This window comes from Lacerta agilis, chromosome 8, assembly GCF_009819535.1.
Source record: "Lacerta agilis isolate rLacAgi1 chromosome 8, rLacAgi1.pri, whole genome shotgun sequence".
NCBI classification, from domain to species: Eukaryota; Metazoa; Chordata; class Lepidosauria; order Squamata; family Lacertidae; genus Lacerta; species Lacerta agilis.
Genome location: NC_046319.1, coordinates 31,376,693 through 31,520,871, shown reverse-complemented (window position 1 = coordinate 31,520,871; position 144,179 = coordinate 31,376,693). Strand labels below are relative to the sequence as shown.

Sequence of the window (144,179 nt, the reverse complement as noted above, 5' to 3'; positions counted from 1 at the left end):
ATACCATTTCCTGGAAACCACAGAAGGGGAGAGAGCTCTTATGCTCAAATCCTGCTTGCAGGTTTCCAACAAGTATTTGGTCAGCCACTGTGAGAACAGGATGCTGGGATGGATGGGCCATTGGCCTGATCCAGGAGGCTCTTCTTGCACTCCACTTCTCTCTGCCTTTTTGCCAGATATCCCACCCTCCTTTAATTATGATTTCTCTTTATGCTATGACCTTGCTATGGACCATGTCGGCTGCCATATTTGGGGCTGGGCAGGAATTTCCCCACTTGGCAAATTGTCACCGGCCATCTGGTTTTCACCTACTCATCATCATACTTAATTGTCACAACCTTCTAAAAGTAGTTAAGCATTGGGTAAGCCCTAGGTCTTGGCCGGAGGGGTGGTTGTAGCCTCTGTCTGCTTCTCCTTGGTAAAGATTATCCTGTTAAAGGGATCTGGGAGGAGTGGCTTCTGTTGGACACTGAGATGGGGGCTAGGGTCATACCACTCCTCCAACGGGGATGTGGTTTGCCCTTAGAGACACTTCCAGAAGACGGGCTAGAGTGGAATAGTGCTGGCTTCACCCAGTGCCTATGTCAAACCTTCACATCAGTAACCAATAAAATTGTGGCCTTTTTTGAACCCATAAACCATTATGCTGTTGTCTTGTCTGGTTATTCACTCCCAGGGGAATTGGGTGGTATCAGGGTCTTGGCACAAATGCAAGCAGGCCTAATTGTGGTCTTCAGTTCCCCCTGCATCTGAAGAACAGGGCAGTAACCGACTGTTTTCCGAGTTGTGCACCTGACTGCATCTACTGCAGAGAGAGCCAGTGTGGGCCAGGGCTCAGAGTGCTGGGCCAAGACATAGGAGACCTGAGCCAGTCACTTCCTCTCAGCCTAGCCTGCCTCACTGGGTTGTGATGAGGATAAAATGGGGAGGAAGAGAACCATGCATGCCAACTTGATCTCCTTATGCAAAGTGCTGAGGAATAATATGGCGTGCCGACTGCAGCCCTGAAATCGATGGCCTCCAGTAAATATTAAGTAGTAAGTGCAGTCCTTAAAGGAGAGATGCCAAAGAATTCTGACAAAAAATGAAAAGGAAGCAGAAATTGCTGCAGTTCACATTTTCATCTGTGAGCAAGATCAGAAATCGGGTTCTACCCTGAGTAAGAGCACGTGTTGCGATCGGGACCTGGCAAGGCATATCCCTTCCCTTCCAGTGGGGGTGGGGCCGGCAGCCGGCCGTAGCAGCTATAGGTCAGTGAGGCGTTGCTGGGCAAAGTAAAATGTAGCAATTTGTGATGGACAGCTTAGCATCCTATATATTCCACTGTACGGAGGGTGATCTCTCTCTTGGCTTCGGCTTCTGATCACCCATCCCGCGCCCCCTATTTTTATGAGGCCTCTGTGTTTGACCTTGCAACTGCCTGTCATGGGGTCGTCTGCTTTGGGGCAGGGGCCCAGTAGGAATTTGTCCATCTGGCTGATTGGCTGTTGCCATTTGGTTTTGCCTACTGCAGTAGCAACTTGTCACAACTTGTAAGGTTGGCGGTTAGGCATTGGTTCCTGTGTGGATTGCTGGTTTGGGCGGTACCCAACCAGAATCATGATGATACTGGGAATTCCATTAAAGGAATCCGGTGACTCTTATGCTTTGTCCGAGCCCCGGTAGGGGTTAGGGCCGTAGCCGAGTGCCCGGGACCTAATTGGTATTCATTCACAATTCATTCTTCAATTCTGAAGAAGTGTGCATGCACATGAAAGCTCATACCAAGAACAAACTTAGTTGGTCTCTAAGGTGCTACTGGAAAGAATTTTTTATTTTATTTTGTATTCACATTGTTGTTCTTTTTATTTTAAAAAGTCCACAACCAATATGTAGTTAATGCCTCATATTTTTACTTTGTTTTGATTGAAATGAATTTAAGTTGGGTAAATCCTTCAGTTAGTTGCATAAGTTCTGTTAAATAGAGGACAGTGAGATGAATAATGGAGAATTTGATGGAAATCAAACTGCGGTGGAATGGAAACAGCACTGGATTGCAGTGACTCCAGGTGGGAACCAAAATCACTGCCTCCGTACATCCCTACCTGGAAGTGACTGTGCTTTCTTAGTAGTATTAGTACAGTAACTACAACTAACCTCAAAAGATTGTCTCCCAAAACTGTTGCCACTGATGATAAAATGAACACTACAAGAAGGAAAACATGTGCATTAGTTTGACTGCACCTGGGGAAAAGTAACAGGAGAAGGTAACACCTTGTGGCAGAAATTTGCCAAAATGACTCCCTTCCAACCTTTTAGGTTTAACCATAAAATGTCTTGAAACCTACATGAGGAAAGCTATCAAAGCATGCAGGAATTAGACCAGCCAGTGCCAACTTAATGGAGTTTTACTTTGTCTGTGCTGGAAAGTCTGATGGAGCAGAAACAAAAAAGGGGGGGGGAACCATGTGTGATGTACTTGAGGATACACTAAAACACAAGGAAAGGGGGGATCATTTCTGGACAGAGAGGCACAGAAAGCACTTCTCCTAGAGAGCTGTGGTGCCCCCAAAGGGCTGTGCCTAAAGACCAAGTGAGCAGTAGCTCACTTCTGGGCAACCTGCCAAGGGCTATGTGCCAATGATGGGCAGGGCCATAGATCAAAGTGGGCTAAACAACGAGAGATGTACTAAGGAAGCCATTTTGTGGGAGAAGGGTATGGTTTTTATTATTTAAAAATAGTTTATTTGCCACAGCGCGAGATGAGCGCCACAACCCCAGAGTCGGACATGACTGGACCTAATGGTCAGGGGTTCCTTCACCTTTTTTATATTTCAAACACGTAAGCTGTGAGTTATTTTCTCTGCAATAGCCAGAGACCACATAATATTGTACCAGTCAATGATACCAGTAAATTTTATTGTTTATAGCCAACGGCCATCACAATACAGTATGAGCACAAATCACACAACTACAAAACAAAAGACATCACGTGCACCAGACCAGGAGAAATCTACAATATCCAAAATTTAGGAACGTTCCTTCTGTAGCATCTTCCATTTCTGGGCCCCAAAAGATCACATTGCAACCAGCATCCATGAAAGAAATTCCTTAAACTGGAAAATATCTATAAGACATTTTTAAAAATTAAATAAAAACCCTGGATCAGAATAATGGTAACATTTGTCATTGCAGATGTGGGTTAGGGCCTATTTTACAGTGCCTCTCTTGTTAGAAGATATGCCCAGCTGGCAGATGTTATGGCTGATTTTTAACAGAGGAAGGCATTTAGGACATGGGGAGAGAGACGAGTCTTAAAAGTATTCAGGTAGGGGAAATCCTGCTTAACTTTCTCAAAGCACGCGCCAAACCTTATTCTTTGGGCATTGTGTATATAATCTTCATAACAAACCAATTTAATCAAGTCAGCTACAGTACCTTAGCTATCATTTAATTGACTGTGGTTTATATCTTGCATATTTAATAGTCAGATGATTGAAAAATTAATGATTTTAGTCACTAAGTTAAGAAAGACAAATATTAACAACTCTTGCTCTGCCAACTCAAATTTAAACAGCATGAGTTAAATTTCTTGGATATATATTTTTTAAAGCTCCTAAGCTCTCAATTTAAAATAATTCTGCCTTTAATGTGCAGTCTAAGAAATCTAAGCTTTCCTACAGGTAAACCAATTATGCCCACCCCTCAGTTGCCAGCTTTCCCCCCTTACATCCTGACCAATGGTAAGTCAGTATTTATTCAAAAAGTTGCAATTTCTTGTCATTTCATAATTCCATTTAAACACCCGCTCTGACTTTTAGTTTTTGTTTCATTTGGTAGCTTTAAATCATTTTATCTTTCCCACAGGGCAGAGGTCGCGTTCTCACAAGGACCTTTGACCCCCCCACCCTCCTGCAAGGATTTGACACAAAGACTGAATGACCATTAAGCCCTAAAGTTAGCTGGCAGTTAGTGAGGATATGAAGCTAGTCAAATTAATTTGTACATATAAGGAAGGAAAATGAGAGTCAATGAAACAAAAGCAGAGCAGAAAAGGAATAGAAGTGCCTTGCAAAGACTGGGGAGTATAGCAATGTTTTTTATTTTATTTTTTATTATTTCTACTACTACTACTACAATGACTACTACTCCTCCTCTCCTTCATTGGCCTCCTTCAGAGGGTGGGGGGCAACTTGTCATGGATGCTATAGTTGAGATTCCTGCATTACAGGGAGTTGGACTAGATGACCCTTGGAGATGACCCAACTCTACAATTCTATGAGTCTGTGTACTATCCCTAGTGAATATATTCTTCCTCCGTGGTCAGAGGCAGTAATGCTTCTGAATACCAATTGCTGTAAACCATGGGAGGGGGGAGGTCTCTTGTGCTCAGGTTCTGCTTGTGGACTTCCTGTAGGCATCTGGTTAGCGGCTGTGTGAACAGGATGCTGGACTAGATGGGTCACAGCCCTGATCCAGCAGGCTCTTCTTATGTTGCTGCTGCTGCTGCTGCTGCTGCTATTCAATGCCATATTACTTCCAGGTTGAATTACAGCTTCCTGGTGCCCATTGGAGCCATTATATCCAGGCACTGGAGACCATGTCTGAAGGTTCTGACATCATACAGGCTTGATGAGGTTGAGGGGCAATCTGGATTAGCTCCCAGGGGGACGTCAGCTTTCCAGTGCATAGGGAGGTCTAGGAGCAACATATCCATACTGGATTGTATCTGGAGTTCTGCTGGACCATGCAATCATAGAATGCCAAGAGCTCCCCATCCATAGTACATGTTTGTAATGCTGCGTTCAGACAGCACTTTGTCCCATTTCCCCTACATTTTCTTACCTGTTGATTTCAATGTTTTGTGTTTTAATGGTTGATGTTTTAGTGTGTTTTTAATATTTTCTTGGGAGCCACCCACAGGGACTGGGGAAACCCAGTCAGATGGGTGGCATATAAATAATAAAAGGGTTGTTGTTGTTGTTGTTGTTGTTGTTGTTGTTGTTGTTAGCATCAGCATCCCCTCACAAGCCACATTTAGAAATCTTGCAGATTCTAGTAGAAGTTTAGTGCTCATTTTCATGTTATTGCTTCCAGAAATAATTCTTTTGCACACCTGTTAAACTGGAAAATCACTAGAGTTTTGCACAGTTTACATAGATTAAATTTGGGGTGGTATCCTGGCATGCAGTTCTTTTCCACCATTTTCACAGGTAAATTATGAGGGGGACAGATGCACACATGTGACTAAAGGGGAGGGGAGTGTCCAATGGCATCCATTGTTGTGTCACACCCTGCCCACTGGTTTGAATGAAATTTAGCCCAACATGGCAGTACATTGATCAAACAGCCAAAGTTCCATAATGCAACAGGTAATGCAATGTAAAAGGAATGTTGGAAACCAGGACAGAAGCACTAACATTGTAAGCAGGAAAACTGGCACAATAATCCCCATGTCTGAATGCCACCTAAGATAGTTTGGTATCAATGGCAAAGCAGCAGCAACGCCAACACAATGCTTCTTTTAAGGATGAGTACAGTTCAAGTAATGATGTAGTTTAAGAAGCTACAAGACATTAGAGAGACAGAGTTCATTACATGCAGAATTAGACACTCTTGGGAAGTATTTTTAGAATGATGGGATCTAATTAGTCTATTGTTTAATGAAGTAAATTGAAAGAGATGGATTATATAACTGGCCTTATTCACTGCATTGGCTAATGATTCATAGTAAAGAGGCCTCGGTAACTTGGCAGATTTGGTTTTCAGTGCAGGGATCATAGTTCCACTGATGCAGACAATTATCCCAAACCCACCTTCTATACAATCCTACCTGATGTACTTTTTCACTGAGAAAAATAAATTATTGAAGCTGGATGCAAAATATATTATGAAACCTGACCAAGGCAGGAGGGCCAGGATGGAGTTCTATCTTTGACTAACTGACCGATTGATTAGAGCAGGCATCCCCAAACTTCGGCCCTCCAGAAGTTTTGGACTACAATTCCCATCATCCCTGACCACTGGTCCTGTTAGCTAGGGGTCATGGGAATTGTAGGCCAAAACATCTGGAGGGCCGCAGTTTGGGGATGCCTGGATTAGAGCATTTATATTCCACCATTGTAGTGTAAAAATGCTACTCAGAGTAATTTACAATGTTTGAAAACTACAGTTCCAAAGAAGCAAAACACTTGCAAATGAGACAGAGACAACCGTTTTTGCATTCCCTTGTATCCCAGCACTATGGACACCAATGGTGTAAAGATAAGGTTATTACTGATTACCTTTTGACACTAGCTAAAAAAAATGCACTAGCAGATGCAGAAAGAATGTCACTTTAGGTTCATCACAATGTCCATGCTGAATTGGTACTAAGATTGTTGCTATGTTTTAAGGTGTTTTTACATTTATTTGTGTTGTTTGGTTTTAACTTTTATGTTTTTATCCCATTCTGGGATCTTGTGGGTTGAAAGGCAATTCTGAAATATAATGTAAAATAATAATAATAATAAATGATGACTGTATGAACACTTTTGCACTCCTAAAAATCACTCACTCCCTTTCTTTCTTTCTGCCTTTTAGGAGATGCACAAAAGGTTGAGCAAAAAGAGAAACCATGATATCACTGCTTCCGGTTCCAGTCTGCCTTAACAGAGAGCGGGAGAGCATAGGTGATGGAAAAACAAGGATGATAGAGGGTAAATCATTCTTGCAAATTTCCCCCCAGGAACAGGGGGGATGGGCTTCACTCGCAGTCTGTCTCAGTACCTGACTCTCACTGCAGCACAGAATGCGGGGGCCAGGGGGCAAAAGCACTTCATCTGGCAAAAAAAAAACCTACACCGCCATTAAGAAGCAGAGGTTATCCTGTTAATTAGATCTTAATTGGACTAAAGTACAGGTGTGTGCTGGAAGAGATGAGATCACAAACTGTGGAACAAACCAACTGCAAGGACTCTGAGGTTTGAATTTGAGATAAGACTTCATTCGGTGCAAAAGATGGTGGGGGGGAGCCTATGGTTTGTTTGTTTAAAGTTTTCCTCTCTACATTTATGATTCGGCAACCCTCCCCCGAATGCTAATTCAAATTATACTTGTACAAGTGAGGATGGAAGAAATTGGATTAAAAACATGGATTAGAACATCAAACGAAACTGTGTGTGTAAAAAAGGGGAAACGGGAGAGAAGCTCTATTTTGTGAAAGGTTTACGATGGAAACTTAGAGCTGACTCTTCCCCATCCTTTATTATCTACAAAGTGAACTGAATAATGCTAAGAAGACTTGGAATTTAATTTAATTGGAGTGATAATTGGCCATATATTTTCAGCTGGAAGGATGAAAGGAATCTGTGAGCTGCCAAGGAACTGATAAGGGTTTTTACTGAGTCATCTGTAGTTCAACAGACCGCTCTTCTTCCCAGGCTTGGGAGGGGGGCAATGGTGACAACAGTTTATTTACTGGGACAGAGCAACTTTGGCATCTGTTGTTAAAGCTCTCAGTGCAAAACAACAAAGCACGGGATGGAGCAATGCAGAAACTTTTGGAACAACAGCAGGGTATCTGCTCCACCCAAGACATGACGGATAACAGCAACAATCAGGGGAAAGAAAGACTTAACACCTTACAATGACAGGAAGAAACATCACAGACAGAATAATTGCTACACACAGGAAAGAATGATATAGTTTGAGTCCCTCACTTGAAGTTTTATAAATCATTTAATGTGTCAACACAAAAAGAAGTTACTAATATTGCAGTTGTTGTATAAGGAATTATTATTATGACTGGAATGTAATTGAAACTAATAAGATTTTGGAATGCAGAAATAAAGAAAATCAGAAAGCTGTCAAATCAAGCATGTGGGGGGCCACTTTAATTAAATTATATAATTTGGTATTTGAATGCTTGGCATTAATAATTGTATTATAAATTGGCATTGTTATAATGAGGCTATTATTGGAATGTAATTGAAAATTAATTAAAAAAAAAACATTTAAGAAACCATGATATCACTGCAGTTCCTAGTAGTCAGGTGCCTTCACAGTTCCTGAGTGCACATGTAATCTTTATATTCTTCTCATTCTGACTAGTGAAGGGAGATGAGGGCAAAAGCAGGATGTAGCCTCACTGCTTGCTGAGCTCTCTGACTTCCTGTGCTGTGGAAGTGGGCCATGAAATTGTCAGGTTAGTGTGGAAAAAATGTGTCAACCCAGTTGCCTTGGCAACAGGAGCAGTGTTCCTTTTTCCATTCACCATTCAGGATAAGGGCAATGAGATGGCTATGTTGGCACTTAATGACCAGCAATGATTGGGAACATTATAGAATGATGTCATCGTGCTGGCTGCCTAGTCCCTGATTGGCTGGGATCATGTTACCAGCCTGGAAAAGGAAACAATTTTTCTTGGTAGACTAACACTGAAGTGAGGGCAGTGTAAGACTGCAAACAGGCACCAACAAGATATATTCAGATGAATATTTTTGGTCCCCTAAATGTCTCTTTTTCATACTGAAAGATGTTGAGCCCCCAAAATGCAGCATATCATTTCTTTATTTCTCTGGCAAAAAAAAATGGATAACATGTATTTCAGGAAAACATTTTGTCATTTATTATGTCATAAGCAAAAAAGAGTAAAATAAACTGTTTATTATCACGCATAAAATGCTTTTGATCAGCCAACTGAAAAACTAATTTCATTTTCTCATTACACTGCCTCAGGCATCCTTTAACGTCAATTTTTATTACAGACAAAGCTGGGGAAATTAAAATGATCAGTTACAGTGGAGGGAAAAACATTCATTTCAGAATTTCCAAAAAGTAAGAATAACAAGTAGCAAACCCATCAGTCTTTGTAATTACAATTAATTTTGCAGCAATGGAGGAGTAGATCTTATGGGCTATGAAATGCTATACTTCATTTTTTTTTTTTTAAAGCAGGGATTGTCTGGCATGCTGGTAAATGGAAGCGCACCTGGGCAGCATAAAACCAGCAAATGTTATTGCCAAAATCCTTACACATACACACAGTTCCACATGCATAATAAGCAACAGAATCTCTATTTTCCCCATAAGAAAGAAACAGCAAAAAATCTCTAGGGAGCACATAGTCAAGATAGGGCTAGCATCAAAAGTCAGAATGCTTGGGTACCTGCTGAGGACCCATTCTCCCATAGGAAGCCCACTGACAAGATCTCCCACTGGTTCTACTCGCCCCTTCACTAGTGCCCCCCCACCTCTTGCTTTGACCTAGACAATGGTGGTGGTGAGCAGGGGGAGCAGTTAGTGTCTTTGCCTGCTTCCTCCCTGCCTCCCAAGCAAATCTGTGGTAGCAATGAGGAGGAGGAGGAGGAACATCAGTACCAATGTACCAATGATGGGTCAGCTGTGGCCAGAGTTTCCTGTTAGAAGGGATTGCTTGTTAAACCACTCTGGGTTATAGCCACAGGTTTCCTCATGAACTGGGAGTTTCTTGTAGGGGTGTGGCTTCTGTGGCTCTTTCTGCCACTGGAACTTGCACCCAACATCCCCCATAAAACAAGGACTGTCCCTGGTGAATTGCAGTACTGTAGGTGGAATGCGGGTGGCGCTGTGGTCTAAACCACTGAGCCTCCTGGGCTTGCCAATCCGAAGGTTGGCGGTTCGAATCCCCACAATGGAGTGAGCTCCCGTTACTCTGTCCCAGCTCCTGCCAACCTAGCAGTTCAAAAGCACGCCAGTGCAAGTAGATAAATACCCGTAAGTACTGTTGTGGCGGGAAGGTAAATGGTGTTTCCATGTGCTGTGGTTTCCATCATGGTGTCCTGTTGTGCCAGAAACAGTTTAGTCATGCTGGCCACATGACCCAGAAAGCTGTCTGTGGACAAGCGCTGGCTCCCTCGACCTGAAAGCAAGATGAGCACCACACCCCATGGTCGCTTTTGATTGGACTTAACCATCCAGGCCTCCTTTACCTATTCTTTTTACCTAGTTTGAATGTAGACTGTGATCCATTTTCTGACATTAAGTTGTAATTTCTACAGGGGAGGTGGGTCCATTTGTGTGAATGGGACACTGTTGCCTAGAGCACCAGTTTAAGGGTTGTGCAACAAGCACTGCCTTTCAGCTTCCTCCTCCTGATTCTCAGTTTTGCCCTTGTAGAGCTCAGCAAGGAAAGGGGTAGGAAGAAAACTAGTTAGCTCTGCCTGCCATTGGTCCTTGTTATGCCTATTATTGGATGTGGCTCCCTCTGCTGTTGGCTCCCTGCCATTCACCCTTCCAATGAACCAGGGGTGCCAACTCTCCCACAGGATTGTGAGTGCCCACAGGCTAGTGTGTGTGACCTCGCACGTCCGTGTTGTGGCGGTTGGCAGTGGTAGCTCCTTTTCCTCCTCTTCTCCACAGTAAGCAAGGCACCCTTTTCCACAGGGAGGTGCATAGACTTGGAGACAGAGAGACTCTGCCTCCACATCCAGGCCCCCTCCCAAGAAAAGGGTGCCTAGCTGCGCTTGGAGGTCGAAGCCGAACTGCTTCTCTCTCAGAGGCAGCACTGCTGCCACCTGCCAGCTTTTATCATTGACTTTGTGGGTGCCCGGCCCCCACAATTATATTATTGTGGGTGCCCAAGCACCCACGGGCCCCTGGAGTTGGCTCCTATGCAATGAACACCAACCACCACTGCATTTCTAGCAATGTGTCAGTTTTTAAGAGCAAAACCATTCATATACTTTTCTTGGCAATTTGTCTTCAGTCAACTTGTTCTCCCTCTCCCCCTTCCCCCTCCCCCTCCCCACAAGTGATACACTACAAGGGGAAACCCAATCATTGTTATCTATGCATGTGTACATTTTAAACCAAAGCTACCATTGGCCTGTGTGAGGTCTTAAGCATGAAAAATGATAGCAAGGTATTAACTATTGCTGCCTTCTGTGTAAAAGGCTCTGGGGAGATGTATGGACAAATGAATGCTGTTTTAATTGGCCAACAGATTGAACTGGTATCTTCACATGGATATTTTTTTATATATAAAAACAAAAAATACCTAGGGGATAAGGAACTGCTCTTTTGAAACTGTAGATTCTGAACTGCCTACTTATAATTTCACCCCATCAACTCCATAATTCCAAGAAATCAGAACGCTTATTAAGATTCATTTTCACATTATGCAGCATTTTCTTAGTTGGTGGTCAAAGTTAGCATCAAAGGCTTGACTCCGAATGCCCTGAGTTGGCTTTGCACATTTTGAAGAGTTACTGGTATCTAACATGTGCAGAAAATGCAACTCTGGCAAAGACAGAAACACGGGCTTCTATGGTGCACAGGATAAGCCAGGTTCTCCCTATTCCTTTCTGCCCTGAACAGGGCTTTGAAGCTGCACCAGTAACTCAGTGTTGCACTTCCAGGTGTGCTCCTCTTCAGGGCTCCTTCCAGCCAGGCTGCTCATGCCCTTTTCCAGAATATTCTATTCCTCAACATCACTTTTCCTCCTCCACCCAATGGACGCACCATACATATATTTTTTTCATAATCGGCGTGAAGAAGTGTGCATGCACACGAAAGCTCATACCAAGAACAAACTTAGTTGGTCTCTAAGGTTCTACTGGAAGGAATTTTTATTATTATTATTTTGTTTTGACTACGGCAGACCAACACAGCTACCTACCTGTAACTGGAACTATTTTATCCTTGAAACAACCCTGTAATGTAGGCTACAATGAGAATTACCGGTAGCGATTGATCGTTTTGTGGCCTTGCAGGGATTTGAACCCAGTTTTCCGTGGTCCTGATCCAACACTCCAAACCAGGGTTGCCTAACATCTTTTGGGCCACGTGTTCTGATCCAAAAGGATCTTCTGTTGTTCTTAAGTAAAAAGAACATATCTATCCCCGGGCAATTTAAACAAACAAACAAAAAGAGGATTAACACCTTCACTTCTGTACTTCAATTTTAAATTCCCATTCACCAAACAACACTCACTGGGGTGTTCTCATGCACGGCTATGGCTGGATTTCATCCTGTTCTATTACCTTACATGATGTTTGCCCCAATTAAAGTTCCAGTCCACCACATCTCATTCTCCCTTCCCCTCATTCCAACCTTGTGAAAAGCAGTGGGTTGCTGAACATTTGCACCCCACCCATCCCTCCAAGCAGCTCTAGGCAACAAGCATGGTTCCTCCTCTCCAATTGATCCTCACAACAACCCTGTAAATTAGATTAGGCTGAAAAGAGAGTAACCGGGACAAGGCCGCCCAGTCGGATTCATGGCTGAGTATGGATCGGAGTCTCCCTGGTCCTAATCAGAAACACTAACCGCTACATTGTCTGTTCAACAGGAACAGAATATATATATTTTTTCCACCAGAGTGACATATCGATTCAGCATTCTGCCTGGCACATCTGTTAAAGCATGACTAATTCTTAATTATCATTCTATTTAAGACAATGCATTGCCACCAGTACCTATGCAAATCTTTCACACAAAGATTGTGGCACATACCTTTCAGAATCCTATTTCTTCTTCTATTTTCTTTCTTAAATTTGATATCATTTAATATGTGTCTACACCTACGACTGCATGCATGCTATACACTTAAAGCCCATTGCTTCTCTCCTGCAAAGAATCTGCAGAAACATAGTTTGTTAAGGGTTCTGGGAACTGTAGCTCTATTAGGGGGTTAAATACGCTTTAGATGTGTGGTGTGTACACAGCCTGCACCTCTATCTATCATCCATCTATCTATCTATCATATTCCTTATCACAGTGTGATTCATCTTACATAAAGGGTTAGATATCAACAGAAATGACACCAGGTAATGGCAATAATGATGATGATCTCAACAAACTTACACAGATCCATGTTACTTTTAAATTCTGTATGGCCTTTCAAATAGAGCAGAGTGGACCTGGAGCATATGGCAAACATTCCCTTAACCAAAAGCAATATTCTTGAATACATACCACCTCATTTCCATGCATATTCTCCAGGGATGGCCAAGCCTTATATCACAGAGATAATTAATGCAAGCTTCCAACCATTCTATCCCCTTGTAAAGATGGGAGCAGTAGGTTACAGGGCAATAGAGTGAAATTAGTTTTTAGCCGAACATATGTCTTGACCTTTTCCTTACAGCCAATCTATTTACTTCATAACGCAGTTCATCTTGTACAAACCAATGTAACCGGAGACAGTGTAAAGGTTAAGACATCTGTGAATCCGATACCGGCCCGTTTCTATTGCTAACGTTGTTTCTTTTCTTACACAGAGATTTTGAACATTAGTGATGTGGGGAATAACATCTCAGAGATGGAGTCAGCCCTAGCTAGCAGAAGGCCAGGAGCAGACTGGCGCCGTGAATGCTTTGGAGAGCTCATTTGAAAATGATCACTGGGATTATTCATGTGTCCAGTGGAAATGATGGGGCAGGTGCTGGAAAATGCTGCAGACATGACCTAGTGATAGAGTGCTAAAGTACCGTAGGTTTCTTATGCATGCAGCCAAGAATACATCTGCACCATGCTTTTAAAGCACTATAACAGACCGTCCAAGTGTCCCTATTTTCCATGGACATCTCTGATTCAGTGAAGCTGTCCTGGTTTCTGATCTGATCCTGGAATGTCCAGCTTTTTCTTAGGATGTCCCTATTTTCAATGGAGAAATGTTGGAGGTTATGGAGTTATCTGACCCCCAAGGAGTCTGAAGAAAATCCTGTATAGGGAAGGGGTTTTATATGTTGGAAGCTGCCCTGACAACCCAGTCAGATGTATCAGGTATAAATAGTAAAATTATCATTATGGAATGGGACATTCCTATTTTCATCGGAGGGTATGCTATAATACCACCTTAACAGTCATGGTGTCACCTAAATAATTCTAGGAACTGTAAGGGTGCTGAGAGTTGATAGGAGACCCCAAATTCCCCTCCCAGAGCTGAAGAAGAAGTAAAGATTGAAGTGAGTCTGTACATTCAAAATCAACTCTCTCCCCTCTCTTGGAAAATCCTGATTATATTTGCACCATACATGTAAAGCATTGTGATGTCATTTTAAACATGTCATTGCTTCCCCCAAGGAATTATGGGGGTTTGTTAAGGCTGCTGGGAGTTGTTAGTAGACCCCCAACCCCCCCTAGAGCTGCAATTCCCAGAGTTCCCTGGGAAGAAGGATTGGTTGTTAACCACTCTGTGAAATGTAGCTCTGTGAGAGGAACAGGGACCACCAAACAATTGTCAGCACCCTTAATGAACAGCAGCTCACAGAATTCTTTAGAGAAAGGCCATGATTGTGAAAGTAGTATCATGGTGCCTTAAATGTATAGTGTGGCTGTGACCCAAGTGAGCCTTCTTTGCTGTCTGTCCACAGTCCCAATGTCAGAAATTCCAGGGGTTCAATAATAATTTATAATAATAATTTATTATTTATACCCCACCCATCTGGCTGGGTTTCCCCAGCCACTCTGGGCGGCTCCCAACCAAATATTAAAAACACAATACAGCATTAAACATTAAAAACTTTCCTACACAGGGCCTAAACAAGGAGGTCTAGCAAGGAACCCTGAGCAAGGGCTGGCAGCATCAGGCATCCACTCAGCCCAGACAATGACAAAGGCCCCACCAATGACAGCAGTGCAGCACATCTTTGAAATACTGAAACTTCCCATTTCAGTTCAGAGTGCCTACCCTTTAAGAATATCTCACATAGCCTGGCTACAAAAGACCCTGGAATGGAGAGCCTTTGCTAGTCAGAGCAGACGATACCAGACTAGATGGACCAACTGTCTGACATAGAATAATGCAGCCTCGTGTGATCCTTTTATCTTTTTCCATTTCCAAATTCATGTTCATTCTCTTTTGTGTTCCATTATGAGCTGGAATAGAGCAGGACTGATGAACCGTAAAAATAGCAATTGATGTCAAAATGGTAGGATTTTCTTTTAATGTGCACTCAGTTCAATGAAATTAGCATCTTACGTGGATTATTCTTTCCATAATAGAGAAAGCAGTCTTGGGCAAGTAAAGAAAAATAGAAAAAGCAAGCCTCAGTCTGGATAAACCACCCCCTGCAAAAACATTTGTCGCACATGTTATAGATGCATGTAAACTCCCATGCTTTGGAGGGGCTGTAGCTCAGTGGCAGAGCGCTTGCTTTGCATGTTACCCCAGGTTCAGATCCTGGACGTAAGAACGTGAGAAGAGCCTGCTCAATCAGGCCAGTCCAGCATCCTGTTCTCACAATGACCAACCAGGTGTTTCTGGGAAATCTGCAAGCAGGACCTGAGCACAAGAGCCTTCTCCCCTCCTGAGCTTTCTAGCAACTGGTTTTCAGAAACATTGCTGCCTCCAGCTATGGAGGCAGTGCATAGCCATCCTGCCTAGTAGCCATTGATAGTCATGTTCTCCCCTGACCTCACCCACCAGTGTCCAATCTGATGTTGTTGGGCTCCGACTTACACCAGCCCCTGAAAGCATGGCCCATGGCAGGAATGAATGAGGTGGACATCCATCAACATCTGTAGGGTCATATCCCTGCTGCAGTGGAGGCTGGAGCTCACAGAGTGTAGGAATACACTTCGTGGATGCGCTTGCACCTACGGTGGTTTATATCTGTTTATTATCATTTATGTGCTATTTGATGTATACCTCCGCGTTAAAGTGAAAGTGAAAGGAGGATCCAGTAGGCGACTTGCTGCTGAGATCCCTCCGCTGGGACTTTTTGGCTCCAAGTTTAAATTGTTTAGTGGTCAGTTAATCTGCTTCCTGCCCTTTTCAAGGGCAGCAACAGTGTTCTGATTGGTAAAAGTATTGATCATGACGTTGTTTGTTCTTGTCAATAAAAGGCTGCGGCTCCCCGTGCTGGGTGTGCAAAAAGAAGAGAACTCAAGAGAACTAGCTAGCGTGGAAGACGGTGGAACGGACAAGCCCAGAGAGAAGGTTGCGTGGCAAGGTACAGAGAGAAGAAACAACCCACGCGGGTCAGCCAAAGCCGTCTTAAAAGAGACCATGGTCGTTTGTCTTTATTTCATTTTAGTTTAAATTTTACCGTTTACCAGTTTATTATTTGGCCGTCATTTTGGCCACCTTTATTTTGGTGCTTTACTTTTGGGAACAACTTAGGAGGTCGCAAGTGCCTGCAGATCCATCTATGAGGCATTCATTCATCCGATCAACTCACTCATCCTTCAGATTCAGCCTGGCGGACAACCTTCTTCACGGCACGGTGTGAGCTGGGCTCCAGAATTACCAGCCGTCCCGTTCGCAGGCTTGGCCGGTGCTCCGTGCAAGGGCGCACGTGAGGTGCTGGCCACAGATCCCCCGGCAACTGGTATCCCGCATGCAGTTGACCTTGTCCTGTGCGTGGGAGGCTCCAGCCAAAGAATCCCCACAACAGAGACTCATAGGGCAGAATTCAGGTACCCAAAACCAAGGGTGGCATGACCCATTTCGCCCCATGAGGTGAAATGGAAAGTGCCACCTTGCCCTGCTGCCGCCACTGCTCTTGCCACTGCCCACCTGCTCCTGCAGTCACCATTCACTCTACCACCGCTTGCCCCACTACATAAACGTCTGGCAGAGAAGTGATGCCAACGCCATTGCTGACTTCAGGCAAGATTGGGCTGATTTGGGGTGAGATCTCTCCCCAACGTTGTGTGAGGTCTTGCACACTCTTGCATGATTTCAGGTGAGATCTTGCCCCCAATGGACATGATCTTGCTTGAAACCAATGGTGGTGGTGCTTCACCACTGGCAGAGGTGGCAGGGCAGGTGGGGCACCCATGGGCGTGCTGCTTGGGGGGCTTCTACCACCTGACGCAATGGCCTCAGCCTATGTCAGTGGGTGGCAGCTGGGTCAATGAAAGGCAATGGCAACACATTTTAGTTTGCTCCTCATCCTCTACCATGCAGAGTTTGGCAAGTGTAGCACTGAGACTGAGGAGGACGCTGAGAGGTGGTGCCACCCCCCTGCTGGAATGGCTGTAAGTAGGAAAGGCAGAGAGATGGAGGCTGGAAGAGGGCAGATATAAATTGGTAGCACATTTGCCCTTAACAGGCTAGATTTTACTGCCCTACTGTACACAATTCTGTGCTTAGGGAGACCAATGCCCTGACTCTGTATACGGCAATTTCCTATGTCCACTAACCATTTCCAGTGGGAAAATAAATGCCAATACCCGGGTTCAGTTCCGGAAAAGAAAAGGGGAAATCAGAATAAGACAGAATGTTCCTTACAGAATAACCTTTTTGTAAAGCTTGGGTAGGGAGATGATTCTGTAACACACTCAAGTCACATGTCATTAATCAGAAATGACAGTCTTTATTCATGTATATTTGACTGAAGCTGCATAATTTTAGACTCTGCTGGGCCTGGATAAATGACCCTAAGTATGGTACTTTTTCAAAATTGACAATGATTGATGATGGAGCAGGAAATTATGAACACAGAAACAGCCGATCGGCGTAAACATGAAAAATAGACAAGCCTTTTAGTGTCGAGAAAGATTGCTCATTCTCACTTTTCAAAACTCTTTGCATCTCATTTTTTATCTCTGTCATTCTGCTCGTCATGTTTTAATTTCATTTTTTTAAAAAAATGCAGCTGTATTGGTTACATTCTGCCTCGAGTGTCCTCATCATAAACTTCAAGATTGCTGAAAGACCCATTCACATAAATGGAATTGATTTCATATTTGCCTGTTAACAAAAACAAAAAAAAGGATGGGGGAGTTGTATCTTGAGTTTGAGAGAGTGGTGGGGAGGGGGGACTCCTCAAGCAAAAAATGGGAGTTGAAAGATTATGGTGCATATATAAGCAGTAATTTCAAAGTGCATAGAGCAACGCATTCATTTGCAATGAGAGCGCAAATGGTGTGTTGAAATCCACCACCCCACTTTGCAGCCAAATTCACAGGTGGAGAAGAAATTCAATTCACTTAGCACTGAAAGGCAAAACTCCCTAATTTGCAATCTCCGAAACAATATGAATCACAGTTAGTATGTGAAATTCGCACTTCTCCAAACTCTGCCATGCATTTCTACAGCCAATTAATATGCACAGAAATGCATACACTAGGGTAAAGTTGCATTAAAATGCATATATTTGCCGAGCTAACATGCAAACTTGCATTATATTAGGCAGCATTGTGTATATTAGGGGAATTTGGGTGCAGATGTGCGTATTAGCATACATTTGCACTAAAGCACTGGTGGGTTTTCATGAGGACTTCTTATTTTATTTCCCTCACCCCACCCCGGGGGGGGGGAGGAGAAACTGAAACTGAAATTGACGGATTCTTCCATCCCTATGAACAGATCACAAAAGGGAGGTATCTGGATCAATGTCTTGAATGGGAAGCAAATTCAGCAGTACTTCACCCTGATAGTAGTCATCATTTGCCCCCCAGAACATCCTGGAACAATCAAGACATAGCATTATTTGAGGGCAGTGGGGAGAGAGAAAGGCAACAAAAGCCCCTGAGAAGAGCACTGCTGCCTCCACCACAAAACAGAAATGTGGGGTGTGTGAGAGAAAAGTGAAAGCCACCTCCCCACTAAGTTGAGAAGAAGGTTGTCGAGAACTTCCTGGTCCATGTCAGCAAGAAATAAAGCAAATGAAGAACTCAGTATCCCTGCTCACTCAAAGTACCCGCAGACAGAAGAGTCTGTCTGTCTGTTGAATCTCTGTATGATTTGTTGTCCTGGCCTTCAATCTTTCCAAGGAGCCTCCACTGGAGTTCTGGTGAATCTGTGTTATCTTTGCACAAGGTGGCTCATTCATGCACTCCCAATGTAATGAGGCAACAGAATTATCACTTCCTCCAGGAGCCAACCCAAAGGGGAGCTTCTCTTTTGGTTTCATCCCCTTCGCAGCGATCCACTGCCACAATGAGCTCTATATAAACAGGCTTCCCTCTCTGGAAGACAGCTACAGCTGGGGCAGAGTTTTCTCCTTCCCAGGTAAGGCTTTAAGGCAAAACCTTGTGCCTCCCCCCCAGAGGCTGCTGTTTTCAGGTGCTGGAAAGGGTAAGCGGTTGAGCAGCTAGAAAGGTTTGCTAACACATGTGTATAATCTGTGCATCTGTGTTAAAAGTTTCAGCGACACCAACAGCCGACATATCCTCAAAGTCTCTTTTGCTCCAGGAGGACATGGGATTGCTCCCATACACTAAGTTAAGGCTGTTTGTATGAGTAATCACTCCCTGCGCCACATAGGAGACAGTAAAACCAAGCCCTTAAGTGTTCCTACATTTGAACCACCTAGTTGACTAGTGGATAAATAAGGCTTTCAAAGACTAAGAATTACTATTGATCTTTTGACAAACCATTGTGTATTTACTGTAATGGATGAGCTAGGCTGGGAAAATGGAGCCATTACTGGGGGAGAGTGGGAGGAAATGTGCCTTAAGTGGCCCTTTCCTCCTTTGTACCCCATGCCACAAGAAAATGTCACCCAAATCTTAGCCAGCAGGTCTCTTCTTTAGAGGTCATCAAAGCAGAATAACAAACTGTGAATTTAATGGGGAAAATGCAGGTTGCATCTTTGGAACGGGGGCATTTTTATCTCCACTTTCTCTCTACCAGCTTTCTGCTATTCACAGGTCCCCCAAGGTTTTGTGGCCTCAAAAAAACAAAGATTTGGGGCAAAATGAGCCAAATATCGTGCCTGGGTTCCCTTTCCCCTCTCCTCCATGAATTTGTCAAATCCTCTTTTAAAGCCATCCAAGTTTATGGCTCTCACTGCCTTTTGTGGTAGCAAATCCCATCATTTAACTATGCACTGTGTAAAGAAGAACTTTATTTTGTCTGTCCTGAATCATTCATGGGATGATCCTAAGTTCTAGTCTCACAAGAGAGGAAGGTACAACCCTAACCCTAAGACAGGAAGATTCGACACTTCCTTATGACCCTGGGACATCTTCCAAGATCCCATAGGGTTGTAAGGTATATGTGTGCCACTATCCATCTTGACGTTTTGTAAAATGATTTCTATAAAGAAATAATGTAATAAACTTTGCCTTTTCCCCTGAGCCTCCTACTGACTCTAGAGAACGTGGAAAGGAAAATAAAATAGTGGCAGAAGTCTGATGCCCCACGCAATGCAATTCTTCAGTCATAAGAAGGAAGAGAAAGTAATGTGCAGATATTGCATGTCAAATTAGTATCTTGAACACCACATTTTGGCTGTTTGAGACTACAGGAGCTTCCATTCCCTTTATGCTGAAAAGAGCTTGTGTTTTACTCCCAATTTTTGATTGATTGCCCTTGTTAATGAATGAAGCCTTTGAATGTAATTCAATTACCCCCAAAATGCTTGATTTGTAATAAGCAGCATCTGGTTTTCAGCAAATACTCACTTTTGAACCCAGGGTCATCCCCAGGGCACAGAAAACATGAGGCGTATCAATGTCCTCCTGTTGATGAGAAACATTGGGACACCATCCACCTGCTTGCTTGTGGAGAGAAAGATAACTGTGTTGTTTCTCTAACCTTAAGCCCTCTAGTTATATGGGACATGGTTAAGAGGTGAGTTCACCCTCAGTAGCCACTGCTATCATCAAAAGTAGGAATTGTTCACTCCTCAAAATCCCCAGAGTGATCCAGTGCAGAGGTGGAGAAACATCAGTCCTGGGGGCTGACTGTGCCTCTGTCAGGCTCTTGGGGGGGGGCTCCACAGGCCACACAACCCTCATCAGGCCTGCTCTGGGCCATTGCCAGGCGCTCTTACCTGGAATGGGTCAGTAGCCAGTAAGTTGCCCCAACAGTTGACAGTTTTTTCTGAAACACATACAAAATTTCATCTTACTCCCTTCTCACATTTTTAGACATTCGCCCCCCAAAATATGCATTCCTAGATGTTATTCAAAGCATTTCCTCTAAAATGCACACCACTGTATGCCTTCCCCCTTATAAAATATGCAGTTTCATGTGCTTTCTTTTTTTTTTTGCAGTAAAACTGCTTCAGAAAATTTGGAGAGATGGGTCATCTGATTGACAACTACCCATACATTCCAATCGGTATACAAATCCAGAATAGGCAGATCAGGTGGGTCCACTTTGATGCTGATAGTTCTTTGATCTTGGCCATTGGTTTCTTCGATGAACCCGTTTCCCCTTCAACCCTGATTACTCTCCAGTCCTGACTCCTGGTTCCTGATTTGCTCCAGACTGCTGTTCATTGCTCACCCTTGACACCTGCCTCTGATACCACTCCTTTGAAGGCTGTTGGTGTTTGTGTGTGACAGGACCTCATATCTCGTTGGTTCAATTTAGAACGTGTCGGTTCAGATTACTTCGCATGGGAACCAAACCTGGTCTGACACAATGTAATTCCAGGTAACTTGATACAGAATGGCATTACACAATGCTGCATGTCACAACATTCAAACATTTTCTTCTCTGAATGAATCAAGTGCTATCAGTTTGGGGGGGGGGAGATACTTTCTACCTTCTCCTGGCCTGCCCCACCCCCTTTCCAATCATATTATTGCATGGCCTCAAATCCCCAGATGATGAGAGATTTCAGAGGGACAGCACACTTTCCCCTTTTCGTTACCTTGGAATCATAGAATTGCACAGTTGGAAGGGACCACAGCGGTCATCTAGTCCAACCCCCTGCAATGCAGGGAATGGTGGCTGCTGGAGAATGCGATTAGGGAAAGGGTGATCTAAGCCAGTGGGGTAATAAAAAGGGGGGGAAGTTGAACCATTATGTTCAACCCACTCTAGTTAAGCATACTTTAAAACAGTACAGTGGTACCTCCGTTTTTGAACGTAATCCGGTCTGGAAGACTGTTCAAGTTCTGAAATGTTGAAAACCGAAAACTCAATAGCCGACAGCTAGGCCTCAGGATTTTAGACTCAGTGGAAGCCACGTGGCATGTTTGACTTCTGAAGCATGTTCAAAAACTGAAGCATTTACTTCCTGGTTTAGGGCATTCAAAAAACGAAATGTTCGTCAACGGAGATGTTTGAAAAACGAGGTACCACTGTACTTTAGAATAACGAGGTTAATTTTAAATAATGCAACATTCAAGAGAATGCTTTTACATAAGCACTTAGCTTGCAAAGGAATATCAAGTGAATTGATGATTCATTTTGTTATAATAAACACCAAATGAATAGTAATCAAGGTGTTATTTCCACCATTACCCCATAAATTTTATACATCTGGCCTGTCCAACCTACAACCTACCAAGCAGAATGGAGCTGACCAGCGATGTGGGGTGGTTGCTGTAATTCTGAGATGTCTCAGTCAAATTTGGACAGTGGAGGGGGATGCATTAGAGTGGCTGGGACATGGAAGTGGGCTTTCTCTGTACAGTGTTGGGATTATAGAGCTCCCTGGGTCAAGGGGTCCATTTTGGCCCTTCTCTCGTAGCTTTCCACAACCTACCCAAGACAATTCTTTTCTGATAATTATTTGGCTTGGCAGGCTAACAATATTTCACTGAACTGATTGCTTATTCTTAGGCTTAAAAGAAACTCCTTACAATTCCCTGTGGGTTTGGAACTGTCATGCAGGTACTTCTTGATCTAAAGGACACTACAAAGGAAATTAGGGAAGATGCTGCGAAGTCACATCTTGCCATATGGCATATAATGAGGGGTGTGGCCTGGGAAGAGCCCCCAGGGCCAGATAGACTTGGAGGGCCAGAATGTAGCTCCAGGTCTGAAGTTCTTCACCACTGCTAGATTCTCTCAAAGCTTTATAATGTGTAGCCCACACTGAATAATCTCCCACAGCTCTCAGTGGATTAATGGAGAAATATCCAAGGTCTATACTCCCGGAGGCCATTCTGTTTAATTTTAATTAAGGGACATTTTAATAAAAGGAACAGGCTACCTTAAAAAAAAAATCCAGAGCTTTGTATCACAGCCAAATCCAAAAGTAAACATAATAAAATGGAGCATGTGGTTGTTTACAACATCCCCCGTTCATTGTTAATATGCAAGCTTCAAGTGTAACTGCACCTCTAATTCCATAAAATGTTTAATATAACAGCTGAAGTCCTTCAATTATGCAATGGGAATTGCAAGTAATTATAAAAAGGTCTATTTAACGACACTATGCAAGTCTCTGTTCATGTATGCCATATAAACAACACCATCTGTAGAAAACAAAAGACATTCAGCTACTGTATGATGACAAACACTCTAAACTGGGCCTGGAACACACACACACACACACACACACACACACACACACACACATATTTAGCCCTATTTAAATCCTGCAAGCTAATAATTATGATGATGTGAATCATTTACCCAGGTCAATGTAGAGTCCTGCTTCATCACTTGACCGAATGCAAATTTCGCTTGGTGCCATGTTTAAAGCTCTAGGTCAGCATCTTGGAAACAGCTCCATGACACTTGCCACAGCCATTGTTTCTCCCCACATTAAACCTTCTAATTTTCACCTGTGTGTTCTGTTCCACACCATCCACTTTTGTGTTAATGATGGTTTTAGCCCAGGAGAAGTTGACAAGGAGAGAGGCGGCCCTTGCATTTATTTACTCCCCGAAAATATCGCAGAGGCATTCTCAGAATCCGCTGCCACTCTTGAATTCTGTCAAAGTGGTGTTCATTCCATGGAGGGCCCCCTAAAGTCTAAAATGGTGAAAAAGAAAAGTGAAAAAAACGGAAGGGCAGGAGAAGAAAGAGAGGAGAGACTTGGAGCCCTGATGCTTTTTAGAGTCAGGCACTAAAATTTCACTTGACAGCTTGTGCTTGTTCTCCTCAAGAGAGTTGGAACTCGAGGGAGGAACAGAACAGTATGTGTATTTTGCTTTACTGTTAGACAAGCACATTGTTCCAGCACATACACAAAACATAAACACAAAACACAACTTCAGATAATGGGCACAAAAATATCCACTGAACTTTCCATGGAAACTTTGCAAACACCCCCCCATGTGCATGGATGCATCCACCCCAACCCCTCAACCCCGATTTTGCATGAATTTGACTTCATATCTAAGCCTGAGGCAAAAGGTTAATCAAATAGGAACACTGGTGTCACTCCTCAGTTATTGATTAGCAAATGCCAGATCACATCATCATCTGACTTAATGTGTTTCAGTCATGAATATTTCCCCAGGTGCCACTCCGTCCCCTCGATTCCATTTCTTTATTTAGGCACTACTTTTGTTCAGTAACAATACTTTTAATATGAAACCTACAGGTATGTTATAAAGTGAAAGTTTCTCCTTAAAAAAAAAAAAGTTATAGAAAGAAAGCTTTTCTTAGCAACTGGAAGGAAAACCAAATAAGAATTTTATCTATGTTTCCGGAACATTCCTGGACTTTCATGCCTCGTGCTGATTTGCCGCGTTAATGGATTGCATGAGGAAACCAACTGAATCATAGAATTGTAGAGTTGGTAGGGATACAGAGGGTCCTCTAGCCCAAGCCCCTGCAATACAGGAATCACAACCAAGACATCCATGACAGTCAGCCATCTAACCTCTGCTTAAAAACCTCCAAGGAAGGAGAGTTCACCACCTTCCATGTGGTTCCATTCCACTGTCCAACAGCTCTTACAGTCAGAAAGTTCTTCCTCATACTTTCTTATACCTTGAAACCCTTAGTTCATGTCCACACTGGGAGTTGTAGCTCTGAGAGGGGAACAAAGGGGTCTTCTAACAACTCCCAGAATTCTTTGGGGGAACCCTAGTGTTTTGAAACCCTAGTGTTTTTAAAGTGGTATAGTGGTATGATGCAAACATAGCCTTTGTTCCTGTTCGATCTGTGACACACTTTTTCTCTCTCTCTCTGTGTGTGTGTGTGTTTAATTTAAAAGTATGGTTACATGTTGTTATTATTATTTTTAAAAAATGCTTTTTTGTACACTGCATTGAGGGTTGGGGGTGCAGTTCATAGATATAAATTAATGATATAAATACGTGTATAAAAATGTGTCACGAGGCCAGCTAAAATGACATTTGCTTAAGCCGACATTCTCTCGTGTTGCTCCTGTCTCCTCTGTTAATTAATGCACATTGTTACAGATTCACATGTTCCTGTGACAGGGGGGGAAATCCCCATAGCGTACCAGACGACTACAGTGATAGATTACATGCGCACGCTGTGTCATATCCAATTAATTCAAATTGACTGTGCACCGCATTATGTTGTTAGTGCATGGAAGATCAATAAATATGGAGAAAATCCAGCAAGGCTCTCTTCATTCCCCCTCTGATGCGGGTTGGTCTGAGACAGATCATACTTCTGTGATCTGCGCTGCTGCTGTTGAAGGAGGCAGGTGGTGCATAGACACCATTCAGACTTGGCCTATTCAATCCAGGCTCCTCTGACTTGCCATTCATGCATCGCAAAACACCATCTGGTCCTCTTTTGCCTCCAGCAATCACAGCTGACCAAAAAACGATAATAACAGCTGTTGCGAAACAAAAGACAAACAAAGCAGGGAGGGAAAGGGTTAGAATGAAGTCCAGGGCTGCAGAAATACTCCATGAAGTGAGAAATGGGAAAGGGTGCTATTCATAAGTCTTAAAAAAGGGGGGGGGAAGCAACCATTGTGTGGCATCTCCCTGGTTAAACTTGAAATATTTAATCCATCTGTCTCCAAAAGGGGGTGGGGGAGTTAAGGAGACCCCCTCCAGCTTCAATGGTCAGGTGATAGATAATATATCATGGAAACTTTGCCCGATAAAGGTATTTAAAGCTTTTGTTTGTGGTTGGAAACTAATGACCCCGTTTCAGCTAAAAATGAAAACTCCTTATGTTCTTTCATCACATATCAGCCTAGGTTAATGTGGAAGCAGAATGTAGTTAACTGGGGTGATAAAGTGGAGAAACCCTGGGAAAAGGAGGGGGAAGTACTTATAAATGATAGGACAGGAAACGTGATTTCACAGGTGTCGGGCAGAGAGAGAAAAAGAGAGAAATCACTTACGCACTGCACTGTTCCACCACAACATTGCGTATCAATACAGTTTAAGGCTATGTTATGATCTCTCCATAGAACTGCAGCACTGAACTATGGTGAAATCCACAGTGGCAGAGGGAGAATGGTGTGCGGGATTGCACCCCCAGTTCGTTTGGGATATTTCTGATCTCTAGCAGGTGAAAAGATAAAGGGTACCATACTGCAGCCAAGCAAAGGCCCATCACCAGAAGAACACCTACAGCACCAAAGGCACCCTGGTCCATTCTTGGGAAGTTCCAGTAGCATGGATGTCTTGCCAGCAGTGTTCAATCAGCTGTGGAGACCAAAGCAGGTCACTCTTGGAGATGGGGGAGCTGGTGTGTCTGTGGATTCACAGGATCAGAAGGCCCCTCACCTCCCTTCCAAAAGGGACATAATACTTTACAGGCCTGGGAATCTCCCCTATACACACAGGGCTGTGCCCAATGTTAACTGTGCTCTAAGTCAACCCATTGAAATCAGTGCAAATAATGAACTCAGGTCTATCCAACATACAAACCATATTTGGATACATAGTTGGAAGAAAAAGAAGAAGAGTTTGGATTTGATATCCCGCTTTTCACTACCCGAAGGAGTCTCAAAGTGGCTAACATTCTCCTTTCCCTTCCTCCCTCACAACAAACACTCTGTGAGGTGAGTGGGGCTGAGAGACTTCAAAGAAGTGTTGACTAGCCCAAGGTCACCCAGCAGCTGCATGTGGAGGAGTGGAGACACGAACCCAGTTCCCCAGATTACGAGTCTACCGCTCTTAACCACTACACCACACCAAAGCATATTTGGATTGCTGAGTTGATGAAACTTAAAAGATGCAACATGGGTGTCTATGATGGAAGTGAGCATGTGTGTATGCAATAATGGCACATATTAACCAGTTTAAGGTATATGTAAACTTAAGAAACTGGCTCCATTCACACCATAAAATTAAAGCACTCTGAAAGCACAGTAATGGCTCCCCCCCCCAAGAATTATGGGAACTGTAGTTTGTTAAAGGTGCTGAGTTGTTTGGAGACCCCTATTTCCCTCCCAGAGCTACTATTCCCCAAGTTCCCTGAGATTGATTCTCTGAGACTTGGGAAATGCAGCTCCATGAGGGGAACAGGGGTTTCCTAACAACTCTCAGCACCCAGAACAAACCACAGCTCCCAGAATTCCTCATGGGAAGCCATGGCTGTTTAAAGTGTTATCACTGTGCTTTAAATGTTTGCCGTGAAAGAGGACAGGTTGTTCCAAGAGAAGGGAAAGACTTGATTTTAAACGTACACATCCACTTCAATGTTTACTACTTTAAAAGGGCAATCCTATGTATGTTTACTCAGATGTGACTCCCACCATGTTCAATGTGCTTAACTGTGTTTAGGATCACAGCCTATGTTCAGCTTCTTTGGTGATTACTATTTCCCCTGTCTCAGAACTGATCAACAGATCTTCAGCCCTTCATCACGTGTGATAAAACCCAGGATTTATTAAATCCTTTAATGAGTAGACTTGCACCTGCTTCTTCCTCCAAACTGTAGAAAACAGACTTCTGTTGGCATTAACCCTTATCACTTGTGACATTTTCCCAAGGATGCATCCTGGCTCTTCAAGAACACAATTACAGGCCATATACACAATTCCTGTCACTTGCGGTTTAGCTTTTCTTTGTTGAAGAGGTTGGTTAAGAGATTTCAGAAGCTCCAAGAAGGGCACTGATTGCTACATTAAGTTAGTTGAAACTGACACATGGGTTAAAAACTAAATTGGACACAATCCCATGGGGAGTTCTCCCATGCAGGCTCCATTAAAATAAATGGGAGCTTCAGAATGCCAGTGCTTCTGCACCACCCTCATTCATTTCAATGGCTCTTGGCGTGCTTGATAGTTTTTCTTGTTGCAATTAAGTATTATCCTCCTCCAAATTTATTAGACAGGATGGTAAAATGAGCACTGTTCAGGTGTTGGGTTTAGCTACATGCCGTGTGCACTGAGGAACGGCTCAGGGCATCACCTGCCTACCACATCCCACTATCTCCATCCTATCATTCCTCTTCTGACATTCACCTGACTGTGCTTAGAATCTTCCTTGCAGTTACCGTATTTTTCCGTGTATAAGACGCCCCCGTGTCTAAGACGCCCCCTATATGGGGGGCTCAAAATTAAGACAATGCACTATGCACTATCCGTGCATAAGACGACCCGTTATTTTAAACTTCAAAAATTTAGGAAAAATATAGTCTTATACATGGGAAAATACGGTATATATTGCTCCAGGTTCTAGATTGTGGGGAGGATTCTAAGAGCGTCCTACCTTAAAGCGAGATGAGTGCCGCAACCCCATAGTTGCCTTTGACTGGACTTAACCATCCAGGGGTCCTTTACCTTTTACCCTTTACTGAATGCTCATAAAAAAAAATCTCACTTCAAAGCTTTGTGCTTTGGGAGTAGAGAGGACAGGGAGACTTTGGTGCGTGGCCCTACTCCTTTTTTCCCATGTCCTCTGATTGTGAGTAGACCCAACACCTGAATAGGGCTGCTATTACAAACATTGGCTTTTGTGAAATACTGTCTATTTGATCTTGGAATCCTTATATAACTTAGGATCAGTATACCTCAATGACCACTTCTATATGGGGCCTTCCTGAATACTGAGTCAGAAAAGTTACTTTGGTTCAAACCCCCATCAGAGGTCGTGGGCGATGACTGAAATTAGGACCTATTCAGTGGTGATGCCCTATCTTTACAAATTCAACTCAGTCTGCATTGAAACACAAACTTACCTAATTCGTACTTTCCCAAAACAATATGTAAATTGAAACACAGCCATTCTTTGAAATTTACAGTTCTCTGAATTTTGTAACACAGTTCTCCAGCTAAGTACTGTGTAAAAAGAAATAAATAAACTTAAGTGAAATGTGTGTATATATTAGTGAAACTAGTATACAAAAATGCATTATATTTGGAGAAGTTGTTCTGCAAACGTGTATATTGTGCCAAATTTCATACAAAAATATATTAGGAAAAATTCACACTAAAATGCTGATAAATTTGTGTGGGAACTTTTTTTAAAAAAAAAAATCACAAATGGGTGTGGAAATGTGTGGAATTAAATTAAAAATTGGTGGAAAATGAGAAACCGAGAGGAGCCCAAATGGACTCATCCACCTGTCCTTACCATCTACCAAGCACTCCTTCAAGTTCCATGGGAGCAAAAAGGGGAACAGAAATGGACTTTTCTCTCTCTGCATGGATTGCAGCTTTGAATGGAAAACTGGGTGGATTTGTATTTCTTCCCCCCCACACAACCCCCTGGTTTGTGTGTCTCGTGAACAGTAGCCATGGACACCACCTCTGCTCAGCCTCATTCTTTTTCAGATTAGGATTCGACTCAGGCTCCTCGCTTGCTGTTTTTAATTTTCATTTTATCATAAGCAGTTTTAAGATTGTTGCCAGTGGTAATTTGCAATTTTTATCAAGACCTCTTCATTATAGCTTCTGACAGGACAGATGCTGTAATTAATCATGCAAGACAACTGGGGATAGTGGTCAAACTGCTCTCCTAGTGCAGGGGGAGGGAGTGGGGGGGAGGGAGGGAGAAATGTGAATACAACAGAATCCTCGAGATCCTTTGGAACATGAATGCATAATGCATGCTGGCGCGTTGGCAGCAAAGGCACAGACCCTGAAGCAGTAGAGTGGGAAATATTTGTTCTCCCTCCATGATTTGTTAAAATAAGTACAACAAGTGAAAATAAGTGAGCATGCGGGTGTTAACAACCAACACCAACACCATCAGTGGATACGAGGTGGTATGGCTACGTTCTACCACCATTGTTGGAGGCAGTAAGCCTCAGAAGAACAGTTGTTGGAAATCGCAAGAGGGGAGAGCAGTGCCTCACTCAGATGCTGCCCGAGGGTTTCTGGTGATTATCGTGCCTTTACAAGACAAATTCATGGGGCATAAGGCTGTTAATGGCTACTAGCAGCCATGGCTATGATCTGCCTCCACCAGAGGCATACCTAGGGTCCCTTGTGCTCTTGGCAAGGAACTGTATTGGCAACCCCCCACTCACCCCCTCCCAAAAAAAATCACTTCAGCACATGCCTTTGTGCCCTGGTGCAAGAAGGAAGCTTCTCCTGCGTTTGATCTTGCTGCAACAGTGGCGTTGTGTTGCCGCACGGATATACATCATACACTCTATAGTCTGAGAGGTGATATTGTGCCCCCAGCCCCAGGCCTGCACCTCTGGTGGGGGGTGCTTTTTCCAACCCCTAGGCCCACCTCTGGCCTTCCCTGTCATGCCTCTGAATTGCAAGTGCTGTTGTGCTTCCCACAGGCACCCGGTTGGCCACTGTGAGAACAGGATGCTGGACTAGGTGGGCTTTTGACCTCATACAATAGGGTTCTTCTTGTGTTAAAATAATAACAGCATCAGAATCATATTAAGGCTGCAACCTCATGCAAACTAAATTGGGATCGGTAACAGCTGTTCTGGTGGGGTAGAGTTCTGGAACCACTATTCCATTGCCAATGCTGTAACTTCGCTAGATGGAGCTGGGTTGGGGCAATGTGGTAGGAAGAAGAAGAAGAGGAGGAGGAGGAGGAGGAGGAGGAGGAGGAGGAGGAGGAGGAGGAGGAGGAGTAGTAGTTTGGATTTGATATCCCGCTTTTCACTACCCGAAGGAGTCTCAAAGCGGCTAACATTCTCCTTCCCTTCCTCCCCCACAACAAACACTTTGTGAGGTGAGTGGAGCTGAGAGACTTCAAAGAAGTGTGACTAGCCCAAGGTCACCCAGCAGCTGCATATGGAGGAGCGGAGACGCGAACCCGGTTCCCCAGATTATGAGTCTACCACTCTTAACCACTACACCACACTGGCAAGATCAGGACTGCATGGATTCTCCGGTAAAGTCAATCTAGTGCTCCTACCAGTGGTTCCACACAGCCCCGAAATTACTAACTTTCCAGCCCATCCCAGCTGTAGTGATGGTGGCATTGAGAGGGCAGCTGTGTGGCTTTGCCCCACTACACCAAACACTACTATTTGGGAGGAAGCTATCTTGAACTCATTGGAATATGGAGCCAGAGTGATATTGACCATTGGGTCAATCCAGGTTCTTATACCCACACAGCCATGGAACTTGTTTACTGACCTTGGGTTTGTCACCATCTCTCAGCCCAATCTACCTCAAAAGGTTGTCAGGTGGATAAACTGCAAATATACTGGTGGATGAGCATGGTCTGGGGGTGGGGAGTAGTCACCTGACACACCACTGCCAACTACCAGGATATTAGGATTGAAACCTGATTCATGACAGACTATGGAATTAGTTCTTCACAAAGCACATAATTTATGGGAATGTGCTGTTGCAAGATGTGGGTGACAGCTAATGGTTTCCGTGCTTTTAAAAGGAAGAACAGTCTGTTAGGATGCAATCCTATGCACACTTACCTGGGAGTAGAGATGGAAGGATCTGCTCATTTCAGCTCCCTCCATTTCTCATTTTCCCAGTCTTACAATTCAGATCTCCACATGTTGCAACAATTGCACGTGGTTGCTTCAGGGTCTGTGCCTTTGCTGCCAATGCGCCAGCATGCATTATGCTTTTAAAATCCTTATGAAAATCCACCATCGTTTTAGTGCAAAAATGCTCGTGAAAGTTCATCATTTTGGCGCCAATTTCTCTGAACACATTTTTACATGCAGTTTTGACTAACGTACACATTTTTGCAAGCAAGCAGCTTTTTCTAATATAATGCATTTTTGTATGTTGTTTTCACTAATGCCTTCATTTTTTATGCACACTTCTGTAAACGTTAGTCCATCTAGCTCATTATTGCCTACATTGACTAGTAGCAAGTCAAAGTATGAGATGGAGACTCTTTCTCAGACCTACCAGGAGAAGCTGGGGCTTTCACCTGGGTCCTTTTGCATGTGATCTGCCTCTGCCACTGAACTATGGCCCTTCACCTTGTTTGTTTGCAAGTACTTTCCAAATCCACCGCCACTCTGCATTTCCCCCACTGACAGCAAAATATTATTGAGTCCTGTCAGGTGCAAATCTGGCCTCAGAATTACCCTGTACCCCCAGCTGAGACATTAAGAAAGACTACAAACTCAAAATTGTTACTGAAATTAATTAAATGGTTTATTGAAGCAATTAAAGTGGCAATCATGATGGATATATGTCACTGAGTACCAGCATGCCTGCTGTGGAACAATGGGAGGTGGTTACTAGCTCCATGACTGTTTATGGACATCACTGAGGCTTTTGATTGGACACTACAGTTCTAGACTAGATGAATGCAGAAGGGAGGGTTCATCACCATTTAGCCCCCTTCCAACTCTGCAGTTTTATGACTCTAGGAATGTTTGAATGCATCCAGTGGAGGTCTTCTTACATGCTTATGCTTTTAGAGGAAGAAGAAGAAGAGCCCAAGCTGGTAATCCAAAACTCCAGTTAACATACTGCTACTTCTTTCCAAGTAGGCATGTATAGCAGGGTTTTTTTTTGTTCTTATTTTTAAAGGAATTAATTAACTAACTGAATGTTAAAAGGTAAAGGTACCCCTGACCATAAGGTCCAGTCTCGGACGACTCTGGGGTTGCGGCGCTCATCTCGCTCTATATGCCGAGGGAGCCAACGTTTGACTGCAGACAGCTTCCGGGTCATGTGGCCAGCATGACTACGCCGCTTCTGGTGAACCAGAGCAGCGCACGGAAACGCCATTTACCTTCCCGCCAGAGTGGTACCTATTTATCTACTTGCACTTTGACGTGCTTTCGAACTGCTAGGTGGGCAGGAGCTGGGACCAAACAACGTGAGCTCACCCCGTCATGGGGATTCGAACCGCCGACCTTCTGATCGGCAAGCCCTAGGCTCAGAGGTTTAGACCACAGTGCCACCCGCGTCCCTGACTGAATGCATCCCTGCAAAGCAGTCAAAATTAAGCCAAAGAATTCATATGCCAGATCAATTTTTCCCTGTATGAAAGTATATTAAGCAGCCCAGTGGGGATAACCTGTTAGCATGAGCTCTATGAGGCACCATCCCAGCTTATTTGTGCATTTTTCTATTCAAAAGCATTTATAAAGCGCTTAATATTTCAAAAACCTCTTCCTGGCTTTAGCCACCATAAAGGTAAAGGTTAAGGGACCCCTGACCATTAGGTCCATTTGTGTCCGACTCTGGGGTTGCGGCGCTCATCTCGCGTTACTGGCTGAGGGAGCTGGTGTACAGCTTCCGGATCATGTGGCCAGCAATGGGAGCTCACCCCGTCTCAGAGATTCGAACCGCCGACCTTCTGATCAGCAAGCCCTAGGCTCTGTGGTTTAACCCACCGCGCCACCCGCGTCCCCATACCTAAGGCAAATATGCCAATTCATGTGCAGCTTTGGAGGCTAGGAGAGGCTAGCACTTTAAATGTCCCCCATTGCCTTAACATTTAAGGGTAGCAGAGATCAATACTGTCCCGGCTTACCCCCACCTCCTTCATGGGAAACCTCTTTTCTCAGAGGCTTGAAGCCATTTTGCAATGTGAAGTGCAGTTGAATGGGAAGATAGGCAGAAGCCACATATATATAACTACAGGGATTGGAAACAGGCGCAAGAAAAAGAGGGCAAAGTGGCTGCCACCCTGGACCTCCATTTATTGCTTCATTTTAGGACGATAAAGGTGATAAAGGGCACAAGCTTGAGCCCTATGCAAAATCAAGAGACAGACAGGGAGCATTGGGAATTTGCTACAAGTTTCTAGCGTCTTTCAGCGGATGCTGTCAAGGGGTCAAGAGTGCTTCAGTAAAATTCCATTTCACTTGCAAGGTTAACCCTAAAGGGCAGATTAGCTGGAGATTCCTTCCTTGGAGAAGCATCTCCAGTGCAAAACTTCCCAGAGACCAACATATTTTCTTTAAGCTCTTTTTTTCTGACTGTAATATGCCTTGACAGTCATTTCTAATATATAAGACAAGTGTTCAACGTGCTAGTGGCCATGACAAAATATTAAAACCACACCTCCTTCCCTGCACCTCCAAAACAAATTCTAAACACAGCAGCATCCTGAATAGATAATTTACCAGGTGCCAAAGAAGCTCTGACACAGGCAGTTATAAGAAGATATGAAGAGCATGCTGAGTCAGGCCAATGGCCCAGCTAGGGCATTCTCCTGTTCTCACAGTGGCCAACCAGATGCCTGTGGGAAACCTGTAAGGATTCAAGCACACGAGCACACTCTCCTTCTGTGGTTTCCAGCAACTGGTATTCAGAAGCATTACTACCTCCAATATTAATGCTGCAACCGTAATAATTATTGTTAGCCCATGCATTTGTCCAGTCCTCTTTGGAAGCCATCAAGGTTGGTGGCTACCTCTGTCTTCTGTGGGAACGAGCTCCATAGTTTTATTATGCACAGCCTGAAGGGCTTTCTTTCATCTGTCCCAAATCTTCCAGCATGCAGGTACACTGGATGTCCACAAATTCTAGTGTTATGAGAGAACGATCTTCGCCATGTCATGATTATTGAAACTTCTATCCAAACACTGCAACCTTTTAAGGCAAGTTGCTCCATCCCTTAGATCAGTTTGGTTGCCCTCTTCTCAACCTTTCCCAACTCTACAATACCCTTTTGGAGATGAGGCAAGCAGAATAGCCACCCTGCGAAGTCTGAAGTTCCAGTCTTGATACTCTCCCCCTCTGGAAAACTTCTGCATTCCCCAACCCATGATTTGTGGCTGCTGCTCACTCAGTCATCCTCCTGCACCCCAAATGTAGTCTATTGCCCTTTCCCCTACCTAGCTGTAAGGACCCTGCATTGAAGTGACTGGAGTTGGGACTTCCCTTTTGCTGGCAAAAGGGCTTAATACAGACCATCACTCCCCAGTGTTTTTGGATTACACCTTCCATTGTCCCTGACCATTGGTCATGTGCTGGCTGATACTAATAATATTAGAACCCAATAACATCCACAGGACAACCAACTTGAGAAAGGCTGCTGCAGTCAGACCATGTTAAATAGACTCTAGTTTTCAACAGCACATCCAACTTCCGGCATATGCAGGTGCTTCTGGCTTCATCCAGATCTTTCCAGGTAAAGCCTGCACTGCTGCAGGAGTGGTTCATTTGAGCTCAGAGAACGACTGTGGCCTCCATATGATATCAAGTTTGTTTATATCTTAACTTGCTTGGTTTAAGCTGAACCTGCCATAGTGGAGGTACATGAGCAGTTCTAGCTAGGACGCTGGCAGAGCTTACACCCACTTAGCATAAACTGGCATATGCCAAACTCCATTCAGGAACAAGGCAGCTGCTGGCTGAGACAACCCAAAGCTGGCTGGGGGGAAACAAGCCTTTGAAGTAAAGTTTGAACTTTCACCATCTTTTTCACCAGTGTCAAGTTCTGCTGAGTCGACAGGGATTTTGAACAGATGCAAGTCTGCCCCTGCTGCACCCCCCAGAATGCCCCTTTGCAAGATTACCCTACTCTTGGTTGTGCTGGCTTTGGAAGAACCCTGGCTAAGAGACTTATCCCAGTGAATCTCCAGCTGGGCTGCAATGAGGGGCTTCATGGCCCAGGCTCACTCAGCAATCCACCTATTCTAAACTCACTCATCCCAGTGGATCTTGGGTTTGGATGACACTGTATTAGTCAGACCAGCCTTGGATGCCAGTGTAAATGTTAGGGCTGTGATCCAGGTCTGGACAAATCCCAACTTGAATCGGGCCAATTGTTCTGGGTTCGATCAGGTGCACCCTGAGCAATCTTGAGAGTAGTGGTGGTTTGGCAACCACATGTTTAATTAGGGTTTTAAACCCTAATTAAGCATGGGGGTGGTACCAAGGTGAAGGGGGTGGGTGGGAGATGTAGACAGAAACTCTCACCTGGCCTACTTTTAACCCCTTTGCTACCACAAACATTAGGATTTAAAATACTAATTAAACTTAGGGCTAGATCAGGTCATACTAGGTCTAATCAGGCACCAAACCAGATTTGAGGTGGGCGTGTACAGCCCTGCTTAATGTTATGGTATGAGGAGGAGGTGTAGCACAGACAAGCTGGTATTTTGTTCAAAGGGTTAAGTATTAGCTGATTTCAGTTTTGCAAAACACTGGGGGTATGTGGTTGGATTTTTTTCCTTCTTTTTACTGAAATGTGTTTATTCTATAGCAAGATAAAAGCATTTGTTTTAGATAAGCAAAATACAAACAACTCAATCGCTGCTATTATAACTCATAAAAAAGTATAAAAACAGCATAAAAACACAGTAAGCAATATTGCAGTTAAATCATTCATGTTACCAGTGTTTACATTAAAGCCTCATTTATGAAAACTTTACAACACATGATATGAAAAACTTACAATTTTTTTAAAGGAAATATTTACACTGATTATTCAGATGTAGCAATTCTTTTAAATAGTCTACTGGTATTACAGCATATATATTTTTTAAAAACTCACATTTTTCCTTCTTACCTTTTTTTTGTAATAACAGTGCATTTAAGTGCATTTCCTTTTTTTAAAAAATACAGTGTATTAAATCTGAAAGTTGTCACCCAAACACAGGATAGAATATTCACATCTTAAAAAAAACAACCAAAAAACCAACAACAACTTGGAATGAACAGAACAGGGTAAGAATATATTTTGTAACAAAGCACTGTAAGTGTTTAGAGAAATTATAGCTTTGATGGTAAAGATGGGCTCTGATATTTAAGAACTTTCACTTTCAGGTTCCTCCCCCCCCCACTTCTGGAGACATATTAAAAAGAGAAAAAGGAGCTTTGGCAAAAGTCTATGATTTTTACATTAATCTTTATATATATATTTATATTTATATATATATATATGACAGAGAAAAACACCGTCAACTACTCATGTCATACGAGTGTGATTGCATGGAATCCAATCAACATTTTACTGGTAGTTCCAACTGTGCTTTTTTAGGACTTCATGAACAAACAAACAAAAAAACCCCAAAATCCAAACTGGTTTGAAGTGCATCTACTAATCAGTTTTAATCTGGAACTGTGAAAAAGGCCAAAACAATTTTTTTCGTTTCACTGCCCAGGCATATCCAAGACTATGTAGTTCACATATTATGGGTAAAGCTCAAAATAAATAAAGAAAACAAGAGAGCACAGCATTTTCTTTAAAAAGATCGGAAAGAGAGGGGGGGGACAAATATTTATAGTCAGCTAAATGAATATACACAGCTACATTGTAGTTCTTTATTGCCTATCTAATAGACAGCTTAGAGGCTCACTCATCTGTTATGCATCCCTGCATAACTACCATCAGCAATGTACAGTTTCCAGCCGTAAACAGTCCCCCTTTGCTTAATTCACAATGCAAAGCAGCTTTGCAACATGTATCTTCAGAAAATACTGGCTTGTGATAACAGCTGAGTCTGTGTCTGGGTTTGTATTTGGGACTGGTGTTGCTGGGGGGCTGGCGGAGGGCTCCCGATGCTGGGGATCGGGGAGGTGATCTGTGAGGCCACTGGGGAATGTTGCTGAGGTGAAGGCTGCGACTGGTGCTGCTGCTGCTGCTGCTGCTGCTGCTGCAAGTGCTGCATCTGCTGCTGCTGCATCTGCTGGAGCTGGTGCTGCAACTGATGCTGAATTTGCTGCTGGCTCAGCTGCTGCTGCAGGTGCTGCTGCTGCAGGTGCTGCTGCATGTGGTGCTGGAAATGCTGCTGCTGCATCTGCTGCTGGATCTGCTGATGCATGTGCTGCTGGTGGAGCTGCTGCTGCTGCATCTGCTGCTGCTGCATCTGCTGCAGCTGTTGCAACTGGTGCTGCTGGCTCTGCAAGGAAGGGCTGACCTGGGAGGGCGCCGATGCCGACGTGCCCACCATGTTGCTTCCCATGGAGCTTATCAGCGAGGTGGAAATGTTTGTGGGCATGTTGGGCGCAATGGTGACCGAGGCAACTATCTGATTCATGGGCAGCCGCATTGCTAGAGGCTTGGGGGCGATTGCCCTGGGGAGCGACTGCTGGAGAGTCTGTTGAGAAGTGGCCACAGCCGCGTGCTGGGAGAGAGGGGCATTCAGAAGGAGGGACGAAGACAGGTTTGTAGACGCCAGCGTTTGCTGAACAGAACGGATTGTTTGGGCTTCAGCTGACTCAGCAGCAGCCTGCATTTAAGAAAGAGTTCATGACAGTTAATATGTATTTATTATGTATTTATATTTATACGTTTATATTTATATTTGTCACATTTGCATTTCTCTTGCACCCAATGAGCTTGTAATAGCATCCTTGGCGTCATCCCCTTTTCCGTCCTTTCTCTTTATTAATAATAATAATTAAAAAAAACTTTAACACAATTTTAATAACACAGAACAACCCCCTTCCCATCTCGTAGAGGACACAAGGGGTGCCTAAACTAAAACAAAAGGCAAACAAAACAAACAAACAAAAGCAAAACATTAATCCTTAAGGGAATTAAGGGAAATTTAAGGGATAAAAAACCCATCAGGAAATAACAAGATTCAAGTCCATTGTGTTCATAGCACCCAGAAAGTTTTCTGTACTGTGGGAAGGTATCTTTTTACTTCAGCTTTGCTTTCCTAAACAGTGCCAGTCTGTCCAAAATAAAAACCCTCCACAAAAAAGCATTTTGTTCCTTTAGCCAGTCACAGATTATTTGTTAATTTTTCCATCAAAGCAGCTCACCAAACTACCTTATACTCATAAGGCAACATCCTTTAAGTCATATCAATCACTGGCCAGGCAGCTCCTCATTTTAGGAACATCAGAAGAGCTCCACTGCATTAGGCCAAAGGTACATCTAGCCCTGGGTTCTGTTCTTACAATGGCCAACCAGTAGCCAACAGGAAGCAGGACATAGTGTGATAACACTGTCCCCCCCCCCTCATGTTTTCCAGAAAACAGCATTTGGAGGCATGCTGATGCCGGAGGTATTACATAACCATCATGACTAGCAGGCATATATAGTCTTATCATCCAAAAATTTGTATAATCCACCTTTTAAAGTCCTCCAAGCTGGTGGCCATCACTACATATTAGGGAACTGCATAATTTAATGATGCACTGTGTGAAGAAGAACATTATTTTTTTCTATTCTGAATCTCCAACCCTTCCAGGTTCCATTTTTATGAGGGAAGGAAATAAAACTTCTATCCACCTTCATGCATCCATATGAACTTACCCTGACCGTGTGATCATGATCAGAGGCCCTTCTTTGTGTACCTCCCCCACAAGAGGTCCAAAAGGTGGTAACACGAGAACGCGCCTTTGCTGCAGTGGCTCCCCATTTGTGGAATGCTCTCTCCAGGGTTGGTTGCCTGCAACCATCTTTAGATATCTTTAGGACCTCAGAGAAAACCTCCCCTCTATAACCAGGTCTTTGGCCTTTAACTATCTGTGACATTTTAGAAGTGGATGGGGTGTCTTAAATGTATATTTTAAAAAACCATTTTAATGTATCTATGTAGGTTGCTTGCTTGTTTGTAAGTTGCTTTGGTTTGCCATGGGCAAGATAAAGAGACTAACAAAGTAAATGAAGAACAGTAATAATAATGCATCATTTAATAAACCTTTATCACACACACCCTTTATCCATATAACCACTGCTAGAGCCTTTTTGGGACATTTGGAGGGGGATGACTGGATGTTTTTAAGGCATCAAGGAGGAGCCTGTTGCCAAGATTCAATTTCCTTGCAAGTTTTAATTGGTTGAGTGGAGGAGCCCTCAAATATCTGAAGATAGCTTAGCTGATCAGGGATATGAAACCCACAAGCAAAGCCCAAGACAACCTACTACACCTCACAGACTTGCTCTGCATTGGGTTCTGATTTCTGCAGATACCAAATCGCTTCTGCAAAAAATAAATTGCCAACAGCCTCATACTGCTGTTTATTATGAGAGCTTTCATGAGAGCTTTATTCAATAAATAATGCAGCATATACAGTATCTTGATATTACACCGCCTCGTAACATGCTCTATGGTTTTGCAGTGCTTCACACAATGACCATTTCTCTTCTTTTTCCAAATGTTACTGAAATTTTGCTATTTCCTGGTATGTTGTTATATTTGTTATTATGTTGTTGTTGTTGTTTTGTTATGAAGCTGTTATTTGCAATGATTGATTTGAGACCTATTCCTGTCTTCTTTGACGTAAGTCACTTTGAACATGATTCTTTTTGTGGAAAAGTGGCATACAAATAAAATTATGAATGAATGAATGAATGAATCAATCAATCAATCAATCAATCTGTAAGGTGTCCTGGTTGCACAGAGAGCAAAGCAACCTGATGTTTGTAAGTAGAATAATGCAATTGTAGAGTTGGAAGTGCCTAAAGAGTCACCTAATCCAAACCCCTACAACACAGGAATAAAAGATGGATATGCCAGGGACTTAGTCTCAGTCCTTCTGCATGGAAAGCAAGTGCCTCTAGATTACTGTCCTTCCCCAAAGATAAGGTTGGTTAAAAAAACAAACTCTCTGCTTATTTATTTATAAGGTGAAAAGAATCCACACTGAAGGCACTGCACTACTGGATGCATAACTGAAGTCCGAGTCGAGCTTACCTTGGAAACCAAACTTGCTCTGTAGGCAGCAAGTGCCTTAAGGTATTCTTTCTTGGCAGCTTCTGTTTTCCTTTTATATACCTGTTAAAAGACATTGCAATTAACACCACCTTCAGTGTTTCAATTTCACACCATAAAGTAGCTCTTGCCCGAAGAGGGATGTTATGGTCTTGTAAAATGAAGAAAGTCAAAAGGGACAATGCCAACTCTGCAACAAAAAGGTTCACAAAAGTGTGTGACTCCCATCCCTCCTCTCCTTTAAAACAATGAGCCAAAACTGCTACTGTGTACATTTTCAGCATTAAAATAGGAAGGCAATGGAGCTGAGATTTTTTTTTTAAATCTCCTGAACTCATCCTCCTCCCTCCAAAGGTTACCTCTTCCATTTTCATTTGCATTCACATCACCCATCAGTTACTTCTTTGACTCCATTTATTTGAAGCAGTTTCATAGCCAATTAGAAATGACTATGTGATGATGTCACAGAGCATAAATTAAGCCAACACAGAGTAAGGGAACAGGCCTTGCACTGAATGGGTTTTGTTTGCTCCCAGTGATGTCATCACAATTACAAAAATTACTTGCTATATAAAAGCAGTAGCCTCTCAAGAGAGAACATTTCACAAGCAAGTTCACCTCATTTTCATTGATGTTCTGAACTTGCTTGTGAAATGTTGTCTCTTGAGTTCCATTCAGCCCTCACTGAGATTTTAAGAACATGGACATATGAAGTTGCCTTAAACCAGACCACTGGTCCATCTAAGTTCAGTACTGTTTTCACTGACTTGCAGCAGAAGTTCTAACTGGAGACAGCCAGGATTTAACCTGGGACCATCCACAAGGTTTGTGCTCTGCCTCTGAGCCTTGTCATTAAAGGGGTAAACCCATTACTAAACGCTCTTTCATGCATTAGGGAACAGTGAATGCCTCTTAAGATGGTCCTTGCATTTTTAGTAAGTACTTACATTCAAGGCAATATTTTGCAGTGCAATGCTCCAGCGTCCAATAAATCAGGAACTGTTTAGCCGGTCAAAAGTGTTTTTCATTGATTAATTGATCAATCAAGTCAATTAAAATATTGCAACCTTACTACTACCACTGCAATCAGAGAATGACAAGGGGCTGATATGAAGCCAGATCCTTAGCTGGGATGATAGGAAGCATAACTGTGCTCTGACCCGTGCTGCTGCATTTCTAATTAATGAAGTCAAAAGGATCAGCCCACTAGTGTTTAATTAGGACTTTGGCATCTTTCAGTGCATCACCCCTTTCCCCCCAAAAAACTCCAAAGGGTCCCTTGGTTACCTGCTTTTGCTCTTCTCCTAGGCTATCCCACATAGACGCTACAATTTTTGAAACCTCTCCAAAGGTAGCATTGGGGTTCTGCCCTTTAATTGCTGCTTGTGTATCCCTGAAGAACAGGGCATATGCCGACACTGGCTTCTGTGGCTCATTGGGGTCTTTCTTTTTCTTCTTCTTTGGAGTCTTGGGCTTCTTGCCAGAATCTGGGGCAGCTCTCTTTTCTCCTGCAGCCTTGATAAAGAGCAACAAAACCAAAATCAGTGCCCAGCATGGGATATTAATTATAAAAATCAGCTATGCATACACAAAGCTATTTATGCTCTACTTGAAAAGAAGTATGCCAAAAGACCACAACATAGAGGAAATAAAAAGAAGACCTTTGTAGTAGGCATTAAAAAACAATTCAAAATCATAAGACATAGAATATATTTCTGATCATGAGGGCTAGAAACTTACATTTCTACTTTATTTTTTAAAGTACCCATCAGAGGCATCACATTCACCATATCAGGTGCATGAAGGAGCTCATGCACATTTGGAAATGCAGAAACAGTCTTGTCTATGGACAGCATTATACAAAGTATTTGAGGCCATTATCTAAAGGTTGTTTCTGACAAACGTGACACAGTGCAACACCAGCTCCCACTTAAACCATATACCAAGCTTGTAGCCCTCGAGCCACTCAGAATGCACTCAAAGAAGCAGCATAGGTCACTGATTTCCATTTTAAACAAGAGGTGTTTGTTTGTTTGTTTGTTGAAGCCTATCAAATGAGCTTCACATTTGTTCATAGCCCACCTACTGGTCTTGCCAAATGAGCCTATTTCCTCCACTAGCTCCTTCACCCTGTGTTGTCCCACAAGCAAGAGTAGCCAGCATTAGAGGTTTGCATAGTTCCATATAGAAGCCAATGGCCTATCAGATGAGTTACAGAAATAAGATACTCAGTATGAAAGGAGGAGGAAACCACTCGTCATTCTTCTTTCAGCCTTTTTGTTAAGGCTGCTTACTATGGCTTTTGTTCCTTTTTCCGGGTCACAGAACAATTAATAGAGTCATTATTCAATCACGACTGAGCTCCAATGAGTCCCTCTGCAGCTGCCCTGCATAGCCTGTAGGCAGAGTTCTGGTGGAAATGGCATTTGATGGATCCATGCGATTAATTCCAGGCCTTCCACATGCTCAACTCCCATGGTCTTCATCAAGAATTCTGCATACATAACCTGCACAACCAATCTCTTTATTTAGCTTTCTATAACCTGCTCTCTATCCCTCAGGCTCAAGGCTAATAACTGCAAAGTAACAAAACAAATAAATGCAAAACTGTGCTATGTTAGACACAGATATCCCAGCCATTGGGCACCTGCTCTTTTTTTACATCCCAAAATAGGCTGTCATTGTTCAGAGATATTTCTCAGTTGGCTGTCTATCCTTTGCAAACCTATTTAATCTGATATGAAAAGGAATTTGAGAGCACACTCAAGGCTTTCCCAAAGAGGTAAATGTATTTTTTATTGATTTTTTTTATTGAAGAATGCTTAGGTTTTTGGTTTTTCGTTTTGTAAAATGAAAATTAATTTGCAAGCAGGTATGCCAGTCAGAATTGCTGGATGCATCTATAAAATGATGAAGTTGTTATGAAGAACCTTATAACTTTTTCTTTTATTTATTTCTCGCTTTTTTTCTTCAAGGAGCTCTAGGTGCCATATACATGGTTTTCTACCCTCCTCATTTAATCCACACAAGAACCCTGTGAGGCTGGTGAGGCTGAGAGGCAGTGGCTGACCCAAGCTCACCCAGTGAGCTTCATGTCTGAGCGGGGATTTGAACCCTGCTCTCCCAGTTCCTACAGTGAAGTCCCACACTCGAACCATTATGCCACATTAACACACACCAAAAGCCACAGAATAGCAGCAAGGCATCATTATGATAAGCAACTAAATAAAGCTGCTGGGTGATACTCAACTAAGTTTTATTCAGAGCAGACTCACTGAAATGATTCTACTCTGAATAAAACTTAGCTGAATCCCACTCACTCCTTTTTTGCCCTTACTGAACTCCTCTTAAAAACGAAAGCAGTTTGGTGGTGGGAGAGAGAACATCTTTTTACAACACATGATAGAACTCACCCTGTTTGAGTCCTCCGCATCTTCCTCATTTATAGAACTGGATGGAGAAGGGGTTGCCGATTTGCTCGCAGGAGGGGATGGGGAAGTGTGTGGCACATTGGTCCCGCCCAAGTTCAGCCCCAGTTGAGCACTGAGCTGGGATTGGTTAATAGTGGTCAGCTGGTTAGGTGACATAATTCCTGAACGAGCAGCGTCTGTCATATGGACAATGGATCTCATAATCAAAGAGTGGTCCTGGCGATACTGAGGCACATCTGTATGACTATGATCCTAGAAAGAAAGAAAAAAGATGGGGAAATATATTAAGTTGCTAGAAATATCAAGTCAATTCCTGTGCCTTACTCCAACTCAGCCTAAGCATGTGCAACTAAATCACTAGGTGTTGATTTCCTGTTTACTGCTCCATACAATTCCCTCTCCATCACCTACTGTTTCTCATATCTCCAGTTCTAGATTGCATGCCCCTCAGGGAAGGGTTCTGTTCTACTGCACTCTGTAAAGCACCATTCACACTCATGGTGCTATATAAATTCAAAATAATAATCAGGATTGGCAGCAAGGGTTGGCATACTAAGGCATCTGCCAGGGGCCCAAAGTCCAGCAGAGGGCCCACCAGCATGAGCCCCCTGGGGCTGCTCCTGTTCTTCACAACCACCTCCCAAATTTATGTATTTATAAAATTTCTATCCCGTACTTCCTCCCCAAGGAGCCCAGGGTAGCAAACTATAAGTGGGGAAATAATGAAAACCTCTTAAAAACAATTCCAATACAGATGCAGACCAGGGAAGATCAGAACGCAAAAGGTATTTAATAGGTGCCATAAAGATGCTGAATGTCTAATATTCAAAAGGAAGGTGCCACAACACTAAAAGGCTGATTCCTACATTATGCAGACAGACTTCCTGATAAGATGGTATTTTCAGAAGGCCCTCACCTATAGAGCACAGTGATCAATTGGGTATATAGGAGCTGAGGCAATATTTCAGGTATCCCATCCACAAAGCTATATATGACTTTGTACATCAAAACTAGCCCCTTGAACTTCCTGTGTCCCAATGTTGTAATGCAATAATTCTGATACATGATTACAGTAATCCTTGCTTGCCTTGAGCAATATTTATATTCCCAGAATGTTTTGCTTCTGGTTTCCCAGTGTTAAATTCACAAGCTAAATAAACAAATAAAGCTTGTAATACAAATGTATCTGAACCAGACAGGAGTTGAAGTTGCCTAATTCCTTCTGGCTAACTTTTCCTGTGAATTCTTACTGCTGCTTATAATAAAGGAACTCTCACCTAAGATTATTATTGTTGTTGTTATTGTTAAATTGTGTATACTGCCCTTCATTCAAAGACCCCCGGATGGTTCACAACAGAAAAATACAAAATGAGAATACAAAATATATAATGAAACAAAGACAAGCCAATAACTCCCACAAACACATTTAAAAAGCCACGGACTGTTAATCAGCTAAACACCTGGTTAAAGATAAATGTTTTTGCCTGGCACCCAAAGATGCATAATGAAGGAGCCAGGTGAGCCTCCCTGTGAGAGCATTCCACAAATAGAGAGTCACTGCAGAAAAGGCCCATTCTCATGTTGCCACCCTCCGATGATTATTGTAGGGTTTGGATTAGTTCATATGGGGAGAGGTGGTCCTTGAGGTGTTGCAGTCCCCAGTTATTTAGGGATCAATAGGTCAAAACCAGCACTCTGACTTTGGCTCAGAAACTTATTGGAAGTCAGTGCAGTTGGGCCAGGATTGGTGTTATACGCTCAAACCATCTTGCCCCAGTGCCAAAAATGGACCGAAACCCTGATTGAACTGGATCTAGAAAATCAGTTTCCTCCAAAAGCATCTGGATCTGGTCTGCGACCATCCACTCAAGAATCTTTCCCAAGAAGGGGAGACTGGCTGGTCTCAGGTTTTCTGAATTCAGGGAGGGTTTCTTGTGGAGTAGCTTTACACCTGCCTCCTTTAAGCAGGCAGGGACCACCCCTTCTCACAAGGAGGCATTAATCACCTCCCTGCCCAGCCAGCTGTCCGCTCCCTGCTAGCTTTTGCCAGCCAAGAGGAGCAAGGGTCCAGTCACTCTGACTGATCCAAGCACCTTGTCCACATCCTTGAGCCTTAAGAACTGAAATTCATCCAGCACAACAGGATCAGACAATGCTCTGGACACCCCTTGAGATTCATCTGCTATAACAGCAGATTATATTGGCAGGGGTATCTGGAAGTCATTCAGAATCTTTTTAAGGATATCACTTTCCACAAATTAAATCACCCCACCCAAATCCTGCAATTCCACTGCCAGTTCTGCAGACAGTGTTTTACTGCCTTAAGGAAGAGTTTTTTAATGTTAGAAAATAAAAAGACTTGAAGAGAATAATAATTTGCTGGGGGGTGGGGTAGGGTGTCAAGGCATACAGAGAGCTATTTCTTGGTGGTTTCTCACCTATAAAAAGCTGCTCTTTTCTCTGCCACAAAAAGAGGTTTCCCTTAGTCCTTATTCAAATAAATCATAATATAAAGACATGGTTTAACAAATGCTTTACTCTAAATCTTGTCATTTTGGTTCAGTCTGAGGCTTTTATTGAAGCTAAGTTCTGCTGACTTAAACAGGCCCAGAAACCAATTTCATAGGCAAGTCTATGAATTCTTAACCATTTCATCTAAGATGAAATGCATGGTACTGCTTTTACCTCTTGTTCATACTTCCCTTCTCTACTTTTTTCTTATAGTGGGAAGCTTAAGAATGTCCTGAATTCATTACATTAGAGGTGGGGGACTTGTGGCCCTCCAGATGTTGTTAGACTCTAAATCCCATCATCCTTAACCACTGGCTCTGTTGGCTGAGACTAATGTAGGTTCCCCATCACTGCATTACACCAAACTTCAGTAGGTGCTTGTACACCTGCAGCAACGCATTTGCCCATGGCAACATGCAAACAAAATCCCAGCAGCCTAATAAATAATTACAATAGAGAAAGGTTACAGAGGGCTGCAAAAAGGAGATTTTTTTACAGAGGAGGAAATATGAGAACACATAATACAGTATAGTAAATCAGTATTTTGATATAATAATATTTGATATAAAAGCTTAACATAATTATAATAATGCTAGCCCACCCAGACATATACAGATAAGGCTTTAACTTATACATTGTTATTGAAAAAATTAATGAACAAAGACTTTTTTTCAATAAATGTATTCATTTTCTTGAATAAGGTCTAGAAAAATAAATCAATTTAATTACAGTGCCATATCCCCTTTTTTCTTTTTAGCTAATTTGCAGTGCACATCCTGACAGCAACAAATAAGTTAAGTGGTAGTTTTAGATCACTGTTTCTACCTCTCTTTTCAGATATTCAAAAGTCATTTTGTTTAGGACAAGTGGGGTATTGCATTATGACACTTCATTGATTTTATCTAAACCTATCATATGTTAAAGTTGCATTTAAGTATTTATTAAATTTGCTACATTCGCTCCCCAAAGCGTTCAGTGTGATTTTACACTTGAGTTTGCCACCCTAAGGGAAAAAAACAAAAAGTCCTCTGAACAATCCTGTGAGGCAAAATTGGCATGAGGCGACACTGAGGGAGGAACTAGAAGTTTCCGTAAAGGTGCCTTCTCATCCTCTTGCAAACCAAGAGAACAAAATGTATAGGCTCACAGGACACAGCTTTATACCAAGCGAGACCAGCTTGGGTCCCTTCTAACTCAGGAGCTGAATCTTCAAACATTCAGCAGATGTGCTACAACTCTTCACCATGCATAATTCCATACACCTCTAACATGTCTCCTCACCTCACTCGCTTCATACCATCCAACTTTTTCTAATCAAAAACTGGAATGTGCAACCGTGCAAGTTATGTGATCTGCACTGTGCTCTCACTCCCCCCAAAGTGGGGGGTATTGCGGGGCCTGTTTTTAGGCACTACATGAAATCATGGTACCCCTAAAAGCATTTTTTTTCGGGGAGAGAGCACAGTAGCCAAAATAGCTGCCACAATCTCATGAGAAAAAATGGAATGTCCCATTTTTTCTGGGGCACTTGGCAAGAGAGAAAGGTTGTTTTCTGCTGCTCCAGAGAAGCGGACATGGAGCAATGGATTCAAACTACAAGAAAGAAGATTTCACCTAAACATTAGGAAGAACTTCCTGACAGTAAGAGCTGTTTGACAGTGGAATTTGCTGCCAAGGAGTGTGGTGGAGTCTCCTTCTTTGGAGGTCTTGAAGCGGAGGCTTGACAGCCATCTGTCAGGAATGCTTTGATGGTGTTTCCTGCTTGGCAGGGGGTTGGACTGGATGGCCCTTGTGGTCTCTTCCAACTCTATGATTCTATGATTCTAAGTAAGTCACTATCCTTTGCTAAACTAAAAAGCCCGAGTCTTTCCTCACACTCCCCTATTTTTTACCTATTCATGGACTTGGGGCTTGTATCTCATGCCTTACGCAACTACACTGTGTCAGTCTTTAGGTGGCAACATAGCAAGTTGTGATTTTACAGCAGATCTAACCCTGAAAATTTGGATACAAGCAACCTGATGTAAATATCTAATATGATGCCAAGAAAAGTAATATAAAATATCTACAAATCACTTATTTGTCTTGTTAAATGTGCCGAGATTTAGGCTCCTGAAAAAGCCTGAAGCCACTGGAAGATTAGTTGTTAACTGACTAAAACTTACAGTTCTGGAAGTATGGGGGCTCATGGGACCCTGCTGCCATAAGTAATTGGAGAATTATGATTCAGGGCTATCATGAAACAATTCTCCATGTTGACACTGAAAAGGCTCCTGAAGCCATTGACTGATTTTGAAACTGGAGAGGTGGAAAAGGACAGGGTGGCAGACTGCCCAGCATTGTGAATATATGAAACTGTCTTATAATGAATCATGATGATTAATTCATCTGTATAGTACTGTGTGTAGCAATGTCTTTCCCCAGTAGCCGATCTCCAGGATTTTAAGCAGATACTTTTTCCCCAGGTGTACCACCTGATATCCTTTTAAGTAGAGATGTATGCATGCAGAGTGTGTCTCTGCCACACAACCACAGATACTGACATTGCACCCAGATTTTTTTAAAAGAAACATCAGCTCACTTTGTGCCAGAATCTAGTGCACAAAGAGTTTGATGCTAGCTAAAATGTATCTACAATTTTGCTTTAGAAACCCACTTTAAACTTTAAACTCTCTTTACAATCCTGCAAGCATTGATATAAAGTACATGGAACCCTAAGAACATAAGAAAACCCTGCTCGATCAGACCAATGGCCCATGTAGTCTGGCATTCTGTTTTTACAGTGCCCAATAATATGCAGAAATTATTTGGGGCCAGAATAAAATGCAGTTTCTTTGAATCCTGACTTTTTGAACCAGAGTGGGTTGTCTTTAAACAAACTGTTTTTGGGGGGCTGGATTAGCAGATTTCTGTGGTTTTTTACTCTAAATAGCTGGCAAAATCAAATCAATCAATTTAAAAGTATTGCTTAACATGATAGGTAAATCACAGTATACAATAATATAACAAGAGAGACCTATATAATACAAGAAATGTAGCAAGAAATGAAACATTAAGAATTAAGCATAAATCAATAAAAAGCACCTTAATTAAAACTTCATAATTGATCTTTCAAATGGAGTAAATCACCAAGTTCAGCACAAACCATTATTTACCTAGATTTGAATTCCTTTCATACCATTTTCTAATTTTATTTTTGCCACCAAACATGCAGAAGTAAAACAGATACAATTGACAGAACCAAGTTTCCCCAGTAGTATATTTTATATTTGCCTTCTAAAATTTGGTTTGTGCCTTGACTGCTTCCACACACAAAAAGATGGCTACTCATTATTGTCACATAATTGTTAAAAAGCAAGAATTCTATGTTCTGGCCAAATCTAATAATAGAACACTGCTCTGTTCAATTGGACTATCACCAAAAGCAATAACAATCCCCAAATACAAGGAAAAACCATTGCCATAAAGACACACGTGAACCGAAAGCCAAGAAAAGAAATGCCTCTCTGGACGCAATACATGCATCTCAGTGTTCTGAGAATGTTTCAGCTCTCATGTGGTTCTGCAGAAGGAAACCAGCAATTGCTTTCCCTTGACCCTTTCAAGTGCACCTCTGAGTGGGGCAAACCAATATTTGGCCCTGAATAAAATTGCCTACAAGGTTCTCACCTCTCCAAATGTCAGGATGATATTTTGGGAATGGGCTCACTGTGTGCGCATATCTATGGGTCAATGCTCCCCTCCCCTATTTTTTCATGTTCTACAATACTGAAGATTCGAATTACTGCATAATACACAGGTGACAGAAATGAGAGAAACCTCAAGGAACAGGAACCGTTGGAATGGCTTCCTAATTTCCCAATGCTTATTCCACAGCTTTCAATTTTTGCTAACCTTTTACCCGGTTAAACTTCCACTTGCCGTTCTGCAAAAAGAGCAGCATCCTGCTGCCAGTGACAGAAGCACAGGGAGGTTCGCCTGGTGCCATTCTTGTGGTCTTTTTGGTGCCAGGTGAAGACTTTGTTATCCACTCACCTTTTAACGTGGGGCATCTGATCTTTAAATCTGTTTTTAATGGGGGCGAGGGGTGTACAGAAAGTTCTGCTTTGCCACCTTTATATAAGCCTCCAGTTTTTATTTCTGTTGGGTGCTCCAGTTTTTATTTCTGTTGGGTTTATTTACTTATTGCAAACTGCTCAGAGAACTTTTACGTTATGGGGCAGCACAGAAGTGCCATAAATCAAATCAAATAAATAACGGCTGCTTTAAAAAAAAAGAAAAAAGAACCAGAGCAATTTAGCAAGGACAGTATGCACACTGTCCAGCAAATCCCTGCAGCAAGGCCATCTGAAAGCATCTTGGCAGATACACTTCTTTTGGAGCCACCGGTGCAGTCAAGAGAGGCAAGTAGGAGTCTCATTATCCTATCAATGTGATGGCATCCAGAGTTACCTCTGATAGGACACCACCCTAGTTCCATTGTTTTAAGTATGTGCCATGTGAGAAAGTACTTTTATTTTATCTGCCCCAAACCTTCCATCATACAGCTTCATTGCATGTTCATGAGAAAGCGAGAACTTATCTCTACCCACTTTCTCCATGCCATGCATTAGTTTTTAAACATCTGTCATGTCACTTCTTTCTCTAAACAACAAAACTAAACTGATTGGTGTCTGATGATAAAATGCCACACTGAGTTGTTAAGTGCCTCCTCAGGTGAGAAACCGCCATCCTTATAAATGAACAAATGATTGAATTCAGTAATTAGTTGGGTTTCCCCCTCTTAATGATGACAATAAACATGTTCTTAACAACAAGAAAGGCTTCTTTTAATAAAGAGTTCCAGACACTAAACACATTAATGAACCATGAAATAACTGTTTTATTTGTAATATAGTAAACAATACGGCTGTAACTCTGTTGTTATCACAGTCCCTCTTTTTTCCCCTATTCATATCAAGATCGTAATGTGGATATTAAAAATAAATTGTGGGAGTTTCCTTGTAAATAAAATTAGAATGAATAAAATGCACATTTTATGAATGAAAATAACCTGAAACCATGCCTATCTGCCAGATTTGACATAACATATTGTTAATTTTCAATTCACTGCTTTACTGAAAGGCTAAATCAAGAATCTGGATTATAATTGTCTACAATTAAATTGCCTTTTAAATAAAATTAAAAATCATTCCTTCATATGATCATATCTATGTGAAATAATAAAGGTTGTTTACAGCAGCGTAATCCTATGCATTCCTACTTAGCAGTAACTCCTACTGGATTTAATGGGAATTATTCCAAGGTAAGTGTGTACAGTGATATGGGGTGTAAATATTCCAATACGTTATTTCATCATGTAACAGATTCCATTTCATAAGTTCATTAGTAACAATGAATGGATGCCAATTGCAAATGTAATATTTGACAAGTTTCAAAGTTTTAGGTTTGTTGGCTGAATACAAATAAAATAAGCATACAAAATTCAATGGGTCTCTAAAGCATCAAAAAATTCCCAATGCAAGCTGAAAATTTCCCAGTGCAAACTGCCATTTGCTAATTAGCCTAATTTGCATGAGAATGTTTTTCACAAAATGTTCCAAATGTTGTTATTCTTTCCTGAAAAAACCCACATCATTGCATGTATATAAGGACCAGGTGCACAACCTGGGAGTCATTTTGGACTCACAGCTGTCCATGGAGGCGCAGGCTAATTCTGTGTCCAGGGCGGCTGTCTACCAGCTCCATCTGGTATGCAGGCTGAGACACTACCTGCCCGCAGACTGTCTCGCCAGAGTGGTGCATGCTCTAGTTATCTCCTGCTTGGACTACTGCAATGTGCTCTACGTGGAGCTACTTTTGAAGGTGACCCGGAAACTGCAATTACCAGTAATCCAGAATGCAGCAGCTACATAACACCGGTCCTGAGAGATCTACATTGGCTCCCAGTACGTTTCCGAGCACAATTCAAAGTGTTGGTGTTGACCTTTAAAGCTCTAAACGGCCTTGGTCCTGTATACCTGAAGGAGCGTCTCCACCCCCATCGTTCAGCCCGGACACTGAAATCTAGTGCCAAGGGCCATCTGGTGGTTCCCTCACTGCAAGAAGCAAAGCTACAGGGAACCAGGCAGAGGGTCTTCTCGGTAGTGGCGTCCACACTGTGAAACTCCCATCAGAGGTCAAAGAAATAAGCAACTACCTGACATTTAGAAAAAACCTGAAGGCAGCCCTGTTTAGGGAAGTTTTAATCTGTGACATTTTAATGTATTTTAACATTTGTTGGAAGCCACCCAGGGTGGCTGGGGAAGCCCAACCAGATGGGCGGGGTACAAATAATAAATTATTATTATATTATTATTTTTTCAGTTGCTGAAATCCTATTTGCATTTACATGGGAATAAGCCACATTGAACTCAGTGGGACTTATGACTGGCAATGGACTGCATTGTGAATGACTGATGCTATCAATCCTTTAATCTTATATACTATTTATGTTAGCAATTTTTGTCCCATGGCATTGTGATAAATATATAAGCCAGGATCCACAAAATAAAAAAACAATGAGCTCCAGGGAGCATCAGATTTGTTTTCTTCAGATGCTCATGCACATGGACAAGAATAGAGTAAACCCATTGGAATGAATGATCTTATTAGTCATGCCCATTAATGATGCAACCCATCATTAATAATTTTATTTAAGAATCTTTATGCATTCAGCATTGATTCTAGGGAGGTTTACACATTAAAACAATAAAAATTAGTAAGCTGCACCATTAAGGAAGGAGACTGCAGAGTTACCAAATTTGTTTAAGATACCTGCAGGGTCTGGGAGAATTTAGAACAAAAACAAAACATTTACTGGGAACTTTCACTGAAGGGCGGACAGCAGCAGCAGCAGCAGCAACAACAACAACAGAGAGCAATGTAGGCACTAGGTAAGCTATTGTGGGGATAGAAGGCCAACATTGTGCCACAGGTGAAAAAGTCCTCTACTGGGTCACCATCCATCTCACCTCTGATCAAGGAGAACATCAATAGATGACAGCAGTGTCCTAGCAGGTTCTTTGTGATAGGATGTAAGAGAGAGTTGTTCAAAGTAGTGGGAGCAGGAACTAAAAATTCCCAGTGCACAATTACAGTCATGTGTTGAAGAATAAAAAAAAAAGGTGTGGGTGGAATCAAATCTAATCTAAACATTTTGAACACAAAGCGAAGTTCTGCTATACATTTTTGTGGCAGAATAATGATTATCACATTTTCATATAGGAACTTCTTTACACAGAGATATACCAAAAAATGATGCACTTACAGTTAACTCTATTTTTGTAGAGTTAACCAGAGGTATTTTTTTAAGGCAGTAAAAAATAAATGCAGGCTGAAAAGAGACAATTATTTTACCGTCTGTTTCTTAGATATCAGAAAGGGAATTTCGAAATTCATCAAAGCTAACCTTCTGTTATGTACAACAGGCTAAGCTGAAAAGAATGTTAACAAGTTCAATTTTCATTCAATCAGCACCACTGCTCTCTGAAATGTTTCATTGCAGGAAAGAAATAAAAAATAATCTATATGGTAATTATTAGGATGAATCCCCCAGTAACTTTCAGCAACATGAAAGGTCAGTTCTATTCAAGATATTTTATCAGTCCCTTGCACATACTCCTGTCCTGTCATTTTAAATCTGAACAGCATTTTATTTTCCCATTTACAGCTACCTGCAGAATTAAGTACTTAAGCCAAATAAGGAAGAAAAAAAAGAAGGAGAAAATGTTGAATGCTGGCAAAGGCTATAATAGCATGGAGATAAATCGTTCAGCTGCTCTCTCTCAAGCCTCTAGGGCTACAGATTTTTCTTCTCCTGATGCACTGTGGGTATTCAAAACTTGTTCAACATGATTTCATTTCATTTCAGGCAGTGCCTGAGAAAACTAAATTACAGAATCAATCATACAGAAGGTCAGAGTGAGACTTCATTACAAGTATTGCATGCTTGCATGAATATCTTTCATTTATGACTGACCCAATATGTCACAATAGCTGTCTAGTAAAAATAATCCACTTTCTGAAATTGATGTACTACTGATGTCAGTGCTACTCAGCAGGCTGGGTAGATTATAGAGAGATGTTTAAAGGGGAGAGGGGGGGAACAGAAAAGAATAAAAAGGAACCCTATAGAGCACAGGCAACAGCGCTATGGAATTGCCACCCTTTGTAGATTAAAATAATTTCTCAGGTGATCATCTAAACAGTCAACTGTGCTTTAGTCTGTAATGACTTTTGATAGCATATAGCAATTGATTTCCATCTATTTATGTGTAGGTCTATATATTTCCCCACATCTTGTTAAGTCCCAGGTGTTTTTCTGAACTCAAGCTAGAACTCGTTCATTCCCTGCCAGTAATTCATTTATGAAGGTTGATTTTTTATTTGTATTAGCATATTATTAAAATGCAAATGCTAATCACAGTGCATTTCTTTTATCTTTTGTTTTCTGTTGTGCTTCCTCATTTTTTGGGACGGGGAAGAAGGGGAAATCCCAAAGTAATAGCATACATTTAAACTAAGATAAATGTCCCTTTGTATCCTGTCAATAATAATGAAGCTAATCAGCAACATGACAAATTGTCACTTTTTCTATAAACAAAAGCGATAACAGGCTGGGTAGGAAATGCAGGACAATACATCAGGAGGTCGTTTTTTTAAAAAAAAAAACTGGTAGGAAGAATTGTTAATCCATCAATACATTCATTTTTAATAACCACTGGGCTACATATACTTTGGTAATAAAACAGCTTGCTTGCACTTAAAATGGATTGCTGGATATAGCAATCCTAAGTCAGAAATGGAATGGAAAGTATTATTTATTATTCCAGCAGTCTTCCTGCAGCAAATCTAAGAGAAGCCTGCGAAAGTACTGTTATGTAGCTGGCCAACTCCGCACCCTGAGGGAAACATTGGAGAACCTTGACATAACCTATTTCTACCCATGCCTCTGGCGATTTTGCATTCAAGTTTATAGGTGAACATGTCAGGTACTGCTCAGAACAAAGCCAGAGACACACTGTATTAATCATAGCTCTGCCCAAGAACATTTCATTTCTTCTGTTTGTGCTTGAAAATTTCATGACATTTTCTTCAAGGTGAAATTCTACTGGACATTTCAACAGGGTCAATCTATAAATCCAATTAAAATAGCTATCATTTGCAGTGAAGCTGTCTAACACAGTAATGTTTCCAAAAGTGGCTGGGATTTCATTTGGCATCTTAAAAAGGGGGGGGGCTATGTTATTCTAATGGTTTCGGTTTGGAAAAAGTATTACTTGCCTCTATAGACATCTAGGTCTTGTCTATCATTACCGATTAGCAACTTCTCAACATTGCAGTAAGATTTGACAAGCTGAATGTTGCTTCATGCAGGCATTGTTCAAGAGTGTAGATGAATATCATAATTATTTTATGGCTCCATATTTAGTTCTTTTAGATACAGTAAGCCCAATTGACCATGAAATGAAATTTCATAGTTAAAATGCCTCTTTTACGTTTTTTTTATTGCAGTAATAAAAAAAAAGTTATGGCTCTAAAGAAAGGTAATTCACGAAATATACAATCTAAAGATGGATTCTATTATTAATAAATATTTATCAGTTTAATAAAGTGCACATTTTCAATAAATGATGAGAGACATTTACCACCACATCTATGGAATTTAGATTAGATGCTCAGAATGGAGCAGACTGAAAGAGGGAACAGAATGAAATGGGGGAGAATTTAGAAGAGCTTTTCAAGTCACCACCCACCTACCACAACCCCTCAAGCTTTTGCTGCCTCGAAATATGTAGGACTACATTCAATGCTAGTCCTACTCAGAGTAGACCCATTGAAATTAATGGCCATAAGTAACTTAAGCCCATTAATTACTGAGTAAAACAGACATAGCCCTTAAGCTTCACATATCTCTTTACATTTGTTTGTTTGTTTCTATTTGCTTACAGCTGATACTGGGGACACAATAAGTCTTTAGCATTGGGTGTTAACACTACAAAGCCTTCTGATCCATAGAAAAAGCTATGAGGATAAGAAATTAACTATCAGGGTGTACCTTGCAGTAATGCTATTACAGCTATTAAACTGTGAAGCAGGTGTAATCTCTGCAAATGAAGATTACATCATACAACCAAATATACACATTACTGTGCCTTGCAAATGGGTTGAACGCAAATTCAGCTGCATTGCTAAAACACTGTCCTGGTTTGCACATTACACTATGTAAAGCTAAACTGTGGCTTACTATGAATGTGCAGGCTCCCAGAGAGGCGACTGTGGCCACCAATCCGCTCCCCAATTCCTCCTGTTGTTGCACTACTCAGGACTAAACTATTGCTCGGCTTCATGTGTCATCTGAATTTGGGCTCGCTGTTTTCCTTGCTCCAGATTCATGCTCTGCTACCAGTTCATGACCCTGAATCTGCAATCTGCAACTTTCTCCTTTCTCTCTACCACCGGGAGCTTTCTGAGTTATGAAATGAATCCAGGATGGGGAACTGTGACCCTCCAGATGTTGTTGAACTCCCATCCCCATTATCCCTGACCATTGGCTCTGCTGGCTGGGACAGGTGAGGGCTGGAGTCCAACAAGATCTGAAGGGCCAAAGGATCTCACCATCCCTGAAATAAGCAAGTGCACATTATGGTGCCCATTGAAAATTTATGAAAATATCCTGCCACTAGACACTAGTGATATCGACTGTGTGTCACTACAACAAAAGACAACAAATAAGGATGCAGTATTGAGTGCAAGGAGTACCGTATTTTAGCAGCTAGATGTTATTTTCATGTGCTTGCCAGATAAGTTACTGTTTGGCTCAGTACACAACACTGCAATTCTATGCAGCAGTAAGGGAAGTTATGCAGTCAAATGGAAAGGAAAGGGAAAATCCGTACCATATGTAACCCATTGCTTTGGATGATACCATCTTGTTCCACAAGATTTCGAGATATTGTAATGGAAGGAAGATCCAAGCTCTGCGGTGGAAACTGTGGCGTGAACTCATTCCCTTGCGCAGCCAACTGATCACTTAGACCTTGAAATGGCAACAGTATATCTGCCATCCCTAAGTTGGTGGGATCCAGTTCAGGTGGTGGAGTAATTGGTGGGATCTCAAACTCTTCATCTCCAAGACTTGGAGTGTGGAATGTTTGCTAAACGAAGAAAAAGAAGAAAGAACAGCAACTTCACTGCAACGAAACACTGCTAAATAAATGACTGCAGAGTGTGTAATAAAAGGGAGTTGTTTACACCCTGTAAGATTTAGCTCACGAGCAAACATTTTTATTTTACTTTATTCTGTAAATCACAAGTGTAGCAATATTCACATATGCCCAGCTTTTATGGATCCTTCAGATTAAAGATTTAAGTCTCATTATCATATGGCTTTAATGGTGTATCAGTATTAACTGTTTTTTAATGCACCCTTAATTAGCAACATCTGTCTTTGTTGTTGGTGTGAGCATCAGCTACATTGGGTTGTGGTTTTGGGTTGCGTGTTTTTTTTGTTGGTTTTTTTGGCTGTATAACAAATTGCCAGTTTATTGATATGTTAGTAAAACAGCACAAACAGCCTAACCATTATTCTGATGCGTCAAATAAAATGCTGGCAACTTTGGTAGTACACACACAACATTAATCTGGTAGTGAATACTTCGAAATTCTTTTACAACCCATAAATGTGAAATATTAGAATCCTGCTTTTAAGCTCCCTCCATAAGAGGAATAGGAGTATGACAGAGCCTTTGATATGAAGGTGGTTGTGAGAGACCTGGACTTTTGGGGGGAAATGACTTATAAATAGAGGAATTTTGGTTTGATTCGGAGCAAGGATTGTGGGGTGCTGGTGGTAGGTTTCTTCAGAAAAACTTTATGAAACTTTAATTTCTAATTTTCTTCAAGGTATCTACACATACTTTTAACCCCTTTACAAAAAAATTCAAGGTCATTTGATGCTGAAATGCTGCTTATATCTGGCACAGATATATCGCTTCCCTGTGAAACAATGAATAAATTATTTTGGGATACAGCTCTTTCTGGATTAAAAGTGAGGACATGTTTACATTCAAAAGTGTGTCTATTCATGGGTGCTTATAACACCTTCACCCCTTTAATGAAGAAGGGTAGCTGGATCATTCCCACTAGGCATGCCTCCCTCTACACCAATCCACAGCTATGCCCCTGGTGGCATGTACCTGTGAGGACTCTTCCATTTTAATGAGACCCCTGGCCAATCAGACTGTCTTTGTGCAGTCATAGAAGGCCTATGCATGTGTGCAGACCCATTCACCCTAATGCCAAATGTGTAGTCACATGGGGTGCGTAAGCATGGAGGCAGTGTAGCTAGTGGGTGCAATATTGTTACTCCACCACACATTCATTGAGCATGTGTGGATCTTCTGAACATCCCTTGTGTTTCCATCATATTCCTGACTTTCTCCCTAATGCATCCTCCTTGCAACTGTTATCTCCACCTTCCAGCTTCTTACATTCCCTTTGCCCAGTTAGTTGGGGTTTGTGAACAGACCTACGCTCTCTGAGAAATTGCAATGATTCTGGATGTGTGCTTGTTTCAGAGGCTGAAGATTAAATTCACTTGTGTGTCTGTCTGAAATTCTAAGGGTTTGCTTGTGTGTGTGTGTGTGTGTGTGGAGGGGGTACTTTTAAATACATTTTGGCTTAAGGGCAGTGGCGGAGCTTCATGCTCCAGCAATGGGGGGAGGGGCGGAGAGCAGGTGGGGGCGGGGCTGGTGCGCATCCTGGGGGCAGGGTGTGCTGCCCGCAGGGGTGTGGCATGCATCCTGGCAGCACGGCACACCACCTGCGGTGGTGTGGCGCCCAGCACGGGCACGGAGAGACAGCCGCGATGGCACCCTGCCAGGATCGCACTGCCGGGGGCGGTATGCTCTCCCCGCACTCCTCTTCCTCCCCTCCTCTTAAGGGTTTTTTATTTTACTTAAAATAAAATTTAAAAGATCCTTGGCACCATGTCAGACACTGGTTTGGGTGCTCCTGGGACCATAAACAACCTTGTATTTATATGTAACTTGAACCCGGCTAACCTTGGAATTTCACTGCCACCATCCCAATGTTTGTGGGGGACAATCTGTAGTGAGCTGGTGTATGCTGGGAAGCTCTTACTTCCTCACTTGGGGTGAAGTCACTGCAGAGAGACCAGGGAACCAATGGTGCATGTGCCTCTCTCACTCTAAGAGACACTCAGTGACAGAAATATCCAAAATGGTGGCACCTCCAAATGTTGCTGGACTAGAACTCCCAGCACCTGTAGCCATTGGCCATGTTGTTTGGGTCTGATGGGAAATGAAGTCCAACAACAACCCACAGTTTCCCCACTCTTGTTTTAGCCCCTTTGGTGGCACAATAGCCTGGGAATTGCTAATCTGGTCACATTTCCATAAACAATTACCAGCTACTTGGGATCAACAGCAGGAGAAAGTTATCACCTTCATGCTTGTACATTTGTCAGAAATATCTGGTTGGCCACTGGGAGATGCAGAACACTAGAGTATATGGCTCTCATCTATGAGGGTTCTTATGATATTCTTAAGACATAACTAACCTATGGAACAATAACCTCAATCTAAAGACCTCTTGATCATCTCCATGTGTTCTGTGGGTTTTCAGAACACGCCATGGCTACTGAGGCAGTCTGCAAGGTGCAGCTGCTGTATGGCGACAGAGAGGGAAGAGGAGTTCGTACTATTCCAGCGCTGGGAGGCAGCAGCTGAGGAGGAGGATGCCACAGTCAAAGCTACGGAAGTGCATGGATGCTGAGTGGATGGTTGCCTCTACTGGCATCAGCAGCCCGTGATCATGCCAATACAACTGTCATGTGGAACCATGTGATTTCACAGAGTGGCCTGCGACTCTGCCCACTCCACTACTGCAGAAAGGTTAAGCTGGGAATTCTGTCCCCACAACCATAGTGGCCACTCGTGGCTTAGGGGAAGAGTAATAGCTTTGCAAATAGAAGGTCCCAGGTTCAATCCCTGGCATCTTCTGGTAGGGCTTGGAAAGATCCCTCCCTGTCTGAAACCCTAGCAGTACTTAATAATATGAGCTAATGGTCTGATTCCTTCATGCAGTTGGTATAATCCTGTGTTCCTATGCCTACGAACCACCTTGCCAGCTTCCACTGCTTCTGCCCCCTGTCCAGTCCCATAAACACTAACAAGCTACTGGGGGAATAAACAGAAGACTCCAAACTTTTTTTAAAAAAAAATTGTATGGCAGACAGTGTGTTGCTTTCAAGCACACAGGGGTGGGTGGATCTGTCAATTTAAGGTTTTCTCCATTTCACATTTTTCCAATCTTACACCCAGTTCTCCACATTTCCATATCCAATTTGCATTAAAAAAAAAAAGTTATCATGAACATCCACCAGCATTTTAAGTGCACATTTCTTCCAACATACAAATGCAAAGCAATTTCCCCTAATATAATGCATTTTTGTGTGTTATTTTCATATTCTCAGCCCTGTACAGTGAGGTTTTTAATGTTTGAAGGTTTTTTTTGTCTTTTAATACTTTGTTGGAAGCTACCCAGAGTGGCTGGGGCAACCCAGTCATATGGGTGGCATCATATTATTACTATTATTACTATTACTATTACTATTATTATTATTATTATTACTACTACTACTACTACTACTACTACTATGTGCATTACTTGGGCATTGCAAAATTCAGAGAAATCCACATTTTGAAAGATGGCTGTGTTTTGGTTTGCATATCACTTCCGAATTAGGTAGGTCTGCCTTTAAAAGCGAACCAAATCAGATTTCTCCCCCAACCCTGCAAGCGTGCAATACTACTTTGAGATTTGTCTGCCTGCACTGACTTAGATTTTTACTGCAAAAGTGGAGGCTTGGGGTGCATGAGAAGGGGGGGACCCTTCCTTTAATGCATTATTTACATTGTCTGAAAGAATGACTTAATGCCAGTTAATTTAAAAATGATATGTTCAGTGAAAGATCTCATTAAGTGCTGGAAATTGTCATCCTTCAAACTGTTAATGATGATATAAATTAATAACCGCTTGAGAGAAAATGGAAACTGAAACACACACACACACACACACACACACACACACACACACACACAAAGAGAGGGGGGTGGAACCTTCGCTTGCATATAAAACCTGTCAGCTGTCATTATTGGTCTCACACCAGAAATGATGAGGTAACAAACAGCTACAGTCTGCAGGAGTAATACTGACAGAGTCTTAAGAGACTTAAGCAGTCTTTCCTCAGTGCACAGTGAGCAAAGTGAGCACACACAAGTAAAGAGATTGTAACTTAATTCTGGTTCCGAAAGCTTTCTCTTACATTAGGGATGCATTTACTGATGCCTCGTAGGAAGAGGGGGCATCTTCATAGTGGGGAGGTGTGAAGTTCACCAACACAAAAGGATGGATTGGCCATGGAAGGCGGATGGCTAATGAACATAACCCTATGGCTACATTTGCCGTTACGTTTGGCACTAATGTGGTCTAGTAACAGATGCAATGGTAATTTGCGAGTCATTTGCTACCCCATTACTGATTAATGAAATCTAACATATCACATTAACAATATGGATAAACACTCATTCCTGATATGTGGCATTTGGCTGTTTTCATTACTGCAGTAATTAACACTTGAAATATTATTTCAATAAATATTTAAGGTGCTTCAGGAATTAATGGTGGGGGGAAGCCTGGGTCACTGCCATCACGGCACAGAAGCAACTTGCAACAAAAAGGTGACATGTCAATTTCTCATCTTAGATGGTCTTGTAATGCTAATTTCACAATGACTGCTGCATGCATGGCATTATATTGAAAGAAGCAGCACCAGCACAGATTTTCAGATTTGAGATGTCCACACTCAAAATACTGATGTTCACTTAAAAGTAAAAGCTGTGTAATTGAATTTGCTTATAGGGCAGTAATTGCAGAGTTATCCTCATGCTGCAGTGCAAATATTAACACTCAATCTTATTCCACTCCTTCAGTGTAATTAAACCAATAGTATAAGCCTTAAGCATGACATGGAGGAGGCAGCTGGATTAATTTCAAGAAGGGAACATTCCATGTTAAAAGACAAAAAATAAATCCACAATGCTTCCAGACATGTACAACCAAACTATACAATATTACAGCATTCCCCCCCCCAAAATGATATTTATCACGTTAGTAATATCTTCTTACAAGCATGTGGGGTGGGAAGCAGTATCTTGTATGCTAGTGAGGATTTATTTAGGTTTTTAAAAAAAGAAGAATTCAAAACATCAAACTGTATCTCATGCCATGATTGCTGAAAGTAATGTTTGGATAAGTGGGTAAAATGAATGCAATCTAAATGGGGGGAAACCTCATAGTGAAGTAGTCTTATTCCAAATCACAGGGACTATTCACATTGTAAGAAGTGCCTGAAAATGGCATGTAATTTGATGGTGGAGAAAGGTACCATTATGTCCGGAACAGTATAATGTTTTTAAGGGGTCATGTTACCAATCAGAATTTTAAGAGCTATTAACTTTTCATACATTTCTCCCTTAAAGATTTCTTTAGGAGATCTACGGCTTGGGTGGGGTGGGGGGATAACTCCACCAACCCTCAACAAAAACTGTGTGTGTGGTTAAATGCCATCTGCACTGAAATGTTCAAAACATTTGTTCCTTTTGATAAAAATGCAAATCTGGAGAGCTGTTGTATCAACATATAACAGCCAATGTCTGACACGGTGAATTATCACAGCTGGAATTAAATTGTCTTTGAACAGCTGCTGGCAGTAGAGCTTTCATCAATGTTTGATTCAAATGGAGGAATGAAATTCTACAGAATGAAACATCATGTTGTCATTACAGATGGGGGTTTGTGTTCATTATCACAACTAACACTGGAGCTGGTGCCAAGCAATCTTCCCTTATCTAAGCAGTCTTGTTGGAAGGAGAAAGAGAGAGAGAGAGAGAAAGAGGCAGAAGGAAGCCATTGTTTTAAAAAGCTGCTCATAAAAATACTATTTGGAATATAACCACAGTTACTGTAGCATTGCCCCCACCAATAATTTTTTCTCCTTATACCCTCACTCTGCATGGGGAGGGGCACATTCACTGGGGAGAATGCTGTTTTGGACTCAAAATGGTCAACCCACTCTACATTTTATTAATCTCAAGATTTTTTTTGCCCACGGTGTTGACCTCAAGCAGAATTCAGATGCTGCCTACTACTCGCTGTCACCTTCATTCTCTACCATGTGCAATCTCTATATTTCTGTAAATAAGAAAAGGAGAAGGGGGGCAGGCACATCCATGGGGTAATGGCTACATATGCTTTTGTCCTGACTGCAAAGGCATTTGCTTTGGCCAAAAACAGTACAGTCTGGAACTGATGTCACTACCACTGCACTGACATCCTTTAACTGGCTTTCATGGTGGGGGGGGGGGAGAGGGAGAGAGAGAGAGAGAGAGAGAGAGAGAGAGAGAGAGAGAGAGAGAGAGAGAGAGAGAGAGAGAGAAATAAGAACTACAAGAACAAAGTGGTTGGCATCCCTTTCTACTTACTACCCCGCTCCCACCTCTCGCCCTCCCAGGCTAGAGGCCGAATTCATCACCTCTATGACCTAGTCAGGCCCCATCAATTCAGATCTATGGTTTCTTCTTAAGCCTGCTGTTGAACACTTTCCACGGAAAGACTCTTCCTCATTTCCCCAGGAAACAAATGATGCCACCAACTGTGCTGCTTTCCTTTTGTTTTCATAATAGTGTTAAGAACCCAAATTAAAAATAAAATGTTTGTATCCATGACCATAATTAGCGCATTAGCTTCTAATGACTGCTACTCTGTTTGCTTTAAAGATGTACACCTACTGTGCCTTTCATTTGTTTCCTTCTGGTTACATTTTTAGGGGGAGGGAGGTGCTGTTTTCCCGTGTGTGTGTGTGTGTGTGTGTGTGTATGTATATGTGTGTGTGTATATATATATATATATATATATATATATATATATATATATATATATATATATATCAGATTTGCTTCTATTGACATGCTATGTAAGTAACAGTCTAACAGACAAGTAAATTGACTGGTAATGGAGAGCTGTCAGGTTATTTTCTCTCTCGTTAAAGTCTGTATTTTGTGCTCCATAAAACACATACCCAAAAATCAGCACTTTGCCCGTCATCCACTGAAAAGTCTGTAAAAATTATCAAAGCAAATGTCAGGGTTTGAGCATTAGGTGGGAAAGGGGGGGGGAGAGAAATTCAACGCCTACCTCGTTTGCAGTGAGAAATGCATTGTTGGCCTCGGCCATGTTCATGTAGTTATTGTTGTTGCCGAACTGAAAAAAGAAAAAAAGAGACGCCTACATTTTAACAACGTATGCCACAATGAAAACAGTCAAGTTCTGAATGCATAGAAGACTTTAAACACAAAGGACATTGGGACTTAATTTGCAATACCCTAACAATATCAGACAACCCCCATTCACTCCAAAACAGAAATGTTACAAGGACAATTGAAATTGTAAACTGGATAATTTATAAAATTACATTGCCATACTCTTTGCACTTCTTATGTTTCCAAGCAGTACCATGTGCCATTGAGGTGCACTGGATCTGGGTGTAGAACACTGGTTCTTAGAATGATTGGCACACAAACATAGTGTTCATTGGACCTCCACAGGAGATGCTGGGGAGTTATGGTAGCCACATATGCATCACCAAAAGAGAGGAAAGGAAATTTTGCAGATATCAATATATTTTGCACATGCTGATAATGAGTATGAGTATATATGCTAATTTAAAAAAATTCTACAACTTAAAGAGAAATACAGTGCATCCCACTATAATCTATCTGCCCAGATGCTAACTGTTGATGGGCCACTGCAGGGCCCCTCCTGCTCTCCCTTTGTGGTGGCTATCTTTATACCAGACATGGAATAGGCATCTCTTCAAATAGAGGACACCTCCAAATAGAGGGCTGTCTTCTGTGAAATAGGGCTTATGGTTACCCTATGGAGAGGTAACAACTGAGACATAGGAAATTTTATCAATCCAGAACAGATCGTTGAGTCAATACAAAATTGGTTGACACTGGCTCAACAGAGTTTCAGATGGGAATATTTGCCACCACAGACGCCACAATTTTATTGATTACAGGTAAGAGTAGGCATTGGATATGTACCCAGCATCAGGCAGCCTGCATGCTGGCTGACAGGAACCCAGTGGGTCGACCCTGTATTGGGGAGTCGCACCCAACATGGATCATGTGCCACAACCCCCCACAGGCCTGCCATTGGGAGAAGTGCTTTGGTCCATTGGTCCCCATGTGGACTCCTGGACGGAGTCACCCATTCATAGACCCCTTTAATGGGATACCCACATGACTAAACATCCAGCCCAATACCTTATCCACTAAAGTTGTGACAGCTGCTAAGAGGTAGGTGAAAACCTGCAAGCCAGCCAATCTGCTTGCAGGAGAAAATTCCTCTCTGGCCCCAAATATGGTTACCAATTAACCACAGCACGGTCCTTACACCAACTTGCCCGCTCCCCCACTGAGCGGGCCACAACAGTACAGGTGGGTGGGAGGTAAATCCCACACTGAATAGCCAAGAGGGTGGGCTGCTCCACATTGCCCTCCTAAATACACCAGGGATGGACAAATCACAGCCCTCATGCCCATGCCTGGCCATAAAGAACAAAGGCAATCATTCCTTGATCCAGTTCAGCCGTTCAGCCAACGCTGCCCCTCACCAAGCCCAAGTGAGCGGATATTCTCAACCCTATTGGAAGAAGAGGCAGACTGAAAACTTGGGACTTCCAGCAGAACTCTGCCTCTGAGCTACAACCCTGTGTCCTTGAGCAGAGCCTAGGCTAATTATTGTGCAAGCTATTCATATAGCCAGGACACAAATACCGTGGCCTGTCTTTCTTGAAATGAAATTTGAAAAGTACATAAGAACTGCCTTGCAAGATCTTGCCAAAGTTAATCTAGTCCATTGTGCTGCCCAATAAAAATAATGGCGGCTGAGATATTTTCATTCCATACTTCTGCAGTTACATTCGGAGTGGGGTACAAAAAACAGAGCTAAATACCTATATCCCATAATACAAAAAGTCAATACAAACAATACAACAATAATGTAAGTTAAAAGAAACAATTCCACTCCATATATAATAAAACAGCTTGGAAAAAGAGGCAGCAATATGATCAATCAACCTTGCTGAAACAAACGGGGTTTCAATTTCTGTCTTAAGCTACATGAAACTCACTTGCAAAGGCATTCCAGAACCACAGTGCCACTACTGAAAAGACCCTGTCTCTTGTTCTAATATGCCAAATCCCACAATGGCAGAAAGGACCTATGAAGCTGATTTCAGGGCTTGGGCAGGTAGTTTATAGGAGTGAGGTGGTAACTGCAACTGACAGACCCACGTACTACTCTTTCTGGCTGTTTGCTTGTGGATAGAGATGGTAGAAGAGATGTTTGTTATGACATTTGTTAGCTGGGATGAGCCAGTTTGGCATAGTGGTCAAAGTGCCTAAGCATGGACCTCCCCCAACCCTAGTCAATACCCTAACAATGACCACTTCCATCTTTTGGAAGACTTACCAGCTAAGAAACAGCAACATATTAACATGCAATCTCCACTCAGCCATGCCACTCACAGACTTTTTGGAAGACAGTGTGGTAAAGTGGTTAGAGTAGGGTTTGGGAGACCTAGGCTCAAATCTCTGCTAAGCCATGAAGCTCACTGGGTAATCCTGGACCCCTCTCTCTCAACCTGACCCACCTCATATGGGTATGAGGATAACATATCGGTAGTTGGAGAGAAAACCATATATGCTACCCTGAGTTCCTTCAATAAACAGCAGAATAAAAATGTACTAAACAATCAGACAAAACTCCTTAGATAAACTTCTGTATCACTTGAAACCATGTGACACATTCATGTACTTCACCATGTGATTATTCAACAGATATGAATTCACTGAATGGTGGTATTTGGAACGATACACAAATTCTGCCTCCAAGTCTCTTGGGTGCTCAGACCACCAGAGGGGAGCCCCTTGATAGTTCCTCCACCATCAGAGGTTCAAGGAGTGGTGGCCTACGAGAAGGAGGCGGTCCCTAAGTTGTGGTACTTCCTCCTCACAGATGTGTGCCTGTCACCTTCATTACACAGCTTCTAGCAAATGCTGAAGGCGCACATTTTTACCCTTGCTTTTGACACTGGATGTGAATTATTTTTAGGATCCACATTATTTTTGTGCTTGCAAGCTATTTTAAACAGTATTTTTTTAAATATTCTGCTTTACTGTTTTAACCTGCCCAGGGACCTTAGGGTGAAGGGTGAGTAATTAATTATAATTATAATTTGGACATGCAAGCCATTCCTTGATTCTGTAACCAGTGACAATGTGACAAAAATGCAGACTGGTCCTTTGAAAATTAGGGATCAAGTGCCCTGGATTATCACTCTCCTTTCTGTGAAGGGGCCATACCTCTCTTAGAGGTAGCTGCAGGCATTTGCCTCTATATTCCAGAAGTGCCTCTTCTTCTACTCCTGCCCTCTCTATCCTGACAAATGTAATCACTGCAAATCATGAAAAGTCTCCCTTCCATAGCTCATAGGACTGAATGACAGGAGAGGAGAAACATACTCTGCCTCATTTGTGCAGGAAAGCTCAAGTTACCAGTTAGGAGCCCAAATTGCAAGGTATAAAAATCTTGGACATATATGGATGTATCTTTATATTTCTTCCAAAAGTCACATTGGCATTTCAAAAGCATTTTGATTTTCAGGAATAGAACCCACTAGCAGGTGATTCTCTTGCTAGCCAAGAAGATTCAAGCAAAGCCAAATAAACTGCCATTCCAATTTCAGAAGAAGACGGATAAGCTTTACTTGGCATTAATTGTTGAAAGAGGCTTTGAAAAATGGGAGTTTAATACTAATATTTTAGGAATCGTTAAAATAACTTGTTGATTGTTATCACTCGATGAAGAACATAGGAAGCTTATACCAACTGAGATTGGTGGTCCATCTTGCTAAGTGTGGTTTACAAAGACAGGTGTGTCAGCAATTCAGAGGTTCAGACAGTCTTCCATGGCCCTGCCAATAGATACTGAGGATGGAACCCAGGGCCTTGTGAAGGCAAGCTTTAATCATCAAGTAGTCAAAAGACTACGCCAGGAGTTCTTCCTCTCTTGGTTGTGTGACTCAAACATATGCTTTGCTTTGGTTAATCTTGTTTAACAAATTTAGCCACAGGGCAACCATGTTAAGATGTTTTTCAAACACTTTTTTTTTTTTGCAACAACAACAAAATCTCCCCAAGGAATTTGCAAGCAGCTGCTTACTCCTTCACAGACTCTTCTAAGTTGTGAACGGTGAAGATGATTCACAGGACTACAAAGTTATTGGAAAGTGCTGTGCGTGTTAGCTCATTATCACTGCCCTAGAACCACCACCATATACAGTACTAGAGCAGTGTTTTTCAACCACAGTGTGCCGCGAGATGTTGCCTGGTGTGCCGTGGGAAAAATTGAAAAATTCAAGAGAATTACTTTTTATATAGTCAATATAGGCACAGAGTTAATTTTTTTAACATTTTCTAATGGTGGTGTGCCTCGTGATTTTTTTCATGAAACAAGTGTGCCTTTGCCCAAAAAAGGTTGAAAAACACTGTACTAGAGGATAGAGCACACAGTGCAGCAGGGTACCTTTTCAGATCCAGGGCTCTGTACAGTGTTATGTATGCTAGGGAGGGCATTAGGTTTGGGGCCTCTTGAGTACCTGTAGTTTGCATGCCTGTACAGTGGTACCTCGGGTTACATACGCTTCAGGTTACATACTCTGCTAACCCAGAAATAACGCTTCAGGTTAAGAACTTTGCTTCAGGATAAGAACAGAAATTGTGCTCTGGCAGCGCAGCAGCAGCAGCGGGAGGTCCCATTAGCTAAAGTGGTGCTTCAGGTTAAGAACTGTTTCAGGTTAAGAACGGACCTCCAGAACAAATTAAGTACTTAACCTGAGGTACCACTGTATACAGCAATTTCAAACAGTCACCAGAAGACCAATTGTTCCGTGAATTGCTCTTGAGATCTTAGATAGTGTCTACCCGGGAGCACTGGAAATCTCCTGACATATGTTTCAGGTGTTTTTTTGTGCTGTACATGTTAAGTACAGTCAGGAGAAAGCTGCAACAAACTTCTCTGTGTTACACAAGGCAGAATCATAATCCTTTTTCATATCACAAAAGTGCTTTCCCCACAAAGACTTTTCTGTCATGGGAAAGCCCAAACCCAACACTTGCAAAGCCTTTAAAACTGGATAGACTGATCTCAAATTCCCTTGTATATCCACTACAAAATGACATCAGTCTTGCAGTAGGTGTAGTATTTGCAAGATTACAAATGATTCAGAGACTGGATTAGAAGAAACAAACTTTACTGAGCAGCATGCTGCTACCAAACTATATACAAAACCACAACTAGTCAGATCTTGGCATCCTCTCCCTGCTGGTCTCATCCAGAACCGATTTCCCCCAATACAACCATTAGTACCTGCTCACATTATACTGGGAGTGATAATTGTATGAAGTCACCCAAAACACCTTCCCCCACGATGCCAAAGTAGCAAAACACTGAAAATATCAGTTCTCCTAAACTCTGGAAATCTCAGTTGGAGTAAATTGCAACAGTTTCTTTTTTAACACAGAGAGACCTCTCTGAAGTAAATGAATGCTACAGTGCTTCCATGTTTGCAGCAACTCAAATTTATTGCAAGTGCATAATTCACAAGTAGTCCAAAATACAAGGTTGTGAACTGGGAATACATAATATTCTGTGGTTTTAATTTATGTTTTTAATGTAACCTGCACCTGCTTTAAGTATGTTTTTCTGGTGACCTGTCCTAGGGTCATTCAAACAGTGTATTTAATTATGAGATGGTTGGACAGTGTTCTCAAAGCTACCAACATGAATCTGACCAAACTGCAGGAGGCAGTGGAAGACAGGAGTGCCTGGCATGCTCTGGTCCATGGGGTCACGAAGAGTCGGACACGACTAAACGACTAAACAACAACAATACAACAACATTAGATTCACAGTGATGGCTCCTATTGGTTCTACAAACAAATACTACTGGTGATGTTTAATTAATTATCCCAGTGGGATTTTTGTTGGCTATATGTGGCCTCTTTCTACAGGAAATTAAGCCTACCATAGTAAGACAGGCCATCATCTAGACCAGGATAGGGAACTTTTGGTCCTACAGATGTTGCTGAACCAGAACTCCCCAACAAAGATGGCCAATGAGATGTATAGTTAAGCAACATCTAGAGGGCCAAAGGGTGTCCACACCTAATCTACAGAATAATCTGCTCTGATCAACTTCCTAGGGTCTTGGGCAGACGCCTTTTCCAATACTGCTAACTGATATCCTTTTAACTGAGTTGTTGCAAATTAAACCTGAGATCTTCCTGTATACAAAGTATGTGCTTTACTACTGAGATACAACCTATTTAATTATTTTTGTAATTAAACATTCTACAGGCACATAGAAAGAAAAACATAATCATCATCATTCTTTATTTGGCCGTCAGTCAGAAAAAATACATTTATCCATAGGCTACAGAATTAAAACATCTAAAACATCTAAAGGAACTTTAGAATAAAACATAGCCAGCACTAACATGAAGCTATACAGATAAACCCATGTCAATGCAATCAATCTTAGTCTTACGACGCTTAAGGAAAGAAAAACAAAAGAAGAACTAAGTTCTGGGCGAAACCTTTAGCAGCGGCAAGATAGGCTATCTATCCAGGCTAGTATTGTTAACTCAGGTTGGCAGCAGCTCTCCAGGGCCTCAGAGGAGGAGTCTTTTCTAACCTTTTCTGGAGGTGCTGGGGATTGGATTTCGGACCTCCTGCAAGACACACATATGCTCTGTCACATTACCTCCCATTTATGCTCCACTGATTCGGTGCTTCCCCTAGGATCATGCAGACTGTGCCTCTGGGATCTGATGCTCACATTGAAGACCCAGCTCACACTGTTGGGTTAAGGGAAGGTATTGCACTGCCTCTCTACCACAATAATAGTGCCTATCCAAAAGAAATAATAACCTTCCCTGATGGATCATCATCATACTAATGATTTTTAGTAGTAATGTTTTATTTGACTTCCCCTCTGTGGTTTTATCTGCTGATATATCTTTATATCTTCATTGTTTTCTTGTATGTTTAGAGCAGGGGTGGGGAATCTCAAACCCACAGGTCAAATGCGGTCCTCTAAACCTCTTTGTCTGGCCCTCAGGACACTCCCTTTCTCTAGGCCAAAGTCCCTCTCCTGAAGCAACACCTTTCCCCAGCCTTGCTCCATGCCTCTTTGTGTTTTTGCCTGTCCATTATGTATCCTTGAAAAGTGTTAATATCATCTTCATTTTACAGTCTCTAACTCCTTATTGTGAAAATATATATATATTTAATGTGGTCTATAAGTTTGACTAAATAAATGAACTAACCAGGGAAGACTAAAACCAGCATTTGTTGCAAAGGTCCATTGTGCTTCAGGTTACATCTACAAAGATTTATATTTAACAAACAAATATATATATATATATATAAACCACAGTACAAAAATGTCATTGATGCATTCCGTTTTTCAAAGCACCCACTCCACACATTCACAGTAATTTATTCCATTCCCCCAAATCAAGATTTCATGGTGACTTTTTGCACACAGTCTTATTACTCATTACTCATTCAGGTGCTGCAAAAAGTGACACGGTAGACTTTTGCGTGTCACTGAACCGAGAACAAAGCAGGATTTACATGGAAAACACTAATGGTTCTTAAAAGAGCTGTTCTCTCAAACACTGCTGTTTTTTATAAACACACACACACACACACACAATGAATAAAATAAAAGATAGATGAAAAAAAGCATCAGCACAGCCTGTATATAAGCTAAAATCCCAGAGAAATGCAGTAAAGTGCAGAATGTAGTACTGGCAACAGAGTCCAGCTCCCCATGAACTATTATCCATTCAAGACTGGATTACTGCTCTGCAATGTGCTCTGTATGGACCTTCCCTTGCACTCGATGTGAAAGCCAGAGTTAGTGCTGAATGCTGCAGCACAATTACTGACAGGAATGAGATATCGTCAGCATATAACACCTTCACTCAGAGATCTGCACTGGTTGCTGACTTGCTACCAGGCCAAGTTCAAAGTGTTACTATTAGTATATAAAGCCCTTACTGGCAAGGCCACTTTATCTTCAAGATTTCCCTACTCCATATATGCCCGCTCAACCACTTCAACCTTGGGAACTGGCACTCTTACAACAGATGCCACATATTGCTTATTCCACATTGGTAAGAACCCAATAAATTAGTGTGGCAGCATCTACACTTTGGAACTCCCTGCCTAAGGATATCATGCAGGCCCCTTTACTGTACTCTTTTTGGTGCCTGGTAAAAACATTTTTCCTTAGATAGGCATACCCAGGTATGTAGAATGTTGGTGCTTGTTTTGATCTGGTTTTAGTTTTGCTGATTTTTTTTTAAGGTTTTGTAGCATTGTTTTTAACTGTTTTTACTGATAATTGTATTGTTTTATTCTCTTTGTAAAAACACCTAGTGATGTTTTTTTTTACAAACAGCGCATAAATTTTATGAAATAAATGATACCTAAAAAACCATCCAAGTTCACTGCAGAACTATGAAATAGCACAGGAGAACCTAACCACGTGATTTAGGGCACCTGGGGAGTCAGGTGCCATTGGACTCCAATTCCCATCAGCCTCAGCCATCATGGCCAATGGTCAGGGATGATGGGAGCTGTAGTGGAGGGAAACAGGTTCTCCACACTTGCCATAGTGGAGGATAACATTGTCCCAAAGGAAATTTGCAGTAGAAAGAGTGTGCCACCAACGTCTAGAGAGGTAGGTGATGCAGAGGGCCACATGGAATTAGACCAAGGGCCCGTGCAGCTCTCAAACTGCATGTTTCCCACCCCAGATCTAGACAATAAATAATAATAAAAACCAGAGTGGAATAAGGACTGGGTAAGAAATCATTCTCTGAACTGTTAGCACATGAATGTAATTACTGTAGAGTCTACGGCTAATCAGCTGTGAATTGTATCCATTAATTAGTATTGGCCCTGGAGAAATGAAGGGAGGGAATCAGTAACAATGTTAACACTGAAAAACTCTGCTGTCCTGCCGAAATGTGGGTCTCTTGGCACCTGAAGTCGAGCAGGTAGCTTGAGTGGTCCTCACCTGAAGCAGGAATTACAAACTGCTTCTTGCACATCTTCTGTATCTATACAAGGTTTACTATTAATGGCTTTTAATTTAAAGAACTCTTGGTGATCAGCTGGGAACAGCTATAAATCATGCTAAATAGAACAAAAGGTTCCTATGTTTTGCTCCTAGTAAAATATTTGATTTGCGAGAGGCAGATCAAAAAGCTTAGCACAAAGTGGTTCTTACACTGCAACCCACTATTTGCTGATTTTGTTTGTACAACTCCCTTTTCATTTTAGTGGATTGCACACAGTGGAAGAACTCAGTGGATTACAATTGTATTTCCCTACTCCCACACCCCGCCCGCAAGTTTTGGTCATCATTTAACCAGATCACAGAACAAATAATTGGGAGCAGATGGGGTGGAAGACCAAGAATTGCATGCCACTGACCAGAATCACAGTCTTTAACATAGAGCCAGTGCAGTGTAGTGGTTAGAGTGCCAGACCTGGTAGACTTCAAATCCTCACTTGCATCTCACTAGGTAACTCTCAGCCTAACCTACCTCAAAGGGTGGTTGTAGGGATTAAATAAGGAGAGGGAAAAATATGTACACCACCTTGAGCTCCTTGGACAACAAAGGTGCGATATAAATAAAGCAAACAAACAAACAGAGGCTAAACAAATTCCCAATTGTTCATCAGGGCATTGCTTTGAACAGATGAAAGCTAATGATCACTCAGCGGTAATCTACTGCAAGAATTAAAAGCAGTCAAAATCAGTAAATTATTTAAAAGGCTATGGTCAGTTCTGGAGGGAAGGTGATGTAAGTGTCACAGTCAGCACCTTTGCTGTAAGAAAAATGGAAGTGGAGTGGCTTTGAAGGAAGAAGGAGCAGGGGGAAAGGAAGTTAAGAATGAGGCCTTTTGCTAATTAAACAATTGATAGCCTTTTAAACTGTGGAGAGGGTATTGTTTTTGTTTGTTGCTATGTTATGTATTTTTTTGTTTTATTTTGTAAAATATATCGTAAATATGTGATCCTCAGATGAAGGTCAGTATGGAAATTTTATTAACAAAAGTGTGATGATTAGGCCAGACTGCCTGAAAATAAATAGGGTGGTTATAGGTCTGCCTGAAATGAAATGGCACTCCACCCCACCCCACCACGAGCAATGGGGACCATGATCCACAAAGCAAACTGCTAATTTCAGTCCATCACAAAGCTGTAAAGTTATTTAGTACCAGGTGAGTCACAGGATTTCAACTCCCCACCCAACCACTTCCAAGATTCAGATCCTAATGAGCCTTTCTATTATAATAATAATAATAATAATAATAATAATAATAATAATAATAATAATAATAATAATAATAATAATAATAAATTAATTCTTTTACCCCACCCATCTGACTGGGTTGCCGCAGCCACTCTATTCTATTCAGCAGAGGAGATATGAGTCATGAACCCAGCCATTAACCATCAAATAACTCTTCCATATTTCCACAGCTAGGTTTGTAAGCAACATCTACAACTGGGGTGGGGGACCTTTTTAGCCTAAGAGCCACATTTTCTTCTGGGCAAATTTCAGTGCTGGGTGGGGCCAGAGGCAAAAGTGGGAGGAGCAACAAAATGCAAACTTGTTCCTTGACCTTTGTATGATAGGCTAGTTTCCACACACATTCAAAACACCCCCTCTCTATCTACCGTGCAAACCAGTGATGTATTTACTGTAATGGAATTCAAGGACAAATTGCAGCCAGGCAAAAACACGTAAAATGTGAAGCAAGGTGAGCCAGGGGTGGTGGCCTGGAGAGAGAGAGAGCATGGTCTAGGGAGAATTCCAAAGGCCAAATGAAGAGGCCTGGAGGGCTGCATTTGGCTCATGGGCCTGAAGCTTCTCACACCTGACCTACAACATTCCTCAATAGGTTCCTAATATTTGCAATGCACTCACAAGTTTAATCAACATATCCTGTTGCCCTTCCCTTCTCAGAGCCAGTGGTTTTCACTTTCAGGGAGCCTGGTTGGCATCTTCAAGGGTGATTTGGAGAGCTGGCGTAAGTGGGAGCTCTTGCCTCCACATTTACAATCATCCATTTGTGTGTGTGTGTGTGTGTGTGTGTGTGTGGTTTTTCTCTCACCTTTCACCATGAATACCTGTTTCCACTGATTATCACATTAGAATAGCTCTTACCCAAGCACAGCTGCCTTCTATCAGCCATGCAAGCCACCCTCAATGGTCAATAGTCACTGATTTCTCAATGGCTGATACACAGTAGTGCTCCAAACCTGAAGCTTCTTTCAGCTTTAAGAAGCCTAATGTACACAAGGATTCCCTACACTCACCCCACTCCAGCAAAGGAGAAAGCTCCACACGACCTGCTTTCATAAATGTAAAGCTGCTGGCTCCCACTTAAGTGAATAAGTGAGAAAATTCTGGATGTGTGTCAAGAGGTCACATACATGGAGCTGTGCATTGGAGTATGGGAATGCCGTTCAGTGCTGCATATAATACAGATATTTCCTACTATTTGTGCCGTTAGGTGTCAAACCCACAACTGGCTCATTACTGAAGTATAACTTCCTTTGAAAAGGACAGTAGGCAGCAAGGGGTTATTTTGTTAATCTGTCTGGCCCAGGCAGCATTAGCTGCAATATCACAACTGAAGAGATGCTATATAACAAAAAAGGGCGGAGGGGGGACAGCACCAGCCATAACTATTTACATTGCATCTGATTATAAATATCCAAATAGGTTTTCCAAGGATTAAGGCTGGTGGCTCCCGCCATACTGGTTTCAACAAGGCTGTAAGAATGATTAAGCACTTTGCAAGGGATTGCAGATGATTAAATTGACAAAGATGCTAATGGAGTATTACATGATAGCAAGTTAACTTTTTAAAAAAATAACAACACCCACATGCAACCCTAATAGCAAGTTTTTATTATCTTTATCTTCTTATTATTTATGTAGGATCATATATTGTTATTACGTTGTGACCCACCTAGCAACGATTGGGTGAAGGGTGGGATGTAAACACAGGGAATTTTTTTTTTAAAAAAATGGGCCCTAATATGAGACATTTCATATACTTTCTTTTAAGCAACAAGCAATCATCATTCATCCATTTCTTTGTGCCCCCCCCCTTCTTTGCTTAACAGTTCTTAGATTGTAGAGCTATGAATAGCGACTGGTTATTTGTATAAATATGTATATTCCTGATGTATCAATTGTGTAAAATTGCAGTCAGGATCAATTGTATCCATAGAATTATTGAGGTGGGGAAAACTATAATTCAGTTCTTTAAAAAAACCAAAACCCAAAATTGGTATATTTCATATTACTCCAAAAAATACATTCTTTGAAAGCATTCATGCTCATAATATGTTTCTGTCTCCATTTTGTTAAACTCAAGTCATAAGAGGTTGAGCTATCCTTATGGGTAAAGGAAACATAATGATCCCAAAAGATGTAATTAAAGACCAGAACTAAATTACTTTACAGGTTTAACTACTGTATCTTAATAACTCCACTAGATAACATCTTTTTCAGCATTCGAGTGGGTTTCATTACGTTGCTGGATGTCTGATAAGGGCATGAATTAAGGATGAGTATTAGGGTTTTTTATTTTTGTTTGTTAGCTCACCATGTTCATAGCTTCTCTGATTGAATGAAATGCCAAATTAAATTAATGGAGATGGTTAAGTCTAGTTTGCTGGTGGGAAGCCACATGGAAAGTGGGACAGCCTAGACAATAAACTGTCTGTAATTAGAAGATGAGAAGCTGAATGCTGCTTCAATAAGATTATCCCAAACAACTACAACACACACTAACATTTTCATGCCTACAATAACAAAAAAGGCAAGCAAATCAAATGGAAAGTTTGCTTCAGCTGAGCATCTTAGTCACTGCAGTAGGTTTAGATAAAATATATTTTGCGCATTGTACAGCTTCCACTAGTCTTCACAATACAGTGGCCCAGTTCCCATGTGATGCTAAGCCAAACCATGGCTAAGCATGAATGAGCAAGCGTGTGGATAATCACAGCAAAAATTGCAGGCACTTCACTCTTTCACATAGTCCTGCTGCTGCCACGCTACCTGGAGCCAGGGCCAGCCCAAGACATTTTGGCACATGAGGTGAACCACAAAATGGTGCTAGAGTCATGTTCCAGGAATAGTGTGTAAAGCCAAAATCACATATCAAAACTCATGGGATTCAATGGCAGGTGGGATTGAAAAAAACAGATTTCCCAGACGTCCGCTCCTGTTTTGTCCCCCTTTAAGTAGCCACGTGCGTAAAGCTGAATGTGCACAAGTTAAATGTGTGTAAGTTGTGTTACCTGCATATATAATGGAAAGTCATTCATTAGAGAAAATGGGGCACGGCCCCACCAACCCTAGTCTATCCTCAGTTAATCCACATCTGTTTTCCATGGGGTGGCACTGGCTGTCAGCTTTCTTCTTCTTTGTCTCAGTCACTATTGCAAAAGGTAGCAGGGAGGAAGATGGGGGCACAACTAGAATTCATTGGCTCCACCTGTAATTAGCGCTGGCTCTCTTTCCATCCAACCAGTCCCAATGAATACTGTATATGCTAGATATGGATGGCTAATGAGCTTTGCTGAGAGTTTGAAGATATGGGAGTGATGGGTGTATTTACAAGTCCTTTTGGCCATGAACCATTGTCTTTACCAATTGTGGTGTCCAACATTCTAAGGAAATGGGGATAGTCACTGTCAGCATGTTACAGAAGCTTGTGGCTAGTCTTAAACTTCAGAGGCCCAAACCAGGGGTGAGCAGCCTTTAAATCAAGCCTTTATAATAGTTTTTTTCCCTTGTGCCATTAAATTGTTAAATTCGTAGTTGTATAGCTGAAGGGAGGTAAATTATGGGTGGGGTTTCTTTGCTTCTTTGTATTGTGAGAGGAACAGTGTCTGTATGTTTACATTGCAATGTAGCCGAAACAAATTCCAAGAATGTTGGAAAAAGTATTTGGCCAATAATAAATTATTCCTATTCCTAAAGATCAAATCCCCTCAGCAGGGGGGATAAACCTGTGACCCTCCATATCTTGTGGGACTCCAATTCCCATCATCCTCAGTTAGCATTGGTCAATGTTCAGGGATGATGGGAGCTGGAGTCCAGCAACATTTGGAGGGCCCAGGTTCCCTAGCCCTGAAATAAATAAAATAAAGTGTATGTACCATTGTATTTATGAATGGATTTTTTAATTTCACAGTATTTCTCACAGATGCGATCATAGAAGAAGAAGTTGAAACTTATGGGGTTGTATCCAATGCCAGCCTGACTCACTGAAATTAACAACCAACTTAGGTCCCTTAGGTCTACTCTGAATGAAACTTAGTTGGACACAACCCATAGTACTTAGTGTGGAAGCAGAATATGTGGGTCTGATGTATACACTGACTTGGACCTGTAGTAGGCTGTACCCTGTTCGGATCTTGTATTGATGAGGCTACATCTCTCAGAGTGTAAAAAGGAAGTTGGCATGAAGGTGGGAGAGAAAGTGAAAGAATGAAGGAAGCATGGACTGTTGAAGGTTTTGACTTCAGCAATGCTGATTTTCCTGTAAAGCAAGTTTCTTATGGTTTCTTATAAACTGGGTTGTGACAATATATTCTGGTTGATGGGGATGTTCTCCAATGCAGTTGCTTTGTCTTAATAAACAAAGTCTTAAACAAAGCTTTACTCTAATCGTAGTGTGAAGGCTTTATTTTGTTCAGCATTAGGTTCTGCCACCTGTAACTGCCATAATATTGTTTACATGCCTAAAACCTTTGGGGGCTCTTGACACAAGACCCTCTGGTGAATCTCACCATACATAGGGGCCCTGGAGCACCCTTAAAGGGAAGTTAATTGATTATTGAAAAGGTGTAATGGGGCAGTCAGTTGTTTGCTTTTATTTTTTTAAAAAACTATTAAAGGCTGCAGTGTTCGGAGACAGCCATCTGAGGTGCACAAGTAAAGTCAAATCTTATACCTCCCCACCCCTTTTTATTCACATGGACTGATTCCCATACTGATTTGCATATAGAAAACGTACCACATACAGTATCCAGGCCAGCATAAGAAAAACTGTTCTGGCAGTGGTGCCCTCAACAGTATAGGTATGTATGAAGTGGTTCTTGTTAATTTCTTGTTCATTTCATGATTCCTGGACTAGTACTATTGATGCCACTGGGGGAAAGTTGGTTTGGAGAGGCACCAGATACATAGTGTGCCCCCCAGTAACATAGAAACATGAGAGACTGCCTGACACTCAGTCCACTGGTCTATCTCAGGTCACATTCACATCATACATTTAAAGAAGTATCATACCACCTGAAATAGTTCTGGCTTCGCCCCAAAAAAGACAAACCCTGAGCTTTGGTTTGTTCAGGGTGCTGAGAATTTTCAGGAGACCTCTGTTCTTCTCAGAGAGCTACAATTCCCACAGTTCCCTTGAAAGACTGATGGTTTGAGTATGGGAAGGGGAGCACTAGAAACTGGAAGTCCAAGGAAAGTGTTAGTGGTGGGTCCAGCCATCCTACTACCTGCCTGGGGACACCAGATGCTCACTCTGGCATTGCCAATCCTCTCTGAACAAAATGCTTTAAAGCTTCTTTTCAATTTAAGAATGTAGTGTACTTTAAAAAAAAATCAGGACAATGCCCTTTTAATGTGAACATTTACACATTTTCCCATTGCCTTCAAAGTGCTCCTCTAATAAATGTATGAACTTCAGGTCTGTAATAGCTTTTAAAATATTACATGCATGCACACACACACACTTATAAAATAGACAAGACAGATACGAAGGGACTGAATCTCGTTTCTAAACATAATGATAGCATTTTATTCTAAGAATCCCAAGGAATGGTTTTCTACCACAGTATCTGAGATTACTGTAATATTTTCACACTTGAATTTCAAGGAATATATGATTATACTGCAATTGGACTATAAGTAGCTTTTCTTAGACTCTTATATCAAATTTCACTCACTTAAGCAAAAAAATGTGAATTCTAATCTGAAAAGTTATTTGGCTCAACTGCACAGCTTCAAATTATACTGAGTTATAAATGTAAAAAAAATTAATATAGGAAGTTTGAAGCAGATGTAGGTATTTTATTCATAATGAAAGATTAGTCAAGACATTTTTAGGCTAAACACAGCAGATGAATGTACTTACAAGTGTCTTAGTTCTTCTATACCTCTCTTCTAGGAGAGGATAAAATCTGCAGAGGCCTTTAAGACTGTAACTGCTAGCCATATAATGAACATTTCACAGTGAACTGCATTCCCTGAAGCTGACCAGGAAGATAAAATGAGGATACTCTTTGGGGGTAGATGGTGTTCAGGGAGGAAGATGAGAAGGAGAAGCAGAAACAGAAACAGAAACATCAGGAGGAGGTGATGGCAGAGCCTTTAAGATGTGAGAACACACCATGCCTGGCATACCCCACACTCAGGGCAAAAGATAAGATGGCTTCTGTGACACTCAGTGGATCTCCAGCCATCTAGGGAGGGGTGGGATGCCTGTTCCTCCCAGTGAATTAGCTTGCTCAATGACATATAAAAATTAAAAGTGCCATGATGGTTTGGGCATTTGTCCATGCACAGGCAAATTCAAGATTGGATTTGCACTCTGTGCAAGGTTGCAATGCACTCTGTATGTGGAGCTATGCTGGATGCTGTTCCAGATTTTGCAGCTGGTGCAGAATGGGGTGGCTATGCTGCTTGTGTGGGCAAATGGCTGCCAGTATATAACACTTTGCTTGGGGTATTTGCACTGGCTTTCAATCTGCTAATGGGCTAATGTCAAGATATCAGTACATAAAAGGCACTGCACAGCTCAGGACCAGGTTATCCATTATATAACTAGGGAGGACACTGCAGTCTGCAGGAGAGCTTCTCCTTCAAGTCCCAAATATATCTGAAGCCAACTCCACAATAACTGAGCAGGGCTTTTAGTGTGGCTGCCCCAGTTCTATGGAACAGTATTCCTGTCAAGATGCAACAGTTGCCCACTATCCACACTTTCTGGAAACATTAGAAGGCATTTTTGCTCTGACAAGCTTTCCCAATTAGATGAAAAGGTATCTTCTATGGGTGTCTCCTTTGTATTAGAGATTATGGTAATTAAGCAGTATACAAATAGTAGAAATAAAACCAATTGTTTTTAAAGGAGGGGTTGGTGGAATGAGGAAAAACAGGAAATAAATAGTGCATATATACCGGTAAATTGTGGAATTTGCTACCAAAGTATGTGGCCACCAACATAACAAGGTTTTCTGCAGGGGTGCAATATGCAACAACTGCTAGGATATGAAGCTTTGGGCAGGTATCAAGATTTACTAAACTTGTGATGACAGCAGAAAATTCAGTGGAAGGATAGCCCAGAGGGGTTATATTGAGGGACGGCCCAGAGAATTTCAGTCATTGTGTCATTTTCACCAACCAAATAAGAAAAAAACTAATTTCCCCAAAACTAAATATTGCATGTGGGGTGCTGGGTTGTAAAATGGCATCATCAATTGACCATCATGGACAACTAACAGGATGCCTGAAACACAACAGGAAAACTAGAAGGACAAGTTACATGATCCTATATTCTAACTTTTATGTTTGTTCTAGAAGATGACTTTCTCACCAAGAATCTCATTTTACCCTCATTTTACTGTCTCACCCAGAATCTCATTTTACCCTCCCTACTAATCCCAGGTTTGTGTGAAGGTGAGCTGTCTATAGCCATGTACCTTAGAAATCCAAGTCATATCAATAACATTAAGAGCCATTTTTCTACACCGTTCCCCTTATCCTTAGCGTCCCACTGTGAGCATTTTCCTTCCAAGCCCAGCTTGTAACAACAAAAACAGTAATTCAGATTCTGTTAACAGACTTATTTCTGTCAAGTTCTCAGCACTGGTATTTTACAGCAACATTTGGGAGCTTGGAGAATTCCAAAGCTCTGAGAGGAGCTGACCCCCTCGTAAATCAGTACTGTATTGTCTGAAGGCTAATTTCATATTCCTAAAAATCCTAGATATAAATAACCAAGGCTCAGGAGAAGTAACCAAAGCTCAGTGGTAGAACATCTGCCTTGCATGCAGAAGGACCCGGGTTCAATCACAGGAATCTCCAAGTAGGGCTTATAAAATCTCTTGCCTGAAACCCCAGGGAGCCATTACCAGGCAGAGTAAACAATACTGAACCTAGGTGGACCAATAGACTACGTATAAGGCAGTTTCCTGTGTTTCTATGTGACCTGGGGTGGGGGAAGGGTCTATTATGCATCTAGTGCTTCTTCAATACAGCATCCAAACTAACTTCCCTTCAGTTGCATCAAAAGTAGCAGTTCAGGAATCACATATCTTCAGAGTGGTACCTTGCCTCTAACTGTACCAATATGGGACTACGATAGGTAAAGGTAAGGTAAAGGACCCCTGGGCGGTTAAGTCCAGTCAAAGGCAACTACGAGGTGTGGCACTCATCTTGCTTCTGGCCAAGAGAGTTGGCGTTTGCCCACAGACAGCTTTCTGGGTCATGTGGCCAGCATGAATAAACCGCTTATGGCACAACAGAACACTGTGATGGAAGCCAGAGCGCACAGAAACACTGTTTACCTTCACACCACAGTGGTACCTATTTATTGACTTGCACTGGTTTGCTTTTGAACAGCTAGGTTGGCAGAAGCTGGGACAGAGCAATGGGAGCTCACACAGTCATGTGGATTCGAACCACCGACCTTCCAATCAGCAAGCCCAAGAGGCTCAGTGGCTTAGACCACAGCGCCTCCCGCTCCCTTATGGGAATAATCAAATATAGAAAGTCACTCCCCATCCTTTGATGATCTCTCTCAGTAGTTTCATCTATGTGTTAAATAGCATAGGGGTCAAAACCAAACCCTGCAGAACCTCAAAGGCCAAGAAGTTCAATCCAATTTCCTCAGCACCTCCTTCTGAGACTTACCTACAAGGAAGTATCAGAGCCATGCAAAGCAATTCTCCTGACCACCAGCACCAACCAGGGGGCCCAAAATGTGCAAAATAAAAAATAAAAAAATCAGCAGAACTAAAAGGGATACTCTTTCCTGACTAGGCCCCAGAGAAGATCGACTAGGACAGCCAAGGCCATTCCATTCCCAAACCAGGCCTAAATCCAGATTGAAATGGGTTCAGATTACCAGTTACAAGAAGGAGTTGGGTTGGAAGGACTCATAGGCTGTACCAACAGCAGCAGCAACACTCTCTCTTCTTTTGTTGTTTAGAGTTTGTTTTTAGTAGAAAAATACAACAGGTTAGAAAAGAAGAAGAGGTACAGATATATATCATATATGAGGGGTTGGTGTCTTGTTGCAATTTGAAGCTAAAATTGGGTCTTTGGACTGATAAGACTTTAGGGAGAATGATGTCCAAACTATTTTCTATTTTGGCTTCAGAGTCCGGTCAGACCAAATGAAAGCAGAGCTGGTGAAACAGTAGTAACTAGCAGAAGGCGGATCAGGAGATATGGAGAGCTGAAGAAAGGGAAACAGAGAGGCACCTGGCACACTGAATGCTATTCAACGAAGTTATACTCAGAGCAGAACCACTGAAATTAGTAGACCTAACTTAGTCAATGTGCATTAATTTCAGAGGATCAACACTGAGTAAAACCTAGTTGACTTCCACCCATTAGGTCATATCCAATGTTAATTCTGCAGAGAGTACACCCCTTGAAACTAATGGACATTGCCAACATAGGTTCATTAATTTCAATGAGCCTACTCTGAGTAGGACTGGCATTGGACACACCCCATTGTCACCGGGGTAGATGGGTCCTGAAGACAGGACAATTTCCCACAGTGTAGGAAGTATTCAGTAAGCTAAATCTTTGCTATAAATTCATAGCAAGGAATGTTGCTGATAGTGTCAGTGATAAACCTTATGGCAACCAGACTGAGAACGTTTCAAGAGCCTGTGGCAGTATATCACACAATCAGTAACATTCTTGCCAACCAGCATGTATATATTTATATTTTGTGTGTGTGTGTGTGTGTGTGTGTGTGTGTGTATCCTGCCAGACAGATCTTAAAATGGAGTGCTTCAAGTGATCCTGTCAGTGGCAGGATTAGCTTCTAACAAGCAGAATTATATATGTATGAGTTTTAAGTTTTTAAGAACAGCATCTGGCTTATATCAAGTTGACACTTTAAGATAAGATACAGCAGTATAACAGGTTATACTTGCAATAATAATTTTTGATTGGCATATCGTTTATCTTAACTACTGTTTGGCATCATTCCAGAGGAGGGTGCAGTGCACTATAAACTGTTATGAAAGATGTCTTTGTATCGTTCAATATTTACACAGTGTGTGCTTTATTTTGTAAATGTGAAAGCCGTCAGAAATGGAAAGCATTGTAAGCTGTTCAACTCTGAAAGATCTGCACCACTATCCCTGACCAAAAGAAAAAAGAAAAAAGGGGAAAAATGTTTTAATAGAGGCAGGTGACAATTTTGTTCAGAAATGTTCACACCATGGCTAAATAAGCTCTTGGGGTTAAGAGAGAGAGAGACGGAAAGAAAAGAAAGAATGAAAGAAAAACGGATTGCTTTTGTGCAGCTGCTCAAACAGATTTCTATCTCAGCTAGATTTGCATATTTCTGAATATTCTCTTTCAGACCCCGACATTTTTGTGAGCAAAATCAATTTTCTGTGGGACAAAAAGTGAGATTTGGTCTAATGATTTTAAGCTTTTAAATAAACATGAACTGCAGTGGCATGAGGAGGTTCCCTCTCCTTTCAAGAAAAGCCCCTCGTTGTTTGAAAATAAAAGATCTCCTTGCTTCCATGGATATCAATTGTCAGTGACACATTTTTAACATGCAAAGGAGAAAAAAAGGAAACAATGAACAAGGCAAAGGCAGCACAACCAAAAAAAAGACCAGAGTCCCAATTATGTAGCCACAAACACAGATGGATACTAAATTTAATTATAGAGAAACATGATGTGCCAAACTCAATATTGATAGACACAAAGTATGAGAAACAACCAACTATGATGTCTAACACAGCTATCACTATCTCTTTAGTCCTGCATGCAACAACAAAAATATGTTTATGGCCGTGTGTGTGTGTGTGTGGACCTCTTCCTACACCCAAATAAGTTCGGGGGGGGGGGGACATTTTCAGTAAAAACCTTTAATACCAAATCCAATGCAAGTTTCCCCCCTCAAACCTTTTGCAGCCTCTGCTAATAGTTACTGTTTGCACAACTGTAAGTAAGTACATTACCATCCAGTTCTTCAATCTATACAAATTTAAGAAACATGCATTGCCAAGGAATGACTCATCTATCAGTCTATTATATGCTACAGGACTGACTGTATTAAACAAATCACTCTCCCTACTGTTGAGGAATACAAGCTATACACAGAGCAGAGGTTATTGTCTAATTTAAATCTTGGCTTGCTTCCCAGTGCTGTACAAGACTCCAATTTGTGGAAATGCTGCTCTCTGCTACTGCCAGAAAGCCTGCAGAAAATGGTATTGGTTGCCTTCCAGAAATATGTCTGCAAAATGCCAATCAACAAGTCACAAAAGATTAACAGTAGGACTGTACCGAATTAATTTAAATTATAGAAACATATGGCTACAATGTTTGCATTGCACTTTAAAAACACCTGCTTAAAACAGAGGGAAAGAGAGGGAGAAGGTTGCCTTAGCTGCATAATATAACATTTATATCCATTGTTGAGTTTTCCTCCAAAATCTCTGGGGTGGGGGAGAGAATTGGCTAGCAAATTGCTAACCTGCATACACTGAGCCAGAAACCGCCATTTTGAAAAGATGCAAGAATGGAATGCCCTTATCTTTGAGGGGGGGGGGAATGAAGAAAATCAACTCATTCATGATTAGTTTGGTTTCTTTCCACCAAATAAGATGAACATGCTTAATTTGCATAATTGGGATACTGGGGGGGGGGGGAGAGAATAAAAGAAAAAATTATTTATGCTTGAATGGGCAAATCCCAAATTGTGTGCATTTTAAATGAGCAGGCTCTTTCTTATTCTCCTCCTAATCTCTGAGTTTTGACTTGCTTCCCTGGAAGATTATTAAATGAATGTTCTCTCACTGCCCTTTCTGCACAGAAACATGATATATGGGTGAGGTTCATTGAAAGTATTCAGAGATAAAAATTTACACACTAGCAGTAATATATATTTCCTTCATGCTGTCCATTATTTTCACAGGAACCTAATATATATATGATCGTGTCATGAAACATGGGGGTGGGGGGAGTCAGTGACAAGCTTAGCAATACTAGGCATTAGTATATGTCGTATTTCAACCCCCACCCCAAAAAAAGAGGAGGAGGAGGAAGCTGTTTCAAGTTTCTCTCCAGTGCTTTTCTATTATTGCCTAGCTAATGGAAATACATCAAGCAAATGTTCTACAAGAGCCATATATATTAAAGTTGACCTATCCATCTAGGAAGAAAGAGAACAATGCTGTTCACTTTTAGCCCAAATATGACACTGATAAATGGCGCCTGGGGGTTCCATCACACAATTTCTCCAACCTGGGCTGTTCGCCCAACATATGACTCTTATACGGGCAATTTTCTTCATTCATCTTCATTAGGCAGTCACTTCACCCGCTTCTGAACATCCCTGTCAAACATGAACATTTTCCTTTATTTATTTTGTAAAGTTGAGGAATCTTTTTAAAGGACTTTAAAAACCTTGATTTCTTTTTTTCTTTCTTTTTTTCTTTTTGAGGGGTGGGGTACTTACATATTGAAGATAACTTAATGTTGCTCTGCTGTGCTCTTTCAGTTCTTTTGCAATTTAAGAGCAGATCCACTGAAATCAATGGACATGCCTAACTTAGGGTAATTAGTTTCAATGGATCTACACAGAATATAGCTTAGTTGGATACCACCCATTATTGTGACTTCATTGCATGTGTTTTAGATTTATATTGTAAGCTAGCTCGGGTGCTCATGAAGCCAAAAAGGATATAAATCATGAAATAAAGACTGTAATTCTGCAGAAGAATTATTATCTACTCACATTTCTCCTCATAATTTACAAACATACACACACAAAGCATCTACAGTATTGATAGATAAAGCATATAAACCAGAGACATTGGGGATCTGTAGCAGAAAACCCAAATGCCTCAACACACACACACACACACACACGGTGGCAATTTATTTATTTATTTATTGCTTTTATTATTATTTATGTAGCACAATGCTTTAGACAGTATAATAGATCAGGTCCTTGCCCCCAAGGAACTTAGAATCTAACATTTGACACAAAAGAGAGAACAGAAGAAGGCAAAAAAGAGAGAGAGAAAAGAAACCAGAAGTACCGGTACATTTCTTTGCCACAGCTGTGTTAGGTTATTGAACCTATTTGCTATATATGTGTGGTCTGCAGCTAACCCGTGCTCTAAGTAGACCACTGAAATGAATAGCCCTAAGTTAGTAATGTGCACTATTTTCAATGAGTCTTCTCTAAGTATGACTTATGAAGGCTACAACCCAGTATTTTATTTTATTTTTAAAATCAAGGCCAGGTCTGCAACATGCATTTAAAGCACTATTATCCCGCTTTAAACAGTGATGGCTTCACACACACACACACACACACACACACACACACACAGCATACTGGAACCGTACTTTGTTAAGACTGCTGAAAGTTGTTAGGACATCCCTGTTTTCCTCACAGATCTACAATTCCCAGAGTTCCCTGGGAAGAGAGATTGACTGTTAAACCACTTTGAGAACCGTAGTTTCCTGAGGGGAATAAGGGCCGTTAGCACCCTTCAGGAAGGAACTACAGTTCCCTGGATTCCTTGAGAGGAAGCAGTGACTGTTTAAAGTTGTATAGCAGTGCTTTAAAAGCAGTGAGTGGATATGGCCTTTGGCTATATTATCTCCATTTAATTAAATGAGACTTACTTTTGATCATGCCATAAATAAGTGGAACATGGCTGCCCTTCAGGGGTACCTGAAATCTGCCACCTGTGGGTGGCCTTCCACAATCTCCTTAACAGTGGGTCTTACTCTGATCAAAACTAATGTTCAAGGCTATGACAGATTACAGCCCTCTTCCTGAGCCATCTATCCTGTTCTTGTCCCTGGAAAAGGCAACTACGCATTCAAATTAGTATGTGCATGGCAAAATGAAAATGCCTTCTATTTTCCTTATTCAATCACTGTTTCTAGTGAGCTGGAACCAGCAGGTTTAGCATTCTTAATCGAATACAATGAGAGTTTCATTACATTAGGAGATTTATGTTACATCCCCATTATTTCCCTTTTTCAATGCCCCAGTAATAATGGTGGGCAATTTGATTATTCTGTATTAACTAAAATGAATACCAATTCACTATATAAAATAGCTATTACATTTGAGGAGAAGGGGGAGCGGAGCCTGAGCACTACAAAAGAGAATTCATATGTACCCCCAAGAATTTTATTTAATATATTTATATACCACTTAATACTCCTTCCTGAACAGTTTACAGATAGATAGAAATATGGTAAGATGATAGATATATAGATGATAGAATTGTAAAGAATAAAATTCCCTTAAAGAAGAAATGGGGGGGGGGAGCAGTAGCACATTTTGAAAGCAACTTAATATTCAGAGATCTCTTCCCTGTTCTCTCTCTCTCTCTCTCTCTCTCTCTCTCTCTCTTGCAAAGGCACATCCTGACTCACAATATACAAATATACAATACACATCACGTGTAGAAACCATCCTACAAAGCATGCAATTCCCAGTACTTCTTCCAGCACCACGCAATCCAGTCAACTCCTACACTCTTCTTCATTGGAGTTTTTAAACCAGAGTTTGGTTGACCATCTGTCATGGGTGCTTTAGCTGAGATTCTTGCATTGCAGGGGGTTGGACTAGATGACCCTCAAGAATCCCTTCCAACCCTACAATTTTATGATTCTGTTGCCTCCACCAGTAAACACAAAGGCACCATTCACCCAATCACTCCAATATCTCTCCCTCGATTGGCAAACTACTGTCCCCAATCACTCTTTCCACCCTACCAGTGATGGACCAAAAAACCCCAACTATCACAATTTAATGATTGCCCATGGGGAACATGGGGTGGGCAGGAGTCACTGATACCAAAGAATTGTTTACTTATAACATATGTTGGCTGACAGATCAAAAATATCCAAGCAATATACAATTAATGCATAAAAATATTAAAACTTTAAAAATCAATTGAAGCCACTTCCTGCCCAAGAACTTTGGATATTCATGAATGTATGCCAAGTAGAGAAAAATCCTGTCTTTAATCAGATTTAACCTCACTGGACATATATACAAACATTAAAACCACATTTATCTTTCAAAACATATAGGCTTGATAATGCATTGGGTAAAAATATAGGTATGTTTCTCTCCCAGAATCCAATTCTATCACCATTATTCAAACACGGCACTTTAAAAAAGAAACAGTTGATCTTGGGTTGATTCATATATTACTTTGCCTACTAGCAGGGAGAGCAGTACACAGAGAGAAGAATAAATTTCAATTTTCACTTCCAATAGTGTCAACAGCTAAAGCTCTCCCCCTTTTTGTTTTTGGACCAGTTGCATAAAAAGCAAAGTACATACCACCAGAGTCCACAATGGCTATACCTCCACAAATTCTAAATATTGTTGGAAACCAATTCCCATTAGCCCCAGCCAACATTGCAAGAAAAATGCTCAAGGTGGCTTGCAACACACACACACAACACACACACACACACACACACACACACACACACACACTGTCATCATTAAATGTGACTGACCCTTATATCCCTGCCTGATAATTTAAGAGTTTTGGGTGAAGTATCTGTTTATCTCAGCTGGGGACGGGCCACAGCTCAGTAGCACAGCTTCACTTGCAGAAGGTCCCAGGTTCAATCCCTAACATCTCCAGGTAGGGCTGAGAGGGACTTCTTTCTGCCTGAAGCCCAGGACAGCCACTGTCAGTCGGTAGAGACAATACATTCATACGTCTGGTTGTGAACGGGATCCGTTCTAGAGCCCCATTCGCAACATGAGCAGTGCACAACCTGAAACGGCGTGTCTGCGCATGTGCACAGTGTGATTCAGCGCTTCTGTGTATGCGCAAAGTGCGATTTGGCGCATGTGTGAACTGCCAAAGCCGGAAGTAACCCGTTCCGGTACTTCTGGGTTCAGCCCGTTTGTATCCCGTGACAAATGCAACCCGCAGCGATCATATCTAGAGGTATGGCTGTACTGAGCTAGATAAACCAATGGTCTGACTCGGTATAAGGAAGGCCTCAAGGCTCAGATGCATGGCTTGTATCTACTAGAAACTGTACATTTAAATATTGCGGGCCCAAATCCTATGGAACTCCCTCCTGGCTGAAATTAGACAAGCTTCCTTCCTGTTGAAACTTGGCAAGGAACTGTCTCTTTCAGCAGCATTTTAAGAAAATTTTCTGTGGTCGAATGTAAGCTTAGAAGGAACCAGGTAGGTACACAGTTCCAGAGTCAAGAGTTGGCAATACTAAGTTGATAAAAAAAAAACCTAGTATTTATTTCGTTTAGTTAGTTACTAAATTTATATACCGCCCTTTGCCAGAAGCCCACAGGGCAGTTTACAACATACAACATGGATGTCACAACTTAACATCTGTACAACAGAAGTATCAAACCAATTATATAAATATAACTACAACATAGTAATACAGTGGTACCTCTGGTTGTGGACGGGATCCATTCCGGAGCTCCGGTCAGTTCCTGAGGTTTCCGCAACCGGAGGGACCAGTTCTGCACATGCGTGCGACGCAGTAGAGCGCTTCTGTGCATGCACGCATGGCGAAACACTTGAGGTGTATATAATACAGATTATCTTAACAGCAAGAGCATAAAAAGAAGCAAAATGCGGCAACAGGGTATCTAAAATTCAAAGCACACAAACAGAATCTTCACTCAAAAGTAGCTCTTTATCCTGACCACCTACAGAAATTGATGGACCCTCCCAGATCTCCAGTGGGAGCTTTCACTTCCTCTCCCAGTCTCTCACCCTGTTAGATCTCCACTTCCTTGCCTCTCACTCGGGGTTCTTCCACCAACTATCACTCCCTTTCATGTTGGTGTGGTCCTTGGCCCAAGTGGTGGCCCAGAGCAAGAGACACCAGAGGAGTACTTTCTTGTGGTGATTCCCCCACTGACCTTAGCTCATCACAGGGCAGCCCAACACCTGCATTATACCTGAATTTCCTATTTCCATCCTAAAACACATCCTCAGGGTAGATCCAGTCCAACAAGTCCATTTGCATGTATTTATGCACTACATACGCATTGTACTTCTTCCCCAGCCACCCCCTAGAGCAGGCATGGTCAAACTTGGCCCTCCAGCTGTTTTGGGACTACAACTCCCATCATCCCTAGCTAACAGGACCAGTGGTCAGGGATGATGGGAATTGTAGTCCCAAAACAGCTGGAGGGCCAAGTTTGGCCATGCCTGCCCTGGAGTAACCCCCATAAATTTTCCTATTCCAGAGTTAAACCTTTTCTATGCATGAACATTTTTTTTCCCATAGGGAACAAGAACCCATAGAAGAAAATGACAGAAGTACTTTGCTATTCATGGATTTTGAAGATACTATTGATTAAGTTATTCCATGTCTGTGTACTGTGTACTGTGTAATGCTGAACAACAGGTCTTCTGGAAAGTACTAAGGCTCTCTCTTTTTGGAACCTCAGAGGAACAACATCTCCTCACAATGTCACTCAATCTACTTTTGTTGCTCAAATTAGAATAAGAATGGGTACCAAGAAGAAACCATCTTCAATTAATCATGATGGTTGTGATGGTAGAAAGGGAGAAACTAATCATCTGATAGTTATCTTAAGTATTGGACCATTTGTTGTCTCATGCCTACATCCACCTTTATTGGCAACACAATATATTTGGAATAAATTTGCTTTCAAAATTAACGTGATTCCATCACTCCTACTTTTAAAGAAATACTGCAAATCAAAGCCACTGCCAATTATCATAGACAATACCAAGCCAGATGCAGCAGTGGTCTTACTAGTATGAAGTGGCTATCTTCCTAAGTTTACACATGCAGCCCTTGTGACTCCCATTTCCCTTCCATAACTTTGTTTATTTACAGTGTCCTTCCAAAAACAGCTTCTTCATGGAGACTCTATCACTTTTAATGTAGTACTGTTTATCTCAGAACTCCGAGGCAAGGTTATCACAGCAGGTTAATGGATTTATGTTGGGAGAAGCCACGATTAGAATAGGGTTACCTGCAAGGACCTGCAGTCCACATTATGCAGTGGAAAACATAACAGCCTGATTGTTATCAGCTATCAGAATGGATAGTAGGAGTCTTATATACTCAGCACACCCAATTCAGGCATGTTTGGTATACAGTACTGTGGTAGTGTTTCACATGTGAAAGCTCTGGATAAAAAGCTCACTGTTAGTATCCATCTCCCTAAACAAACAATGTTCCTATTCTTTGGAAGTAACAGAAAAGTTAATAGATGTTGCAGAAGTCCCAGAAATGTTTGTTTCTGAAGGCCATTCATTTGAGGCTCATGGGTATTCAGAACATTGCATGCATTTTTGCTATTTTTCATCTCATACGTCATATGCCTTTTATTGCCTGGGTCAACTATGCCGGCATAACATACTCAGTACCAACTGCAAACTCCTTTCAGGAGTGGGGCTCCCCAGCTGAGTGAAAACAAGCCTTTTAAAAAGACCACCCTTTCTGCCAGTGTAACTTCTGCTTAGTTGCTAGGTCATGTGTCCCAGCTGAAAGGAGTTTGGATTAGGGGTAAGTCTCTCTTTGCCCTGTCCCCACAACACCCCTTTTAGGGACTTATCCTGGCCTTGACCGAACCAGCTTTGGCTGAGCTGGGATGGAGGGCTTACACCAGTTTATCTCTGGCTGAACCAGTAGGGGGAACTTCAGCTAGCATGACCCAAGCTCAGTTCAAGATCCACCTACTCCAGGCCCCCTCATTATGGCAGATCTTAAATTTGGATTGCTCCCTACATTGCTTTATAAAATAGTGACACAACAGGATAAAAATGCAACCAGATACAGTGGTACCTCAGGTTACAGACGCTTCAGATTACAGACGTTTCAGGTTACAAACTCCGCTAACCCAGAAACAGTACCTTGGGTTAAGAACTTTGCTTCAGGATGAGAACAGAAATCACGTGGCGGCTGGGGGCAGCGGGAGGCCCCATTAGCTAAAGTAGTACCTCAGGTTAAGAACAGTTTCAGGTTAAGAACGGACCTCCAGAATGAATTAGTGTATTTTTCCAGGTATAAGACGCCCCCACGTATAATACGCCCTATTTTTGGGTACTCCAAATTAAGAAAACACCCCTCAGCACTACCCATGTATAAGACGAGCCCAAATTTTAAACCTATTTTTTGGTAAGTAAGTAAGTAAGTAAATAAATAAATCCTAGTCTCATACACAGAAAAATATGGTAAGTTCTTAACCAGAGGTACCACTGTAAAAACAATTAACTGCCAGATAAAAATAAAGAACGTGCAATGCAAATTTCATTAATGCTCAGCCAATAGGGACAAATCCTAGCTCACCCTGCTAAAAAATGAGCACCACAATAGAGGCCAACTTAACTAGTAAATGTCTGGGTAATAATAATAAAAAGTGTCTTACCCCGGCACCATCTAGTTAGCATTTCTATTTTAATATTCTAATCCATAAGGAGCAGAATCATCACCTTCTGCAGCAGGCATGGGAAAGGTTTTTGCTGCCCAAAGACCTTCTTTTTACTATATCAGTACTAACATCTGTTGGTGATATTAACAGTCGCTGTCATAATCTTCTGGTGTAGAGTCATGTTTGGCCTAATGCTTTGGACACAGAAAAGATGGTCAAGCAGGGCTCCAATAATAGCCAATGTAGAGAGAAATATATAGAAGGATTTGGGGGATGTACCCACACAATATTCTCTGGTTTGTCTTATGTGGCTGGAGTGGTTGCTCCTATCCACCCAGTAATAAGACTAGCCCGACAGTGCATCAGGATGGGGCGTAGCTCAGTGGTACAACATCTGCTTTGCATGCAGAAGATCCCAGGTTCAATCCCCAGCATCTCCAGGTAAGGATGGGAGAGAACCCGGCTTGAAGCCTTGGAGCTAGATGGACCAATGGTCAGACTCAGTGTAAGGCAGCTCCCTGTGTTCCTATGTTCCATAAATTTGGCCATTAAAACTTGTTACTATTTTCTCTCCTTTTTATCAACTTTATTACATTTTCAAAATTTACAAAAAAGAATAAAAAGAATACTTGATCCTCAACTACATATTCTAAGATGAAAATAGATGTTACAAAATACATAATCAGAATAACATTCAGGAATAAAAAAAATAAAACTTTTAGTATTTTCTTTCTAATGCTAGACTGATTGTTGTCTCCAAAAAATTGCAATTATTTTAAAGCTTGCATGTATTATTATTATTATTTTGCCTTTCCTTTCCTACTGATTCTGCATTCACAGCAAAAAACAAGCTTGCATTGATGTAACAACATTTGCTCATATTCTCCCATTGTTTCCCATGCTCGTCCCTCCACCACCCATCTAAAATTTGTACTATAAACTCCTCAGGGCAGAGACCTATCTTTTGCTGACATTGCTTTCTAAATCATTGTGTACACTGCTTGAACAATATAAATATTAATGTAAGAGGCTAACATTCTATCCCCCCAAACCCTTCTAAAATATATGCAGGTACATGTGGTGTGTGAATGTAAAACAGGGGCATTAACGTCATCATTGGTTTGTAATTTCTACTCATCTTCCTTATCTATACAGCTTCACTACAAAAGGGAACAATGCGCTTAAAGAAATCCACTCCCAACCCCCAACACAAACACACAATAAATTATTTAAAAGAAAAAGGCACATCTTGGCATTTCACTGCAAAAAATAAAAATAAATTAAAAATAGCCCATTTGCAGAGCATAATATAATTAGCCTTCCATTTCAATAATTTCAAGAAACAGTTAACCTTAGACAACTGTGCAGAAACCTTTTAATTAGCATGTTATCTTTGGTGCAATTAATACCTTGTCGCTCATATGTTATCTTCAAATTAAAAAGTTTTATTAGCTAATTAACCAACCAGCTCTAAAAGAGCATCAAGAGAAATCAAGAAGAGTACAGTTACTGGTATTATCATTGTTGCTGTTGCATGGAGTGGAAAGACTTTGGGCTTGCCCAATCTGCTTTGTCTTTTGTTACAAGTACCCCATGCTATTTCAGAAACTGTGAATTAGGTAAAGGTAAAGGTACCCCTGACTGTTAGGTCCAGTCGCGGATGACTCTGGGATTGCGACACTCATCTCGCTCTATAAGCCGAGGCAGCCATCGTTTGCCCACAGACAGCTTCCGGGTCATGTGGCCAGCATGACTAAGCCGCTTCTGGGGAACCAGAGCACCACACGGAAATGCCGTTTACCTTCCCACCGGAGCGGTACCTATTTATCTATTTGCACTATTTGCTAGGTGGGCAGGAGGTGAATTAGGTAGGTACACCCAATTATGTGCGACCCAAACCAAATTTCTCCCCTAAGCCTAAACTGGAAAAATATGTCTGTTTCAGACCCTAAAGGCACATTATTAGTCAAGGGACACAGTTTTGATCTAGTTGCATGTTATGGAAGAAAACAAAATTTATTTATTTATTTATTTTAAAAAAACATCTACTTCAAACCAGAAGATAAGGTTCAATATTTTGGCATGGCAGGTAGCAATACAGCAAGTGATCTCATATAAGCCCCCCGTTACCTTGGTTTACTTAGAGCAAAAGAAACTCTGGCAAAAGAAATTAAAGTTGAGGGGTGAAATATGATGAGCAGACAGCCACATAGTTTCAGAATTTTTTTTAAGGTTTTGTTTTATTCCACTTTCCCAACAAAGAACATTACTATCACCATGCTTACATATAAATGCTGTTGGGCATTTAGTGGAAAAATATGAACTCTGTGATGCACAATTTCTTTTCTTAAAAAAAACTTTCCCGCAATACATAGCAGAAGCCAGCTGGCAAATAATGCCTTTATTTTTGGAACAAAAAGCAGTGAGGGCCATACTCTCCCTGCCTTGCCCTATACTAGGTTTGGGGTTTCTGAGACTTCTCAGAGGACACAACATTAAAAATAAAATTAAAACCTGAAAACATTTGTTTGGCAATGGTAGTTGATCTCTGTTGAGACAGTAGGGCAGAAGGCAGGGAGACCAACAGTAGATGGAGCCAGAGAGCAAATGACAGGCAGAGCCAATTAAATTTTAGTCCCGCCCCACCCCATCCCTGGTTCCCAGCCTTGCAGCCCCCTGCCACCTGCTCCTTCTCCTTCCTCCTCCTCCTCTTGCAAGGAGCAAAAGGAGCCCGTGACAAAGGGCCCGGTGACACAGGAAGCCAAACTTCGGTTTTTCTGGGACCACATGGATTCCGGGAGAGGAGGTCACAGGCACTTTATTCCTCCTTGGTATTTTTTATTCTTGCTCCTTGGCTACAGCTCATCAGGAATCTAAAAACCCAGGCATTTGATGGTTGAAACATACTGTTCCTGGAAACCTTGAGATTATTAGCTGTGAGAATATGTGACTGTTTTAAAAGGTTCTGATGTTACTCTTCATTGTATTGTTTTGCTGCTTTGCCGTTTGATGCCCAGGGGGCAATAGCAGGATAGAAATTTATTAAATGACAATAAATAGAATCTGAACAAACAGAACTGTTACTTCTAGGTTTAGAAAAAGTCAGGATCTAAAAAACATAGTTTGAGTTATGTTTAAGATCCTGTCTCATTCCGAACTTGGTTACCATAGTTCACAAGTTCAGACGTAACAGGAAACTATGGTTAACAGAATACTTCCAGGCAGGGCTTTTTCCTACTGGAACTCAGTTCTGGCACCTCTCATTGCCATTATAAGTGACAGAGGGAGGTGTTCGTGGTGATTTCTGGCACCTCTTTTTCTTGAAAAATAGCGCTGCTATTAATTGTGGGGTGCCAAAAAAAAGGATGCAAGAAGGGGCATTGTGCATATGCACTGCATTCATTCATGTTACAGCTTATTAAGCCAGTATATGATTGTCCACACCAGAAAATTATCTTCCTCCATTGCTAGAGCCAGCTCTCTCTACTGTTACATTGGGGTAGCAACTGCCATTAAGGCTTTGCACTGACAAAACATTGTAAAGGGATGAGAGTAACTGCAGTGCTTTTAATTGGCAAGCAGAAGAGGACTGGAACTGGGTTCTGAAACCATTTACTGGACAGGAATGAGGTCTGAGCTGTGCTGTGGGAAAAGCATGCTTAAAATTACCCACCTGTTGTACCAGACTGAGGCCACAAGCCAGAAAATCCATTTACCTACCATTCAAAGACAGCCTGCAGTGTGCCCTGAAAAAGCAGTTAGGTTTGATTCATGGTCACAAACACTATATTTGTACTACACTGTGTATTTTAGAATTTAAAAAGCCATAGTCTTAGTTTAAAATTGTACATTCTAGTACATTATCACCTTTGCAGTTGTAAAAGGATGACATTAAGTGATGTAGTATTCTTGTTCCGCCTTAAGTAACTGCAGGTGAACTGCATCTTTTCTCCTTTTGTACTTAACCTCTCACATATTTACTTGATTCTTAATAATTACTACTCTATGGGCAAAAAGGCTTTTTCTCTCTCTTTTTTACAGAGTACTGCACTCTTACAAGCTGCCCACTCAGAGCATTTTTCACAGATCTCTTCCAGAACTGCATAAATTTGATTTTTTAAAATTTTTAATAAGGATCAGAATATATCGCAAAGCACAAATACACATGGGAGAAATAGTTATTTTGCATAGTTATTAAGTGCCCATTCAGAGACAGGCAGTACAACTGAATATACACTTACAGTACTTGGAAATAAATCTCACTGAATTCAATGGGGCTTACTTCAGGGTAGACATGTATAGCATTGAACTGTGGATGTGCAAAACTAGAACACTAGGCCAGAATTAAACAAGGGGAGAAAGACTAGTTGCATGGTGATTATTGGCCAATTAATTACCTATTGAAACCCTTTAGTAGGCAGAGTGAGCAGTGTTTGGCTAGTGAATTTAGGTTAGAGGGTAAACTGTTGCAATCACAAATACAGAGATACTTGTAGGTAAGAAAATACTAAAGTTGTAGGAAAATGTATTGTAGTTGTATTGTAGGAAATACATAACGTGGGTTGAAAAAATTCTAGTTCTAGTCTAACTACAGTAATCTAGAGAAGAACGAGGCTGCCATGCTTGCTACTTTGTTATCTCGGAGGATAGTTAAAGATGACCACTAATCAGTGGGAGGAGGAGGAGAAAATTGCAAGCAGGATGCAACCTAAAAAGTACCAGTCTAAACAACAAAGAAATAGAGAAGTATGCTGATAGGTTAAAGGTACAGGGATACTCTGGGAATGTGGATGCCCCTCCCTTAACTGATGCAAACCCCTTTTCTGCAAGCTGAGTTGCACCTCCACTTCCAGCAATCATGAACTTTGGAATTAGCATTTGACAGACATTGTTAACCATACTGATGCATTAAAATAGAAACACGGCAATGATTCTCTAGGTGTGTATTTTATCTAGGTAGCAAGAAAACAGGCAAAGCTAAAGTAGGCATTGCAAAGAACTATCACTTACTGCTGCAAAACACATCTGAACACAACTTCTTTTATGAGCCACTGTAACATGCCAACTACAGGAACCCAAGATGCTAACTCTGAACCATAGCATCCCCATCACATAACAATAAGTATCAATACACAACATCTAGTAACTTCTGCCAGGCCCCAAACTGCACTTCTAAACACACTTACTGGGGAATAAGTCACATTCTAATAGAAGACAGTCCTTTGTAAAGTAGGATTCATGACCCCTCTAATCAATGCCAAGGTAGAGTCATGTTGTACAAGTGCCTTCCGGGTGACACAACTGCTAGTTCTATTTCTCAAATACATACATGTGTCATATTCAAATGAATTAATAAACAAAGAGCTTTGAAATGTATCTGTTACTCTGTGACTCAGAGCAGACTCACTGAAACTAATTGGCTGCTGCTAGCCATGGACATTCATTTCAATGGAACTACTCTGACTTTCTCCTTGTTCCTGATGTAGATCTTCACTCACCCCCTTTTTCCCTGTCCAGGGAAGAGGAGGATGTCATTTCGTGGTGTCCCTCAGGTGCCAAAATGTCTTCTGGCCCTGTATAGTGCCTCTGACAGGGGAAGTAAAGCACAGCCATTGTGGCTAGGAGCCATTGAAAGCCTTGTCAATAAGCACAGAAGCCACAAGGAAAAGATAACTCTTTTAATGCATCGTAAGAGTCTTAAAATTGAAAGTAATGTATAGGTGAGCCACTTTCTGAATCATAACAGATGCATGCAGTCATGACAACAGTCTTTCCCTTCACTTTAGCCATGAAGATTGTCATAGAATCATAGAACGATAGAGTTGGAAGGGACTACAAATGTAATCTACTCCAATCCCCTGCAATGCAGGAATGTTTTGCCCAACATGGGGCTTGAACCCATGACCCCAAGATTATGAATCTGATGCTCTACTGACTGAGCCACACACTTTTGCCCTGTATAATCTAAAAGTACCTGTTCCAAAACCAAAGATAAATATTGCCCACTGTTTCATTCTCCACTGCTGTTGGATCTCATGATCCACTGTTTACATTCCTTTGTGATAGGAGTGGTGGGAACGGAACTAGACACCGTACTTCCGCCCTATGTGCTTTTGTACTTTTCCTTTGTTCGTTGCTTTCAGACAGAGCAGATGTGTGAAGCTGCTGCTCACACTAGCCACGTTTGTTGTTTTGATTTGTAAATAAAGGAAGCTTTTGCGATGCCAGTGCCCCCATAGCCTCGCTTTTTGCTGTTTCTCTGCTGACGCATTAGCGTGCCCACAGCTCCACCGGAGGTGGGTTGCTGGACACCTGCATGCGCTCCCTGACCGGGCTGTGGCAGAAGGGCTGGCCCGTTCATATCAATATCATGGAATCCATTTATTTATTTATTTATTTTTTTAAAAAAAACTTTTAGTATTAACAACCTGACTTTAAAATTCATTGCAAGACTTTATTTGCTTGCTTTTCTGAGTTTGTCTGTCATCTCTAATGTTATTTCAAGACACTACTTTGTGTTTATTAAGAGAACACTCAGCTATATTATTTTTTCACTTCATGAAATTTTCAATATAGGGGCGAATGAGGGGGAAGTCCTTAGATCCCTATTTTGTAAACCAGACTGCCATTTATATTCAAGCCTGTATTTTAATATACCATCAATATTTAACTACTTCATGAAATGAAGTGTGACTTTTATAGTGAAAATGTCAGTCTTTGCAGTTCATTAAATTCATTTAAAGCATAGATGTCTGGGTTTTTTCTCTCTCTTCCTCCTAGAGAAATAAAGGACTATTAACTGAGACATAAATTTTAAATTTAGTGTGTAGGGTTTTTTTTTTCTTCAGCCTCAAAATTTACATTCAAGATTTCGCTGTGGGTTTTGCAAATTTAAACTCCTGTGTTTTCTCCCCATTATCCCCAAGCTTAGAATATGCCAGTCATATAACATATGCAACTGTTTATCACAGTTGGATATGACCAGTAGGAAGCCGCAAAGGATATTAAGATGTCATATGCTATTATGAATCTGTGGAATTCCACATGTAGTATTAAAAGTGCATTATTTTGAACTGCAGCATCTGGAGAAATAAACCATACATGAGTCGAAATGTGATAACTCACATATTCCAACAGGGGTTTTGTGAGTGGCATACCTCTGTCCCATTTAAAAAAGAAATTGTTAATGACTTTTTGCCAGAAAGGAGGAGCTAATAGCTTTTAACTTCAGAGAAGAGGGTTATGAGACTCCTTTTTTATTTTACAAGCTTATTTATCGTTTTCCCATTTTACAACAAAAAAACAAAAATTGTTTAACAAAACCAAAAATACACATTAAATCGACTTCTCCACACACACCCTCAATCTGTGGTTCCCTCCATTTTGTCTTTACTGCTGCATATCCATATGAGACTCTTAATTTGGAAACTAAGAACAGCATACCATTCAGTTGTGGAAATTGTGGTTCCCAATCCTGGGGAAAGCAGGGGGAAAGAAGAAAAGAGTTATTTCCTCATCACTACATGTGTTCCATTCACAAGCCTTGGGGGCAGAGCCAGCCCAATACATTTTGGAACCTGAGGCGAAACATACAATGGTGATCCCCACACACCCTGCCAAGGAAGAAAAAGGGTGAGTGAAGATCTACATCAGGACCAGGGGAGGGGAAGGGGAATAAAGATCTACAAAAATTCAACACGCCCTAATATTACTCAGTGGTGGATGACATGGAAAGGAGAAGGTGCCACGCTGTCACTGCTACTGGTATTGGGCTGTGTTATCATTGCTCTCTTTGGAATGTAGCACAAGAACTCATGGACATTCAATGAAGCTGAATGGTGGAAGATTCAGGACACATACAAGAAAGGACTTTATCCATAGTACTTAAACTATGGAAATCCCACAGGAGGAATGGAGGGCTCCAGATTGGACGGCTTTAAAAGAGGATTACCGTATTTTTCGCTCCATAGGACGCACTGGACCATAGGGCGCACTTCATTTTTAGAGGAGGAAACCCAGGAAAAAAAACATTTTTCTGGTTTTCCTCCTCTAAAAGCCCTGTTTGTTTGTTGTTGTTTTTTTGAGGATCAGCTAAAAGTTTTGCAGCTTTTTTGCAAAGGGAAAAGCCCTGGCTTTTTTGAGGATCAGCTGAAAGTTTTGCAGCTGTTTTTGCAAAGGCAAAAGGCCTTTTTTTTAGGATCAGCTAAAGGCTTTGCAGCTTTTTTGCAAAGGGAAAAGCCCTGGTTTGTTTGTTTTTTGGGGTTTTTTTGAGGATCAGCTAAAGGTTTTGCAGCTTTTTTGCAAAGGGGGAAAAGCAAAGCTCCATTTGCAAAGGGGGAAAAACAAAGAGGAAAAGCCCCATTTTTATGGGGTTTAACTCACATTTCTGAAAAATCTTAAGGAAAAGGAGCCATTTCTACTGTTTCCAGACAGATAATCTAATCAGCCAGTCACATGTCCTGGGGAAACAAACAACCTCCCTCTGCAGCACATTCAACAAAGGAGGGCGGGGCTGAAAGGGAGCCGGGACTCTTATCTCTCTCCCGATCTATTTCTGATCAGCTGCTGAGCGGGGTCCTTTCAACACTCCCTTTTCTCTTTGTAAAATAAAAAGCACAATCTGCTTTTGGCTCCTGGGCAATTCAGCTCCAGGGACCACCATTCGCTCCATAAGACGCACAGGTATTTCCCCTTACTTTTTAGGACGAAAAAAGTGCGTCTTATGGAGCAAAAAATACGGTAGATAAATTAATGGAAAACAATTCTACGTATCAATGGCAACTAACCATGATGGCTATCTTTTACCTCCACTGTCTTGAGGCAACATGCCTCTGAATACCCGTTGCTGGGAATCACAGTTGGGGAACTTGCTTTTGCACTCATGTCCTGCTGTTGTGCTTCCCACAGGCATCTGGTCAGCCACTGTAAGAACAGGATGCTAGACTAGATGGGCCACGACTTACTGCATCTCTTTGCAGTTTTCACTCAGGTATATATGCAAAAACTATGTTGGCAGAAAAATGACCTTCAGTCACACACACCCCTTTAAACAAACTTCCACTTACTACATTGCATCTCATACTGGGGCAAAATTCAGGAAACCTGCCAATACTAACTTTAAAAATTAAAATATGATTGCTACAAGGCATCTGAATATTCATAAAAGTCATGGCCAGATATGAACACAGCAGGAAAAAAAATAAGAAGCCTCTTTTTCTCCCCACCTCTGTGCCAAAAAATGGAATTCCCCAAGCATTCTTAAAGTGTGTTCACAAGGGCACCTAGCCACAGGTTTCCTCCTGGAGAGTTCACAATGTACTATCAGTTATTTGTTGTTAACACTTAAAAGTAATTCACTGATATTTTCTTTGGAATGCCTAAAAGTAGAGTGGACCTACATAATTTTCTTGTCCTCTTTTGCACCAGGTGGCCTTTTCTGAAAGACAGTGCAGATTGTTCTGAGTTACAGTGTGGTGAATCTTCATCCCACCACCACCAAGTTTGCATCTAGATTTTCAAGCAGGGATAACTGACTCTATATTAACTTCATCACTGAAGTATTTTCTGCACTGACATTTCAGTGGAGATTAGCACACTTGCTGTTGATCATGTTTCCCCTTGTATTGAAGATCCCAACTTAGAAAATGCAACTCTATCCTGGTCTGCCCAGAGGATAAAAGCAATTACATTCTACCCCACAACTGCCTGTACAGATGAAGTTCAAGCATTCCGAGGGAAATACCAGTGAAATACTGCTGGACATACACCATATATTCATTCAGAGAGAGGGGGGGGAGATTTCAACACATTTAAGGTTGCATACACACTATATCTTTACAGTTCCCAGCAAACCTTAACAAACTATACTGCCTATAATTCTTTGAGGGAAAAGGATGTGCTTTGAATTTCCTTTAAAGGTAAAATGTGTATGAAGCCCATATCATACCTAGACTAGATTAAAATTGATAAAGATGACTAGCTTAAGTCCAGTTTGCTTGCCCAGTCCAACAAGATGTGGAATATGTGGCAAGTAGAAGAAGAGAAACAGCTACATCAAGTACCATCATAAGTATGTCATATTTGCCTTTTTCCCCTTTTTCTAAAAAGCCTAATCCACCAGCCACAAAGGTCTGCTCCACAAAACAGAATTTTCTCCTCCATTATCTAGAGTAGAATAAATTGTTTAAGATGTGTCTGTTTTCAATCCCTATCTGGGTTGTGAAGCACAATGGTTGATGTCATTAATTATTAATTATTAAGGTAGATAGGCTTGTAAAATCACCACAGCCAATCCAGAATAAATTCTGTCTAAAATAAGGCGAAACTCCCACCCAACACATGTACATCAAAGCACATTTACAGTGGTACCTCTGGTTACAAACGGGATCTGTTCCGGAGCCCCGTTCGTAACCTGAAAGGTCCGCATCCTGAAGCGCCACGCGGCATGAGCATGGCGTCATTTTGCACGTGCAAACTGCTGAACCTGGAAGTAACCCGTACCGGTATTTCCGGGTTCGGCGTGTTTGTAACCCATGACAAACGCAACACGCAGCATTCGTAACACAAGGTACGACTGTACTAGAAAGCAAGTCCCCCTGAATTTAGCAGCACTCCCTTCTCTATAGACATTCTCAGATCACATTGGCTTGATACCATTTAAATAATTTGTGTCAGACTGAAAATAATTCACATTAAGAACACATGCATTAACTGCTACATTAAAAAGGGGAGGAGAGGCTTTTTTTTACAGACATAAATAGTACTTATAGTAACTTTATTGCACCTTTAGAGTCAGCAACCTTCCATCATTTTACAAGAAGCAACAACTATGGGATGCCAATCCTTAAGATTTGCTCTAATGGTTACAATGTTCATATAACCTTACATTTTCTACTGGTATAACTACCGGTGTGCACATCATGTGTCAGTGCAGCAAGTCTTAGGACTGAGCTGTTACTCATGCCAGCTTCTATTAAGACTGCAGTCCTACTCCTAATATAGGAGAGTATGGTGAGACCTCTGAGTAAACATGCAATTCAATCCAAATATATGGGTTAGCATAATTTGCAAATGATGGCTTTAGGAATAAGTCTCAGACACACTTAATTTGGACTAAATATTGTATCATGCTGGGCAGTTAGTCTTCTAACCTGGAAGCTCCAGCTGGTGCAAAATGCAACGGCTAGACAGTTAATGGGGAGAGATTACCTTCAGCACTTAACAATGGTGCTTAAGAACATCTACTGGGTGTGTATATGTTACTGGGCCAGGCTTAGTTTTCTTGTAATAACAACTTGAGTCTAGGATATTATGGACAGCCTGAGATCTTTTGGGGAGTGTCTGATAAGTTTTCAGATGCACAGCTTGTAACTACCAGAAGCAATGCATTCAGTATGGTGGACCCAACACTGTGGACGTCCATCCTGACTGTGATTAGGCAGGTCCTCTCTCCCTGCGGAACCCCAGGTACTTGGCAATGCACATTTATTGCAAATTTAAAACACATGGCCTCCCACAAAGAATCCTGGGAATTGTAGCTCTGCGATGCGTAAACTATAGTTCCCATGATTCTTTGGGTGAATCTGTGTTTTATGACAAGCTTTAGACGTTCCTATTTCATCTGTCATTTATTTCATCTTATTCTTTGTATTTATTTCATTACTTTATGTACACCCCTTAGAAATTTTGCATATTACAGGGTGTATAAATAATACCTGAAATTTAATAAAACAGAATAAAATAAGGTAACATCTGCTGGAGGTGCAAGTTACATCATGAGGACATATATTATGACTAGGCAAGTTTATTCAGGAATACTGGGCATCAATATTAGGTAGATATATGAAAAGAATCTTCCTAGGAAGATACTTATGTGTACATTCCTAAACTGAAAGTTCCATGCCACTTGCTAAACTATAAAGGATTTTTATCAGCATAAAGGCATTCTGTCTCCTTGGTGAACACTTTCTTCTCTATGAGTCCCGCCCCTTGTTCCAGAATGGGTGTACCCACCAACCAGCCATTCTCCCCAGCTTGTTTTTGACCTAGGGGTGGCCATCGGCTAGCTGCCTTTACACTGAATGAGATCTTCAATCCATCTAGCACATTACTGTCTACACTGGCTGGCCGTGGCATGCCAGGGATTCAGACTAGAATCTTTTGCAGCCCTGGCTGCAGGTGCTGGGTAATGAACATGAGAGCTTTTTGCATGCAAAGCAGATGCTCTGCTTCTTTGCTACTCCTATCCCCCTAAATTTCCCTCTACAAATACTGGTGCACTGCATTCAGGGCTTCAAAAATGATAGGCTGAGACTGCAGAACAATGAAGAATAAAAACCAGTAGTGTGGCAATTATTTATGACTATACAAACAACTCAAGATATTTGTTGTGTAAATATCTTCTGTGAGCAGGACCAGCCGAGCTATTATTCTGAAACAAGACTTTTCAGTGCCAAAGTCTATAGAAAGAATATTGCCAAAGCCATGAGTCAAATAAAAGTAACCATCTGTCCCACTATACTCCAACCAGGTAAGCTTCAAAGCAATACACGATTAAAATTTACCTTAAGGAAAACACATTGTCCTTGGCAACAGGTAATTGCCACATGCAGTCTGGAAAGTACAATCCCAGGAATCCTTCACAATGACATTGGTGGGTGGGCGGGTGTAAATTGAATTCAAGATATTAATCTTGTGAAATCATCTGCACTACATGCTGGGGAAAGAGGACACTTTCCAATAACAACAGTGTGGATACCAACCTCTGAATGCTGCAGTGAGAGACCCAAATGGTCTGTTTTCATGACCAAACTAGAGTTGTAATATATGGATTCAGGAAATCCATTTGTGGCCACTACTTGGAGACTGCTGGAGAAAATTTCACTCAAGGGCCACATTTCAATCTTCGCGTCCCTCAACTCAAACACTATTTCCACAAGTAAATGAAGAGCAACCTTTCTTAGAGCATCCCCATCAGGGATCCATCCAAAGACATACTGGCAATGCATACTGGGCCTGCAGTACTTCATCGGTCACCCAGAGCCAGTCATTTAAACACACACTGGGTTTCAACAATGGGGAAGAAACAGCACAAGTTAAACACCAGCAAAACTCATAACACATCAGCTATGTTTTATCAGTGCACCATTGGAAGGCATCAGTGACAGTGATGTTATTTAGTAATGGTCTCCTTTGGGAGGATGGGTGGGATATGAATTCATTTTAAAAAATTAATAATAGGAATTTACAATATTGCAGTGTGGAGTGCAGCTAGGAAGCCATGCCATCTTTCAGGACATTCCATTCCATTCCATTCCCCAATCCTCACTTTCCAATGTTTCTCCTTGTCCATTAAGTCAGCATTCCACAGCCACTGAGCATGCTCATGGTCCCCCCCCCCTTTAGGGGATTTTAAAAAAATGTTTTGTTCCCTCCAAGTTTTCCCAAACCTCTTATTCTTGTATGAAGGCGATGTCATTTTGGCTACAGAAGCACCAGCACTCAAAAGCCTGAAGTTGGCAATTCCCTATCCCCTCCTGCAGTTTCCAGAAATGCATTCAGAAGCATAACTGCCTCTTATCCTCCACAAATTGGTTTAATCCTCTTTTAAAGCCATCCAAGTTGTTGGCCCTCACTACCTCCTGCGGGAGCGAGTTCCATAGTTTAACTATTCACTGCATGAAGCATACTTCCTTTTTATCTCTCCTGAATCTTCCAACATTCAGCTTCATTGGACGGGGCCATGAGTTCTAGTGTTATGAGAGGGAGAAAAACTTTACTTTGTCCACCTTCGCCATGCCCTGCATGTAATATCATCTCTTACTTGCCTTTTCTCTTAACTAAGAAGTCCCATATGCTGCAAACATTCCTCACATAGATCTCACTCCATTCCCTTGATCATTTTGGTTCCAATTCTACAACTTTCTTTTTAAGGTGAGGCAACCAGAACTGTACACAGCATTTCAAATGCAGGTACATGTGTTTACGTTTCACACACACTATATATGCTGCATATTAACTTTTGCAAGTTTTACTCTGGCTCTCTGAGTAAATAAAAGAAAGCTTTGACTTGGTTCTAAACTTGCATGACTCACTACCACAAACAAAAATGAGGCAAGTAGTAAATTTGTTAACCAAAAACAAAAAAACAAAAAAAACCTTAATGTACTGGCTGCTCAGCCAAACAATGTTATAAGAATAGCAACAAAACAATTGTTCTGCATTTCACATATTCTGGCTTTATATTTCCCTGGATAAGGATTATCTTTGTGTGGGAAAATTGTGCAAAGAAAACAACAGAAGTTAAGAAAGCCCAACACTATTTATTTATACTTCTCAGGTTCTCTTTAAAGAATTTCTGTTTCTGGAAGATGCCAAACCAACATCAGATTCAAAACAACCGCCTTTGATGCGGTGAAGCCACAGAATTGACACTTTCCTGAAATTCTGGCATGACGGAGTGTTTGAAGACTCCATTCCTAGCCCAGTGACCACAAACAGCATTGCAAAGGTATGCAAAATATCAGGAGAACCTCTGACTGCCAGTTTGCTGAGGACAAGTAGTGGAGTGCTGCTCCTTCATGCCCAGCTGATCCATCTGGCTGGCCACTGATGGAAGCCCTGTGGGACATAGCACAGTGGAAAAGAATCTGCTTTGCATGCAGAAGGTCCCATGTTCAATCCCTGCCATCTCCAAACAGGTATGGGGAAAACCTCCTCTCTCAAACACTAGAGTGTCTTTACAGACAATAGTAAAGTTAGATAGATGAACCAGTGGTCTGATTTAGTATAAGAACAAGACAGATCCGTAGCCCAGTCTAGCCAGGCTCTTATGTTTATTCTCCTCCAGATCTGCCCCTCTAAAACAATTCTGTACTTTCATCCTTGCTACATTCCTTATGCCTGGAGCTCCTTCTTAAAACACCAAGATGCCATCTCACTGTTATCTTTTTAATCCCAGATCAAAATAAACTTCAAGGGACAAACCTATATTCTATTGGAGTTATTCTTTAAAGTACAATCTACACCAGGGGTGGAAAACCTGGTTCCTTCCAGATGTCAGTTAACTCCAATGCCCATCAGTCGCAGCCTGCATGGCCAATGGTCAGGGATAATGGGAGCTGTTGTCCAACAACATCTGGAAGGCCACAGGTTCTCCACTCCTGATCTATAAAGGTGGCATGATATAATGATACCCTGCTAACATTCAGAGTTACAATAGAAACTACAGTTTCTGAATTTAAAAAAGTAACCAATAGAAATTGGGTGGCCACCTACATGTCTTCCCCAAAAGGGAAATGCATTACCAAAAAGAATAGAGGACAAAGTGCACAGATCTGCATAACATTTGCATATGCTAATTTATATACAAATATATAAATAACAGGTTGTATTCAACATTGCTGCTCCACTCACACAACAGAACTTCCTCACTGTTTCCTTCCCCCTGGGACCATACATGAATTCTTAAAAATCTGCACCAGAGGGTCAGAGGTAAATTTTGGAGGTGCACAGGGTTTTAACGTTTGAGGGTTTGAGGGTTAAAAACATAAGAAGACTCTGCTGGATCTAGTCCATTATCCTGGTCTCACAGTAGCCAGCCAGAAAGCTACAAACAGGACCCAAGCACTAGAGCATTTTTTCCTCCTGTGGTTTCCAGCAATTGGTTTGCAGAAGCATTACTGCCTCGGACCATGGAAGCAGAGCAGAGCCATCATGGCTAGTAGCCTTGATAGACTCATACAGCACTGGATACACAACCATGTCACTGTTATTTAAATGGAAATATACATCACCAAAGTGAGGAAGGTCAGGTGCCAACTCAGTCTGCTTTCCAGGTGCTGTTAATTAGCAAATTCAAGGCCCCTGCAGGTGTCCTTTCTAGTGGTTCTTTATCTCTAAACCTGACCTAGACTGGATGGCCATTTAATGTCTGGTAAACCTTAAATGTCCTGGGTGCAAGGATTCGAACTCAAAGAAGTTAACTTCATTTGGGGGCAGGGTGAGACAAAGTGGGTAGGGATGAGTCTGCCTACGACTTCATTTTTCATTTGTTGCCATGAGAATTCATTAATTTCCCAAATTTAGCATGCACACAGTACATGATCAGCAAGCAAAATTGCTATTTTAAAGAGCATTTGCAAAGGTACACACTGTACCACAAACACTTATCGTTTTAGGCATACTTGCAACTGGTGCATAGTTGTTAAATACTCATCTTGTCCAACCATTCTTAAAAGCAAAACGGTCTCAATCGTCAAAGCATTCTGCTATCACAGCCCCATTTAAATGAGCAGAATATTTGCCAGAAAAACATGATTTGAGGTTCCAGCTGCAAGGCAAGAGAAAGCTTCTAATTACATGCAACAATGCGAAACAAAAACAGTCATTCTCGTGCCGTGGTAAGAAACCATAACCACAAAGGATCTCAGAAGAATCCATCTATGAAACTAGCATCTTGTTCATGTTGCACGGTTGTAGTTTTTTGTTAAACCATGTAAAACTTTCTGAAAAGGAGTATTGTGTTGTCCAACATACTTAAACACCTTAATGAAATTAATATTAGCTTTAAAAATCTTGTCAGTTGGAGACCACCTTTATTAATAAACACACCATTAGCACATATATAGCCCCATGAATAAACTCCCATTAAGGGGATTTTAAAGCCATTTCAAATGAAGCTATTTATAGTGATTACTATACAATACAGTAATTTAAAAGGAGCTTAGTCATGAACTATCTAGTTTTCAAAATAAGCAGAATTGTGAGTCCCTTGAACTTAGGTTGTTCTTTTTCTGTGTGCTATTGATACTGAACACAAGTGGGGGAGATATATATAAAACAGGATTTGTTTTCATTGTACAGTATGCCTAATTCATCCAAACCTCACAGCTGGTATACTTTGTTTCATTTACTGAACTAAGTCCACAATCGAGTAGAATTCCTCTCATGTGAACATCTATTATTTGCAGAGTACTCTGTTCAGCAGGGTTGGAGGCAGAAGCAATGCTTCTGAACACCAGTCACTGAAGAGGGAGAGAGAGAGAATGCTCTTGTGCTCAGGTCCTGCTTCTGGGTTTCCCACAGGCATCTGGTCGGCAACTGTGAAAAGAGGATGGCATTCCAGAAAACAAAGAACCACTAGCCAAAGGGCCCAGTCACTTGATTTTCCCAACCACGGGGGAGGGAAAGTGGGAAAGTGGCTACTTGCTATAGTTATTGTGAGGCTCAGTTTAATCTTGAATTTATCTAAGCGTGGACATAATGAACCTTAGTTGCTGTAAATCTTGACTGTATTTTGACACAACACCCCTCCTACCATCTTGCCTGGTGTTGCAAGGAGTGTAGTATTGCCACTCTTAAGATCAACGGATGAAAGACATATAATGTAGTAGCGTAACTGGTTTAGAAACTCATAAATCTCAAGCCCTTTGCATGCTTTAGGGTTGGCAGTAAGGAAAAGAAGAGCGGTTGTGCCTTTAAAGCTTGTATGGCAGAAAGAAATGCAAGAGGTTAAGTCTTCCCTAGTATGGAAATCATGGGAAAAGGCTGCTTCTGTTGATATTGTGTCTGTCAGACATCTTATGACTTTGTTTAAAAGGATTTGTAAACAATGTAATATATCAAAAATATTAAGTGGTTTACAAATAAGTAGCTCTTTCTTACGTGACACTTCTGGTTTATTTTCAGGAACCTACACTCATCCCACCACAAGTGGAGATAAAACTCTGCATATTGTATGAAGTCTATGCAAATATTACACATTTGTGTCCTCTTTTGCAAGTGGAGTAGAGGGCTCAATCCACATATAGTATACTGGGCCCAGATAACCTGTAGGAAAAAAACACATAGGCATCCCGGGATTGAATTTTCATGTCACCTGACATCCCACGAAACTCAGTATTATTATTTTTTAATTGAGGCCATTACACATACAGCTGGGAACTACTGAGTACTGATATAGCATGATGCATAATCTCAATCTTTGTGACTCAAGAGCTGAGAATCTTTTAAGTGTATTTCCCTATAGGTTCCAATTTTTCAATCACACCACATCCTATGCAGCGGTGGTGAACATGGTGCCATCCAGATGTTCCTGGGCTACAAGTCTCATCCTCTTTCACCATTGGCCATAGTGGCTTGGGCTGATGGGATTTGGGAGTCCAAAAGTATCTGGACAACACCATATTGGCCAGCTCTGACATATGACAAACAAATGAAAGGAGCTTTGGTCAATAGCAGTTAGATCTTAGAAGAAGAGTGCTTGGCATGCTGAAGACAGTTGGTTGAAACCCTAGCTCTTGCAGTTAAAAGAATCGGACACCAGGTGCTGAAAAAGAGAGGGCCATTACTGTCAAAAATAGAAAAGGCTGGCCTATATGGAACTACAGCCATCTCAGTATAAAGCAACTTCCAGTGTTTTTACTTATAAAAGAGTCTCTCTCTCTCTCTCTCTCTCTCTCTGTGTGTGTGTGTGTGTGTGTGTGACATTTATATGCCACCTGTTTTCCTCGAAGGAGCTCAAGGTAGCATACATATCCTCTCTATTTTGTTCTCACAACAACCCTGTGAGGTAGGTGAGACTGTGAGCAAGTGACTTGGCCGGAGGTTACCCACTGAGTTTTAAGCCTGAATGGAGACTTGAATCTTGGTCTCCCAGGTCCTAGTCCAGCACTCTAACCACTACATCACACTGGTTCTCCATATATACCAGCAAGTTTATTATGGAATAAAGTGTCATTTTTTAAAAATAAAAACAGTGGAAGCCTATACCTGCCTACTCAAAAGTAAATTGAGGCAAGTGTTTGCAGGATTGGGGCTCTGAAGGTTCATTTATTTAAAAAAAAGTTTTTGGCCTTCCTAGAAGTTTGCAGCCTTCCAGTTACTGAAAAGATAATGAAAAATGTGGTTGAACTGTGTGCCCCGGGCAATATTTCCTACTCTGCAGCCTGATCCTTTTTTGCAAATAGGTGATTCTTTCCCGTAATTGCCATGTTGAATGAATGACTCTGTTAATTGGTTAAGCCGTAGGCCTTAACATCAAAAGATACAAATAGCACATAACAGATTGTCAACGATATCAAAGTAACAGAAGCTGACTCAATTATACACACAAGATCATTCTGACAGCAACATTAGATTTTAATAACAATTAGCCATAATCCTAACAACTGCAGTAAGCAGCATAGCATTATGAGTAATTGCCAATTCCCTACTGCTGACTAAAAAATTTGCTTCTGTGTGGCAAGCAACAATAATTCTGTTTTTAAAAGGGCTAAGGGTACTCATCAGGTAAAGAGGGAAGAGCGAAAGAGGTAACTTCCACAAAACCATTTCTATGTGGGTAGGTGGGTGGGTGTATTTAATAAGCATCACCAGGAATTTTGTTGTTGTTGTTTAGTCATTTAGTCATGTCCCACTCTTCATGACCCCATGGACCAGAGCACGCCAGGCACTCCTGTCTTCCACTGCCTCCCGCAGTTTGGTCAAACTCATGTTAGTAGCTTCGAGAACACTGTCCAACCATCTCATCCTCTGTCGTCCCCTTCTCCTTGTGCCCTCCATCTTTCCCAACATCGGGGTCTTTTCCAGGGAGTCTTCTCTTCTCATGAGGTGGCCAAAGTACTGGAGCCTCAACTTCAGGATCTGTCCTTCCAGTGAGCACTCAGGGCTGATTTCTTTAAGGATGGATAGGTTTGATCTTCCTGCAGTCCATGGGACTCTCAAGAGTCTCCTCCAGCACCATAATTCAAAAGCATCAATTCTTTGGCGATTAGCCTTCTTTATGGTCCAGCTCTCACTTCCATACATACAAAAACATTATGGTAAGAAAGGAACAGAGAGTTGTTGTTGTTTTTCCTTTCTCAATTCTGGCCTTGTGTACAGCAGGGACATACAACCAAACATACAGAGGGGGGGGGAAACTCCCTCAGAATAATAGGTTGATAATACGTCTGGGCAGGTTGATATGGGAAACGGTAGTCTACCGAGTCCCAAGCCATGAAGGGCTTTTCAAGGTCAGAGCTTTCTCAATAGTAGCACAAAGAACTGCCTACTAGATGGTGAAGTTTACTTCACTGAACATAAGAAGAGCCTGCTGGATCAGGCCAATGGTCCATCTAGCCTAGCATCCTGTTCTCATAGTAGCCACCCAGAGGCAATCAATCCACAAGAGGGGTAGTGTTTTGCAGGTCTTCTAGAGATACAGTGGACAATCAGGTTGCAAATGTGATCCATGTGGAGGCGCGTTCGCAACCCGCACCGCTGTGTCTGTCCATGCGTGTGACACAATTCAGTGCTTCTGCACATGCGCAAAGCACGATTTAGCGCTTCTGCTCATGCACGAGCGCCGAAACCCAGAAGTAACCCGTTCCGTTACTTCCGGGTTCGGTGCGGGGTGCAACCCGAAACCGCACAACCTGAAGCAGCTGTAACCTGAGGTATGACTGTATGTGAATTTCCCTATGAATGCCAAGTCATTGTTTTGTTTTTGATTCCCCTATGAATTGAAATCTTTTGATTTTGTTTTTAAAGGGAGATGGCAAAGCAGCACTAGTTTGTACTGGTGAACTCTTTCTATTACTTTTTATTCATATTGTTGTTGGTGCTTTTTTTCTTAAAGAAAATTGCAGGGAAATCATTTTCAACAGCAGGGTGCAATGGTTTCTGCTACATTAATTGCTTTCTTAAAAACAGCTTCTCTGCATTTATTCAGTGCAAAGGAAGTTGCTTAACTTGATAAAAGGGAGGAGAAAAACATGGTACACAGCACAATTTAAGTACCATCACACCATTATGCAGCACAGGGGTTACTATAAACTCTTGAGTTGCTGCCATGGGCATATATTTTCATCCCTTTTCATTTCATTGTTTTTTCTTACAGAACCTTCACAACCAGGAAGCCAAACACAAACTCTTAGTTGCTACCATTGGCATATCGTTTCCTTTTTTTGTTTCATTGTTTCAAAAAAGATTGGAATGCTTTGAATAAGGGTATTCAATGCTAGTCCTACTTAAATTAGAGCCATTTAATTTAACTTCAATGGATTTACTCTGAATGGGACTCAAGGTGACTACAATCTAAGATTCCTGAGGACTCATAAACTAGAATGTACAGTATGCACAATGCTCATGGATCTCCAGCACCCAAGCCCATCTCCATTGCTGCAGATAATCGTTTGCCGCTACCCAAATATGATCTCAAGCAGACACAACTGTGTGGTGGACCACTCACTGATCTTCACAGTGTTGTGGCAGACTGAACTAATTCCTCCCAACAATGACCTTGAGCCGGAACTGCCAGTCTCTCCTGGGAGCTCTCCCAGGTACTGAAGAGCTCACTCTACTATCCAGTGTTGGACAACTCTTGCGCAACCACAGTCTCTCATCTGAAGGACAACTCCAGGAAAATTTTCTTTATGGGAGGGGAGCAGTTCTGCAACACATTCTTGACACAATAATAATGCATTAGTTGTGGATTTATTCTGCTTTATTGGTTGTCCCGTGATGCTGCCCTAATGCTATCATCATTGCTATCTGGAGGGGCTACTGCAAAAATGAACCAGAATATCTGTGCCATAAAAGTTACAGTGGTACCTCAGATTAAGAACTTAATTTGTTCTGGAGGTCCGTTCTTAACCTGAAATTGTTCTTAACCTGAGGTACAACTTTAGCTAATGGGGCCTCCCGCTGCTGCCATGCCACCGCCGCATGATTTCTGTTCTCATCCTGAAGCAAAGTTCTTAACCCGAGGTACTATTTCTGGGTTAGCCGAGTCTGTAACCTGAAGCATCTGTAACCTGAGGTACCACTGTAATGGGATTTCAGCAGGAAGTTATGAGCTATGCACTGATTGGAAAGGAAGCAGTGTGGACACCAAAAATTTTGCAGGTGCAAACAGTAATGAAAGCAGTCGTGTGTGACTGCCCCTATAGTGGCATGAGCACAAATCATCACAAATGCACAATGGAAAGGATTTCTGGAGAAGCCCCTAGTCTTGCTTAACACCTCAATGCTTCCCAAGCTTGTTAGAACTGAACAAACTATCCCTCCATTTCTGCCACCTTCTTCCATCCCAACCAGGGTTCAAAATTAGTAGGATGCCAGGCGCATTTTGCACCCAGAGATTCTCCATTTATAAGCACCTCAAAAAGTCTGGGTGCCATTTTTGTGCCTGGCTGACACTCCAGAATTACTGAAATGTATGTGCTTTGAAGCTTCAAAGTATACATTAAGGATAGACAATAGGTTAAGGAGTTTAACAATTAGGAGTAGAGTGTTTTGAAAACTGAAGTATGGTGCCAATATTTTTATTGTAAACACCAAATTACCGCATTTTTCGCTCCATAAGACGCACTTTTTTCCTCCTAAAAAGTAAGGGGAAATACTTGTGTGTCTTATGGAGCGAATGGTGGTCTCTGGAGCTGAATTGCCCAGGGGCCAAAAGAGGATCATGATTTTATTTTACAAAGAGAAAAGGGGGTGTTGAAAGGACCCCACTCAGCAGCTGATCAGCAAGAGATCTGGAGAGAGATAAGAGTCCCGGCTCCCTTTCAGCCCCGCCCTCTTGCCCAGGCCTCCTTTGTTGAATGTGCTGCAGAGGGAGGTTGTTTGTTTCCCCAGCGACATGTGACTGGCTGATTAGATTATCTGTCTGGAAACTGTAGCAAAAGCTCCCTTTCCTTTAGAAGCTGCAAAAATGTGAGTTGAACCCCATAAAAATGGGGCTTTTCCTCTTTGCTTTTCCCACTTTGCAAAAGGAGCTTTGCTTTTCCCCCTTTGCAAAAAAAGCTGCAAAACTTTTAGCTGATCCTCAATAAACAGGGTTTTTCCCCTTTGCAAAAAAGCTGCAAAACCTTTAGCTGGTCCTCAAAAAAACCAGGGCTTTTCCCTTTGCAAAAAAGCTGCAAAACTTTTAGCTGAACCACAAAAAACCAGGGCTTTTCCCTTTGCAAAAAAAGCTGCAAAACTTTTAGCTGATCCTCAAAAAAAACCAGGGCTTTTAGAGGAGGAAAACCAGAAACAATTTTTTTTTCCTGTTTCCTCCTCTAAAAACAAGGTGCGCCCTATGATCCAGTGCGCCCTATGGAGCGAAAATACGGTAAACATGTATTAACAATTTCTGCTAAAAATGTGTCACTTACGTGAATTGCGTATTAATTCATTCTTATCAAAATAATAAATAAAAAGTGTTGCCGACCCCCCCACCCCACCCTGAGGCAACTAGACATTCTGTTTTGGCACCCACAACCCAGGCCCCAGAAGCCATTTGGCTCCTAGCTTTTCTATCCCAGTTTCTAACACTGGTCCCAACACAATGTTGCTGGAGCAGACAAGGGTAAGGAGCTTCCCCACTAGCTATAACTGATGTCAACTTTCCCTTTCCTTCATTTTTAATTTATTTAAGGGATTTATGTACCACTTAATCACTGGCATTTCTAAGTGGCATGAATTAAATTACAAAACATAAAAAGCATACAAAAACAATACAAATTCATCTTAAAACCAAACACTACCTTAGCATGCCTGCTGAAATAATTAAGTCTTTGTCATGCACTTGAGGTTCAGCAAGAAAGGTGCTTTTCTAATCTCAGCTGGGAGAGACTTGTACAGCCTGGGGCCCACAACACTGAATGCACAGCATCTCATAGTTACAAGCCATGTATCTTGAGCCATAGGGGACCACCAGCAAAGACTCTGGTGATCTCAGTGATCAGGCAGTGATAAGAAATCAGACAGTCATGGTTTAAGAGAAAACATAATGAAAATGGTTTATAGATGGTATTTGACACCAGTTAAGATTGCTAAGATGAATACCAAAATGTCAGATGTATGTTGGAAATGTAAACATGCGAAAGGTACCTTTTTTCATATGTGGTGGTTGTGCCCAGCGGTAAGTGCTTTCTGGGATAAGATTTATAATGAGCTCAAGAAGGTAATGAAAGTTACCTTTTGTAAGAAACCAGAGGCATTTCTTCTGAGCATAACCAATGAAGAGATACCCAGTCAGGATAGAGTGTTTTTCATGTATGCCACAACAGCAGCTAGAATTCTATTGGCAAGAACATGGAAAGGTGAAGAGATACCAACGGTGGAGGAATGGCAGATGAAGATGATGGAATACATGGAACTCGCAGAACTGACCGCCAGAGTCCGGGACCAGAGGGAGGGGAAGGTGTCACAGGAGTGGAAAAAATTTAAAGATTATTTAGTTAAATCAGTTAAACTGAATATTTGAGCAGATTTAGTCAGAATATCGGCTTTGGTAGATATGTGTTAGATATAAATGGTAAGAGGAATTTTTGTTATGTGAAAGATGTATGTGTCAAAATATGTTAAGATAGGTCGCCAAGATAAGTTACATAGCTATAAAGATATTTGACTAAGTAAAAGCTAAGTATATTAAAATTTGGGCAAATGTTAATTGAATAATATATAAAGCTACCTTGAAGAAGTATTTGTTTTTTGAAGACAGGGGAGGGAACGGGGGAAGTCCCCAAACAGAGAAGTTAGAAACAAGAAATGTATAAAGATAGATAGTGGATAAGGTTTGTATATGTTCTTTTCATGTTTTTATTGTTGTTATTGTTTTTATGTTGATTATGTTTATTGTTTATTATGTTTTGTGTTGATGTTGTATTTTGTTTTCTCTTTGTCTTACTGGAAAATAATAAAATCTTATAAAAAAAAAAAAAAGAAATCAGACAGTTATTAAAATATCCTGGCTCACAGTTGGGCCTTATAAGAACATCAAAGCAGATGAATTATTGCCTCTATTTCAACCACATCTCTGTGGGCTGCATCACCCCAAACTGCAGTTCATAAAGGCCAAGTACAACAAATAATGCACTTGCATAGTTTTTAAGATGTTAATGTGGCACTCAATCACCTGTTTTTCCAAGGCTATCAGCCATCTTTATCCTAGAAACTAGGACAATTTGTTGTGATCCACAAAACCTCAGTGTTCGCTTTCTGTCTGATAAAATAGAATTGAGTTCTCCCTGGCTGCCGAGGTATCCTTTGAAACATGACTGCTCCAGGCAAACTAAGCATGTTATATGTTCATGATCTCATTTCAGAGGTATTTATTCAAGGATTTAAATACTGTTTAATCACCTACAACCTCTAAGCAGTTCATATAGGTAGACAAGTATCCTGTGGACAACCACAGGTGGACAGCCAATGGCCTTTAATTTTTTTTCTGTCCTCAGTATATGATAGTAACTGTGAGCTCATGGGGGACAGCTCATTATCAATTTAATGTATGACCCATCAAAATTTACGTAGGATTAACTGCAGCAATGCAAGCTTTAAGAGACATTCTCCTTTGTCAGGGTTGCTTTTATGATGGGTAATCAGTGCTCCTGTTTTACAGCTACCTTGACCAAGTCCTTTATGTGAGATTGTCCCAGATTCATTTAAGTCCTACTCACTAAGTAGTGAGACAGTGAACCACAATCTTCAGTAATGAGGGCTAACACCCTGCACCATGGCTCAAAGCTTCCAACCGGGCAATTTCTGGAGCTCTCCCCATTCCAAAATTCACTATCATTCTTCCTTATGGAACTTCAATATGAAGTCCACTTTAAACTCTTCTCTGTGACATATATTAAGGTATCCTGTTTGCATCCAGCCATGCACACAAGAACTGAGGTGAATCAGTGCTAATGCTAAATAGACCTGTCCAGGTGTTGATATGTGCCTCAGACATCCTGCTCATGTAAGCCCCACCCGTACAGTCAATTTGGTTGGTGGACATGAAAGGCAGGACCTTTTCTGGGACTCCTCCTCCTCCTCCTCCTCCTTGGGGATGCATGGCCTCACTGGTTTTTCTCAATTTCTTCTTTTTAACTGCCTTTTCTTAAACAAGTTCTTTTGAGGAAGGGCCATTGCTCAGTGGAAGAGGATCTGTTCTGAATGCAGAAAGTCCCAGTTTCGATACTTGGCACTTCCAGATAGGGCTGAGAATGTACCCTATTTGAAATCCTGAAGAGCTGCTGCCAGGCAATGTAGACAATAATGAGAAAGATGGCCCAATAGTATGGGCGTACCCGGGGGTGGGAGTGGGCAGCTGCCCCCCTCCCGAAGCAAAAATAAATAAAAATTAAATGGTTATTGGCAGCCTAAAAGGAAAAAAAAGCTCTCCTAAAAACTACTGGTCTTTCTCCCCCTCCCAAAATCTCAATAACAATTGAGCTCTTGGCCGACACACTGTGTGTGTGTGTGTGTGTGTGTGCGCGTGTGTTGCGCCGGCTGATCGTTGCAAGGGAGCTTTGGAAACTGAGTTCCCTTGCATGGTGAGTAGTTCCTTTGTGAGGGCTGAGGTCAACAACTTTGAGCTGAACCCCAAAAAACGGGGGTAGATCACTGCTGAAAGTAGATCACAGTCTCTTGGGAGTTGGCCACCCCTGGTATAAGGCATGTAACTAGAATAAAAAAAATCAAAAAAAAAATCAAGCAAATAATTATAATAACTACCATAATAAAGCACTGCTATAATTATATATAATTTTCCTAAAATTTTGGTTTCATTCGCCTTTCCGGGCTGAAATGTCACAACCTGAACGACCATGGCTTCCCCCCCCCCCCAGTTTTGATCCTGGGTACGCCCCTGCCCAATAGTCTGATTCTGTTTAAGGCAGCCTCCTATGTTACAGTGAGCTATTTTACAGAATATAGCTCTGTTAGCTGCTATATTAGTCTCTGTCTCAACTGGCCTTTTTAATAACTGTTAACATTGCTGCCTCTGTCAGTTCTGATTATTTTTAGACTGTGTTTTTATGACACCATGAACGACCCCTGGTGGGGTTTGCTCCAAAAGGCAGCATATAATTTTAATTTTTTTATATATTAGAAAAGCTAAAATGAAAGTTTTCCACTGGTGTTAAGATCATTTCAACCACGCCATCCACATCAGCATGCAAGTAACTAGCATTGCAATTCTAACTGTGTCTATTTAATTCAATGGGGCTTACTTGCAAGTAGGTGGAATTAGGATTGCAGCCATGATGCTTGCCACCTGGAGCAATTTAAATCTTTTTGCATGTGGCATCCATTATAATGCAAAGCTGCTTTCAGGTAGTTCTGGTGGGTGATCAGTCAAAGTAACCAAATACATGAAATCAGCTATCCTGCTGCAACCACAGTGTTGGCAACAAGTCAGAAGAAAAAGCCCCTCTGGCCAAATGCAGAGGATACACACACAATCATACAAGCTGCAGGCAGAAGTGTCTGCCTGGAGGTGCTGGAATAAGTTGAGCAGTTCTCAAGGAAGAAGAAAAGATGCGAATGTTAGAAAGCCCCCCCCCCCCAAAAAAGCAAAAGCAACACAAAGAAAATGAAGAGCTGATAAATGAATGGGAAGAGCAGAACCTGGAAGAACTAAAAACCTTTTGGGGGGGGGGTGTCTCTGCTTCTATCAAATGTGGGCACTATTTTCTCTTCAAACAGATGAATGTTTTCAACAGAAAATGGAAGAACACACACATTGTCTCCAAATAGGCGGTGTACACACCATACAGTTAAAGCACATGGCTTCCCCCCAAAGAATTGTGGCAGGTGTAGCTCTACGATTCCTAACACCCTTAGCAAACTACATCTCCCAAGATTCTTTGGAGGAAACTATGTGTTTAAAATGTTTGGTGTGTATTCAGCCAGAACACTTCCCTTTCCAAGGCATAGCATACAGGCACCCAACAAGGTGGGAGAGTTCAGTGCAGCAATAAGATAACAACACACTACTTAATATTTTAATTTTTATTATTAATAAGTGCACGTGCTAGCAGCATGCAAGCTGAGGCTTCTTTAACAGACTGTTTGGAACTTTGGTGGCTGCTAAATATTTTCAGTAAAAGGCATGCAATTGACTCAATAACTAAGAGGGGGAGAAGGGTTGTTTATTTAAAAAGCTACTGAACTAAAGCCAATGCCCAAAATTAGTTCCCCATCAGCAAAACCATAAAAGGGCTCAAGATAGAGGCAGAATGTCGAACAGCTGGTATATTTCAATGTAGTGCAATTTATTTTTATTTTTGCAACAGTTTCGTGTGGTAATTCCCCACCAACCCCCCAAAAAATGATAATTAACAGTTAGAGGGCAAAATGTTCCTTGCACAAGCTCACTACATCATTCTGCCCTAAGCTTAAACTGCATGAAAGTATTAGAATCAAGATGCACCATCAGCTAGTCCATGGTTTACAGTACACTCACCAAAGAGATGCTGCCAGGAATACCATCTTAGAACAAGTGGGCAGAATGACTTCATGCCCCTATCACACATCTAATCCAAGAATGAGGATCATGTGGTTCTGTAGGTATTGTTTGACTCCAATTCACATCAGCCCCAACCAGCATGACCAATGACCAGGCATGATGAGGCTTGCAGTCCAACAACATCTGGAAGGCCACAGGTCCCCCATTCCTGGTCTAAGCAAACATTATGTCTGGGGTGAGGTTTACTAGCCACTAGAAAGCCATATTTTGTAACATTTCCATGGCAGGTAGAAAAGTGACCTACTATCTACAGCTCAACAGCAAGTGTTTCTTTGCCACCTGCAGTTATGCACACAACCAGTTTTGACAAGATCGCAATTTGATAGAGAGATCCATAGTTGCTTTTCTAGCCCGGGTGACCAGAATTGCGAAATATCCCAGTACATCAGATGCCATAAGTAGCAGGCATCACCTGTCAACACACATCCTAAAAATGTTCTAAAACTATTCAGTCAATTTGTATCAACATGGTGACATTTAAATATCACACTTCTCATGAAGGTAATACTTGAGTAGTTTAACCAATGTTGCTCATCGGTCTTAATATTTCCAAGTTCTAACAAATCCTACTTCATAATGAGCTTCCTAGCTCAAGGCTACCCTTTTCTCTATAGGACAAGAGAAATAAACAGAGGGGGACATGACAGTTGTCCTGGGCAAGCTCCACTATGATATCAGAGAAGAAATACCATTTGTTGTCCAATGACACAACCATGGACTACTTTTGTGTTCACGGTTGTGTCACTGGTTGTGCTACAGAAAGCACAAATAGCCTCTTGACCCAATCTTCAATTGGGGCTAAGCGACTGCAGCTAGTATTTGATCCAGGAAAGATACAAATGGCAGAGATCCCACCATCCATAGCTGTCCTGTCAGCAGGGCCTCTTACTGACATCCCAATGTGGCTCCCAACAAAACCAGCTGAGGTACAACCTCACTGGCTCCTGGTCAGGCTGATCGCAGCCACCTTAAAGTGGCACACAAATGTTTTAAGCAAGATATTGAACCCTCTTCAGAAAGTCTTTCATGGCTTCTGCGTGTGTGTAGCAAGCAATGTAGCATCTTTGTTGTCTCTGAACCATTGTCAGGCAATGCTTCACTCATATGTATAGTTTGTTCATGATGTTTTCCTCCAGTTCTTCTTCCATGTCTTACTTTGAATCATCATCTGCATTGGTTACCAGTGTTAGAAACTGAGATATGAAAGCTAGGAGCTAAATGGCACCTTAAACCTAGGTTATGGGCGCAACAACAGAATGTTTAGGCATTTTTTTTAATAACAAGAATACAAAGCTGAAAATGAAGGAGCTGCAACTAAAATATTATGTTTATTTTTCACATGGGCTAGTCCATGGGTAGGCAAACTAAGCCCCGGGGGCCGGATCGCCTTCTAAATGTGGACTGCGGATGGTCTGGGAATCAGTGTGTTTTTACATGAGTAGAATGTGTCCTTTTATTTAAAATGCATCTCTGGGTTATTTGTGGGGCATAGGAAATGAATTCTTTCCCCCCCCCCCAAAAAAAAAATATAGCCCAGCCCCCCCCACAAGGTCTGAGGGACAGTGGACTGGGCCCCCTGCTGAAAAAGTTTGCTGACCCCTGTCCTTCCCCTGCCCACCCCCCTAATATTCTGAATAGGGCCTCTTCTCTAGTTGTCAGAGAGTAGCTGGAAGTCAGGAGGCAGAAAAGGGTCCTTCTTTCCCTCAACTCTGCATTCAACACTGGTCCTACTCACTGAAGTTAACAAAGATCACTAACTTAGATTCATTAATTTCAATGGGTCTACTCTGAGTAGGACTAGTGTTGAATACCACCCAAAATCTCTGAAAGACCTCCTTCTTTCCTTCAGACCCTCTTGGGGTTGAGATCAACAAAAAGGCCCCTCTTGGTAGTTTCACTGCCTGCAGAAGATCAGGGGCTGGCCCAGGAGGGCGCACTCTCTGTGGCAGTACCAAAGTTAAGAAATTCCCTCCCCACAGAGGCGTATTTGTTACTTTCAATATACCAGTATAGTTTTTGTTCAATGCTGAAGATACACCTCTTTAACCTGGCCTTTTGAGATACAGTATATACTTTTAGGACCTACCTCATCCTTATGATTCCAATTTGTTTTAAATCATTTTTAATGTTGTATTTTAAATTGTTTTAAACCACCCTAGGGGCTTTGGATGAAAGGCAGGCAATACATCAAATTAGTAATAATAATCATCACCATCCACTCCCTTCTACTCTTTTGGAATGTATGCTAGTCACCAGCTATTTCATCTAAGTTTGTAGTCCTGCTAAGAGGCTCTTTTTTAGGGACAATGATGCACTTCCTGTGACACCACTGCCTTTTGCCACTATACCCTTGATCATTTTCATGCAGAGGTACAAGGTCCCCAAGTGTCTACATTATGCCATACTTTCTCCTTCGCTTTATGTTCTTTCAGAGGCATCTACCCCTGCTCTGCACAGTAAAATAGACACAATTAAAGTATACAAACGACAACTCAATAAAACCATGAATAAATGTAACCAATCCAGCAGTTATAAAATCCAACACAGACAGACAGGTTAAGTGCTATTGAAAACGAAATAGTTTGATTTAATTTGATATTTGTATTCTGTTTTCCCAACAACAAATGTTGAGCTCAAAGTAGCTCACACTAATCACAATAGCATTTTTTAAATTAAAAAAAAACACCACCACCAACTATTGCAATCGTTATACTAACAAATGCAATAGCATATAAATAAAGCAAACAACAGCAATAAATTCATCAAAACAATTAAATAAAGCCACATTCAGAATAGTGGTAACCCCCTCCATGGAAGTGATAATCAGTATAGGGTCACAGACTAGTAGAAATTTGTGTTTTTATTAATGGTTGACATGATACTTGTCAATTATTTAGTAGAAGAACAGAATAGACGAATAGCTGCAGAAGGCTCTCTCACTGACACTTGGCCAGAAGAAAGAATTCTGAGTTGCACTGGACAAATCAGTGTATACTAACTCAATAAATTAGCTGCGTCAGTCTAGCAGAACAAACTGAATTCACTGATGATTAATAACAGCTCACCTTCATAATGTCTTGATAACACTCCCTTTGGAGGTGCACTTGGAAAGGGAGTGCAAAAATGTAGGGAGGAATATCATCTCCACGCATACAGTCTTAGGCCTGGGTGTAATATAGCACTAAGTTGAAGTCCTATAGTGTCCTACCTGTTTGGCTAGCAAAATGTTTTGCACAAGTTGAATGTTGCTAGTAACTTTTGCTGTACAATAGATGGTGCAATCTGTTGAATAATGAGTTTCTGCTAGAGCAACTGTTGTATTGGATTATGTTGCACAACATGAAAACTTGAACATCTGCTAGTGCAAAAGTCCTTGCGCCAGCAGACAGAGAACATTAGATACAGCTTTATAATTCCCCCACCAGTTATGAGCACAAGTTAAAATAACCATCCCATGGCACTGGACTCTAACTGATGTGTCTGAGATTTGTGGGGGTGACTGGCATTCTCTGTTCCTCTGCTACCCTGTCATCCCAATCTAAATTGGGAAGAAGAGTCACTGCTTTGTTTTAAGGCTTTCCTTTGCAAGGTTTTTAAGAGGGCAGTGGCTTAGAGACATCCTGCTTCATTCCACTTTGGGTGCCAGTGTTTGCAGTAATGTCTCAATTTACAAATCCTCATATTCAGAAGCAAAATGAATGCATATCACCTGGGGATGGATAGTTTGTTTCAACTTCAGGGAGACCAAAGCATAGGTTTTTATCAACTTCCAGAAGTTGGAGAAACATTGTGCTAGCTACTAATGAATGTAATTTGAGTCTGGAAATAATGTGATGCAATGAATACTCATCAGAGCACTCATAAGACCAGGTAACAAATGTGAAAGCCAAATCATATCAGCTTCACAAGAGCAAACACTATCCAGTAGATCAAAATGTTGAACACCACACAAAGAAAGTACAGCTGCCAACAAGCAATCTGAAAAATGTCCCTTTTTATATAGGACATCTAAGGTAAAGGTAAAGGGACCGCTGACAGTTACGTCCAGTCGCAAACAACTCTGGGGTTACGGCACTCATCTCATTTTACTGGCCGAGGGAGCCGACGTTTTTCTGCAGACAGTTTTTCTGGGTCATGTGGCCAGCATGATTAAGCCACTTCTGGTGAAACCAGAGCAGCGCACGGAAATGCCGTTTACCTTCCCGCCGGAGCGGTACCTATTTATCTACTTGCACTTGACGTGCTTTTGAACTGCTAGGTGGGCAGGAGCTGGGACTGAGCAATGGGAGCTCACCCCATCGTGGGGATTCGAACTGCCAACCTTCTGATTGGCAAGCCCTGAGCTCTGTGGTTTAAACCACAGCGCCACCCACATCCCTTATAGGACATCTAGTTAGTCTTTAAAAACAAGACAGGAAATGACAATTATTTGGTTGGTATATAGACTTCTCCATGCAAATATATTTGATGCAGTTCACAAAACGTCCAAGCTTAAAACAATAAAAAGCACACTGCAGAAAATAGAAATCGTAACATCATCAGAATGAACGAATCTCTAACATATTGTCAGAATATAAAGGAAGCTGCATGCACTAAAAAACTAACATCACAATATTTCCTATGCTGCTGCACCAAGTCAGCACCATGTCAAAACAAGTCAAGAAGAATCAGCCCCAAACCATTTGGAAATATGAATGACTTGCTAGCTTTACTGTGCACTTGGTCTAATACTTTGCAATAGTGTTGGCTCAAACTCTTGGTGGTTTCACTACCATAGTGAAACTCAAACTCGGCCCTCCAGATGTTTTGGCCTACAACTTCCATGATCCCTAACTAGCAGAAACAGTGGTCAGGGATGGTGGGAATTGCAGTCTCAAAACATCTGGAAGGCCGAGTTTGAGGAAGCCTGCCATAGGCTATATAGCATGACCAAATGCTATCACATTAAACATGGGCAGTTGAGGATATGGGTGTGAAAGCCACAAAGCTTGCCACTGTAATATGATGTCCTGTTACACAGGAGCCACAAGATTCCTATCGAGTTGACATTTGTACACATCTGAAACAAGAAGTTTGTCCAGGGCAGAGTGTGTGTGATCGGATAGCTAATTCCTCTATTAAAGACAAACCTTTAGAGGTCCATACAGTAACAGTCACAGGCATTGGCATTCCTCTCAGTGTGTTTAGGTAGCTTCCTGTCGATTTCACAAAATCAACCACCAGCAGCTGATGCTCCTCCTGTGTGGTAACCAACACCTAGTTACCAAGTGCGCAGCAGTATGTCATGGTCCCGCATGGCTTGTTTGCATCGTTAAGTATTTGCGACATTTTCCCTGGGGTAAATTAGCTCAAGCCAGAATTGTTGCCACCTCACTTCATGTTAGAATACAGGTAGCTTGTGCTTACCTCCTTAGCTATTTTGACAGCAGACTTATTTATCAAGAAAAGCAAAAAATTTCAACACCACCCACATAAGTACTGAACAAAGCAAAAAAATACCAGCTCAGAGCTACAACTCCTAAGAGTTCTCTGGACAAAGGGATAGATTGTTTAACTCTGTATTTTGTAGCTCTGGGAGCAGAATAGGGGTCTCCTAACAACTTTCAGTGCCCTTAACAAACTACGGTTCTCAGGATCCTTTGTGGGAAGCCATGTCTGTTTAAAGTGGTATGATACTGATTTAAATGTGTATCACAGAGAGAGCCTAAGTAGTGATGAGCAGCTTAACTTCTAGGAAAACCTATCCACTATTACTGATCGTTTCACTGAAGAACCTCTGGTGAGCATCCAGGGATGCCACCAAGTTCTCCAGAACACAGTTTGATAAAACACCAATTTAAAGCTATCTTTCCAAAAGTGGTAGAAAATGATACACAGTTCATTTTAATGGAAAAAAATAAGGAAGTACTTAACAAAAGTCTCCTGAAATGTTCAACACACACTCTTCAATGTTGCCCCAGATAAAAATGCAGTAACATTCAACCTTTGACCTCAACACACTCATATTATCTCCCTTTACCACACTTTTGGCAGGACTAAAAATTCTGAGAGATGACAAACTAGTCTAGTCTATATTAAAATTGAGTGCACACTATTGAAGGTAAATGCACTGCATAGATCTTCTGTGGAAAAAATTTGCCTAATAGTCTCAAGATTCTATTATTACAAAGATGTTGATGCTTTTCAGATGAAATGCGCACAAAGCTGCATTTTAGTCTTATTGGTTCCCCTCTCCCACCCACCCCCCACCCACCCACAGGCCAAAAGGATTCATGGAAATCATGCCCCTCTTTCAGTTCTATTCTAGTTGTTACTTTAGGAAGAGTAGAACCATACAGAATGTACAAGGCTACAGGCCGTACTGCAACCCAACCCCCAGGAAACAATGCCCACACTTTTGCTCTCCATCTTAAACAGGGTGAAAGTTTAGGCAGGTTGCATATAGGCAGGAAAGTGGGAAAAACTAAATGGTTCTTCCTGGTTACAGAGCATAAGCAGGTAAAGGGTCACCACAGTGTAGCTATATAGCCAAGCCTCACACAGCAAGCTATACAAGCATCCATTGACCATCTGCTCCTTCTTTTATCTGTACCATCTATTTACCCAACTGTGGTGTTTGCATTGAATGTTTTAGATAACTGCAGCTGCAGAAACTAATTTGCTGTGCCTTGTCTTGTGAAACATCATCTGCATTATCGCTCTCCCTCTCCCCCCCCAAAAAAAATGTCTATTTATGAAAGCAGTGTGCCACAGCCCACAGCATGCAGCAATTTAGCTTATGCCACATACAGTCTTTTTCCAGATCAACCCAGTTGTTTGAGAGTGTGTGAGAGGGGGGTAGCAAAGACATAATGTCCAGAAAAGGACACCAACATACTCATAGTGGCATTGTTGATCAAGTGAATGGGGTATCAGCCTGTCTGCTACTATCCCTTAATTGATCATCAGTTGTAGGGTGGGAGAGATACACGTAGAACCCAGTGCCATCTGCTTCTCTCGCCCTACCCACCATCATTCGTGTGTGTTTTAGATTTATATGCCACCCTTCAATAAGATTGTTCCAAAGCAAGCTTTTAACAACACGTGGCACAATAATATATTGCAGGTGGAAACATTCTCAAAAGCTCAACAGAGTGTGTGTGCCAGGGAAACATAGCTGTCAACATTTCCCATTTTTTGCGGGAAATTCCCTTATTATAGCATTGGGAAACAGCAGGGAGGGTTGACAGCTATGTCCGAGGGAAGAGGCCATACTTCAGAGGTAGCATGCATGCCCCTCGGTGGTAGGGTACATGTTTTGCAAGCCAAAGTCAGAAGCTTAGCCCCTGGCATCTCTAGTTAGAAAAGTGGTTGGGAAACTTGTGACCAGATGTCCAGACGTTATTGGACTCCAGTTCCCATCAGCCACAGCCAGCATGGTCAGGGGTGGTGGGAATTGTAGTCCAGCCATATTCAGAGGGCCACAGGTTTCACACTTTGGAGTTAGAAGGATCAAGTAGCAGGTAATGTGGAAAAAAAAACATCTGCCTCAGACCCAGAAGAGCCATTGCTAGTTAAGAGTGAAATATACTGGTTTGAAAAAACAAAAATTCTGGCCTGGTGTAAGGCAGGTTCCTGTGCTTCCCCCTACTCCTTGCTGTATATTTTTCCATGGGAGGGAAAAGAGAAAAAATCTGTCCTACTAGATTGGTGCAACAGTACAGTGGTACCTCTGGTTACGTACTTAATTCGTTCTGGAGGTCCGTTCTTAACCTGAAGCACCACTTTAGCTAATGGGGCCTCCCGCTGCTGCCGCGTGATTTCTGTTCTCATCCTAAAGCAAAGTTGTTAACCCGTGGTACTATTTCTGGGTTAGCGGAGTCTGTAACCTGAAGCGTCCGTAACCTGAAGTACCACTGTATTTATTTGGCTACAAACCAGATGAAACACCAATCCTAATGAGATTTGACTACCGTAGTTTGGAGATGGACCTGCAAATGCAAACTTCTCAAACCAGTAACTCTGGAACAACCCCATCAACTTCACCCTATCATCAAACAGGACTGAATTTACACATTACAATGTCTTAATATGGTACACTAGAAATGTAGCAAGGATGAGGCAAAGAGAAAGCCACTCAATCCCTAGTAGTCCATATGCAACCCAAATACCATTAACTTCTTAAATATGGACACATACAATGATGCCTTGCACAATTGCCTAGCCTCAGACAATTCACTCTAAATAAATCCCATTAAATTCAGATTTTCCTGAAGTTACTGTAACCCAGGCTTCCTCAGCCTCGGCCCTCCAGATGTTTTTGGTCTACAACTCCCATGATCCCTAGCTAGCAGGACCAGTGGTCAGGGATAATGGGAATTGTAGTCCAAAACATATGGAGGGCCGTGGTTGAGGGAGCCTGTTCTAACCCATGAGCTATTCTAGACACACACAAATGATGTATTTTGTGTTATTGCCCATTGTATTCAACCATATGTAGAAGAATGTCCTCCCTACTACATTGCCAGTCAATATTGCTGGCCTGTTCTTAAGCTATTCCAGGGGTCCCCAAACTAAGGCCAGGGGGCCGGATGCAGCCCAATCGCCTTCTAAATGTGGCCTGCAAATGGTCCGGGAATCAGCATGTTTTTACATGAGTAGAATGTGTCCTTTTATTTAAAATGCATCTCTGGGTTATTTGTGGGGCATAGGAATATGTTCATATTATTTTTCAAAATATAGTCTGGGCCCCCACAAAGTCTGAGGGACAGTGGACTGGCCCCCTGCTGAAAAAGTTTGCTGACCCCTGAACTATGCAATGACCACAGCAGGAGTGCCAACTTGAACAAAATATTGAGGGGGGGTTTCAGGTAAGCCCTGTCCTGCATAATTGATCACATGATGTGGCACATGTACACCATTTGAATGGCAATGCCTGTCAGCTGGGGGGGGGCAGCTCCCTCAAATGTTTTATTGTGTGGGCCAAAGAGACATTGGCCCCTAGGAGTTGGTTCCTATGGACCCACAGTATTATTGCCTTAGACACTGATTTTTATTTTTAATGCAACTACTAACATTGCTGCAACATTGTTACAAATGGTGGATACACATCTTAAGAATGTCAGCCAATAGCTATGTATGTAAAAATACACTAATGCAAAGGCATTTTCGATGACAAAGCAACCAGGAGCAGCTTGGATGAGCTCAGCAAAAGAAAGAAGCAAGGTACATCTGAACAAGTCATCAACCACCCAACCATCTATGGTTTAAAACCATATGAATCAGAATGAGATTTACAACCACTGGCTTCAAACTGTTTACCCTAGAGTAAAGCCATAGGTTAGCAGACTTACTTTTTAAAAGTGCAATAAAATTATCGTCTTAACATCCTGATCCTAAACTAATTTTGTTACAAAGCTTATTGATTTCAATTATCTTTATTTCAAAGTGTGTTTAGGATCACAGCCCAAGTCATATCCATCCTCCACCTAAATTGCAAGTTGGTAATACAAGTGTTTTTTAAACAGGGACAGGAAAAGTGCAACAGAGTTAATAGCTCCCTACCAGTTTAGTGTTTGTTTGTTTGTTTTTTTGGTTTGGTTTGGTTTGGTTTTATTTTGAGGAGATTGGTGTTCTAAGAAATGGTATCCAACAGCAGTTTCACACTTTCCTTCCTTGTGATGCTGAAGATACAATAGAACATTATTTAAAAGGTAACTACAATTGGTCTGCTTCTGCAAATTTCTAATTTTGGAGCCATTCACATGTTGTAGAGGCACATTCTGCAGAGGCACATAGCAAAGAATGTACACAGTGCCTTTTCATTATCACCAAGGATAAATAGCCAAACAAAAAAATATGGCTGGTATATAGATTAGCTCAAAAAATGTTCATGAATTAATACAAAGTGCAGCAAACATTTAGCCATTCTCTAAATGATGGCGACTATATACATTTGGCTGCCCTAACAAGCGACTGTGCAGAGTTATTCAGAGCATATTGAAAACTCTTAAAAATCAAAGGTGATGCTTTAGCCCCTAATTTGTGTTACGAGTCCCTCCCCCCCCCTCTCTCTTTTCCTTTTTCATACTATCAAGGCAGCAGCGTGCTCATATTCTCAGTGGTGTATCTCCCAAGAGCACGCTCAGGCATGCATTCTCCAGGAGCAGCTTAACATAACCTTGGTGAAAAGGAATTGGTATGCTTTGGCTACATGGAACAAGGCAAACACCAGTTCAGCTTCCATCAAACATGACCACCATGCCTGACCAAGCACATTCGAAAACAGAGCCTTCTTAAAAGAAGAGCTTGCTTTGGTGACATCCTTTCTTCAAGCAAGTAAGAAACTTTTGATAACCTCAGATATTGTTTTGAAAATTCCTTCTTCCCACCCCCGACCAATTCCTTTTTTCTCATGCATTACCTAGGTAATCATCATTACATTCTTCATTCAGTTAACCATTTGCACAGTATCTCAACAGGCAGTATCTCACAAGGGGCCCCAGAGGCTGGGCAAATGCAGCATGGTGGTGGTGGAGGAGAGAGACAGCTAGCCGTGAAAGGGATCTTTATATACATGTATGAAGGCCCCATGCTAATAACTCTGTGAGCTATTGACACAGCCTAATGCAAACAGTGAAGTCCCTTTCAGAATAGCATGAGTCACCATGTCTCTCTTTAAGTTTGCATTTCCCTGTTCCTTCCCGGTTGTTGGCAAAAACAGACTAGCTGTGGTTGAAACATTTTTTATTATTATTTGTAAAATGCATTTAGGGTAGGGAGTGCCCTTCTCTTCTGCTGACTGCTGCTGCTGCTGCTACATCTGCCTTCTCATGTATAAACTGCTACAAGAAAGATGTAAAATAAGCCATGGAGCTAAGTCGTACCAACAGCTTCTCCGGCAGACAAACAAGTCAAATGAAACAATTCGCTTGCTTTGTAATGTTAGCAGGCAAGGAATCATGCATCCACTGAACTAATTCCCACTTGGAATGACCTTTGGCACCCAGATCCTAAACACATTTTTTTCTGGGATGTGGATCCCACGGATTTCAATAAAACTCCACACAAGCATGCTTTGTCAGAACTAATGTCTTAGTTAAGGTCTTTAACTGTGGCAGAATGTGAAAAAGTGGGACCCAAATGAGTTGGGGGTGGGGAGTGGGCAACAATGCACAATCTCTGATCAGCATTACATTTTATCATACTATAAATACCAAGGACTATAAGAAAAGAAATAGATCTGACTTTTTTAATAAAAAAATAAGATTTATTTTTTTTATAAAAAAAAATACAACCCAACAAACAAAAAGGAAGAAAGAAAGAAAGAAAGAAAGACAATAGTGGCAGCTGCTCTCACTGGCTGCAATTCCCAAAGTACTTCTTAGAGCCTCAGCAAAAACTGCCCATTGTTCCATGGATTCCAAGTAAAGCAGAAAGCAGCATCTTTGCAAACTGCACAAGCCCATTTTTGCCCGGATACACCATCCACACACTTTCCCTTCATCAGCAATTTCCCCCACGGCCAATGAAATAGTAGCTATTCCGCAAGCCCTACGTGTGTGTGTGTGTGTGTGTGTGTGTGTGTGTGTGTGTTTACAAGGGAAACTGTGCTTTATTTCAAAAGAATTGTGAGAAAATGATAAGGGATTATCCCTCCAAAGTTGGGGAGGGGGAGTAGTAACAACAACAACAACAACAACAACAGCCAGAGATGGCTTTTTGTACAGGCCATGGAACGGAGCAGGGAGGCGGGTAGCGTTAGAGAGAGCACTTGAGAAAGTTTTGATTAAAAAATTGCTGCCCCATTTAACAGCAGGGAAAGAAAGTTTCAGTAGTTGCAGTGCCCTTTACCCCTTGTTCCACCTCCCCCCTAAAACTAAAACAAAAATATACTACCGCAAAACAGAGCACCACCAGGCACAATATTATGAGGAAAGCTAGAGAGGCACACCAGAAACAAAGGTATAAAACAAGAAAAGTGGGGAGGAATTAAAGAAGTAGTCACCTTGTTGTAGTTGTAGTAACCCAAACACTGGGCAAAGTCCAGATTGGAAGGGTCTCCAGGAAGGGAGCTTCCAGATGCAGCAGGATAAAATCTTACATCCATGTTGAAGGGATGGGGGGGATTGTTTGGGGCAGGGGGGTGGGGAAGGATGGGGGTGTTGGATGGAAGAACAGCTAAAGAGAGGAGGTCCGTGTGGTCCAAAAAGGGGCGAAGTTCTGAGAGGCTCTCAATAGATCCACCTTCCAAATAAAAAAAATAAAAAAGTGCCCGGGTTTGGAGGGAAGAACGTTGCTCAAGTTGTTTGGGAATCTGCGAGAAGTGGAAAGAGGCGAAGCTTCCTGGAGGACAAGGAGGGAGGGAAGAGGAGGGAGAAAGAGAGGGGGGGACAAAAACAAACAAGGGATGGGATGATAGAGACGGGGGAGGGGAGGGGGCAGAGCGGCAGGTGAGCCGAAGGCGGGGAAGGAGAGGCACAGGTGAGGCGAAGGTGAGGGGGAGCAAAAAGGGGGAGCCTCTCGCACCTCTGGAGAAGTGGGGCGAAAGCTTTCTCTCAGTCTTCTCTCTCTCTCTCTCCCCACCCCCCTGCAATGGCAGCCCCCCGGGTTTTGCCTCTCTCTCTCTCTCTCTGCCTCCAGAACCAGCTGCACCACACAAAGAAGCCACGCGCCCGGCTCTGAGGAGAGAAAGAAGCAGAAGCAGCGGCTCTCTCTCACTCTCTCGGCTTCTCTCTCTCTCTCGGCCCCCCTCCTCCCGCCTGCCTCAGGAGAGGGGGGAACGGCGACAGGGCGCGCGGGCGGGCGCGCGCTCCGCCGCCGAGGCAGCCGGCGCAAGGGTCTCTCTCTCTGTGTATGTGTCTCTTTCTTTTCCCTTCCCCTCTTCTGGAAGTGACTGTTTTGTGTGTGGAGAGAGAGGGCAGAGGAACTCGAGTCGTGAGGGGGAGAAAGAAGGCGCCAAAGAAAAGGAGCCCCGAATAGCTGCGGAGAGGGAGGGTCGCGCGGCAGGCAGCTTCGCTGTCTCCAAGCGCACACACACGCCCCAAAAGTGCTCCAAAAGCGGGGCGACGGTAGCGGCTGCTCTTGGCACCACCCAACTTGAATGAGGCCGAAGGGGGGACTTGGTGGTGGGGTCGCCGAGTTCTTCGCCGCCGCTTCGTTCTCTGGCAGTACTGCCCCCCCCTCTTTTTTTCTTGCTTTCTCGTTCCCTTCAGCAGCACACCGCCGAGGAGGGTTGCCTCGTGCGCGCGTCCAAAGGGGCCGGGGCCCGCTCGCTTCTCTTCCCCCCCCTCCCCCGCGCGCTCCTTGGCCGGCCGGCCGCCTCGAAGGTGGAGGAAGAGAGAGAAAACCGAAGCGCACGTGCACGAAGGAGGGGAGCAGCGGAGTGGGGGGAAACAAGTGCACGTGTGAATGGGGACCGTGGGTCTATTACGCACCGCAGCCAGAACTTTCGGCAGTGCTTTGCTGCCGGGTTGGGGCTCACTCCTCTGAGTTTGCCGGGCCGCCAGGGGAGGGGGAATGAAGAGAGTGTAATACACGTGTATGCCTGAGGCAGCCTTTCTGTTGGTAGAGAGGAAGAGGGTAGGCTGGCTCGCAGGCAGGCATCTGAAAGGAAGCCTTTGTAACCCCCTTGAATGTGGAAACCAGTCTGAGCTGGGTAGAGCTCAGCACCCTAAAGCGGGCTTTTACTTGGTGTTGCCTCCAATCTAACGCTCCTCCATCGAGTTTTCACCCACGGTCTTCGGTTGTTTTAACAAATTTGTCCGTTCTAAGGATAAAGGAAGGTGGTAGGTGGGAGCAGGATTGTTGAGCATCTGACCTCCGCAGGTTCGTTTTATACATGTACTCTGTGCGACCTGAAGTGCTTCCCCACGCCCCAGAAACCCAGCATGGAGAAAATGTGATAGATAGCTGGATATATGGGGCTCTTTCAAACATCATAACAAATGTATTCAGGTGATACACACACAATTCTGCTCCCCACTGTTATATATGAATACACTGGATGATGGAACAAGTAATGTGCATTAAAAATTTTATTTATTGCATTTATATCCTGCCTTTTTCTCCAAGGAGTTCAAGGTGGCACAAAAGGTCCTTCTCCCCCTCCTCATTTAATCGCCACAACAACCCTGTGAGGTAGGGTTAAGCTTGAAGATGGTGAGTGGTCCAAGGCCACTCAGTGAACTTCATGCCCCAGTGGGGGATTTGAACCCTGGTCTCCCAGGTCCTAATCTGACTCTTAACTTCTCTCTGTGGTGTTCATCCATACATGGAAATCTCCATGGGTGCTGCAGCCAACAAGTGCTGGGTGTGCATGAACATGCATGAAACAAGAAGCATTCTCAATGAATTCTCAAAGCCAGGGTCGTTGAGATGGGTGCCCCAGGGAGGGTACTGAAGGCAATAGGGGACATTTGGCCCCTAGACCTGAGGTTCTCCCATCTGTGGCTTATAAATAAAACAGTTGAGAGTAGAAAATAACATGAATCTTCCATGCAGGGTAGTGCTTTATACTGAGAGAGGCCATTGGGTCATCTAGCTCAACCATGGAACAGCAGGGTTTACGCTATTCCAAGCCCTACCTGGAGATGCCGGGGACTGAACATAGGACTGTACAGAGTCAGATCATTAGTCCATCTTGCTCATCATTGTCTACATAAGAACATAAGATGAGTTGGCTGGAACAGCCCAGAGGCACACCTAGTCCAGTATCCTGCTATCACAGATACTTGTGGAAAGCTAGACATGAGCACACAGCACTCTACCCACCTGTGGTTCCTGAAACTGGTAAGTACCCAGACTGGCAGAAGCTCTTCAGGGTTTCCAACTTTCCCAGCCTTACCTGGAGACACCAAGAATTGAACCTGGGACTGCCACGCTATGTTCCCAAACCATGCATTTGCTTGTGTAATCATTTGTAAGTTGATCAGATCCCTCCTCAGCCTTACATTCGTTTCAAGAAGAAAAGTTTGGCAGGGCTATATCTAGTGCAGCTATTTTCTGGAAGCACATCCGTGCATTTCCATTTTAAAAGGACCATTTTCATTCATCCAGGTCCACCCTTCCACACACATTTTGCATCACACAGAAGCTTAATAACAGCATTTCTTTTTCAGTGGCCAACTATAGAACAATGGGGGTAATGAGGGCACTTCCTCATAGACCAGACAAATATTTGATATTTCAAACATTTCAAGTGCTCTGGTTTTCCTAGAAGATAACAACAGAGAGGAAAGGAAGTTAAGAAAAGAAAGCCCACTGAAAAAAATGATATTCAGTAACCTTGTGGAACACATATCATTCTCACTAGTAAAAATCTAACAGCATACTTCTGCTAGACTCTGTTGTGTGTTCTTTCCAGAAAGCAGAATTTACATGTCCTAAATCACAACTATCCATAATTAAAGTACAATCATATGAGTTCAGTGGTAGTTAACTTCCAGGTTAAGTGTACATATAGAACTGCAGCCCGAACCTGGCCCTGTAATTGAAGGGAAGAAACATTTGTCATAGTGTCAGCAGTGCTGAGGCCAGGCAGCATTGGATACTTTTCATAGTATCATACACATCAGTGGTATTGATGCTGCAGTGTCCATTCATCCTTTGGCTTAACACTCCTGCCCCCATGGAGTGGGGGATGGTAGCTTCCAATCCCAATGTGAGAGTTTGGGAAGTTTGAGGAAGGCTTGACTTTCAATAAGCTTACTGATACGGAGCAAAAATGATAGAAATATTGCACACGGGGAAGATATGTGTTCCTGAGAATAAAAGTCAATACTGGATCATTTCTGCAGTGGATTTTTGTTTCTCTGTTCTTTGCCAGGGACTGTAAAAGTTATTCACACAGAAGTTTTTCTTTTCACACGTTAACATTTTGATCAGGTTAGTAAGTAAATCAGTAATTGGCCTGGGAAATTTTTGCAATAATAATAACAACAACAACAACCTGATCTCAATGGCACAATGTTTTCCTTGTTCTCTTAGCTATTCAGACAAATATGTGTTTAGTAATGTGTAAATGCAGGCAATGAATTTCATGTGCATTTGATTGTACCTTGTAAGAAGAGGCATCGGTATCTGGAAACTCTGGTTGGTCTCCTGTGATTGGTCACTGTGAGAACAAGATGCTGCACTAAATGGACCACTGGCCTGATTCAACAGGCTCTTTTGTGTAAGTATGGAATAAAGCAGGGCTCGGCAAACTTTTTCAGCAGGGGGGCAGTCCACTGTCCCTCAGACCTTGTGGGGGGCCAGACTATATTTTTTTGGGGGGGGGGAATGAATGAATTCCTATGCCCCACAAATAACCCAGAGATGCATTTTAAATAAAAGCACACATTCTACTCATGTAAAAACACCAGGCAAGCCCCACAAATGACACAGAGATGCATTTTAAATAAAAGGACACATTCTACTCATGTAAAAACATGCTGATTCCCGGACTGTCCGCAGGCCGGATTGAGAAGGCGATTGGGCCGGATCCGGCCCCCCGGGCCTTAGATTGCTTACCCATGGAATAAAGTATCTAATAGGGTTCAGCTGCGAATGCAAACAGTTTTCATGAAAACTTTTCTTGATGGTAAAAATGCCCCCACTTTTTTTTTCTTCAAGAAGAGAGAGCTGCAAAAGAGAACAAATTTATTCACTTATTCAGAGGGAGGTCAGCGCTGAACTGAAAAGTCCTCACTCCAAATTAGCTTTGTGACATTACTGCCATTATGCTGCCCTTCCATAGTTAAAACAATGTTCAAGGCAGTTTACAGCATGAAAATATTTACATAATTACAAAAGTATAACAAAATGTGAGCACTGTAATCATAAACAGTAAATAAAAACATCCCAATAAGTATACAATAAAATTAAGCAATCCCTACATAACTCATAATAACAATAGTGATGCAAGAATACAATACCAATAACAGCAGAAATTGAGCATCTCCAAAATTAAATCTTGACCCCAATAAAAACTTATATAGAGATAATGGAATACTTTGTGACCTAAGCTGATCAGCTACATTGCATAATGCCATTATCACACTGACTGCATGATTTCCCCAATTGGCTGGATAATTATTCCAAGACTATCTGTTTGGATAATCCTAAAAAAAATTTTTTTTTTTAAAAAAAGCACCAGAGTGGGAACTGATTAAGGAATAGCTGGGTTCAGTAAACATTTCAGCCCCCAGTAAGCACTACTTTCACTCGCAAAATTCATAGCAAGCAGATGTTCCATTCACCCCTAGTTCTGGAATGAAGTTAGTATCCTGTGGCTAGAACTAAATGTTTTGGCAGATGCAAAGTTGATGCAAAAACAGGAGCCAAGCATTTTATCCTTCCTTTGCCCAAGTAATATCTTGTTAAAAAGAAAAAGCATGACATGGCATCATCACCACAGCCAGTATAGTATCACAGCAGTGGGGAAATTCAAAGTGTGGCGATGTCACATGCCACTTTTGTATAGCTACGATTTGCAGAGAAAAGGAGGGATGGGACAATTCAGTTTTAATGAGAAACAGCATAATTTGCACTTCTTGAACCAATGTGCAAACTGAAACACAACATCCTTGTAAATCTGCACTTCTCTGAATTTTGTGGTGAAGATCTCCCGTCAATCAATATGTACTAACAGGCATATATTAGTGGATAGTTTACATACAAATGCATACATTAGTGAAGACAGTATGCAAAAATGCATTTTATCATGGAAAATTGCTTGTAAAAATGTGCATATTAGCAAAAATTGAATAAAAAATGTGTATGTTCGCACTAAGTTGTGGGTGAAATTTCATGAAGATTTCTTTTAAAATTTGCTGCAGAAATGTGAAGAATTTGAATTTAAAATTGGGAAAATGAGGAATTGAATAGAACTGAATTGACACGTACATCCATCCTTAGATGTGTTCCACACCCCTGCCATGGTGTCTTGCTCCAGCTTTAGAATTCCAGTGTACTTCTCCCTTTTTAAAAAAGAAAAGAAAGCACTTTTTTCTTACTTAATGCTACAGAGATAAGTTATTGTCCTACCTCTGAGAAAGCTCATTTATGAATTGGCTGTAAAATAATACTCCTAACAAAGAAGATATTGGTTGCCCTCACTAATGCGTTCCCCTCTATTTAAGATGTAACAATGCTAAATTTTACAAAACACCAGCAAAGCATACAGCAATTGGGGGGGGGTGGAAAGCCTCATGTGTTTGCCTTGAGTGTGAATACTCCTTGCTTTGTAAGCAGGTGCATAGCCTGTTTAGGAGTTAAACCTCAAACTCATCACTGCTGCTTGACTAGAGTGGGACGGGGCTCCTTTTCTGGAACCGTTTCAAGTCTTCCCCTCTCCTGCTTCCCAGCATTTCAGCCACCTGTTTAGCGAGTTCATACTCCAAAGGAGATCTATGCAATTAGAAACAAGGAAATGAAAATAAATGACCTTGTTTGTTATTTATAACAAAGGGGCTCTGCAAAATTAATCCAGCAAAGCTTGACCTTACGACCTGAATGAAAGAGGGGAAAAACCAACCCATTCCTTTGTGGCGACCTCACAATACTCCAGCCGCAAAGCATTATTGAGTAGCTCTGCCTCTTTATGATGGATATTGGAGGAGTATATTCAAAATATTAAATGTTTGACAAGTGAGATTGGAGAATTTGCATGAAAAAGGCATGTCTAAGCAAAGTCAAGTGAGCTGTGGTGGAGGTGATTTTGAGACCTAGGAAATGAAGATAACCCCTGTACATACATGCAGTTCTCTTTATTAATTTATTGCAGTTAGACTTAATACACTTCTTAGTATGTATCTGAATGTGCATTATATTGGGTCATACTGTATATTTTAAAATATGGAGGATAACAATCTAATCTATTTTTTAAAAAAGCAGGATAACAATCTAATCCATAATTATGCATGTGAGTATTTTGTTTCCCATTATGTTCAGAATGTGTGAATGTTCCATTTCTCAAGTGAAGCACTTAAGTTTTCCAGACTCCATTACATTACCTTCCATGGTGTTGCTCCATATTTCCTCCTCTTCTATATATTTCCCAGGTCCCCTTTAGGTCACGATCCTTTGTTCTTTATTGCAGAGTAGCTCAACCAGCCTTGTAACATTTATCTTCTCAATTCCCTTCAGTGTTCTCTCCAACCCTGAGACGCGCCCTCTTAATTTCCCCTTTTCTAAAGAACACAGACCTGGTTTCTGTAACCTTCATAAATAAGCAGGATCTTTTTGCCCCAGCCACCGCTAGCTGGACCTTTCATTGCACCTTTCCTGTTTGTACTAGATCTTCTCCATAATAAGGTAACCAAAAGCTCATGACGGTCTTGTGTGCACTGACAGAATAAAGTCATGTTGTGTTGAAACCTTCCTATTTGGTGCTTCTGTGCTCAGGAGTGTTTGGTTTATTATCTCATTAAGAGCAACACTAATGGTTTTACCCTGTATCCTCAGCCATCCCCAGCCTCCCCTCATCTCTTTGCTTTAACCACCACTGGTTGTTTAGCTTTGAAGGACCTGTTTTATTTTTCTTTGATTTTGCTCTAAGCAGGACTTTCCTGCTGTTGCTCAATTTTCTATGTGATTAATGTTTACTGTAGCTTCTCCATTGCTGAAGTCGAGATTACAGGCCTACAGTGTTTCGAATATGCCTCCTGTCTATTCTTAAATAGAGGCTATTGCCAATGCAGCCGTATGATTGTTCTTTGCAGAGGGGGTTAAGTACAGCTATCATATCAGAATCCATATCGAATGCTAAAAAGCTATTAATACTAGATATTAAGTAGGACATCTGCAGTCTACCAAAAATGTCCTAGACATTCATCACCTGGGTAAGGAAAATAATATCTGGATTCTGCCATCCCCATTTTACACTTATAGCATGGCTGGTGCAGAACACATTGTCTTTTAGGCACCTAAGTCAGTACCAGTGTGATGCAGATACGATTGGGAGTGCTGAAGCCAACAGAGGTCTCTGAAATTTTCCCAGCATAGGAACATAGTATGTTGCCTTACACTGAGTCAAGTCATTGGTCCACCTGGCTCATTATTGACAGCAGTTATTTAGGGCTTCAGACAGGATTCTTTCCAAGTTCCGCCTGGAGATACTAGGGATCAAACCTGGGACCTTCTGCATGAAAGGCAGGTGATTCGCCACTGAGCTATAAGGGACATGCCTTGCCACTGAGCTACACAATCCAATATGGTGTTCACAGCTGCCTCAGATTTGCTTGCTGGTAGGAAACACCCCCATTTTCCCAGCTAGCATCAGGACCGTTTCAATCCATGGGCGCGACACCTTAACCCAGACCTGGAATGCAGGTTCACAGGCTGAGGAGCCAGGATGGAGTTAGCAGCTCAACAACTTTCCAGTTCTGTATTATTCCACAGAATCTCCCCCCACACACACATTTCATAAATGAATTAGTAACAATTAATGTTGTTAATTGCAAATGCAGTATTTAGGCGAACTTGACTGTTTCACAGTTTTTAAGTTTGTTAACCGAACAAAAACAAAATAAGCATGCTAAATTAGATATTTCTCTAGGGCATCAGAAAATTTGCATTTTAAGTGTGTGTTAAAACACACTTAAAATGTGGGGGCCGCTGCTTGTTTTTGTACTTGCAAGCTGCTTTGGTCAACTCATTTGTGGAGGGGGAAAACAGGTTATAATTTGTTGATTAATAAATGAATGAATGAATGCTTGGTCAGTAGATTAGTTGTCCAACACATACAGCACGTTAAATATATGGATCCTGGTGCCAGAACCCCCTATTTCAAAACCTTATTTGTCGTCTTCTTCTTCTTCTTCTTCTTCTTCTTCTTATTATTATTATTATTATTATTATTATTACATCTCATCTTTTATTCATCTCATCACATATTTTCCTCCAAGGAACTCAAGGTTTGCATACATGGCTCTTACCCTTCCCATGTTATCCTTACAACAACAACAACAGCAGCAGCAACAACAACAACAACAACAACAACTCCTCTGTGAGGTAGAACATAAGAAGAGTCCTGCTGGTCAGCTCAAAGGCCCACCTAGTCCAGCATCCTCATCTCACAGCCAACCTGATGCCTATGGGAAACCCACTAGCAGGGCCCAAACACAAGGGAACTCTCTGTTCCCTGCCAGTGGCTTCCAGCAACTAGTATTCAAAAATATTACTGCCTCTGACAGTGGAGGAAGAACAACAGCCATCATGGCTAGTAGCTGTTGACAACCTTCTCCTCTGTGAATTTGTCCAATCCTCTTTTACAGCCATCCAAGTTGGTGGCCATCACTGCTTCCTGTGGGAGCGAGTTCCGTAGTTTAACTGTGCATTTCGCAGAAAGAGAAGTGAGAGGTGGTGCCTCAGCCAAGGTCATCTATTGAGCTTCATGCCTGAACATAGATCTGAACCCTGCTTAACCCATTCCACTAAAGCATCTAGCTAAAGCTGCAAGGATCCCATTTTATTTTATTTTTTTCTTAGACTGGGACCCTGTCTATTAGTCAACAGGCCTTAAAC

The 144,179-nt window shown here is 41.7% G+C and overlaps 1 protein-coding gene across 3 annotated transcripts; it reads right to left on the bottom strand.

The window, feature by feature from the left end:
* Window positions 1–37,087: 37,087 nt before the first annotated feature.
* TOX3 (TOX high mobility group box family member 3) lies at window positions 37,088–135,514 on the bottom strand. 3 transcript variants are annotated; one of them, XM_033156799.1, is made up of 8 exons: window positions 134,680–135,514; window positions 64,712–64,777; window positions 64,596–64,633; window positions 57,331–57,588; window positions 43,862–44,131; window positions 41,736–41,963; window positions 40,431–40,511; window positions 37,088–38,009 (listed from the first exon to the last, which is right to left on the bottom strand). In XM_033156799.1, exons 4-8 carry the CDS (start codon window positions 57,496–57,498, stop codon window positions 37,248–37,250), a joined length of 1,509 nt encoding a protein of 502 aa, XP_033012690.1. In that variant the 5' UTR covers window positions 57,499–57,588; window positions 64,596–64,633; window positions 64,712–64,777; window positions 134,680–135,514; the 3' UTR covers window positions 37,088–37,247. The 3 variants fall into 3 exon arrangements, with proteins under 3 accessions (XP_033012690.1, XP_033012688.1, XP_033012689.1); XM_033156797.1 differs by lacking the exon at window positions 64,596–64,633; XM_033156798.1 differs by lacking the exons at window positions 57,331–57,588; window positions 64,596–64,633 and having other exon boundaries at window positions 134,680–135,421.
* Between the last annotated feature and the right edge of the window lie 8,665 nt (window positions 135,515–144,179).

Coding starts and splice junctions, on each gene's coding strand:
- TOX3 (XM_033156797.1), bottom strand. CDS start 134,781: ATGGATGTAAGATTTTATCCTGCTGCATCTGGAAGCTCCCTTCCTGGA. Junction 57,589..64,711: donor CATTTCTCACTGCAAACGAG/GTAGGCGTTGAA, acceptor TTCTTCGTTTAG/CAAACATTCCACACTCCAAG. Junction 44,132..57,330: donor AAAGCAATGGGTTACATATG/GTACGGATTTTC, acceptor CTTTCTTTCTAG/GATCATAGTCATACAGATGT.